The following is a 144179-nucleotide window of genomic DNA, read 5'->3' as shown; positions in this document are numbered from 1 at the left end:
GAGTGAGGGAACTGCGGGTCAGTGCCTCTACCCAGGAGTGAGGGAACTGGGGGTCAGTGCCTCGACCCAGGAGTGAGGGAACAGAGGGTCAGTGCCTCTACCCAGGAGTGAGGGAACAGGGGGTCAGTGCCTCGACCCAGGAGTGAGGGAACAGGGGGTCAGTGCCTCGACCCAGGAGTGAGGGAACAGGGGGTCAGTGCCTCGACCCAGGAGTGAGGGAACAGGGGGTGAGTGCCTCGACCCAGGAGTGAGGGAACAGGGGGTTAGTCCCTCTACCCAGGAATGAGGGAACAGGGGGTCAGTGCCTCGACCCAGGAGTGAGGGAACAGGGGGTCAGTGCCTCGACCCAGGAGTGAGGGAACAGGGGGTGAGTGCCTCGACCCAGGAGTGAGGGAACAGGGGGTCAGTGCCTCGACCCAGGAGTGAGGGAACAGGGGGTCAGTGCCTCGACCCAGGAGTGAGGGAACAGGGGGTGAGTGCCTCGACCCAGGAGTGAGGGAACAGGGGGTTAGTCCCTCTACCCAGGAATGATGGAACAGGGGGTCAGTGCCTCGACCCAGGAGTGAGGGAACAGGGGGTCAGTGCCTCGACCCAGGAGTGAGGGAACATGGGGTCAGTGCCTTGACCCAGGAGTGAGGGAACAGGGGGTCAGTGCCTCAACCCAGGAGTGAGGGAAAAGGGGGTCAGTGCCTCGACCCAGGAGTGAGGGAACATGGGGTCAGTGCCTTGACCCAGGAGTGAGGGAACAGGGCGTCAGTGCCTCGACCCAGGAGTGAGGGAACAGGAGGTCAGGGCCTTGACCCAGGAGTGAGGGAACAGGGGGTCAGTGCCTCGACCCAGGAGTGAGGGAACAGGTGGTTAGTCCCTCTACCCAGGAATGAGGCAACAGGGGGTCAGTGCCTTGACCCAGGAGTGAGGGAACAGGGGGTCACTGCCTCGACCCAGGAGTGAGGGAACAGAGGGTCAGTGCCTTGACCCAGGAGTGAGGGAACAGGGGGTCAGTGCCTCGACCCAGGAGTGAGGGAACAGGGGGTCAGTGCCTCGACCCAGGAGTGAGGGAACATGGGGTCAGTGCCTTGACCCAGGAGTGAGGGAACATGGGGTCAGTGCCTTGACCCAGGAGTGAGGGAACAGGGGGTCAGTGCCTCGACCCAGGAGTGAGGGAACAGGGGGTCAGGGCCTTGACCCAGGAGTGAGGGAACATGGGGTCAGTGCCTTGACCCAGGAGTGAGGGAACAGGGGGTCAGTGCCTCGACCCAGGAGTGAGGGAACAGGAGGTCAGGGCCTTGACCCAGGAGTGAGGGAACAGGGGGTCAGTGCCTCGACCCAGGAGTGAGGGAACAGGGGGTCAGTGCCTCTGCCCAGGAGTGAGGGAACAGGGGGTCAGAGGAGTGAGGGAACAGGGGGTCAGTGCCTCTGCCCAGGAGTGAGGGAACAGGGGGTCAGAGGAGTGAGGGAACAGGGGGTCAGTGCCTCTGCCCAGGAGTGAGGGAACAGGCGGTCAGTGACTTGACCCAGGAGTGTGGGAACAGAGGGTCAGCGCCTCGACCCAGGAGTGAGGGAACAGGGGGTTAGTCCCTCTACCCAGGAATGAGGGAACAGGGGGTCAGTGCCTCAACCCAGGAGTGAGGGAACAGGGGGTCAGTGCCTCGACCCAGGAGTGAGGGAACAGAAGGTCAGTGCCTCGACCCAGGAGTGAGGGAACAGGGGGTCAGAGGAGTGAGGGAACAGAGAATCAGTGCCTCGACCCAGGAGTGAGGGAACAGGGGGTCAGTGCCTCGACCCAGGAGTGAGGGAACAGAGGGTCATTGCCTCGAACCAAGAGTGAGGGAACAGGGGGTCAGTGCCTCGACCCAGGAGTGAGGGAACAGAAGGTCAGTGCCTCGACCCAGGAGTGAGGGAACAGAGGGTCAGAGCCTCGACCCAGGAGTGAGGGAACAGAGGGTCAGTGCCTCTACCCAGGAGTGAGGGAAAAGGGGGTCAGTGCCTCGACCCAGGAGTGAGGGAACAGGGGGTCAGTGCCTCGACCCAGGAGTGAGGGAACAGGGGGTCAGTGCCTCGACCCAGGAGTGAGGGAACAGAGGGTCATTGCCTCGACCCAAGAGTGAGGGAACAGGGGGTCAGTGCCTCGACCCAGGAGTGAGGGAACAGAAGGTCAGTGCCTCGACCCAGGAGTGAGGGAACAGAGGGTCAGAGCCTCGACCCAGGAGTGAGGGAACAGAGGGTCAGTGCCTCTACCCAGGAGTGAGGGAACAGGGGGTCAGTGCCTCGACCCAGGAGTGAGGGAACAGAGGGTCCGTGCCTCGACCCAGGATGAGGGAACAGAGGGTCAGTGCCTCGACCCAGGAGTGAGGGAACAGGGGGTTAGTCCCTCTACCCAGGAATGAGGGAACAGGGGGTCAGTGCCTCGACCCAGGAGTGAGGGAACAAGGGGTCAGTGCCTCGACCCAGGAGTGAGGGAACAGGGGTCAGTGCCTCCACCCAGGAATGAGGGAACCGAGGGTCAGTGCCTCGACCCAGGAGTGAGGGAACAGGGGGTCAGTGCCTCGACCCAGTAGTGAGGGAACAGGGGGTCAGTGCCTCGACCCAGGAGTGAGGGAACTGCGGGTCAGTGCCTCTACCCAGGAGTGAGGGAACAGGTGGTTAGTCACTCTACCCAGGAATGAGGGAACAGGGGGTCAGTGCCTCGACCCAGGTGTGAGGGAACAGGGGGTCAGTGCCTTGACCCAGGAGTGAGGGAACAGGGGGTCAGTGCCTCGACCCAGGAGTGAGGGAACAGGGGGTCAGTGCGTCGACCCAGGAGTGAGGGAACAGGAGGTCAGGGCCTTGACCCAGGAGTGAGGGAACAGGGGGTCAGTGCCTCGACCCAGGAGTGAGGGAACAGGGGGTCAGAGGAGTGAGGGAACAGGGGGTCAGTGCCTCTGCCCAGGAGTGAGGGAACAGAGGGTCAGTGCCTCTGCCCAGGAGTGAGGGAACAGTGGGTCTGTGCCTCTGCCCAGGAGTGAGGGAACAGGCGGTCAGCGCCTCGACCCAGGAGTGAGGGAACAGGGGGTCAGTGCCTCGACCCAGGAGTGAGGGAACAGGGGGTTAGTCCCCTACCCAGGAATGAGGGAACAGGGGGTCAGTGCCTCGACCCAGGAGTGAGGGAACAGAGGGTCAGTGCCTTGACCCAGGAGTGAGGGAACAGATGGTCAGTGCCTCGACCCAGGAGTGAGGGAACAAGGGGTCAGTGCCTCGACCCAGGAGTGAGGGAACAGGGGTCAGTGCCTCTACCCAGGAGTGAGGGAACAAGGGGTCAGTGCCTCGACCCAGGAGTGAGGGAACAAGGGGTCAGTGCCTCGACCCAGGAGTGAGGGAACAGGGGTCAGTGCCTCTACCCAGGAATGAGGGAACCGAGGGTCAGTGCCTCGACCCAGGAGTGAGGGAACAGGGGGTCAGTGCCTCGACCCAGTAGTGAGGGAACAGGGGGTCAGTGCCTCGACCCAGGAGTGAGGGAACTGGGGGTCAGTGCCTCTACCCAGGAGTGAGGGAACAGAGGGTCAGTGCCTCTACCCAGGAGTGAGGGAACAGGGGGTCAGTGCCTCTGCCCAGGAGTGAGGGAACAGGTGGTTAGTCCCTCTACCTAGGAATGAGGGAACAGGGGGTCAGTGCCTCGACCCAGGAGTGAGGGAACAGGGGGTCAGTGCCTCGACCCAGGAGTGAGGGAACAGGGGGTCAGTGCCTCGACCCAGGAGTGAGGGAACAGAGGGTCAGTGCCTTGACCCAGGAGTGAGGGAACAGGGGGTCAGTACCTCGACCCAGGAGTGAGGGAACAGGGGGTCAGTGCCTCGACCCAGGAGTGAGGGAACATGGGGTCAGTGCCTCGACCCAGGAGTGAGGGAACAGGGGGTCAGTGCCTCGACCCAGGAGTGAGGGAACAGGGGGTGAGTGCGTCGACCCAGGAGTGAGGGAACAGGGGGTTAGTCCCTCTACCCAGGAATGAGGGAACAGGGGGTCAGTGCCTCGACCCAGGAGTGAGGGAACAGGGGGTCAGGGCCTTGACCCAGGAGTGAGGGAACAGGGGGTCAGGGCCTTGACCCAGGAGTGAGGGAACAGGGGGTCAGTGCCTCGACCCAGGAGTGAGGGAACAGAGGGTCAGTGCCTTGACCCAGGAGTGAGGGAACAGGGGGTCAGTGCCTCGACCCAGGAGTGAGGGAACAGGGGGTCAGTGCCTCGACCCAGGAGTGAGGGAACATGGGGTCAGTGCCTTGACCCAGGAGTGAGGGAACAGGGGGTCAGTGCCTTGACCCAGGAGTGAGGGAACAGAGGGTCAGTGCCTCGACCCAGGAGTGAGGGAACAGGAGGTCAGGGCCTTGACCCAGGAGTGACGGAACAGGGGGTCAGTGCCTCGACCCAGGAGTGAGGGAACAGGGGGTCAGTGCCTCTGCCCAGGAGTGAGGGAACAGGGGGTCAGAGGAGTGAGGGAACAGGGGGTCAGTGCCTCGACCCAGGAGTGAGGGAACAGAAGGTCAGTGCCTCGACCCAGGAGTGTGGGAACAGGGGGTTAGTCCCTCTACCCAGGAGTGAGGGAACAGGGGGTCAGTGCCTCGACCCAGGAGTGAGGGAACAGGGGGTAAGTGCCTCGACCCAGGAGTGAGGGAACAGAGTGTCAGTGCCTCGACCCAGGAGTGAGGGAACAGGGGGTCAGTGCCTCGTCCCAGGAGTGAGGGAACAGGGGGTCAGTGCCTCGACCCAGGAGTGAGGGAACAGGGGGTCAGTGCCTCTACCCAGGAGTGAGGGAACAGAGGGTCAGTGCCTCGTCCCAGGAGTGAGGGAACATGGGGTAAGTGCCTCGACCCAGGAGTGAGGGAACAGGGGGTAAGTGCCTCGACCCAGGAGTGAGGGAACAGAGTGTCAGTGCCTCGACCCAGGAGTGAGGGAACAGGGGGTCAGTGCCTCGTCCCAGGAGTGAGGGAACAGGGGGTCAGTGCCTCGACCCAGGAGTGAGGGAACAGGGGGTCAGTGCCTCGACCCAGGCGTGAGGGAACAGGGGGTCAGTGCCTCGACCCAGGAGTGAGGGAACAGAGTGTCAGTGCCTCGACCCAGGAGTGAGGGAACAGGGGGTCAGTGCCTCGACCCAGGAGTGAGGGAACAGGGGGTCAGTGCCTCGTCCCAGGAGTGAGGGAACAGGGGGTCAGTGCCTCGACCCAGGAGTGAGGGAACAGGGGGTCAGTGCCACTACCCAGGAATGAGGGAACAGGGGGTCAGTGCCTCGACCCAGGAGTGAGGGAACAGGGGGTCAGTGCCTCGACCCAGGTGTGAGGGAACATGGGGTCAGTGTCTTGACCCAGGAGTGAGGGAACAGAGGGTCAGTGCCTCGACCCAGGAGTGAGGGAACAGGGGGTCAGTGCCTCTGCCCAGGAGTGAGGGAATAGGGGGTCAGTGCCACTACCCAGGAATGAGGGAACAGGGGGTCAGTGCCTCGACCCAGGAGTGAGGGAACAGGGGGTCAGTGCCACTACCCAGGAATGAGGGAACAGGGGGTCAGTGCCTCGACCCAGGAGTGAGGGAACAGGGGGTCAGTGCCTCGACCCAGGTGTGAGGGAACATGGGGTCAGTGTCTTGACCCAGGAGTGAGGGAACAGAGGGTCAGTGCCTCGACCCAGGTGTGAGGGAACATGGGGTCAGTGTCTTGACCCAGGAGTGAGGGAACAGAGGGTCAGTGCCTCGACCCAGGAGTGAGGGAACAGGGGGTCAGTGCCTTGACCCAGGAGTGAGGGAACAGGGGGTCAGTGCCTTGACCCAGGAGTGAGTGAATAGGGGGTCAGGGCCTTGACCCAGGAGTGAGGGAACAGGAGGTCAGTGCCTCGACCCAGGAGTGAGGGAACAGGGGGTCAGTGCCTTGACCCAGGAGTGAGGGAACATGGGGTCAGGGCCTTGACCCAGGAGTGAGGGAACAGGAGGTCAGTGCCTCGACCCAGGAGTGAGGGAACAGGGGGTCAGTGCCTTGACCCAGGAGTGAGGGAACAGGGGGTCAGTGCCTCGACCCAGGAGTGAGGGAACAGGGGGTCAGTGCCTTGACCCAGGAGTGAGTGAATAGGGGGTCAGGGCCTTGACCCAGGAGTGAGGGAACAGGAGGTCAGTGCCTCGACCCAGGAGTGAGGGAACAGGGGGTCAGTGCCTTGACCCAGGAGTGAGTGAATAGGGGGTCAGGGCCTTGACCCAGGAGTGAGGGAACAGGAGGTCAGTGCCTCGACCCAGGAGTGAGGGAACAGGAGGTCAGGGCCTCGACCCAGGAGTGAGGAAACAGGGGGTCAGAGGAGTGAGGGAACAGGGGGTCACTGCCTCTGCCCAGGAGTGAGGGAACAGAGGGTCAGTGTCTCGACCCAGGAGTGAGGGAACAGGGGGTCAGTGCCTCGACCCAGGAGTGAGGGAACAGGGGGTCAGTGCCTCGACACAGGAGTGAGGGAACTGTGGGTCAGTGCCTCTACCCAGGAGTGAGGGAACTCGGGGTTAGTCCCTCTACCCAGGAATGAGGGAACCGGGGGTCAGTGCCTCGACCCAGGAGTGAGGGAACAGAGGGTCAGTGCCTTGAACCAGGAGTGAGGGAACAGGGGGTCAGTGCCTCGACCCAGGAGTGAGGGAACACGGGGTCAGTGCCACTACCCAGGAATGAGGGAACAGGGGGTCAGTGCCTCGACCCAGGAGTGAGGGAACAGGGGGTCAGTGCCTCGACCCAGGAGTGAGGGAACATGGGGTCAGTGCCTTGACCCAGGAGTGAGGGAACAGGGGGTCAGTGCCTCGACCCAGGAGTGAGGGAACAGGGGGTCAGTGCCTCGACCCAGGAGTGAGGGAACAGGGTGTCAGTGCCTCGACCCAGGAGTGAGGGAACAGAGGGTCAGTGCCTCTACCCAGGAGTGAGGGAACAGGGGGTCAGTGCCTCTGCCCAGGAGTGAGGGAATAGGGGGTCAGTGCCTCTGCCCAGGAGTGAGGGAACAGGGGGTCAGTGCCTCGTCCCAGGAGTGAGGGAACAGGGGGTCAGTGCCTCGACCCAGGAGTGAGGGAACAGGGGGTCAGTGCCTCGACCCAGGAGTGAGGGAACAGGGTGTCAGAGCCTCGACCCAGGAGTGAGGGAACAGAGGGTCAGTGCCTCTACCCAGGAGTGAGGGAACAGGGGGTCAGTGCCTCTGCGAAGGAGTGAGGGAATAGGGGGTCAGTGCCTCTGCCCAGGAGTGAGGGAACAGGCGGTCAGTGCCTCTACCCAGGAGTGAGGGAACAGAGGGTCAGTGCCTCGACCCAGGAGTGAGGGAGCAGGGGGTCAGTGCCTCGACCCAGGAGTGAGGGAACACGGGGTCAGTGCCTCTACCCAGGAATGAGGGAACAGAGGGTCAGTGCCTCGACCCAGGAGTAAGGGAACAGGGGGTCAGTGCCTCGACCCAGGAGTGAGGGAACAGGGGGTCAGTGCCTCGACCCAGGAGTGAGGGAACATGGGGTCAGTGCCTTGACCCAGGAGTGAGGGAACAGGGGGTCACTGCCTCGACCCAGGAGTGAGGGAACAGGGGGTCAGTGCCTTGACCCAGGAGTGAGGGAACAGGGGGTCAGGGCCTCGACCCAGGAGTGAGGGAACAGGGGGTCAGAGGAGTGAGGGAACAGGGGGTCAGTGCCTCTGCCCAGGAGTGAGGAAACAGAGGGTCAGTGCCTCTGCCCAGGAGTGAGGGAACAGGGGGTCAGTGCCTCTGCCCAGGAGTGAGGAAACAGAGGGTCAGTGCTTCTGCCCAGGAGTGAGGGATCAGGCGATCAGTGCCTTGACCCAGGAGTGAGGGAACAGGGGGTCAGTGCCTCGACCCAGGAGGGAACAGAGGGTCAGTGCCTCGACCCAGGAGTAAGGGAACAGGGGGTCAGTGCCTCTGCCCAGGAGTGAGGGAACAGGGGGTCAGGGCCTCGACCCAGGAATGAGGGAACAGAGGGTCAGTGCCTCGACCCAGGAGTGAGGGAACACGGGGTCAGTGCCTCGTCCCAGGAGTGAGGGAACAGGGGGTCAGTGCCTCTACCCAGGAATGAGGGAACAGAGGGTCAGTGCCTCGACCCAGGAGTGAGGGAACACGGGGTCAGTGCCTCGTCCCAGGAGTGAGGGAACAGGGGGTCAGTGCCTCGACCCAGGAGTGAGGGAACAGAGGGTCAGCGCCTCGACCCAGGAGTGAGGGAACAGGGGGTCAGTGCATCGACCCAGGAGTGAGGGAACAGGGGGTCAGTGCCTCGACCCAGGAGTGAGGGAACAGAGGGTCAGCGCCTTGACCCAGGAGTGAGGGAACAGGGGGTCAGGGCCTTGACCCAGGAGTGAGGGAACAGGGGGTCAGGGCCTTGACCCAGGAATGAGGGAACAGGGGGTCATTGCCTCAACCCAGGAGTGAGGGAACAGGGGGTCAGTGCCTCGACCCAGGAGTGAGGGAACAGGGGGTCAGTGCCTCTACCCAGGAGTGAGGGAACAGGGGGTCAGTGCCTCTACCCAGGAATGAGGGAACAGGGGGTCAGTGCCTTGACCCAGGAGTGAGGGAACAGGGGGTCAGTGCCTCGACCCAGGAGTGAGGGAACACGGGGTCAGTGCCTCTACCCAGGAGTGAGGGAACAGGGGGTCAGTGCCTCAACCCAGGAGTGAGGGAACAGAGGGTCAGTGCCTCTACCCAGGAGTGAGGGAACAGGGGGTTAGTCCCTCTACCCAGGAATGAGGGAACAGGGGGTCAGTGCCTCGACCCAGGAGTGAGGGAACAGGGGGTCAGTGCCTCGACCCAGGAGTGAGGGAACAGGGTGTCAGAGCCTCGACCCAGGAGTGAGGGAACAGAGGGTCAGTGCCTCTACCCAGGAGTGAGGGAACAGGGGGTCAGTGCCTCTGCCAAGGAGTGAGGGAATAGGGGGTCAGTGCCTCTGCCCAGGAGTGAGGGAACAGGCGGTCAGTGCCTCTACCCAGGAGTGAGGGAACAGAGGGTCAGTGCCTCGACCCAGGAGTGAGGGAGCAGGGGGTCAGTGCCTCGACCCAGGAGTGAGGGAACACGGGGTCAGTGCCTCTACCCAGGAATGAGGGAACAGAGGGTCAGTGCCTCGACCCAGGAGTAAGGGAACAGGGGGTCAGGGCCTTGACCCAGGAATGAGGGAACAGGGGGTCAGTGCCTCGACCCAGGAGTGAGGGAACTGGGGGTCAGTGCCTCTACCCAGGAGTGAGGGAACAGAGGGTCAGTGCCTCTACCCAGGAGTGAGGGAACAGGGGGTCAGTGCCTCTGCCCAGGAGTGAGGGAACAGGTGGTTAGTCCCTCTACCTAGGAATGAGGGAACAGGGGGTCAGTGCCTCGACCCAGGAGTGAGGGAACAGGGGGTCAGTGCCTCGACCCAGGAGTGAGGGAACAGGGGGTCAGTGCCTCGACCCAGGAGTGAGGGAACAGAGGGTCAGTGCCTTGACCCAGGAGTGAGGGAACAGGGGGTCAGTACCTCGACCCAGGAGTGAGGGAACAGGGGGTCAGTGCCTCGACCCAGGAGTGAGGGAACATGGGGTCAGTGCCTCGACCCAGGAGTGAGGGAACAGGGGGTCAGTGCCTCGACCCAGGAGTGAGGGAACAGGGGGTGAGTGCGTCGACCCAGGAGTGAGGGAACAGGGGGTTAGTCCCTCTACCCAGGAATGAGGGAACAGGGGGTCAGTGCCTCGACCCAGGAGTGAGGGAACAGGGGGTCAGGGCCTTGACCCAGGAGTGAGGGAACAGGGGGTCAGGGCCTTGACCCAGGAGTGAGGGAACAGGGGGTCAGTGCCTCGACCCAGGAGTGAGGGAACAGAGGGTCAGTGCCTTGACCCAGGAGTGAGGGAACAGGGGGTCAGTGCCTCGACCCAGGAGTGAGGGAACAGGGGGTCAGTGCCTCGACCCAGGAGTGAGGGAACATGGGGTCAGTGCCTTGACCCAGGAGTGAGGGAACAGGGGGTCAGTGCCTTGACCCAGGAGTGAGGGAACAGAGGGTCAGTGCCTCGACCCAGGAGTGAGGGAACAGGAGGTCAGGGCCTTGACCCAGGAGTGACGGAACAGGGGGTCAGTGCCTCGACCCAGGAGTGAGGGAACAGGGGGTCAGTGCCTCTGCCCAGGAGTGAGGGAACAGGGGGTCAGAGGAGTGAGGGAACAGGGGGTCAGTGCCTCGACCCAGGAGTGAGGGAACAGAAGGTCAGTGCCTCGACCCAGGAGTGTGGGAACAGGGGGTTAGTCCCTCTACCCAGGAGTGAGGGAACAGGGGGTCAGTGCCTCGACCCAGGAGTGAGGGAACAGGGGGTAAGTGCCTCGACCCAGGAGTGAGGGAACAGAGTGTCAGTGCCTCGACCCAGGAGTGAGGGAACAGGGGGTCAGTGCCTCGTCCCAGGAGTGAGGGAACAGGGGGTCAGTGCCTCGACCCAGGAGTGAGGGAACAGGGGGTCAGTGCCTCTACCCAGGAGTGAGGGAACAGAGGGTCAGTGCCTCGTCCCAGGAGTGAGGGAACATGGGGTAAGTGCCTCGACCCAGGAGTGAGGGAACAGGGGGTAAGTGCCTCGACCCAGGAGTGAGGGAACAGAGTGTCAGTGCCTCGACCCAGGAGTGAGGGAACAGGGGGTCAGTGCCTCGTCCCAGGAGTGAGGGAACAGGGGGTCAGTGCCTCGACCCAGGAGTGAGGGAACAGGGGGTCAGTGCCTCGACCCAGGCGTGAGGGAACAGGGGGTCAGTGCCTCGACCCAGGAGTGAGGGAACAGAGTGTCAGTGCCTCGACCCAGGAGTGAGGGAACAGGGGGTCAGTGCCTCGACCCAGGAGTGAGGGAACAGGGGGTCAGTGCCTCGTCCCAGGAGTGAGGGAACAGGGGGTCAGTGCCTCGACCCAGGAGTGAGGGAACAGGGGGTCAGTGCCACTACCCAGGAATGAGGGAACAGGGGGTCAGTGCCTCGACCCAGGAGTGAGGGAACAGGGGGTCAGTGCCTCGACCCAGGTGTGAGGGAACATGGGGTCAGTGTCTTGACCCAGGAGTGAGGGAACAGAGGGTCAGTGCCTCGACCCAGGAGTGAGGGAACAGGGGGTCAGTGCCTCTGCCCAGGAGTGAGGGAATAGGGGGTCAGTGCCACTACCCAGGAATGAGGGAACAGGGGGTCAGTGCCTCGACCCAGGAGTGAGGGAACAGGGGGTCAGTGCCACTACCCAGGAATGAGGGAACAGGGGGTCAGTGCCTCGACCCAGGAGTGAGGGAACAGGGGGTCAGTGCCTCGACCCAGGTGTGAGGGAACATGGGGTCAGTGTCTTGACCCAGGAGTGAGGGAACAGAGGGTCAGTGCCTCGACCCAGGTGTGAGGGAACATGGGGTCAGTGTCTTGACCCAGGAGTGAGGGAACAGAGGGTCAGTGCCTCGACCCAGGAGTGAGGGAACAGGGGGTCAGTGCCTTGACCCAGGAGTGAGGGAACAGGGGGTCAGTGCCTTGACCCAGGAGTGAGTGAATAGGGGGTCAGGGCCTTGACCCAGGAGTGAGGGAACAGGAGGTCAGTGCCTCGACCCAGGAGTGAGGGAACAGGGGGTCAGTGCCTTGACCCAGGAGTGAGGGAACATGGGGTCAGGGCCTTGACCCAGGAGTGAGGGAACAGGAGGTCAGTGCCTCGACCCAGGAGTGAGGGAACAGGGGGTCAGTGCCTTGACCCAGGAGTGAGGGAACAGGGGGTCAGTGCCTCGACCCAGGAGTGAGGGAACAGGGGGTCAGTGCCTTGACCCAGGAGTGAGTGAATAGGGGGTCAGCGCCTTGACCCAGGAGTGAGGGAACAGGAGGTCAGTGCCTCGACCCAGGAGTGAGGGAACAGGGGGTCAGTGCCTTGACCCAGGAGTGAGTGAATAGGGGGTCAGGGCCTTGACCCAGGAGTGAGGGAACAGGAGGTCAGTGCCTCGACCCAGGAGTGAGGGAACAGGAGGTCAGGGCCTCGACCCAGGAGTGAGGAAACAGGGGGTCAGAGGAGTGAGGGAACAGGGGGTCACTGCCTCTGCCCAGGAGTGAGGGAACAGAGGGTCAGTGTCTCGACCCAGGAGTGAGGGAACAGGGGGTCAGTGCCTCGACCCAGGAGTGAGGGAACAGGGGGTCAGTGCCTCGACACAGGAGTGAGGGAACTGTGGGTCAGTGCCTCTACCCAGGAGTGAGGGAACTCGGGGTTAGTCCCTCTACCCAGGAATGAGGGAACCGGGGGTCAGTGCCTCGACCCAGGAGTGAGGGAACAGAGGGTCAGTGCCTTGAACCAGGAGTGAGGGAACAGGGGGTCAGTGCCTCGACCCAGGAGTGAGGGAACACGGGGTCAGTGCCACTACCCAGGAATGAGGGAACAGGGGGTCAGTGCCTCGACCCAGGAGTGAGGGAACAGGGGGTCAGTGCCTCGACCCAGGAGTGAGGGAACATGGGGTCAGTGCCTTGACCCAGGAGTGAGGGAACAGGGGGTCAGTGCCTCGACCCAGGAGTGAGGGAACAGGGGGTCAGTGCCTCGACCCAGGAGTGAGGGAACAGGGTGTCAGTGCCTCGACCCAGGAGTGAGGGAACAGAGGGTCAGTGCCTCTACCCAGGAGTGAGGGAACAGGGGGTCAGTGCCTCTGCCCAGGAGTGAGGGAATAGGGGGTCAGTGCCTCTGCCCAGGAGTGAGGGAACAGGGGGTCAGTGCCTCGTCCCAGGAGTGAGGGAACAGGGGGTCAGTGCCTCGACCCAGGAGTGAGGGAACAGGGGGTCAGTGCCTCGACCCAGGAGTGAGGGAACAGGGTGTCAGAGCCTCGACCCAGGAGTGAGGGAACAGAGGGTCAGTGCCTCTACCCAGGAGTGAGGGAACAGGGGGTCAGTGCCTCTGCCAAGGAGTGAGGGAATAGGGGGTCAGTGCCTCTGCCCAGGAGTGAGGAAACAGGCGGTCAGTGCCTCTACCCAGGAGTGAGGGAACAGAGGGTCAGTGCCTCGACCCAGGAGTGAGGGAGCAGGGGGTCAGTGCCTCGACCCAGGAGTGAGGGAACACGGGGTCAGTGCCTCTACCCAGGAATGAGGGAACAGAGGGTCAGTGCCTCGACCCAGGAGTAAGGGAACAGGGGGTCAGTGCCTCGACCCAGGAGTGAGGGAACAGGGGGTCAGTGCCTCGACCCAGGAGTGAGGGAACATGGGGTCAGTGCCTTGACCCAGGAGTGAGGGAACAGGGGGTCACTGCCTCGACCCAGGAGTGAGGGAACAGGGGGTCAGTGCCTTGACCCAGGAGTGAGGGAACAGGGGGTCAGGGCCTCGACCCAGGAGTGAGGGAACAGGGGGTCAGAGGAGTGAGGGAACAGGGGGTCAGTGCCTCTGCCCAGGAGTGAGGAAACAGAGGGTCAGTGCCTCTGCCCAGGAGTGAGGGAACAGGGGGTCAGTGCCTCTGCCCAGGAGTGAGGAAACAGAGGGTCAGTGCTTCTGCCCAGGAGTGAGGGATCAGGCGATCAGTGCCTTGACCCAGGAGTGAGGGAACAGGGGGTCAGTGCCTCGACCCAGGAGGGAACAGAGGGTCAGTGCCTCGACCCAGGAGTAAGGGAACAGGGGGTCAGTGCCTCTGCCCAGGAGTGAGGGAACAGGGGGTCAGGGCCTCGACCCAGGAATGAGGGAACAGAGGGTCAGTGCCTCGACCCAGGAGTGAGGGAACACGGGGTCAGTGCCTCGTCCCAGGAGTGAGGGAACAGGGGGTCAGTGCCTCTACCCAGGAATGAGGGAACAGAGGGTCAGTGCCTCGACCCAGGAGTGAGGGAACACGGGGTCAGTGCCTCGTCCCAGGAGTGAGGGAACAGGGGGTCAGTGCCTCGACCCAGGAGTGAGGGAACAGAGGGTCAGCGCCTCGACCCAGGAGTGAGGGAACAGGGGGTCAGTGCATCGACCCAGGAGTGAGGGAACAGGGGGTCAGTGCCTCGACCCAGGAGTGAGGGAACAGAGGGTCAGCGCCTTGACCCAGGAGTGAGGGAACAGGGGGTCAGGGCCTTGACCCAGGAGTGAGGGAACAGGGGGTCAGGGCCTTGACCCAGGAATGAGGGAACAGGGGGTCATTGCCTCAACCCAGGAGTGAGGGAACAGGGGGTCAGTGCCTCGACCCAGGAGTGAGGGAACAGGTGGTCAGTGCCTCTACCCAGGAGTGAGGGAACAGGGGGTCAGTGCCTCTACCCAGGAATGAGGGAACAGGGGGTCAGTGCCTTGACCCAGGAGTGAGGGAACAGGGGGTCAGTGCCTCGACCCAGGAGTGAGGGAACACGGGGTCAGTGCCTCTACCCAGGAGTGAGGGAACAGGGGGTCAGTGCCTCAACCCAGGAGTGAGGGAACAGAGGGTCAGTGCCTCTACCCAGGAGTGAGGGAACAGGGGGTTAGTCCCTCTACCCAGGAATGAGGGAACAGGGGGTCAGTGCCTCGACCCAGGAGTGAGGGAACAGAGGGTCAGTGCCTTGACCCAGGAGTGAGGGAACAGGGGGTCAGTGCCTCGACCCAGGAGTGAGGAAACACGGGGTCAGTGCCTCTACCCAGGAATGAGGGAACAGGGGGTCAGTGCCTCAACCCAGGACTGAGGGAACAGGAGGTCAGTGCCTCAACCCAGGAGTGAGGGAACAGGGGGTCAGTGCCTCGACCCAGGAGTGAGGGAACAGGGGGTCAGTGCCTCGACCCAGGATTGAGGGAACTGAGGGTCAGTGCCTCGACCCAGGAGTGAGGGAACAGAGGGTCAGTGCCTCGACCCAGGAGTGAGGGAACAGGGGGTCAGTGCCTCTGCCCAGGAGTGAGGGAACAGGGGGTCAGAGGAGTGAGGGAACAGGGGGTCAGTGCCTCTGCCCAGGAGTGAGGGAACAGGGGGTCAGTGCCTCTACCCTGGAGTGAGGGAATAGGGGGTCAATGCCTCTACCCAGGAGTGAGGGAACAGGGGGTCAGTGCCTCGACCCAGGAGTGAGGGAACAGGGGGTCAGTGCCTCGACCCAGGAGTGAGGGAACAGGGGGTCAGTGCCTCGACCCAGGAGTGAGGGAACAGAGGGTCCGTGCCTCTACCCAGGAGTGAGGGAACAGGGGGTCAGTGCCTCGACCCAGGAGTGAGGGAACAGAGGGTCAGTGCCTCGACCCAGGAGTGAGGGAACAGGGGGTCAGTGCCTCTGCCCAGGAGTGAGGGAATAGGGGGTCAGTGCCTCTGCCCAGGAGTGAGGGAACAGGCGGTCAGTGCCTCGACCCAGGAGTGAGGGAACAGGGTGTCAGTGCCTCGACCCAGGAATGAGGGAACAGGGGGTCAGTGCCTCGACCCAGGAGTGAGGGAACAGGGGGTCAGTGCCTCAACCCAGGAGTGAGGGAACATGGGGTCAGTGCCTCGACCCAGGAGTGAGGGAACAGGGGGTCAGTGCCTCTACCCAGGAGTGAGGGAACAGGGGGTCATTGCCTCAACCCAGGAGTGAGGGAACAGGGGGTCAGTGCCTCGTCCCAGGAGTGAGGGAACAGGGGGTCAGTGCCTCGACCCAGGAGTGAGGGAACAGGGGGTCAGTGCCTCGACCCAGGAGTGAGGGAACAGGGGGTCAGTGCCTTGACCCAGGAGTGAGGGAACAGGGGGTCAATGCCTCGACCCAGGAGTGAGGGAACAGGGGGTCAGGGCCTTGACCCAGGAGTGAGGGAACAGGGGGTCAGGGCCTCGACCCAGGAGTGAGGGAACAGGGGGTCAGTGCCTCGACCCAGGAGTGAGGGAACAGGGGGTCAGTGCCTCGACCCAGGAGTGAGGGAACAGGATGTCAGGGCCTTGACCCAGGAGTGAGGGAACAGGGGGTCAGTGCCTCGACCCAGGAGTGAGGTAACAGGGGGTCAGTGCCTCGACCCAGTAGTGAGGGAACAGGGGGTCAGTGCCTCTGCCCAGGAGTGAGGGAACAGAGGGTCAGTGCCTCGACCCAGGAGTGAGGGAACAGGGGGTCAGTGCCTCGACCCAGGAGTGAGGGAACAGGGGGTCAGTGCCTCGACCCAGGAGTGAGGGAACTGTGGGTCAGTGCCTCGACCCATGAGTGAGGGAACAGGGGGTCAGTGCCTCGACCCAGGAGTGAGGGAACAGGTAGTCAGTGCCTCGACCCAGGAGTGAGGGAACAGGGGGTCAGGGCCTCGACCCAGGAGTGAGGGAACAGGGGGTCAGAGGAGTGAGGGAACAGGGGGTCAGTGCCTCTGCCCAGGAGTGAGGAAACAGAGGGTCAGTGCCTCTGCCCAGGTGTGAGGGAACAGGGGGTCAGTGCTTCTGCCCAGGAGTGAGGGAACAGAGGGTCAGTGCCTTGACCCAGGAGTGAGGGAACAGAGGGTCAGTGCCTCGACCCAGGAGGGAACAGAGGGTCAGTGCCTCGACCCAGGAGTAAGGGAACAGGGGGTCAGTGCCTCTGCCCAGGAGTGAGGGAACAGAGGGTCAGTGCCTCGACCCAGGAGTGAGGGAACAGGGGGTCAGTGTCTCGACCCAGGAGTGAGGGAACAGGGGGTCAGAGCCTCGACCCAGGAGTGAGGGAACAGGGGGTCAGTGCCTCTACCCAGGAGTGAGGGAACAGAGGGTCAGTGTCTCGACACAGGAGTGAGGGAACAGGGGGTCAGTGCCTCTGCCCAGGAGTGAGGGAACAGGGGGTCACTGCCTCTGCCCAGGAGTGAGGGAACAGAGGGTCAGTGTCTCGACCCAGGAATGAGGGAACTGCGGGTCAGTGCCTCTACCCAGGAGTGAGGGAACTGGGGGTCAGTGCCTCGACCCAGGAGTGAGGGAACAGGGGGTCAGTGCCTCTACCCAGGAGTGAGGGAACAGGGGGTTAGTCCCTCTACCCAGGAATGAGGGAACAGGGGGTCAGTGCCTCGACCCAGGAGTGAGGGAACAGGGGGTCAGTGCCTCGACCCAGGAGTGAGGGAACAGGGGGTCAGTGCCTCTACCCAGGAGTGAGGGAACAGGGGGTCAGTGCCTCGACCCAGGAGTGAGGGAACACGGGGTCAGTGCCTCGACCCAGGAGTGAGGGAACAGAGGGTCAGTGCCTCTACCCAGGAGTGAGGGAACAGGGGGTCAGTGCCTCGACCCAGGAGTGAGGGAACAGGGGGTTAGTCCCTCTACCCAGGAATGAGGGAACAGGGGGTCAGTGCCTCGACCCAGGAGTGAGGGAACACGGGGTCAGTGCCTCTACCCAGGAATGAGGGAACAGGGGGTCAGTGCCTCAACCCAGGACTGAGGGAACAGGAGGTCAGTGCCTCAACCCAGGAGTGAGGGAACAGGGGGTCAGTGCCTCGACCCAGGAGTGAGGGAACAGGGGGTCAGTGCCTCGACCCAGGATTGAGGGAACTGAGGGTCAGTGCCTCGACCCAGGAGTCAGGGAACAGAGGGTCAGTGCCTCGACCCAGGAGTGAGGGAACAGGGGGTCAGTGCCTCGACCCAGGAGTGAGGGAACAAGGGGTCAGTGCCTCTGCCCAGGAGTGAGGGAACAGGGGGTCAGAGGAGTGAGGGAACAGGGGGTCAGTGCCTCTGCCCAGGAGTGAGGGAACAGGGGGTCAGTGCCTCTACCCTGGAGTGAGGGAATAGGGGGTCAATGCCTCTACCCAGGAGTGAGGGAACAGGGGGTCAGTGCCTCGACCCAGGAGTGAGGGAACAGGGGGTCAGTGCCTCGACCCAGGAGTGAGGGAACAGGGGGTCAGTGCCTCGACCCAGGAGTGAGGGAACAGAGGGTCCGTGCCTCTACCCAGGAGTGAGGGAACAGGGGGTCAGTGCCTCGACCCAGGATTGAGGGAACTGAGGGTCAGTGCCTCGACCCAGGAGTGAGGGAACAGAGGGTCAGTGCCTCGACCCAGGAGTGAGGGAACAGGGGGTCAGTGCCTCGACCCAGGAGTGAGGGAACAGGGGGTTAGTGCCTCTGCCCAGGAGTGAGGGAACAGGGGGTCAGAGGAGTGAGGGAACAGGGGGTCAGTGCCTCTGCCCAGGAGTGAGGGAACAGGGGGTCAGTGCCTCTACCCTGGAGTGAGGGAATAGGGGGTCAATGCCTCTACCCAGGAGTGAGGGAACAGGGGGTCAGTGCCTCGACCCAGGAGTGAGGGAACAGGGGGTCAGTGCCTCGACCCAGGAGTGAGGGAACAGGGGGTCAGTGCCTCGACCCAGGAGTGAGGGAACAGAGGGTCCGTGCCTCTACCCAGGAGTGAGGGAACAGGGGGTCAGTGCCTCGACCCAGGAGTGAGGGAACAGAGGGTCAGTGCCTCGACCCAGGAGTGAGGGAACAGGGGGTCAGTGCATCGACCCAGGAGTGAGGGAACAGGGGGTCAGTGCCTCTGCCCAGGAGTGAGGGAATAGGGGGTCAGTGCCTCTGCCCAGGAGTGAGGGAACAGAGGGTCAGTGCCTCGACCCAGGAGTGAGGGAACAGGGTGTCAGTGCCTCGACCCAGGAATGAGGGAACAGGGGGTCAGGGCCTTAACCCAGGAGTGAGGGAACAGGGGGTCAGGGCCTTGACCCAGGAGTGAGGGAACAGGGGGTCAGTGCCTCGACCCAGGAGTGAGGGAACAGGGGGTCAGTGCCTCTGCCCAGGAGTGAGGGAACAGGGGGTCAGAGGAGTGAGGGAACAGCGGGTCAGTGCCTCTGCCCAGGAGTGAGGGAACAGGGGGTCAGTGCCTCGACCCAGGAGTGAGGGAACAGGGGGTCAGTGCCTCTGCCCAGGAGTGAGGGAACAGGCGGTCAGTGCCTCTACCCAGGAATGAGGGAACAGAGGGTCAGTGCCTCGACCCAGGAGTGAGGGAACAGGGGGTCAGTGCCTCGACCCAGGAGTGAGGGAACAGGGGGTCAGTGCCTTGACCCAGGAGTGAGGGAACAGGGGGTCAGTGCCTCGACCCAGGAGTGAGGGAACAGGGGGTCAGTGCCTCGACCCAGGAGTGAGGGAACAGGGGGTCAGTGCCTCGACCCAGGAGTGAGGGAACAGGGGGTCAGTGCCTCTGCCCAGGAGTGAGGGAACAGCGGGTCAGTGCCTCGACCCAGTAGTGCGGGAACAGAGGGTCAGTGCCTCGACCCAGGATGAGGGAACAGAGGGTCAGTGCCTCTGCCCAGGAGTGAGGGAACAGGGGGTCAGTGCCTCGACCCAGAAGTGAGGGAACAGAGGGTCAGTGCCTCGACCCAGGAGTGAGGGAACAGAGGGTCAGTGCCTTGACCATCTCTCCTGGTTGGCATAGAGAATTCTGGAATTTGAAGCATACATTCACAGCAATGGTTTTCTTGCCTTCAAATCCAAACAGGAAAGTTTGAAAATCTGAATTAATTAATTTTGTCAGATGTGATCGAAGTCTGGCTTCGAAACAAGTCCTGCTGTCCCTGCGCACCAATGGAACTTGAAAAATCATGAGGTATACCAAGCGAAATGAAAGCTTGTTGAAAGTGAGGTAATTTAAGAGGGAATGAACGTGAACATCACAATTCCATTATTTTTGAGGAATGCAACAAGCTGACCAGAAGGTGTGAAGATTTTATACCAACTTTAACTTTTCATCCGTTTTTCCTCAGAGACTACAAACTCATCTTGTCCACATCACTCACCACCTGTTCCCTTTTTCTACTATTGACATCTTACATTAAATATTCTCAGCTGTTGGAAACCTCCCCAGAGTTTCAACCCTCCAATCCTCTGTCATGTCTATTAGAATCATAGGAACAACAGCACAGAAAAAGCTCCTTCAACCCATCTAGTCTGTCCCATCAACCTGCAATTCAAACATCGCCCTCCCTATCCTTCCCATCCATATACAGTACTTTGCTTATATGTTGAATAATATCTGCTTCCACCAGGAAATGCCAGGAATTAGCACTGAATTCAAATACTTAAAATTGTTTTTTAAAATAAATGATTAATATTCTTTCAAGAATGCCTGTTGGAATTGTGACAATGATGCTCTGAAACATTGTAGAAATGCCATTGAATAAAACTGTATTCAGGAATTTTTAAAAAATACTTTGGAAGATAAAAATGAATCTTCAAATCAGCATCCTGCTTTAAGAAATAATATTCTACATTAATATTTGTAGAAAAAAACTATAGATTTTGTAAATCCAAAGGAAATACTCAACAGTTCAGGCAGCAACACTGGCAAAGGACAGACCTTCACAACTGGGAAAAATATAAATGACCCTTTCAACACCTGGCTTTTGTTGCAAATCAATGACTCAAATTGTTCTTAACTATTAGAATACAAGAAGACAAGAAATAGGAGCAGGAGTCGGCCATCCGGCCCATCGAGCCTGCCCCGCCATTCAATAAGATCACGGCTGATCTGTCCGTAAACTCAGATCCATCTACCTGCCTTTTCCCCATAACCGTTAATTCCCCTGCTATGTAAAAATCTATCTAACTGTATCTTACATATATTTAGTGAAGAAGCCTCAACTGCTTCCCTGGGCAGAGAATTCCACAGATTCACCACTCTTTGGGAAAAACAGTTTGTCCTCATCTCCATCCTAAATCTTCTCCCCTGAATCTTGAGGCAATGTCCCCTAGTTCTAGTCTCACCTACCAATGGAATCAACTTTTCTACTTCTATCTTATCTATCCTTTCAAAATTTTGTATGTTTCTATAAGATCCCCTCCTATTCTTTGGAGTTCCAGAGAGTATAGTCCCAGGTGACACAATCTCTCCTCATAGGTTAACCCCTTCATCTTTGGAATCAACCTGGTGAACCTCCTCTGCACTGCCTCCAAAGCCAGTATATCCCTCCTCAAGTATGGAGACCAGAACTGCACACAGTATTCCAGGTGCCGCCTCACCCGTACCCTGTATAGTTGCAGCATGACCTCCCTGCTCTACCCTGCATAGTTGCAGCATGACCTCCCTGCTCTTGAATTCAATCCCTCCAGCAATGAAGGCCAACATTCCGTTTGCCTTCTTAATAACCTGTTGTACCGGCAAGCCAACTTTTTGCGATTCATGAACAAGCACTCCCAGGTCCCTCTGCACAAAAGCGTGCTGCAGCCTTTCACCACTTATATAATAATCTAGTTTAGGGTCTTGATTTTGAACTGTTTTGGGCTATAAGAGTAAAAAGTGAATTTTAATGAATTAATGAAATATAAAACCAGGAAGGAAAATTTGGCCATGTTGATTCTGCCTCTAAGGCTACTTTTACCTTCCAAATGCACAAGATGAATGTGAAACTGTTGTTTCCTCGCAGTACTCAGTGCATATGAGATTATTTTGAGATTATTTGAGATAAAATGAGATTATTTTGCAAGTTATAATTTATTTAAAATTCTAATTTAAAGTAAAACTATTGCTGGAAAACATAGCCAAATGCAGAATAATGTGTGGTCTTCAATATGTCCACAAAGGAAATGTTCAGTCAATGCCATGTTGTAGTTTGATGGCAGATTGGTGCAGAAGCCAGACCACAGTGATGGAACATGAACTGGTTTTCCCTCATTTTAAAATTACAATGGTAGTTTAGTATTTATGTATCATAAATAGTTTTTATTATAGCATTGTAATTATGAAGGATTGAATGTGTCAGCATTCTTGTTGGACTGTTCACTGACCGTCAATATGAAGGGTATGACATTATGCTTAAATAATCACTATCTTCTCTAATCTGTATCTTGTTTTGGGCAAGGCATCTTGTGTGTGCTGGTATTAACCATGGGTAATATAATGATGGGAAGCATTTTAACACTGCTGGTGTTTTAAAGTGGCCACCATCATATTCGGAGCAACGTGGCTTGATTCTTGTGCAGGCTGTGTTCAATTTGATGTTGTCATCTTTGGGTATCAACAACATTCAAAATGACCCTGAGCTCTGTTTAAGCAAAACACGAGGAAATCTGCAGATGCTGGAAATTCAAGCAACAACACTCACAAAATGCTGGTGGAATACAGCAGGCCAGGCAGCATCTATAGGGAGAAGCGATGTCGATGTCTCGGGTCTCAGCCTAGCCTGCTGTGTTCCACCAGCATTTTGTGTCTGTTTAAGCAATGTGTTATACATGGGTAAATCAAAGAACAATGTATTTCAGATTCGCTTTGTTCTCTTTTCTGTTTTAAAGTCTGACCTAGAATTTTTTTAAATTACTTGGCATTTTCACCCATCAGAGATCTTTATTGCTTGTGTTTTTTTCACACTTTGCATTGATCAAAGGTTGTTTAATTTTATTGCACATTATGCAAGAGAAACTTCAGTTAGGACTAAAGAAATATTCCTGACATATATACAGAAAGGTGCCAGAAAAGGGCCTGTAAGAAAAGTCCCCCTCCCCCGACCTTGCTCATAGAATGTTTGTCCCAATCACATCAGAGAGGAGGCTATGCAGTATCCAAGCCAGGACCACCAGACTCTCAAAAATAATTACTTTTCCTAATCAGTAAGGCTGATCAACACCTCAACCCACTAAGCAATCCCTGTGCATACTCCATCACCACTTCTTTATCATTTCCTGTCAGCCACTTTCAGTACAGGCACTCTTACGCCTTGTGTCGCTTTATGGACATACAATCAATCTATGTAAATAATCCCTCTTATGTATTTATTTTATTGTGTTTTTTATTATTTTGTTCCTTATCTTATTTTTTTTGTGCTGCATTGGATCAGGAGTGACGATTACAGTATTTCATTCTCCTTCACACTCTGTGCTGGAAATACCATTAAGCAATCTCGAATCTTGAATCTAATTTCTAAGCTGTTCACCAAAGCTAATTAATGTAATGAAGATAACCTGCACACACTCAACAAGTGCATTCATGGAAATAAGAAGAGAGATCAGGACATGGTAATTTCAACACAGTCAGCATTGACGTTGGTCATTGATTCAGTCAGGTTTTGTGCCACTGGGGAAGCATATCTAAGGCCAAAGCGATTTGACAGTGTCACAGTGGATGGTATTCCCCACCTCCAGAGTGGCAGTTTCAAAACATGAGCTTTGCCATTCAGCACTGACATCAGAAGAAAGTTCTTCACTCAGAGAACAGCAAACCTTGGAATTCGCTGCCAATTCTCTGATTGTAGAATTCTATGACTGAAACGTAGCAGTCAGCAAAATGTTATTATAGCGCCCATGAGCTGGGTTCAATTCCACGCTGTCTGTAAGGAGTTTGGACATTCTCCCCATGACAGTGTGAAGTTCCTTCAGGTGTTCCAGTTTCCTCCCACATATGAACAGGGTAATAGGATCATCGGTCACATGGGTGTTATTGGGTAACATGGGCTTGTTGAGTTGGAAAAGCTGTCACCGTGTTCTATCACTAAAGAAATAAACAAATAATATTCCTGAGAGACACTAATAGATTTTTAGTTATCAAAGGATAAGGTGTATAGGATAACGAGAGAAGGGTGCTGTGGACAGCCAGTGGCTTTTTCCTGGGGTGGCAATGGCTAATACAAGAGGATATAATTTCAAGGTAATTGGAGTATAGAGGGGAGGTCAGAGGTATTTTTTACACACAAAGAGCAGTAAGTGGGCGGAACACACTGCCAGGAATGGTGGAAGGGATGATAAATCAGCCAGGACATAGAGATGGAGCACACTCTGAATGGCCTTGGTTTATGGCAGAGGCAGATACGTTTGGGAGATCTAAGAGGACTCTTAGTCAGACACATGCAAGAAAGAAAAATGGAGGGCTATATACGAGAGAAGCACTAAAATAGTCTTGCAGTAGGTTAAAAGGTCGGCATAACTTTGTGGCACTGTGCTGTACTGTTCAATGTTCTATGAACCATGAGTATAGTATTAATGCAGAAAAATAGCACTGAAGTGAATAATTAGTCCTGAGCCAATAACTTCACAGACATCATTAAACCATATGGGTGATGTACAGCCAATGACGTTGCTCAGTTTGATAAGAAGCCTCAAGGGGCTACTTGGGCTTCCCCTCGCATTGCATCAGGGTGACTTTACTGGGCACTGCCTTACCCAGGATGTTGCTAAGTATAGTCCATGAGATTGGTTGTGATGGAACTTGAAGTTGCAGAGAAGCATCTGCATCAGGAACTTAAGAGAGTTCTCAACCTGGAGTCTCAGAGTCAGCGCTGTCTGACAGAATGGTGTGCTTCTTCCAAAAATATGAACTTTTACCAATCTGAGCCAAACTGCCCTGATGCCAAGGGTATAGCAACACATTAATTAGGGAGTCCTTAGCCTTCCTTGCACATCCATTGCTGTGGTGGACATGCCTTAAGTTATAACCTAGTCTATAACATGCAGCGAAAGACAGTCAGCTCCTGGATCTGCAGAATCCCAGTCTAACGTTGTCACAGTGGAAAATGACCATGGGGAATGTTGCCAAACAGCCAATGCTTAAAGCTCACAAGTAGATTAGTACGCCTGCCTGTTTCTCGGGTCTAGGTTATTATCACTGACTTATGTTGTTTTGTGGCAGCAGTACAGTGTAATACATAAAAATTACTGGAACTCACAATAAGAAGTTAAAACAAATTAAAAGCATAGTGCAAAAAGTGATGTAGTGCTCATGGTCCGTTCAAAAATCTGATGGCAAAGGAGAAGGAACTCTTCCTAAATCGATGAGACAATGTCTTCAGGGTCCTGTTCCTCCTTCCTGGTGGTAGCAATGAGACAAGGGCATGTCTTTGAGGGCGAGGGTCCTTCACAATGGATTTTGAAGGTGTCCTTGATACTGGGGAGGCTAGTGCCCATGATGAAGCTGGCTGAGTATACAGCCCTCTGTGGCTTTTCAGATCCTGTGCAACCAGTCATAATGCTCTCCGTGGTACATCTGCAGAAATTTGCTAGTGTCTTTGATGACATACCAAATCTCAAACTGCTAATGAAGTATAACTGCCAGCATTCCTTCTACATAATTGCATCAATATGTTGGGCCCCGGAAATGTTGACACCCAGGAATGTAAAACTGCTCATTCTTTCCACTGCTGACCCCTCAGTGAGGACTGGTGTGTGTTCCTTCGACTTCCCCTCCTGAAGCCTACAATCATTTCCAATTAACCTATTAATTCCCTGCCCTATTGGTACCTACTTACGCCTGTTACACTGCAGACATTTAGGGCAGCAATGAAGGTAATCCACCTCTGGCGGTGTTTCAGGCTCCCTTCATCATCTCAGTAGCTTCCTGTCAGTTTTCGCTATGGTCAGTTATACAATTCCCAGGTGGAGACTGAGGAATATTGTCACTCTCAGATGTAGAATGGTTCTTCATTGTTGTTTCCGCAACAATTTTGTGTTTCCAGTCAGGGCTGTTAGCCCTGAGCGGAACCCCTGAACCTAGAGGACAGGTGGACCACTCTTAGTCTGGTCTCTACCCTTTGACCTATTTGGCATGAGTGACCCTACCAAAAGCCAAAGCATAAAGTTCTGACTCCAGCCAACATAGCTGTCTGGCACTGAGGCACGCAAGCCAACAAACCATGACAGGATTGTGGTCCTATCGCAGGCCTATTTGTATGCATAGCCAATTTTTCCCATTGAATATTATTACTGAATCAATCCCTTTTCAGTCAAAGCTTTCCCTATCACCTGCAGCTTACAATGTTGTTTTTCATGCCATCTCTTATTTTTGACTCAATTATTTTCTGTCTGTGTCCAGAAGCTGGGGGAAACTGAAGGAGAATGTATCTAATCAGAGAGCAGGGACTCTTTGAGTATTCTGCATGTACGACATTTCTTCCACCCTCATCAAACTGTGATGTAGAAAAACAATTGTTTTTGTATAACAGTTCATAGTAAATTGATTTCCAATTAATTTAACTGATATTTTAAAGGAAGTGTTAATTTTAAGTTTGTGCAAAAGTATTTAAAGATGTAATTATATCTTTGGAATATGGAGCACAATTGCAGGTTGATTGCTGTTTGTTGGTGTGGACAGTGATTTTTTTTATTCATTTTGATACATTTTATAAACATGCCTTTGTAAAAAATCTTTTTAGTTTGTACAATAAATTGTAAACGAATACAGTTAACAATTTACAATTTCTAAAGTCCTGTTCTTTATTTTCCTTAGCCTTTGAGCTCAGTTTCAGAGTTTCAGGACAGTTGCCGTAAATTATCACCCTTGTGCTGTTATTTCTTTCACGGAATGTGGTTTAATATCAATTACTAATTGTCCTGGAGAAGGTGGTGCCAAGCCACAACCTTGGACTGCTGATGTGCTGTCTGCAGTTCTATTTCAGACCATAAGGAATAGAAGCTTAGGCCGTTCGACTCGTCGAACTTGCTGGGCCATTTGATCATGGCTGATCTTTTAACCCTCAAAACACACGCTCCTGCCTTCTTCCCATAACCTTTGATGCCTTTACTAATCAAGAACTTAGCAATCCCCATTTTAAATATACCTGTGGCAATGAATTCCACGGATTCAGCACCCTCTGGCTGAGTATTTTCCTCATCATCTGTGTTCCGAAGGGACCTCCTTGTATTCTGAGACTTAGTATTACATGGTTCCAGTATTCTGGCCCAATGGAATGGACATATCCTTGTATTTCACACCAGCTACGGCTCAGAGTTGAACCCGCAGAGTGTGAATTTTCTGTCCCTCCCCAATTCTGAAATCACAGAGTACGCTGGCATGGTGTTAATATAAGAGTCTTAATGACGCGTACTGGAGTATCCAAGGTACACACTGCTAGGGTGCAGTACATTCATGATGGGGAGAGAGAATACTCTCTTTGTGGCTGAGTTAAGAAACAAGGGCATCATATCATCTCGGATGGGATTGAATATTCAATGCAACTCTAGTCCATTTGACACTTCCTTTTACTTTAGTGTCTGACAGCACTCCCCTGAGGCTAAATGGCTGATTTTAAAACTATCCTGCTATTGTAAACAGGTTTAATTTTTATATTGTCTGTAGGTTCCAATGTCTAAACGCACAAGAACGGACTAGCTGCCAGTGCAGCACATTTGTGGAACATAAGTCGTCAACGCCACTGATGGAATCCTGCCAGAGTAGAATGACTTTGGCCACCAAAGGGTAAAGTCTTGACCACCAGAGTAGAACACCTTGACTACCAGAGTAAAACACCTTTGTATGATCTAATACACTTGAACACTTCTTGATATTGCATGGTAAAGTAAATATGTCGAAGACTGGCTTAAGTCATGGTGGATATCTTTAAAAATAGTTCATCCACCCGGTATTTCTGGCCAATGAGAAAGATTTGGATGGATATGGTCCAGATGCAGGAAGATGGGAATAGGCCTAGGACTAGGTCAGCATGGACTAGATGGGCTGGAGGACCTGTTTCTGTGCTGTAGTACTTTATTGACTCAACATGCACAAATACATAAACATACAGGTGTAATGGAAAACTTGGTTACAGCAATTTCACAGCCACAAACATATAAGCAGCAGGCACAAGAGAAACATTAATTATATGCATTTTTTACGACAATCAAAACACAGAAAGAACACCCATTTTAGTGCAAAATAAGTGTAATATGGCCTCTACATTGGTTAGGTCAAGCAGTGACTTGGCAACAGTTTTGCAGAAAACCAGCATTCTGTCCTTAGCAGCCAGCCTGAGCTTCCAGCATCAGGGAAGGTAGAGGAGGCTTGACCCAAATGCAGAGCAGCGAAAATGATTTAGTGGTGACTGATAATTTTAATAATAAACTGCAAAATAATAAGCCATAAGTGGCCACTAAGAGAGAACAGATACTTTACATACAAGGCAACAAGGTAGCTGAAGGCAAAGAGCAACAGGCTGAGGCTGGCCGGTTCATTGGGTGAATAAGGGCTGTGGGTGAGAGTTTGAAATGAATGGCAGGTGGCCCCTATTAGCTGGGTAGAGATTTGAAGTTGCCTGCCTGTGAAGGCCTCCAGTTCCCACTCCTGCACCAACATGTCTAACCTTGACCTTCTCCACTGCCACATTGTGACCAAATGCAGACTAGAAGAATAATACCTCATGTTTACCCTTCTGTTCCATCTGCCCATCAACCATGTATATAAACTATTTAGGATTCTTTCACCCTAGGTTCACCTTTCCTATCCTGTTCCCCCACATGGTTTCATCCTCTCATCATCCTCCTATTGTCCGGTTCCACCTATCATCTATCAGCTTGTCACTACCCTTCCTCTACCCGGCTCCATTTGCCTAAAGATTCCAGCTCTCGCATACCAGTTTCTGCCTTAAGAACCCCACCCCCCTCCAACACTGCCACAGCCCCTCTCACCAGTAAGAAGGACTGTAACAGAATGAGTTAAGTGTGCCTTCTTTCTGTTCAAACCTAGTGCCTGGAAGTGTAATAGGTTTAGAATTATGGGGGAACACAGCAGGCCAGGCAGCATCCATAAAGAGAAGCACTGTCGACGTTTCGGTCTTCTATCATTCCGCATTTCCCCCTCCCCCGACTACTTTCAAATCCCTTAGTATCTTTCCTTTCGGTTAGTCCTGACGAAGGGTCTCGGCCCGAAATGTCGACAGTGCTTCTCCTTATAGATGCTGCCTGGCCTGTTGTGTTCCACCAGCATTTTGTGTGTGTTGTTTGAATTTCCAGCATCTGCAGATTTCCTCGTGTTTGCAGGTTTAGAATTATGTTTTCTTGAATGTTTATCTATTTTAAAGGAGAGTTGTGTTAGAAATTCCCAATGGGCCAGACCATGCAAGCAAGGCAGAATTCCTTCCTGACAAGCTATCATTGAGCCCATAGAGTCTTAATTACGGTTCAGTTATTTTGATGTCATTCGTTCAATTGAAAGTTACTAAAATAATTAAATTTACATCTTTCAACTTCTGGTATTGGGATTTGAACACAGATTGTGGCTATCAAAGTCACTATGTGACAATTCCCATGGCAATACAGTTAAATCAATTGTTTCTCAAGATTCAAGATTCAAGATTCAAAAACTTTATTGTCATTCCAACCATACATCAGCTCTGCAGGGCAGACTGAGACAGCGTTTCCCAGGGGCAAGTGCAATCATAACATAACAAACGCAACAAATAGTAAACACAACAATAAATAGTAAAACACAACAGCCACATGTCGGTTAAAATCAAGTTATAATTGTCCAGTACAGGTTAAAAATGTCCAAAGCAGAGTAAGGTAGCGACAACAGTCTTAGCTACATACTGTATAAATAAATATATATAAATAGGGTGCAGACAACTTTTGCACAGTACTGTATTTGTTAACATACAGTGGAGAGTGAGTTTTTAAATCTGGCGGACTAAAAGATGTTGGGAATGGCAAAGGTGGAGTGCCCACATCACTACACTACACTACACTGTAAACACTTTAAACCACTGTTTACAGTGTAAGCACATGCTGGTATATATATATATATTTATGTACATTTTACTCCATATCTGTCCTTCAATAATTAACTTTATTTTTATGTAATTATTTATTCTTTATAATTGTTGAATGGTGTTTTTTTGCATGTTGTGCCAACACACTGCAGCAAATTTCTAAAACATATAAAATGCATACGTTGAATAAAGTTGACACTTGATCCCTGACGCTGGATAAAGCCCTAGCCTGCTCAACCTTGCAAGTGGTTATTTGAGTTACCATCCATTTTCTGTCACCTTGAACCAGTCTGGCCATTCTCCATTGACCTATCTCATTAACGAGGCCTCTTCATCCACAGAACTGCTACTCACTTGATTTTTTTTCAACCTGTGGAGTTTTAATTGCAATTCAGTTATGTTGATATCAATATTTATGCTAACTCTTTAATTCCAAGTTACAAAAGTAATTTATTTTATATCTTTCAATTTCAGTGAAGGCAATTTGAAGTAAGCTTTCATTAATTAACATCACCATGTGACAGTTCCCCTAACAATATATTTAAAACAGTGTACAAAGTAAATTTATTATCAAAGTACATATATATCACCATATACAACCCTGGGTTTGGTATGTTTGAATACCAAATTTATATAATCCATACAATCCAGTGCTTACAGTTATTTTAACTTTAATATGAAACAGAGCATGGTTAACATGAAAGACTGATTTATACTTGTGTGTACAGGCTATGCCGCAGTCTATGCCGTAGCCCAGATTTTCACTTCTGTGTCACTCTATGCTTCAGCGAACATGCATTGGTGTGCACCAAAATGCGAGTTGGCGGTGGGGTTTCTCTGCCACTGTGTTGAGTTTCTTCGTGAGAGACATGGACGAGGAAATGCATTTCAAACATTTTTGCATGTTGGCAGGTAGATTTGATGATTTGGTTAATCTATTTTGCATCGATGTACAGACATGGCAGAGAAGAAGCAACCGGAAATGCGTAAGAGGAAATGCGATGCTACCAAGTGGACCAATCACAGCTGTTGCAGTCTGCGTCGCCGTAACGTGTGAGTTACTTTTCTGGGGAGGTACACATCACCCTAAGGAGTAGGGTACGCGGTACCTATGATGTCGATGCGAATAAATCAGCCTTGATTCACCATGTTGTAAATTGTACCTCAACTTGATTATAAGATTCCACATGAAACTAATTATACTTGAACATTTTTTCCAGGTTACACACTGTTAAGTCTGTGAAACCATTAACTGAAATAATATTGCAAACGTTTTATATTGAATGGTAAAGTGTTAACAGAAAACTTAAACTTCACTAGAACTCGGTCCAGAGTGGAGACAGCTTTATTTGACACTAGTAAAATTAGATTGTTGTCAAGTTGGAAAATTCATAATCAGATTTAGATTGAAATTAACTTATTTATCACATTCACATAGAAACATGTAAAATTAGAATCAGGTTTAATATCACCAGCATATGTTGTGAATTTTGTTAACTTTGTGGCTGCAGTGTAACACAATACTTAATAATTATAGTCAAAAACTGAATTATGGAAGTATATATGTATATTAAATAGGTAACGTAAAATAAATGGTATAAAAACAGAAGTCGAAAGTAGTGAGGTAGTGTTCATGGGTTAAGTGTTTATTTTGAAACTGAACAGCAGAGGGGAAGAAGCTGTTCCTGAATTGCTGAGTGTGTGCCTTCAGCCCTCTGCCTCCTTCCTGATGGTAACGATGAGAAGAGGGCATGCCTTGGGTGGTGGGTGTCCTGAATGATGGATGGCACCTTTCTGAAGCACCGCTCCTTGAAGATGTCTTGGATAATATGGAGGCTAATACGAATGATGGAGCTGATTGATTTTACAACTTTCTGCAAATTACTTCAATCCTATGCAGTAACCACACCCCACCCCCATCCTACCCCCATTCCAGACAGTGATGCAGCCAGTCAGAATGCTCTGCGTGGTACATCTATAGACATATTCAAGTGTTTCAGGTGACAAACTAAACCCCCTCAAGCTCCTAATGAAATATAGTCACCGACTTGCTTTCTTTATAGTTGTTTCGGTATGTTGTGATCAGATTAGGTTCTCAGGAATCTTGACACCCAGGAACTTGAAATTGCTCACTCTCTCCACTTCTGATCCCTCTATGATGGTTGGTTTGTGTTCCCTCAGTCTACCCTTTCTGAAGTCCACAATCGATTCTTTGATCTTATTAACATTCAGTGCAAGGATGTTGCTACGACACCACCCAACAAGCTGATATATCTCGCTCCAATACCCCTTCTCATCGCCATCTGAGATTCTGTCAACAATGGTTGCCAAGCAAATTTATAGATGGTCTTTGAGCTATACCTAGCTACACAGCCATGGGTATAGAGGGAGTAGAGCACTGGGCTAAGCACAATCCCTGAGGTACACCAGTGTCAATTGTCAGCGAGGTGGAGATGTAATTTCCAATCCACACAGAATATGGTCTTCTGGTTAGGAATTCAAGGATTCAGTTGCAGGCAGAGGTACAGAGGCCCAGGTTCCATAGATTTTCAATGAGGACTCTAGGAATGATGGTATGGAACACTGAGCTATAGTCAATAAACAGCATACTGATATAGGTATTTGCATTGTCTAGATGATCCGTGGCCACATGGAGAGCCATTGAGATTGCATCTATACTGGTGATAGGCAAATTGCAAAGGTCTAGGTCCTACTGAGACAGGAGTTGAAACTAGCCATGGCCAGCCTCTCAAACCATTTTATCACCTCAGACGTGAGTGCTACTGGACGATAGGCATTTAGGCAGCTTACACTGCTCTTCTTGGCAGCTAATATTGCTCTTCATCTCGTGAAATGTGGCATTTGCATTCATAACCAACACAGCCTAAGGATGCGCTGAAGGCATCGTGCAAGTGTTGCCATGCACTCCAACACCAACACAGCATGCCCATAATGTTCAATAATGAACAATCTCCTTCTATTGAAGAGGAACAGCTGCAGAACTCTTGCCTCCTGGGTTTGTTAACCAGGATTCAATCCTAACCTCCAATATTGCCTGGGTGGATCTCCCTCCCTGCTCTTATCCCTGCAGTGGAAAATGTGCTAAATCTGCCCATTCACTTTCACCCTCACCTCCATTCAGGGCCCCAAGTGAAGAGCCAACTCCTTCTAAGTGAGGCAACACTTCACTTGTGAGTCTGTCGGGGGCATCAACTGAATCTGTTGCTCCTGAAGTGTACATTACATAAATTGGGGTACCGCTTTAACGAGCACCTCCACTCCATCTGCAACATTACCGCTGGCCAACTATTTTAATTCCAGTTTCCATTCCCACTTCGGCAAATCAGTCCATGGCCTCTGTTGGTGGCTGTGGTGGAAGTAGGATAAGGGAAATTTAGTAGGGAAGAGAAACACTCTCTGAGTCAATCCAAAATCAATCACCTGAATGGTTTCTTCCTGCATTGTAAAGAAGTATGGGAGTCTCTGTGCGACACAAGAGAATCTGCAGATGCTAGAAATTTTGAGCAGCACACACACAAGGCTGGAGGAACTCAGCAAGTCAGGCAGCATCTATGGAGGTGAATAAACAATCAATGTTTTGGCTCAAAACATTGACTGCTTCTTTCCCTCTGTAGATACTGCCTGACTTGCTGAGTTCTTCCAGCAATTTGTGTGTCTTAGAAGTCTATATGGAAATTTTTTCAGTGCTAAGTATAGTTTACATTTACATGGCTCCTTCTTTATCACTGTACTCAATTACTATAGGCCAGTTGCACTCATATCAGTCATAATGAATACTTTTCAAAGGTTGGTCATGTTATTTCTCAAAACCATAACTCAAAAATTTCTAGATCCACTGCAGGTATATGCAGATGATGCAGTTAACATTGATGTTGACTCCATACTACAGCACCACAATTCCCCTGTGAATATGAATGGATTCTCTTTGTAGATTTCAGTTCAGCCTTCAATACAAAAATCCCTGAGCTTCTGTAAGAGAAACTCACCAAACTTAATGAATCGGTTCCCATCTACAGATGGATCACAAACTTCCTCTTTGACAGGAGGCAGTATGAGAGACACGGCAAGAACATTTCCTCATCAGCACTGGTGCACCACAGGCTGTGTTCTCTCTCCTCTCCTATTTTCTCTATACATGAATGACTTAAGTCTAGTGATCCATCAGTTAATCTGATAAAGTTTGTGGGCGACACCAATGTTGTTGTACTAATCACCAGAAGTGCTGAATCCAAGAACCACCAGAAAGTAGACAAGCTAATGTCCTGGTGCAAACACAACACAACAGCTGAATGTTCTTAAAACTGTGGAGATTTATATAAACTTCAGGAAAAATGTGTCTTCTCTCTACTCACTCATTATCACTACAGTTGACACTGCTTCAACATTCAGGTTCCTGGGGAATAGTTACCTGTATTTCAAGGAACCCCATGTGGGAGAACCAGGTCTTCTTCATTAGCAAAAAGGCTCGGTAGAGGGTGAACATCCTGTGGCAGTTGATAAAATTCCACCTTCCCCAGAACATACTAGTGCAGTTCCACACTGCTATCACGGAGAGCATCGTCATATCAACCACTACTTACTGATTTAGTGAAACATCCTCTCACAATATATGAAAGCTACAGTAATCTATCAAGGCCAGCAGAAAAGACAATTAAGACAAAAACTTCACACTATCCTTGCAAGTGGAAAAACTGCTGCACCTGCCCCTACACCTCCTCTCTAACTACCATTCAAGGCCCTGAACAGTCCTTCCAGGTGATTCAGCAGCTGGGGTCATATACTGTGTTGGTGGTCCCAGTGTGGCCTCCTGTATATCGATGAGACCCAACGTAGATTGGAAGTTCTCTTTGTTGAGCATCTACGCTCAGTCCACCAGAATAAGCGGGATCTCCCAGTGGCCACCCATTTTAATTCCACTTTCTATTCCCATTCAGTATGTCCATTCATGACCACCTCCACTGTTGTGATGAGGCCCCACTTAGTTTGGACGAACAACACCTTATATGCCGTTTGGGTAGCCTCCTATCTGATGGCATGAACACTGATTTCTCAAACTTCTATTAATGCCTCTCATCCCTCTCCTTCACCATTTCCCATCCCCTTTTCCCTTCCTCACCTTATCTCATTGGGGGCCCATCACCTCCCCCTGGTGCTCCTCTCCTCTTTTTCTTTCTTCCACGGCCTTCTGTCTTTTTCATCAATCAACTTCTTAACTCTTTACTTCATCCCTCCCTCTCCAGGTTTCACCTATCACGTTGTGCCTCACCTTCTCATTCTCCCACTTTTTAAATGTACTCTTCAGCTTTTTTTCTCCAGTCCTGCTGAAGGGTTTCAGCCCAAAATGTCAACTGTACTTTTTTCCATAGATGCTGCCTGGCCTGCTGAGTTCCTCCAACATTTTGTGTGTGTTGCTTCACATCACTGGTCATACCAAAGGATCTTGGTGATTGTAGGGATGATTTGCATTGGTCTGAAAAGTTGAGCATGTAGATATTAAGGAAGAGGATGTGCTGGAGCTTTTGGAAAGCATCAAATTGGATAAGTCACTGGGATCAAACAAGATGTACCCCAGACTACTGTGGAAAGTGAGGGAGGAGATTGCAGAGCCTCTGGTGGTGATATTTGCATCATCAATGAGGACGGGAAAGGTTCCAGAGGATTAGAGGGATGCAGATGTTGTTCCCTTGTTCATGAAAAGGAGTAGAGACAGCCCAGAACATTATAGACCAGTGAGTCTTACTTCGGTGGTTGGTAAGTTGATGGAGAAGATCCTGAGAGGCAGGATTTATGAACATTTGGAGAGGCATAATATGATTAGGAATAGCTAGCATGGCTTTGTCAAAGGTAGGTTGTGCCTTACAAGCCTGATTGAATTTTTTGAGGATGCGACTAAACACATTGATGAAGATAGAGCCATAGATGTAGTGTATATGGATTTCAGCAAGGCATTTGATAAGGTACCCCATGTAAGGCTTATTGAGAAAGTAAGGAGACATAGAATCCAAAGGGACATTGCTTTGTGGATCCAGAACTGGCTTGCCCACAGAAGGCAAAGAATGGTTGTAGATGGGTCATGTTCTGCATGGAGGTCGATGACCAGAGGAGTGCCTCAGGGATCTGTTCTGGGACCTTTGTGATATTCTTTGTGAACTGGGCATAGTTTTATGGTGCTTGGAAATAGGTACAGAGGAGATGTCAGGGATAAATATTTTACGCAGAGTGGTGAGCGTGTGGAATGGCTGTCAGTAGCGGTGGTGGAGGCGGAAGCAATAGGGTCTTTAAGAGACTCCTGGTTAGGTACATGGAGCTTAGGAAAGTAGAGGGCTATGGTAACCCTAGGTAGTCCTAAGGTAAGGATATATATGGCACAGCTTTGTGGGCTGAAAGGCCTGTATTGTGATGTAGGTTTTCTATGTTTCTATCTTAAATGTTTCTTCCCCCAGGCAGTTAATTTGATCAACCCTTCCAGATAGTTCTTCCTCACCCCCTCTAATTATTTCCCCATAATTATTTCACTGTAAATGCCTTAAACCACTTTTTATAATCCTGTTTACATTATAAATACTTGCTTGTATTTATGTATTTATGTGCATTTTATTCCATATCTGTACTTTAATTTTTATATAATTATTCATTCTTTAAAATTGTTGAAATTTTTTTTTCTTTTTTGCATGTTCCACCAACGCACCACAGTGAACTTCTAAAACATGTAAAATGTATATGTTGAGTAAACATGATCCTTGATCCTGGATATGTTACACGAGCATGGCGATGGATGAACCCAAGTGCAGAACACGGGCGCAGAGGCAGAGTTGGGAGGCGTTATTGACATAGCGAGCATGGAATCAGTATCCATGAGCGATGCTAGACTTAGAACTGGTCGTCCTAAGAACCATGAAATGATGTTACTCACACCAGAGTCAACCAACGAACTGGCAGCTCCTTGTTGGGAGCACAGGGTCTTTATCCTGCATTTACTGACGGAAAGCAGGTGTGTGTAGTTAGTGGAACCTGGGAATAACTGGAAACTAAACGAGGGGATTGAGGCCTAATTCCTGAGGTAAATAGCCAGGTGGGGGATTGCCAGAAGGGACCATGACAGGATAAAGCCCTAGCCTGCTCAACCTTTCCCATCAACACAGTCCCTTGAGTCCAGATGTCTTTGTAAATCTTTTCTACACTATTTTCAGCTTAATGGCTTTGTTCCTATAGCAGGCTGACCAAAGTTGTACACATGAAAATGCAGCCTCATCAGCATCGTGAACATCTCTTTGAAACATATTGGATTCTGAGACATTTTAAATCTTAGCTGCCAAAGAATGCTTTCCCTCAAGGAGGGTAGACACGATGAAGGTAAGTTTTAATGTTACCTAAGTGTGGGGAAATCTTCTGAAAGAAAAGAACAAAGCAGACATGAGGGACCAAATAGTCTACTCCCTCTCCTAATTTGCTAAGTTTTTCTTTGTTTATACATTGTGTGTTGGTGGTCTTCTGCTGCTGTAGTCCAGCCACTTCAAGATTCAATGAGTTGTGAATTCAAGGATGCTTTACCTCACACGACTGTGGTAACACATGGTTATTTGAGTTACTGTTGCCTTCTTGTCAGATTGTACCATTCTGGGCATTCTCCTTTGACCTCTTTCACCAAGGCATTTTCACCCACAGAACTAGTTCATTGGATTTTTTTTGTTTGTTTTTCACACCATTCTCTTTAAACTTTAGAGTCTCCTCTGTGAGAAAATCCCCAGAGATCAGCAGTTTCTGAGATACTGAAACGACCCCATCTGGCACCAACAATCATTCCACAAAGTCACTTAGATCAACTAGTCAATACACTCTCCACTACACATCTATAGAAGTTCATCAAAATTACATATGTCGTGCTGAATCTTCACAAACTGGTAAGACAGTAAAGGCGTTGCCATGCTTTTTTTGTAATTTCATATATGCGCTGGGCCCAGAATAGGCTATCCAAAATGTTAACACTGAAGAATTGAAGGTTACTGACCCTCTCCACCTCTGATCCTTTGATGAAGACTGGCTCATGGACCTCTTATTTCCTCCTCCAAAGGTCAGTAATCAGCTCCTTGGTCATGCTAGCATTGAGTAAGAAGTTGTTATTAACACCTCAGCGAGATTTTCAATCTCCCTTCTATATGCTGATTTGTCATCACCTTTGAGTTGACTATGACACTGGTGTTGCCGGCAAACTTGAATATGGCATAAATATGGTATAAAGAAATAAGCAGTTGGCTTTTAAGGCTGAGACCCTTCAGATTCTCAGACTCAGAATCTCAAGTTTAGTATCATTTGCATATGCCGTGAAATCTGCTGATTTGCAGCAGGTGTACAGTGCAATGCATAATAATAAAAAACTATAAAGTACACACACATACATATATATATGATGAAACTAGAATAAATAATGCAAAAAGACTGCGAAAGAAAGAAAGAAAGAAAGAAAGAAAGAAAGAAAGAAAGAAAGAAAGAAAGAAAGAAAGAAAGAAAGAAAGAAAGAAAGAAAGAAAGAAAGAAAGAAAGAATAAAGGAAGGAAAAAAATGTGAGGTGATGCACATAGGTTCATTGCCTATTCAGAAATTGAATGGCAGAGGGGAAGAAGCTGTTCCTGAGACACTGAGAGTGTGCTTTCAGGTTACTGTACCTCCTCCTTGATAATAGCAATGAAAAGAGGGTGTGTTTGGTGCTGAGGAGCCTTAATGCTGGATGCCACCTTTAGAACCACTGCCATTTGAAGATGTCCTCAATGCCAAGAGGTAGTGCTCATGAAGGAGCTGGATGAGTTTACAACTTTCTGAAGCTTTTCCGCTCCTGTGAAAGTAACACCCCCCCCACCCCCCACCCCATACCAGATGGTGATGCAACCAGGTAGAATCCCCTCCAAGGTACATCTGTAGAGATCTGCAAGAGTCTTTGCTGACATACCCAGACTCCCTTCATCAGACCTCTGCCTGAAACACCGTCTGATTATTCCTTTCCTTAGATGTTGCCTGACCTGCTAAATTCCTTCAGTATTTTGTGTGCATTACTTTGGATTTCTACCATCTGCACAATCTCTTGTGGTTATGGGTGCAAATCTGAAAAGGTTAGTATTTGGAAGCAATTACAAAGAGCACATTGGTGTTCTTTTTAAGGAACTGAAGCAAAAGATTAACCTGATGATCCTGAAATTTCAGTCTCTGAGGCTGACATGATAGCATCCCTCAGGAGGATGAACCCACAGAAAGCATCTGGGCCCAAAGGGGTACCGTCCGACTACTAAATACTTGTGCTGATCAACTGGCCAGAGTGTTCACCATTACCACTTCAGCAGCATGAGGTACTCAACTGCTTCAAGAAGGCTTCAATTATACTGGTGCTTCAGAAGGCTGTGGTATACTATCTCAACAGATCTACAGCAGATGCTATTTCATTAGCTTTTCACTCAACTATGGAGCATTTGGACAATGAAGGTGCATACAATAAGATGCTCTTCATTGACTACAGCTCGGCATTCAATACTATCATCCTCTCAAAACTAATCAATAAGCTTCAAGGCCTCATTATCTCCTTGTGCAACTGGATCCTCAATTCCCTCACTTGCAGAACCTAGTCAGTTTGAATTAGCAACGACATGTCCTCCACAATCTCCATCGGAATTGATGCACAGTAAGGCTATGTGTTTAGCTTCCAGCTCTATTCACTTTATACTTACGACTGTGAGGCTAAGAAAGGCTCCAAAACCACATTTAAGATTACTGATGACACCACTATTACTGACTGAATTAAAGGTGGTGATGAATCAGCATATAGGAGGTAGATTGAAAATTTGGCTGAGTGGTACCTTAACAATAACCCGTCTCTCAATGTCAGCAAGACCAGGGAGCTGATTATTGACTTCAGTAGGAGGAAACTGAAGGTCCGTGAGCCAGTCCTCATCAGAGAATCAGAGGTGGAGATAGTCAGCAACTTTAAATTCCTTGATTTTAAATTCCTTCATTTGAAAGGATCTGTCCTGGGTCCAGCACAATAAGAGCCATTACAAAAAGCATGACAGCAGCTCTACTTCTTTAGAAGTTTCCCAATATTCAGCATGTCATCTAGAACTTTGACAAACTTTTATATGTGTGGTGAAGAATATATTGACTTGAGGCATCATGGTCTGGTATGCAAACACCAATGCCTTTGAATGGAAAAGCCTACAAAAAGTAGAGGATATGGCTCAGTCCATCACAAGTAAAGCCCTCGTCACCACTGAGCACATCTACAGTACATAGGGCACAATTGGAGGAGCTCAGCAGGTCAGGCAGCAGCTATGGATGGGAATAAACAGTTGACGTTTTGGGCCAGAACCCTTCAGCAGGAAGATGACGTCCATCATCAAAGATTCCTACCAGCTAGGCCATGCTCTCTTCTTGCTGTTACCATCAGCAAGAAAGTACAGGAACCTGAGGACCCACATGGCCAGGTTCAGGAGCAATTATTACTGCTCAACCATCAGGCTCCTGAGCCAGAAGGGATAACTTTCCTCAACTTCACTCACCGCATCACTGAACTGTTCTCGTAACTAATGGACTTACTTCCAAGAACTTTTCATCTCATGTTCTTGATATGAATGATTATGATGATGATTATTATTATTGTTTCTTTTTTTTATTGTCTTTTGCCAATTGGTTGTTTGTCCATCCTGTTGGTTTCGGTCTTTCATCGATTCTTGTGTTTCTTATACTTACAGTGAATGCCAATAAGAAAATAGATGTCAGGGTTGTTAATGGTGTACTTTGATAATAAATTTGCTTTGAACTTTGAACATTGTTTTCTGTCTATTGAGGAATGATTGAAGGGATTTATCCTATCATAGCAGCCTATGTTCTAGAAGTGATCTCACTGAAACATCTCAGACACTGAGAGGCCCAACTTACACTTTAGTTGTCTTGATCCTGATGTGACTGTTGAGGCCAATGTGAGTATTTCAGTCACTTCCATGAAGGTGTCTGATATGGCTGGTGGGTAGTTTGTGAGGTGGTATACTTCTATGTTTAAGCTTATGCTTTTACTTAAACACCTCAGTGCCATCCGAATGCTTCTTCTCATTTATTGTGCAATAATGAAACTCCTCACACTCATTCCGGATGTCAAGGAGATTTTGATCATGTTCAGTCAACCCGTTAATCTCTTACTATGGCAAGGCTTCAGTAGCATAGAGCAGGGCATGTGAGCATTCAACTCTGGGGATGTAACCTGAAGGTTCATTTATCCTTCCAAATGGTTGGAGAGATTAGGAGAGGCAGAGACACAACAGATTCTGCAAATGCTGGAAATTTTGAGCAACACACACACGCACAATGTTGGAGGAACTCAGCATAGGCTCTTGAACCAGTGGGGGTATCTTCATTCAACTTCAGTCACTTCATCACTGTACTGTTCCCACAACCTATGGACTCACTTTCAAGGATCCTTAGTCTCAATTTCTTGCTACTTATTACTTATTTACTTATTAGTGTTATTATTCTTTCTCTTTTCTATTTGCATAGTTTGTTGTCTTTTGCACATTGGTTGTTGTCCATCCTGTTAGGTGTGGTCTTTCATTGATTCGATTCTGGTTCTTGGATTTACTAAATATGCTCAGAAGGAAATGAATCTCAGGGTTGTATTTTGTGATATATTTGTACTTTGATAATAAATTTACTTTGAACTTTGAATAAACAGTCAAAGTACCAAGCCAAAACCCTTCATCAGGATTCCAAACGTATGAAGTGACACAAATATACGTAGGTAGGAAAGGAGTGAATGAAGGGAGATAAAATGGAGTTGAGGTATGTGGATGAATTTAGTGGGGCCAAGAGAGACAGAAAAAAATGGGCCTACTGGGACAGTTAGGTTTGTGGATCTTGGGTAGGAGGTAGAAAGGAGCAATGTGGGGTATAACCGTGAAGTTAGTGGGAGTGGATGGGACATCTCAAGAGGTGACGAGTTACGTGATGGTGCAGGAGACAATGGCTTAATGCTTCTTAGAGCAATCCTGTTTAAGGGGTAAGTAAGAGAATGTATCTAAAAGCTGTCATCTGGCCTCAGCAAGGTAGAAGTCAGTCTATCAGACTACAACAGCACCCTTCGCGTCAGTGGGTTTGACGATGAGATTGTGATTGGTGCAAAAGGAGAAGAGAGTGGAGGACGTAGTGTTCAGATGGGTTGAGGTTCAAATGGATCTAGGGGAAGCAGTTTTGGTGGCATTTCTCTAATGCCTTGAGATGTCTACTACAGTTACCCTAGGTCTCAGAATTACATAGGAGGGCAGGGAGCACAGTTCCCTCTCGGCTGTGTGAGTGCATGACCACGCAGTAACTGAAATGCTCCTGCACTCGTAGCCTTTGTTGTCACATGCTTAAATAAAGACAGATGAGAAACGTTTACCAAATGTGAAAGGCTTTCTTCATTGTACTGTATTTCATTATACCCTTTAATTAATAAATACAATCAAAAGTAAGTGATTTTAAAATTTTCATTCTAAATATTCACAGTACGCATATTACCAAACAAAAACTTTTAAAGTGCGGCGCAGTTTTCAGGCCATGTAAGAATTTCCTGTCCAGAGCAATGGCTGGTCGACACCGCTGTAAAGAAAATTCGAGGGAACATTGACAAACAAGGGAAAATCTGTAGATGCTGGAAATCCAAACAATACGCTTTTTTTCCATAGATGCTGTCTGGCCTGCTGAGTTCCTCCAGCATTTTGTGTGTGTTGTAGAGGGAGCATTGGTAGGGAGCAATACTGCCCAGTGGATAATGCAAAAATCCTTTTCCTCAAATATCACCCTTGTCCATTGAAGGTGACGGTGAATACCATGAACGTCTACTTTCACTAAGATGATTTCCAAGACATCCTTCCATGGTCTCCTCATGATCTTTTACTGCTGGTGGACAGTGTTGTGAGGAAAACTTGGTCTTGTACTTACTTTATGTTTCAGTCAAGAAGCCAGCAGTGGTTGGGAGCTTGGCCTTCATGCACAAATATTGTCAACATGCTGCATCTTCATAAAACCATAAGACCATAAGACATAGGAGCAGAACTAGGCTTTTCATACCACAGAGTCCGCTCCACCATCTGATAATGGCTGTTTCATTTCCCTCTCAACCCCATTCTACTGCCTCCTCTCATAACCTTTGATGCCCTTGCTGATCAAGAACCTAACAAACTCTGCTCAATCACTCAGCCTCCACAGCTGTCTGTGGCAGTGAACTCCACAGATCCACCACACTCTTGCTCAAAAAATTTGTCCTCATCTCTGTTCTAAAGCAAATTCCTTCTATTCTCAGGTTGTGCCCTCTGGTCCTCAACTTCCCCACTGCTGGAAGCATCCTTTCAACTCTATTGAGACTGATTCAGGCCGATGGGAAGGCAACCTTAACTCAAATAACCCCGTGTTACAGCAGTGATTTGCAGAAGAGCATCTCTGAACCCACAATACATTGAACCTTGAGGTGGACGGGCTGCAGCAGCAGAAGACCACGAACGCACACTCAGTGGCCACTTTACTAGGTACAGGAGGGACCTGCCAAAGCAGCCTCTGAATGTAGATGACGTATTCATTAGTTGATGTGCCAGAGATGATTAGTTGTTTCATTTTTAAAAAGTGCAGTCAGTTTGTACGGTCTATCTTTCAAAACTTCAAAGCTTCAAAGTGCACTTATTATCAACAGATGTACAGATTATACAATCTTGAGATTTGTTTGCTTAACAGTCAGTTGCAAAGCAAGGAACCCAAAAGTACACAATTAAAAGAAATATGACCAACCCTCTCTATTTAGGCCTTTCAATGAAGCCCTGATACTGATGACTGAGATTGGGATGAGCTTGGTTTTGTAATGTGGTTACCTGAGCTTCAGTGCTCTTCCATTGTTTTGAAAATAAGCTCTATATCAGGGGGTCCCCACCTATTTTCATGCCACGGATCCCTACCATTCAGCAAGGGGTCAGTGGACCCCAGGTCGAGAACCCCTGTTCTACATCCATGGGAACTTTGTTGGAGGTGAGGAGCAGCAGTACTGAGAGAAAGACTGATAAAAGTGTTGGGGCAATGACACAGCCTCTTCCGATACCATTCTTCTCTGAGTTTGTTGTAACCTTGTTATTTAGGGTCATGGTTGGTGTGGTGAATTTATTTATTTATGTATCTATGTAATGGTAGCAAGAATTGTGCCCTTATCACAGAGACACAGCAACAATCAAACCGCAAAACAGGAACAGTGCAATGCTCCTATTAAACTGTTAAGTATCTACTCAAACATCAGTTAAAAATTCTACTTCCTTATATCTGAAAACAATCCAACGTATAATCTTCTGTAACTTCCGCCACCTCCTACGTGATCCCACCACCAACCACATTTTCCCCTCCCCCCCACTCTCGGCTTTCTACAGGGATCGCTCCCTACGCGATTCCCTTGTCCACTCATTCCCCCCCCCCCCCATCCCTCCCCACTGACCTCCCTCTGGGCACTTATCCCTGCAAACGGAAGAAGTGCTACACCTGCCCCCACACTTCTTCCCTCACCACCATCCCAGGCCCCAGACAGTCCTTTCAGGTGAGGCACCACTTCACCTGTGAGTCAACTGGGGTGATATACTGTATACGGTGCTCCCGATGTGGCCATTTATACATTGGGGAGACCCGACGCAGACTGGGAGACCGTTTCGCCGAACAAAGGCGCTCAGTCCTCCAACAGTGGCAGGATCTCCTTGTAGCCACACACTTCAATTCCACAGACCACTCCCATTCCGATATGTCTGTCCATGGCCTCCTCTACCGTCAAGGTGAGGCCACATGCAGGTTGATGAAGCAATACCTTATCTCCCACCTAGGTAGCCTCCTTTCTGTCAGCATGAACATCCAACTCACTGACCTCCGTTGATACCCCTGCCCCCCCCCCCCCCTTACCCCCATCCCTATCCATTATTTTAGTCTGGTTCTCTTTCTCTCTCCTTCCCCCCCCCCCTCACTATAATCTCCTCCCAGCCCTACCTTTCTTTCTCTTTTATTTCCCATAATTCTCCACCTTCCCCCCCCAGCCCATTTCCCTCCAGCCTATCACTTCCCAGCTCTCTTACTTCATCCCTCCCCCCACTTTTTATCCCCTCTCCACCATCTCATGTTACTTTACTCCTGATGAAGGGTTTCAGCCTGAAACGTCGTCACTACCTCCTCCCATAGATGCTGTCTGGCCTGCTGAGTTCTGCCAGCATTTTGTGTTTTTATTTATTTCCAGCATCTGCTGATTCACTCGTGTGTTCTTTTTCTCCATTCCTTTTATATATCGCCCTGAGCAATACAGCAGAGAGAATGGCCATTTGGCCCAAGATCTTAGACCAAGATACCGTCTAAGCTAATCGTGTTTGCTTCTATATCTTTCTACAGCTTTCCTATCATTGTATCTATTCAAGTGAATTTAGTTAGCAAACCAGACAGGACACCCTTAAGAAGGAATGCTCCCCAGTGATCTAGTTCTGAAGCTCTGTAGTTCTGTAGTTCTCAGTGTGACAGTCAAACCAGTCATATCTGATGATATATGGACTAGGAACAGAAGCATCAACAAGTATTTATTAAAAAACAAAACAGATTTGATTAGTATCTTCCCAACTATACGTAGTTGGTTGCGCATTTGAGAAAGTAACTGATTTTCGAAGTTCTGTTAAAAGAGGACAAGAAGCTTCAGATGCATTTTTTCCAGACAATGATTGAAAGAACTAGCCCAACTGCACTCCACCCTCACCAATATCCCAGTGTCACAAGTGGGAAATCATCTATCAGGGTTGGTGATGGCCATGTTTATAGCTCTGCCACCATACTGCTCCATTTTCAGGATATATCTGCCAAACCTGACAGTGGAGAAATGTTTTGTGAATTATCCCTATTAATATTAGACTTCTGAACTAGCCATATTTTTGGATAAGTCCAAGATGGAGGAACTCCCCTATAAAACGCCTTCAGAAACCAGTAGCTTGGCAACTGAAGGTAGGTGGGGAGATGACAAAGTCAAGAGTACTCTGGAATGCACGGATGATAGAACTGGAATAGTAGAATGGTCACAGAGAGTTATGGAGCTGGAGCAGACTCAGAATCAGGTTTAATATAAGGAGAATGAAGGTATCGAGCAAACATCCAGCCCTCATTCTCCACGAACATGTTCAAAGGTATCCTATTATAGAAACAGCATCATCTGTAATTTTGTCGCAGTTGAAACCATTTCATTTATTGCTTTTTAATGTGTTTCACAAAAGCAAGAAACACGTTGCATTGTAGTTCATTAGCTGATCAGAGCCCACTTAGTTAATGGTATTTCATATAAATTGCAAAAGCATAACAGCTGATGTATTGCTGGCTTTGGTAATTCTTTGACAATATCACCCATGCCTTAATGATCATTATAATTCACAGCTCAGTGACAATGTTTTTATTTCCGCCACCTCCCCCCAACCGCAGTCCCATCATTTAATGAATTGGGTCTCAGTGATCGATGCTTTTACCCTGCATTCTTTGGGCAGACCAGTGTGGAATGGTGATGCCAGTCAGAATGAAAGTGTAAAATATGATTTATATTCTTCAGTCACTTCATCTATTTGTTCTGGCCTCACTTGGCTGAACATTAACAGTCAGAAGACACTCAAAAGCTAAAAGTAATACTCATGTATGTTCACCATTGGATATTGTTCACTTCATTTCTGACAGCAGTCAGCCATACAATTCTTTATTTATGTGAATACAGTCAGTGGCCACTTTATTATGTATACCTGTACACCTGTGCATGAACATAAATATCTGATCATCCAATCATGTTCCAGCAACTCAATGCATAAAAGCATGGTCAAGAGGTTCAGACCAAACATCAGAATGGGGAAGAAATGTGATTAAAGCAACTTTAACTGTTGGTGCCAGATGGGGTGGTTTAAATACAGCAGAAACTGCTGTGAGGTAATGTTAAAGCTATATAAGACCTGAGTTAGACCCCGCAGGAGAACGGTGTTCAGTTCTGGTCACTTCACTACGGGAAGGATGTGGATACTATAAAGAGAGTGCAGAGGAGATTTACAAGGATGTTGCCTGGATTGGGAAGCATGCCTTATGAGGAAAGGTTGAGCGAACTTGGCTTTTAATCTTTGGAGTGACAGAGGATGAGAGGTGACCTGAGGGAGGTGTATAAGATGATGAGAGGCATTGATCGTGTGGATAGCCAGAGACTTTTTCCCAGGGCTGAAATGGCTGACAGGAAGGGACAAGGTTTTAAGGTGCTTGGAAGTAGAAACAAGGGGGATGTCAGAGGTACGTTTTTCACAGAGTGGTAATTACGTGGAACACACTGCTGGCGATGATGGTGGAGGCGGGTACAATAAGGCCTTTTAAGAGACCCTTAGATAAGTATTTGGAGCTTAGAAAAATAGAGGGCTATGCAGAAGGGAAACTCCAGGCAGCTTCTAGAGTAGGTTACATGGTCGGCACAACATTGTGGGCCGAAGGGCCTGTAATGTGCTGTAAATTTCTATGTAATATGCCGATCTCCTGGGATTTTCATGCACAGCAGTCTGTAGAGTTTACAGAGAATGGTGCAAAAAACAAAAAAACAATCTGTAGGCAGCAGCTCTGTGGGCAAAACAACTTGTTAATGAGAGAGTGTGGTGAACTATGTGTGCCTGTCTGGACTCACCCCCTGCTGACTGCTCCTGTGGCTCTTCCCACAGACCCCGGTATAAAGGCGATTGAGGCCTGAGCCCGGCCTCTCAGTCTCCAGGATGTAGTATGGTGGTCACTCACTGCTTGTTCCTTCTTCCAGTCAATAAAAGCCGATATCTCGCCTTACGTCTCAGAGTGAGTTATTGATGGTGCATCAGAGAGGTCAGCGGCGAACGGCCAGACGGGTTCAAGCTGACGGGAAGGCAACAGTAACTCAAATAACCCCGTGTTACAGCAGTGGTTTGCAGAAGAGCATCTCTGAACCCACAATACATTGAACCTTGAGGTGGACGGGCTGCAGCAGCAGAAGACCACGAACGCACACTCAGTGGCCACTTTACTAGGTACAGGAGGGACCTGCCAAAGCAGCCTCTGAATGTAGATGACGTATTCATTAGTTGATGTGCCAGAGACGATTAGTTGTTTCATGTTTAAAAAGTGTGGTCAGTTTGTACAGTATACCTTTCAAAATTTCAAAGCTTCAAAGTGCACTTGTTATCAACGTAAAGATGATAAAATCTTGAGATTTGTTTGCTTAACAGTCAGTTGCAAAGCAAGGAACCCAAAAGAATCCAAAATTTCTTTTATTAAAAGAAATAAGACCAACCCTCCCAGTGCCCACAGGGAAAGAGCGAAAAAAACCCAAACCATATCATGCAAATAGAAGCAAGTAACAACAGCACTGCAAACCAGACTGAGTCCTCCTTAGATCCCAATCCCCAGAGTCGCTTGGAGTAGGCCCACAGCCTGGGTATTCAGTTCATCACATTAGCGGAACAAATCAACGCACAATTTGCAGACATGAAGCACGGCAGCTGGGGCCAGTCTCACAGTCTTAGCGCCGTGGAGAGACGAACCCTCAGACTATCTCGGCCGGCATTTAAATAGTCCAAATCTCACACTAGGAACTGGGCCCCACTGTGGTGAATTGCTCCAGGCCTAGATTTCACTGCCAGAAAAGCTGTTCTCAACCTCTCCAAGTCGGCTTGGTGCACGGAGCGATCCAACCTTGCCTGACTCTCGACACCCTGCGTTTCTAATCTATCAGGGCCAGCATTTAGTTTGCCCAAACTGTGTATTGTACCTTGCATTAAGACCTGGGCATCGCCACGGGAATCGCTCCAGCATGAGAGGAAAGCTTCTCTGTCCTGACAATAGGAGTCCTTCGATTAAATAAATCCACGACCAAATGGCCACCAAATGGGATATAAGGTTTTGCACCTCCACCTGACAAGGCCATGGACCGACATGTCTGTACAGGAATGGGGATTGGAATTAAGATGGTTCACTGGAAAGTTCTGCTTTTGGTGGATGGACTGAAGGTGCTTGATAAAGCAGCCCCAAATGTATCTGTATAACAGGATTCAGAGACTTCTGAAATATATAATTAATCGGTCAGTAAGTTACATGAAGAATTCATTGACATTCAAAAGGATTCATGAGGTAAACCATCCAAGATCCCAGAAGAACTCTTAGATTAAAGGAAATGCTTACAAAATATTAATAGCATTATCATTCATGTTCTTCATAATTGGTAATGGATTTGAAAATGACTAGAGAATCCTGCACTCCCTTCTGGAAAGGTTTTATGTTCAATGTAAACTTGAACTGAACTGCTGGAAGAAGATGACGAAGGGTCTCGGCCCGAAATGTCAACAGTGCTTCTCCCTGTAGATGCTGCCTGGCTTGCTGCATTTCGCCAGCATTTTGTGTGTGTTGCTTGAATTTCCAGCGTCTGCAGATTTCCTCGTGTTTGCTGGAAGAAGATGATGCTGCGAAAAGGCCACATTCTGTCTGGGTAGCTTCTAACCTGGTAACATGAACATCGATTTCTCGAACTTCCGTTAATGCCCCCCTATCCTTCACCATTCCCCATTCCTGTTTCCCTTTCTCACCTTATGTTCTTACATGATGACCACCTCCCTCTGGTGCTCCTTCCCCTTCCCTCTCTTCCATGGTCTTGTACCCTCTCCTATCAGCTTCCCCCTTCTCCAGCCCTTTATCCCTTTCACCAACCAAATTCTCAGCTCTTTACTTTACCCCTCCCCCTCTCTTAGTTTCCCACTATCTCCCACTACCTTCTACTTCTTCCTCCCCTCCCCCACCTTATTGCTCTGACTTCTCCCCTTCCTTTCCAGTCCTGAAGAAGGGTCTCAGCCTGAAACATCCACTGTACTCATTTCCATTTATGCTGCCTGACCTGCCGAGTTCCTCCAGCACTCTGTGTTGGTTGCTTTGGATTTCCAGCATCTGCAAATTTCCTTGTTTTAGTAGAATTCCCAATTCTTTCTTAGATAGCAATTGTTTCTTAGAAACAAATAATGACACTGGACAACAAAGATGTTGCTTCCTGAATACTTTTGGGAGAATCTTATGGATTTTGGGCAGTTGATCATAGGGAAAGTAATTGTTTTTGGGTCTGGTGGTCCTGGCATGGATGCTATGTAGCCTCCAGCATTTTGATTGTATTGCTCTGGATTTCTAGCATCTGCAGAATTTCTTGTGTTTATAGATTATGAGGTCAAGATTTCGTATTCTGGGCAACCATTTAAATAGTTTTCTAACAGTGGGGTAGAATGCAAAAAAACAATAGGTGAAATTTCTTCTGTGAGTCGTGTAAAGAAATTGTATACTTTTTTACGTGGGATCTTATGAAAGAAATCTTTCCTACATAGTTAGCGAAAATTGACAAAAGCCAAGATCCTAATACTGCCCTCTCCTGTTTACTGGCAGCACTGCAATTCATAATCTCGCAGGGATGTCTCACTGTGAATGCAATAACTGCAATATAACTTGTATACTGCAGGTGGCGCACATAGTAATTTCTTCAGTCCATTATTGTTGCATCACATAGTGAATAAATTAAAATGAATAAAATGATTATTGCCTTAAAAATTCGACGTTTTTTCATGCTTCAAAAGAGTATTCTGTGCCCAGTCAAGTATCCAACAAAAAAAAGGCAATACAATAGTTCATATTTCAGACAGTGAATTTATTTTCCTCCCACACAACCATTCGAGGCATCTCTTTGACATTAGGTTTACCCTACTCCTTTTAATGGGCTGGATTAATTAAACCCAAACTATTCAAGTGTCCAGAAGATGTGGTAATAAGTGTACAAGCATAACAAAGTAATTTAAACTTAATTTATTATCATAATATAGAAAACACAAATAAACCACACAATTACTACATAGCAAGTCATAAAGATCTTTGCAAGGCACCAAGTTTTCAGAGCTCATGATTCGATGTCACTACTCTGTTGCTGCTGTTGTCAGGTCAACTCCAAATTCTGACTCACTCGTGAAACCACCCTTGGGCCCCAGGCACTGATCATGATCCAGGTCTGGAGAAAGTCCAATAAAACAGAGAAAGGCAGCCCAATATATTCACAAACTTCACAAGGCATAGAAACAGACAAACTCTTTGCTCTTTTGTCTCAACACAGTCTTTCTTTTTTTCAAATACATCCAATGTCCATTAACACAGTGCTCAGCATGGACCTTCATGAATCAATTAGACATTGTAATGGTCACTCATCATCCATTAGTCCAATACTTTGGACACAACATTCCTTTGGACTTAGAAAAATTCTTTAATGTCTGTGTTGCCTTTATGGCAGTTATTTAGTTTATAATATTTTCGCTTAGTAATTCATTTGTTAGCATTCTAGTTAAAGTTAGGATTGTTTAAAGTTGTCTGTGAGAGATCGCGGCATGCGATGACATCACACCCGGTTTCGCCGCGTCCTGTGGAAAAATACCGGTTTGGAGAAATGGGAAGGTGGGGGGTTGAGACATGTGCGAGCGCAGCGCCAGCAAAGTTTTCTCTCTATGCACCAGAAACATTGTGAAAGCAACACTGTGAGTTATGAGATAATCGATATGTTGAATTAAAATGGTAACGCCGATCCTGTTAAAAGTAACGACGGTCGATAATGTTTATGTTTTCGCTAGTTAAAGAGTTGCGGATAGTTTGCATTGAAGTGTATTTAAAGCAGTCAATGGCATAGGTAGATTCTGACTGTATGCTGCACTTTAATGTAATGTAGTTGTTGTAGTTTTACCTTGCAAGTATTTATGATGTAAATGTAATATCAAGAAGGAAACAAATGCTGTACAAATCTTGTATTGTCTTATCAACAGTAATGCTGTACAAATCTTGTATTGTCTTATCAACAGTTTTCACCATACGTCAATGTGGAAGAGTGAACAGTAAACGGTTAATCTTACTATGATCCTGTCGTTATTGACAAAGGTTTAACTCGGTGTTTAGCTTGTCGTTCCGTTACACCCGAGCAAGAACACTACAGTGAAAAAGCGGCATTATCAGGTGTTTCAGGTGCTGCAATGACATCTCGATCCAGCGTCAAGTCGTTGCCACCCAGCGAGGGGGGCAGTAGGACATCATCAACTAAGTCCACCTATGCAAGAGCTAAGGCAGAAGCCACCAGGGTGCGACTGCGTTACGCTGACAAGAAGCAGATTTGAAAATGGAAGCGTCTGCCAGAGAAGCCGAAAACCAGAAGGAAGCAGCCGCCAGAGAAGTCGAAAACCAGTTGGAAAGGGCAAGGATAGCGACAGAGTTAGAAGTGCTGATGCTGGAACGGAAGAAGAAGCTGCCAGGGTGGAAGCAGAGTTCATAGAAGATGCTGAAGAAATGCATGATATGGTTGACGTAAAATCTACTTCAGAAAAGACCAGATTGGAACACACAAGCGACTATGCCCAATCTCAAACAGTCTGGAAGATTCGTTCTTCCACTCCATACTTATCTGATAATGCCCCACGTCATGAGGAGTCTCAGAGAGACCCAATTGCACCACGTCCATCTGAGGAAGACAATTTACCCTCGCAACTCCGCAATGAGGTCAAGAATGAAAGAGCTGATGACAAATACTTCTCGACACCAAACTTACAAGATTTGGCGAGAAGAGAGGCAAAGGCCGAATTCAGAACAGCAAAGTCCATAACAGAGGTACGCTCTCAGTCATATACCCACCGACATACTTCCCCAGGCCGCAGGCCACTTGCAATTGAACCCCGGGCACAGTATTTAGCACGACGAGAACTTGCCACTTCAGGATTGTACCAGTTCGATGACAATCCTGAAAATTACCGTGCACGGTACTCCACATTCACCAACGCTATCGACGGAATCCAGCTCAGAGTAACCCAAGAGTTGGATCTTATGGCGAAATGGCTGGGGAAAGAATCATGCGAACAGGTGAGACACATACGTTCAGTGTACATCAACAAACCCGAGCTAGCCTTAAGCAAAGCATGGAAGAGACTTCGGGAGGGCCATCTGGCCCCCGAAATTATTGAAGCGGTGCTATACCGACATCTGGAAAATTTCCCTAAGGTGTCAGCCAAGGATCACACTAAGTTAAGAGAGCTCGGAGATTTACTCATGGAGATTCAAGGCGCCAAAGAAGATGGCTACTCAACTGGTCTAATATACCTAGATACTCCATCCGGGATTAGACAAATCGCGGACAAACTTCCATTTGGGCTGCAGGCAGGTGGGTGTCTGTTGCCTCAGAGTACAAAGAAGACCACAATGGTTGATTTCCTCCCTTTGAGTATTCCACTAGGTTTGTGTGCAGGGAGGCAAAGAAGCGAAACGACCCTAGCCTCATGGGTCAAGGAAGCAGTACAGTTTACACCAAGCCAGATAAATCCTCTTCAAATAATTTCAACATTGATAAACCTGTCTCAGTGCTTAAGACTGAAGCCTTTACAACTAACCATGACCCTAGCAAGAATTGCCCATTGCATAACAAACCCCAACCCCTCAGAAAATGCAGAACGTTTAGGGAAAAACCCCTTGAAGAGAGGATGGCCCTTCTCAAGGAGAAAAGAATATGTTTTAAATGCTGTTCCTCGACCTCTCACTTTGCTAGAGAGTGTACGATCGCCATGAAATGTCCGGAATGTGACAGCACTAATCACGATGGGGCCATGCATCCCGGCCCATTACCGCAAACCAACAACGCTCCTTCACCCCCACAACAGGACGGCGGGGAGGGAGAGGCTCACTCCAGGACAACTGTTGTCAGCTCGAGCTGTACAGAAGTTTGCGATCAAGCCATTCTTGTTCAAAGATCTGCCTCATTAAGGTGTACCTTAAAGGAGCCAAAGACAAGGCCATCAAAGCCTATGTAATTCTGGACGATCAGAGCAATCACTCACTAGTCAGTCCAGAGTTCTTTAAATTGTTCAACATTGAGAGTGAGCAGTTCCCATACTACCTTAGAACTTGCTCAGGCAACATGGAAACCCAAGGAAGGAAGGCAGAAGGCTTCTAGCTTGAGTCCCTGGATGGTAAAGTCGTCATCTGTCTCCCTCCACTCTTAGAGTGCAATGAAATTTTGAAAAACCACACTGAGATCCCGACACCAAGTGCGGTGCTACACCAGCCACATCTCCACCACATCACCAAACACATCCCAGAACTGGATCCAAAAGCAGAAATACTCCTGCTATTAGGAAGAGATGTTCTACGGGTGCACAAGGTTAGACAGCAGGTCAATGGACCACACGACACCCCCTTTGCACAACGCCTGGATCTAGGCTGGGTGGTGATAGGAGAGGTGTGCCTTGGCAATGTACACAAACCGACGGTTAACACACTCAAGACCAATGTGCTAGAGAGTGGCCGCCATTCAATTTTTCAACCCCACACAAGTGTCATGTGTATTCAGGAAGCATGACAAGGCTTTAACAAACATAAAGTTATTGACGAGACGCTGGGTCAGTCAGTCTTCGCTCAAACTGAGCATGATAATAAACTTGCTCAATCAGCTCAAGATGCCATTTTCTTAAAAACAAAGGACACCAAGGTCTTCAGAGTCGAAGCAAATAATGGGGTCGCCCCACTGCCTCTCAGAGAACCATGCCAGCGCTTGCCAAATAACAAAGAACAGGCAGTCAAGCAGTTCACGCCCTTGCAAAAAACCCTGAAAAGGAAACCTGAGACGCAGCAACGCACCCGATTGACCCACGAGGTACTGTGCAGACTAATGGCAGAGGTCACAGCCATTATAAATGCACAACCACTCCTACCCGTGTCTTCTGACCCGGAAAACCCCTTCATACTCTCGCCATCAATGCTCCTTACGCAGAAGGCAGGAGCCCCCCCCCCCCCCCTCCACTAGGGGACTTCTCTGATAAGGATTTGTACTTAAAGCAGTGGAGACAGGTCCAGGCTCTGGCAAATTGGTCCTGGTCTCACTACATTCCCTAGCAGGGATGGACATGTCAGGAAGGTTGAGTTGAAAACTACCAACCAAGGTGATGTGAAAATATACCAAAGGCCTGTTACAGAAGTCATTCTGCTTCTACCTAAGGACTGATTAGAGACTAAAGTTTTGTATTATGTTCATTGTGACCTTATGAAGGTCAAGCGGGGAGTGTGTTGCCTTTATGGCAGTTATTTAGTTTATAATATTTTCGCTTAGTAATATTTTCGCTTAGCATTCTAGTTAAAGTTAGGATTGTTTGTGAGAGATCGCGGCATGCGATGATGTCACATCCGGTTTCGCCGTGTCCTGTGGGAAAATACCGGTTTGGAGAAACGGAAAGGTGGGGGGTTGAGATGTGCGAGCAAGCAGCAGCAACGTTTTCTCTCTACGCACCAGAAACATTGTGAAAGCAATGCTGTGAGTTATGAGATAATCGATATGTTGAATTAAAATGTTAATGCCGATCCTGTTAAAAGTAGCGATGGTCGATAATGTTTGTTTTCACTAGTTAAAGAGTTCCAGATAGTTTGCGTTGAAATGTATTTAAAGCAGTCAATGGCGTAGGTAGATTCTGACTGTATGCTGCACTTTAATGTAATGTAGTTGTTGTAGTTTTACCTTGCAAGTATTTATGATGTAAATGTAATATCAAGAAGGAAAGAAATGCTGTACAAATTTTGTATTGTTTTATCAACAGTTTTCACCATATGTCAATGTGGAAGAGTGAACAGTAAACGGTTAATCTTACTGTGATCCTGTCGTTACTGACAAAGGTTTAACTCGGTGTTTAGCTCATTGTTCCGTTACACCCGAGCGAGAACACTACAATGTCTACACACATAAACAATAAGCACGAATGCAGACACTAAGAAAGAATCCATCACCTCAGTACTCAATGTGACCAATAGACACTTAGCCACTAACAGACTTTCAGTGCTTATCTTGTACAGACACTTCACACACACTACCCACTAGCAGATCCCACATCCTACAAGATCAAAAAGAACTAAACTGTCATTTTATCTTCAACATAATACAGTCCTTTTGAAATTGCCACCTATGTTGTTAAAAAGTTAACATTCTAATCATGCATTTACAGAAAATAATTTGTCAGATCCAATTTGACAAGAGATAAGCATTGCAATATTCAATATTTCCAATGTTGTTGAGAATGTGACAGTGTACTGTAGTAGCTAACATGCCAGAGATCACCAATCAGGGCTCAACTCCCACCTCTGTCTGATCTCCCATGACCACATGGGGTTTCTTTGGGTGCTCCATTCCCTTCAGTATTCCAACGATGTACAGTTTATGTTAGGATTAGTATATTGGTGTTGGGAACATGCAAACTCTTACGGACTGCCCCGCAAAACATCCACAGACTGTGTTGATCGTAGACGCTAACGATGCATTTCGCTGTATGTTTTGATGTACAGTGACAAATAATGCTAAATCTTTCATCTGAATGCAGGCACAGGTGGCTAAATTTTACTCCTTCATTTCTGCCTTCTTTGTTGGCAACTCAGTGTAGGAACCATAGAGATTTTTCCAATCCCTGACATTTGTCCCACCACTAGAAGAATATTCCCCTCTACTTTCCCTCCATTTCAACATTTTGGAGGGATTGTTCCAATTCCTTGGACCACTCTTCCATCCCCACCAATCACCTCCCATCTTAGGGTAACTGCAGGAGATACAACACCCACCCTTCCTGCACATCACTTCTCACCATCCGAAACCAAGAAGGGACCTGTTGGATGGTGTTGCTTACCTATCTATCTATCTATCTATCTACTGTCTATCTATCTATCTTTTACTATTTGTTTATTTAGAGATACAGAGATCCTTCTGGCCTTTCACGTCACACCACCAACAGCCCCTGATTTAACCCTAGCCTAATCACAGGACAATTTATAATGACCAATTAACCTACTAGCCAATACACATTTGGACTGTGGGAGGAAACCCATGTATTCCACAGGGAGGACTGACAAGCTCCCTACAGAGGACGTTGGGATTGCACTCCGAACTCTGGCGCCCCAAGCTGTAACAGCATAGCACTAATCACTATGTTACAGTGGTGCTCCAAACCTTTGTAATCCAAAGGTTCTTTGGAGGTCAAGAACAAGGCATGGAACTTGTTGCTTACAATCATTTTGTTAAGTGTTACTAAAGCAAAGAAGAAGCATCGCAAAAGACAAAGAGAGGAGCATAGGTTTAAAAAGGTAGTGCAGTTGTCTCATACCAGACGAGAGATAACAGAAATTCCACTGGTAACAGTTAATCAAAAAGACAGCCTGATGACACCCAGCCCTGAAACCAAGAAGTTTACAGAAAAATACAGAGACAATGTAACCACTGGAAAACTCACTGTATATGGGTGATTAGATAAAACACAAACAAGTAAAACAAATTTAAACTACAAGAACAATAACAATTCTACACCCTAATCCAACAGCCCCCAGCCAGTGAAGCAGAGATTCATGGGCGCTTTTTCCCATCGAATGCTGTTGTCTCTGCATGGGGAATCCAAACTCAGACTGAACGGTCGTTTTTCAAAATGCCTGTGTTCAGCCCAGAGGTTGTGAGTTTCCCATTGCCTACCAGTTTAATTCTCCTTCGCCATTCAGCCAGTTCTGATTCTGACCTTCTGTACTGCTACAACAAGTAACAGCTCTAGCCTGAAGAATGACACCACATCATCTGCCTAGGCAAATTGCAGCCTTCCAGGCTCAGTATTGAACCCTCCAACTTTAGGTAACTTGCTTTTAATTCAGATCTATAACAGAATCAGCCATTTCTGCCTCCTGTCCTTCTTTGAGTTTTGTTCAGTTTTCTTCCTCTCCTCATAGAGTCTGGTTCATTGATCAGGTCCAGCGCTCTGCTCTTGGCAATACATAACACAGATAACAGAAAATAATTTGCCTTTAACAGCCTCCTCACTCATTTGATCCCACCAAATGATAAATGACTTGCATGTGCCCAGGAACAAGAAGTGGGCAGCAAGTATCATGGGGAAATTTCTATGTGGTATCCGCTCAGGCCCATTATTCCAATTGCCAGCAAGGTCATGAAATCACTTCAGTGCAGAAAGAGGACATTTTGGCCACTGAGTCTATGTACAGCAATCTAACCTCTGTCTTTTACCCCTTTCAGTACTTGTCCAAGTCCCTTTACGGCAGTTCGCAATCAACATTGAAATGCAGGTAAATGAATCACCCAATGAGAAGGTACTATTAGATTGCAGAGCACAGTTCAGAAGGGGTAATCAGAAAGGTAACCATTCAAAATGTAGGCGAACAAATGAAACTATTCTAAATTCAGTTTGACAGCCAAAATTTCCTTCTTTGGTGGCCCGAACTGTTATTAAAAATATGACTCGTAATGCAATGAAGGCACAAAAAATTAATCGGGACAAGAAAATAATTAACTTCTATGATGAATTCTTTCTTTGAGATCTCTTCCAAAGAGTGTGGAGCCTAGTGGGAGCAAACAAAGCTGGTGGGTACAGATTTAAGGTGAGAGGGTAGAGCATTGAAGGGGATCTGTGGAGTAAATTTTTCATGCAAACAGTAGCTGGCATCTGGAAGGAGCTGCCAGAGGAGGTGGTGAAGACAGGAACAGTAACAACATTTAAGAGGCATATGGACAGGTACATGAATGAGCAGGGCACAGAGGAATATGGAATTAATGCAGGCAAGTGTTGATCAGTATCCATACTCTAGGCATGATGGTCTGCATATACATGATGGGAAGAAGGGCCTGATACAACTCAGAGAATAACCTGCACAAAGTCTCACAGCCCCTGATGACCCCATGATTTCACACTCTGAGGCTGGCGTGAGAACATCCTTCATGAGAGTGAACCAATGCAAAGCATCCAGCCCAGACCGGGTACCTGGCTGGGGTAATCACTGATATCCTTAACCTCTCCCTTTGGCGGTCTGAGGTATCCCTCTGCTTCAAGCAGGCTTCAGTTATACCAGAGCCTATGGAGAAAGTGGTAACCTGTTTCAATGATGAACATCCAGTACCATATATATCCACTGTGATGAAGAACTTTGAAAGGTCAGTAATGGAACAAATCAACTCTTGTCTGAGAAGCAACTTGCATCCACTCCAATTTGCCTACCTTCACAACAGGTCAACAGCAGATGCCATTTCATTGGCTCTTCCTGGAACATCTGGACAATGAAGGTGCATACATCAGGTTGCTCTTCATTGCCTACAGTTCAGCATTCAACAACATCATCCCCTCAAAACTAATTAATAAGCTTCAAGACCTCCTTGTACAACCGGATCCTTGGTTCCCAAACTTGCAGATCCAGTCAGTTTTGGTTGGCAACATCTCCTCCACAATCTCCATTAGCACAAGTGAACCACAAGTCTGTGTGCTTACCCCCTGCTCTACTCACTTTATATTTATAACTATGTGGCTAAGCACAGCTCCAATGCCATTTTGTTAGCTTGTTGACAACGCCCCTGTTGTTAGCTGAATCAAAGGTGGTAACTGTTGCATTTTGTAACTCCAGAAATTAATTGAAAGAAGAACACAGGGAGACTAGGATAAACGTGTTTTTATTTTAAGCGAGGCATACACATGTGATCTAGTGGTGTGATGACACATCCCATTCACATACTTTTACATATAATTATTTAAACAAACATATTTACAATATTATTGAACTATTAACTACACAACCTTGACAAATTAGCATATAGGAGAGAGTCTAAAAGCCTGGCTGAGTGGTACCACAACAACAACCTCTCACTCAATATCAGTGAGACCACAGAGCTGATTATTGATTACAGGAGGAAAAAAACAGAGGCCCTTATACTAGAAACACACACAAAATGGTGGAGGAACTCAGCAGTCCTGGCCGCATATATGGAAAAAAAAAGTACAGTTGATGTTTTGGGCTGAGACCCTTCGGCAGGGAGTGGAGCGAGGTTCAGTGAGGTTCAGAAGTGGAGCGAGTCAACAACTTTAAATTCCTCAGTATTATTATTTCAGAGGACCTGCCTGGCATCCAGCTCATAATTGACATTACAAAGCAAAGTACATCAGCACCTCTACATCCTTGGAAGATCGCAAGGGTTCAGCTTGTCATCTAAAACATCGATAAACTTCAAAAGATGTGTGGTAAAGAGTATATTGACAAGTTGCGTCATGGCCTGGTATAGAAACACCAATGCCCATGATCTGAAAAGCCTACAAAAGGAGTAGATACAGCCCAGTCCATCACAGGTAAAGCCTTCCCCACCACTGAGCACATCAGCATAGAGTGCTGTCACTAGAAAGCAGCATCCATCATCATGGACCCCCACTATCCAGGCTATGCTCCCCTCACACTATTGCTATCAGGAAGGTGCAAGAGCCTCAAGATTCACACCAGTAGGTTCAGGAACTGTTGTTATCCCTCAACCATCAGGCTCTTGAACCAGACGAGATAACTTCACTTACCACATCACTGAACTGAAAATAATGAGAGGATTTTAAAAGATCCTTTTAAAATTTTGTTATGTATCATCAGCTTTGCACTATTAAATTCCAAGCGTTGGAAAAGTCATACGTGAGGACTGTCAATTATTTAAATATCTAATGACATTGTGTATACAGTATAACAGTGGAATTTAAATGCATTAAACTTTGCTTTAGGAAGGATGTTTGCTATGATATTTGATAGCAGAAAGCCTTGAATAATTTGACCTTCTAATTTTAGCTTGCCTTTATTATGAAGAGAAATTGGAGATTCTTCTGATGTACAAAATAATAATCGGTAGATATAAGGGCAGTCAAAATGGAATTTTTAGCTAAAAACACACACACACACAAAGATATGATACATGGAGAGCAATTAGGAAATCATTGCCTGAAGGAACAGTAGAAATAGAAGCAATCATTGTTTCAAAAGAGAACTAGGTTGGCATCTGTGAGTGACCAACACGACTAATGGTGATGTCCTGCTGCTTCTCCTTCTCTTTCTTTTAAATATACCTCTACTACCAATCTGTGATTGAAAACTCTAATTTACATTCTGATAGTGTGTTTTTGGGCTAACTGAGAGATCTGGTACTTCTGCTGTCTGAGGTAATTTAGCGCGTTTGAGAGTGAGGTTGAGAATGGAGTGTGCAGCCTAACGGTGGGAACATGAACCTATGATTAGCTCTTCTTCTCGACCAACTCACTGATTAAAGCATCGAGAAAGATTGAAATCAATCAGGACGAGAACACAAGGTGTTTGACGCCATCTGCCTGTGTTTGACCAGGCTCCCTCTTCCTCTCACTCACTGTTGCCGGAGGAAGGTGTGGTAACTTCTGCATTACAAAAAGACCACTCGACAACTTGATGGACAAAAGCGCATCTTTATCCGGGATGGCAAATGATATTTACAATACAGAGGCTTCCAGGTACCTCGTGCAGCATGGGTACTATATACAATGCATCCTGGGAGTAAAAAGAGTGGAAGTAAAGACCCCGCCAACCCCGGATCCCGCCTCTTGCTACCAACAGCTTCCCGATTAGTATTAACTGACTTTTAATAATACTCACATTACAACAGAAGGTGCAGGAGTCTTGGGTCTTGAGCAAGGTTTGATCAGCGCAGTTTGTGGATTGGGCTCATTTTTTGAGGACTCTTTAAATATGTTAAATATGTTTCTGGTTATTCCTTTTATAATTCCCATTTTGCGTGATTTTAATCGAGGCAGATTGGTCTGCAGTCAATTAATGACACAGTGCTAAACTGAATTGAACTGAACTAAAGTGAACATTCCTAGACTGTTTCAAGGGCTCTGCAGTTTGATATTTAATAAGTTATTTGCTGCTTTTTTTGCTGTTTGTAATATTTTTCTTTTTTGCATGTTGGGTGCTTGATGTTTTCTCTTAACAGGTTCCACAGTGTTTCTTTGCTTCGTGGCTGTCTGTGGGAAGACGAATCTCAGGGTTGTTTACTGCATACATATTTTGAGAAAAATGTACTTTGATTTTTGACTTTGGAGGACTACAAGGAATGGATAGGAAATGGGTCTGATAGCATTACTCTGCTAGGAAACAGAATAGAGATTAAGAACTGACACTCAGCCAAAAAAATATGATTTTAAGATTAGATACTTTGAAACTACATTAATAGGATTGATCCTCTCCTCCAGCAGGTGCAGAGATGATTGATTCCTAAACAACATACTTCAATGCCTCAGAAAATTTCTGACCAATGCTTTTTCTAATTTCCTTCACTGTAGCCTTTCTTCACTTCTGCGACCAGCTAATTGTTTTTTTTTTGTCAGTCCAGAATGACTATGGATATTCATAGTAAAATCACTGGTATAAATACTAAAAGATCACCCTCAATGTCAGTAGATATGGACCAGAAGATGCTCTAAGACTCACAACTATACCTCTTCTGTCCAGATACTTCTCCATTTAAATCAATGTTTTTCACAGGCAAAATTCAAAATCCAAAGCAGTTAAGTAGACATACAGTAAGTCACCATATTCTAACCAAGATTCATTTTCTTGCCTGCATTCACAAAGAAACAAAAGAATTAATGAAAAAATTGCACACGAACAAAAACAAAAGAACAACTGATATGCAAAAAGTAGCAAATTGTGCAAATACAAAAAAATAATAAATAAACCAATAAAGGATAAATATTGAGAACCTGAGTTGTAGAGTCCTTGAAAGTGAGTCTATTGGTTGTGGAATCTGTTCAATGTTGGGGAAAGTGAAGTTATCCTCTTTGGTTCAGGAGCCTAATGATTGAGGGGTAATAACTATTCCGAAACTCTTAATTATGTTAGTTGACAAAGGTGCTTCATCCACATTTTTAAAAACTGAATGTAGAGAGGAAGATTTTAGTAAGATCTATTTGCATGTAAGTTTGATTTCATCCTAACCTGATGTGCAAGACAAAAGATGTGTTTTGTGATAAAATGCAATTGAGAGGTCACCGAAAATATCACAACATTGAAAAAAATACTTTAAAGTGGCATTCACTCTGGCTGGTGAATTGAAAGGGATCTGTTTAGTTTCCAGTGACAGTTATCTCCAGAAAGGATATAATTTATGTTCAGGGTGAAGTCTGAATGTAGGTGTCCCTGATGTTGCTGTAAGCAAATTCTGACAATAAACTTGACCTGACTATGGCATGTTTCCACTGCAACTATGGGAGATCGATCTCATGGTTAAATTATTCGCTCCATGACAGATTTCAGCCACCTGCAAGGTTGCCATGGAAATGAAGGGTGACATGGGCCAGGAGGATGAAATGTGTCTTCAGTGTATGTGATTACAACCTCTCTCTCTGTGATTCTTGCCACCCATCGATTGAATCCTGGACTGTGAGTGGCCCTAAGCCACAGTCTAGCACAGACGCATTACTCTGTAGAGACTGACATGTGTTTCTCTGTTGTACATAACTGAAATTAATACTTTAATGCCCAATAATCACATGAGAAATAGGCAAAGCATTAATACCTCAGACAGGCCAATGCTAACAGATATAGTGACCACTTTATTAGGTACACTTACACACCTGCTGGTAATGCAAATATCTCATCAAATAATCAGCAACTCAAAGCATATAAGTGTGCAGATATGATCAAGAGGTTCATTTGTTATTCAGACCAAACATCAAAATGGGGAAGAAATGTGATTTAAGTTTTCTTTGACTGTGACTCTGAGTAAAGAAGATTCCTTCATGTTCCCCTTTCACATTGCACCTTTTCCCCTTAACCCATGACCTCTAGTTCTAGTCTCACCCAACCTTAATGGGAAAAAACCTGCTTACATTTACTCTAATTATACTTTCACGATTACGTATATCTCTACAAATTTCTCCTCATTCTCCTATGCCCTAGGGAGTAAAGTCTGAATCTATGCAAATTCCTAATGTATGTAAAAGTAGTCAGTAAAATTGATTCTTGTTCCTTGGTGTATGTGAATGATGCTGAAGAGTGGAAATTGGTCTCATGTAAAAGTATGATCAGAATAATTTTAATGCAATAAATGCATGTAAAAATCTGTTACTCTGCTTTGCAATGTCAAAATTTAAGTATTCTTGTCATTGTATTTATGCTTTAATACAAAAACCCAGAAAAAGGCAGCATCCTTCATAAACAACTCTACCATCCAGAACATGACTTCTTCTCATTACTACTGTCACTGAGGAGGTACAGGATCCTGGAGATGCAGACTCAACGTTTTAAGAACTGTTTCTCCCCTGCCTGTCATCTGATTTGTGAATGATCCATGAATCCATGAAAGCCATCTCCATTTTTTTACTCTCATGTTGAACTATTTATTTACTTTTTATACAACTTTTTTGAAATTTATAGTTATTTTGTGTATTACACTGTACTGCTGCTACAAAACATCAAATTTCATGACAGGTCTGATACTTTGTCTATAGTAATTTCTGGTTGCATTCCGTTTACAAAGGTTTGGTCCACAGGAATCCTAGCTTCACTGAGAACTGTCTTCTACGTATTATCCAATCCTACTTTACTTCTCCAGTCACTTTAACCCATCAATCCATCAGCCTGGAGCTTCTTAATTTTTCCATAACATCTAATTCCGTATCACCAGAAAAATATTTACATTTCACGCCCAATTACATTCTTAAAAATCTAATGGCTTCTTGGTTACTTATTCATGTTCTCTACATTTCTTCATTCAGGTGTATGGAAAGATAAGCATTTCCATGGTTCTTTAATGATCTGAGGATCTTTCAGAGTACTTTGGAGTCAGTGAAGTACTTTTGAAGTGCTTGCACTGCAGCTCTGAAGGAAATAAATCAACCAGTTCGCACATAAACAGCAATCAGGTGTCTGACCTGCTGAGTGTTCAGGCTTGTTCAGGATTTGAATTGGTTATTAGATGTAGGTTGTGGCTAAAGTACTGGTGAACCTTCAGACAAAACCATTTTATCATAAGACCATAATACCTAGGAGCAGAATTAGGCCATTCAGTTCATTGAGCCTGTTTCACTTTTCCATTTTTTTGAGGGTAACTTGTGGGGTTCCACAAGGTTCAATGCTTGGTCCATTGCTGCTTATTTTGTATATAAACGATATATGCATGTTTTCTCATACATTAAAATGTATATTATTTGTATATATGTATATTATTTGTAATGTAGTGAGAATTTAAAAACATGCACTACACTTAAGTTAAAAAATTATTTAAAAATAATTTAATGAACAAATATAAAATACATGATTTATAATGAACAGGAGTAATGTAAATAAATGATACTTGGAATTGGATTTTGTGTTAAAAGATTATAACATTTTTTGTTTTGATGTGATGATTGACACCAAATATGTTTTTGTATAAGTAAGAGGGGTAGGCGTAATAAGCTGTAGCTTCAGCCTACACCTTTTTAGTCTGTTTTTAAGATCTTTATTATTTAATTTTGTTTTATGGAATCTTCGTTATGAAATCATCCTTGAAAATGATGCTTTTTGTTATATTTGTACTGACCAAAATAAAATTTTGTTCATTATTCATTCATTCCATCATGGCTGATTTATTACCCCCCCCCAAAACCCCTTCTAATTTCTCCCCATAACCTCTGATAACCTGACAAATCAAGAACCCTTCGAACTCCACAATAAATACGAATGACTTAGCCTCCACAGCTGTTCTGTCATAACCAATTCCACAGCTTCACCACCATCTTCCTTGTTAGTGCTCATAAGTGTGATATCTTAATACTGTCAGAGCCTGCCAGCAGTTAGTCACTGAGAGGAAAAAAAATTGGACAGGCAATTCTTCTGTTTAATGTTGATAATGAATATATGTGTGGAAATAGGAAAACTAAGCTTTTTCACGCCTCAGGGTGAATGGACACAGTCTTACGATGATGAGTGAAGTTCAGTTCAGTTTGCGGTATGAGTCGAGTAGTGATGGAGAGAGAGAGGGAGAGTTTTGAGTCTTCAGGTAAGCTGACGCTGTTGATCGTCCCGTTGTCCTCTGAAATCCTTTGGAAGTCACCGACTGTGACAACAAAGGGGAATCTTCTTCTGTGGTGGAATTATTAACCCAGGTGAGGGTTGGACACACGAATAACTCCCCACCGGTCACACCCTTTTCACACTGCGTGAGCCACTGATCGATTCTCCTGATCGATCCACCAAAACCCACCTTTTGTGTGGGCACAATAAAGCTCATTCAATGTCCAAAACCATGTGTCTGTAGGTCTATCAGCTGACCTTCTCACTGCGCTGGACACCAGCTATCCATCAAACTGTTCCTTCTTTCTCTCTCTGTAAGAATATAGAAGCTGACAATGTCCTTGTAAAAGTGTAAACATGCTTGCAGAGAAACCATAACACCATCTCCGAGCAGTCCTTGCCCCTCTCTCTCTTAATAACAAGGTGTCCAGGGTTGAACAACAACTCCCTCCCTCTTTTCAAAAACACAGTTCATAAGGGTAATTCAGGACCCCATCACACACTGTAATACCGCCACAAAAAAGACTTCATGATTCTGATCTGTGTGTCAGCCACACTTGAAAGACCAGCATCAGGAGTGGTAAAGGGGAGGACTACAAGCCCATCCATCCCATCAGGAGACTTCCTGCTCATCTGGAGGAGACTCTGCTGCTACATTGGCCTAATCACTCACCCCAGAACCCATCAAAGCAAATTATTGTTGATCACGAAGGTCTGGATAAGATTATGTTAATTTAAACTTCAAACTCACTGTCATTCATAACATTGACATGGCTTCCTCCAAGATCTTTTCAGTACATTTATCAACTTTGTGGATGTCTCCACTTTGCATGAAGATGATTTTTAATACGCACTGGGTGACAGTACATTGTGACATATTTCCTTCCTGTTTGGAGATCTATTGAATTTCAAATAATTCAGAATTAGTAGTTAATCAGGGAGATAGAAAATAATTGGATTAAAAAATTTTTTTGATGGATCCTTTTCAGAGAAATAGAACACTGTGTGCTTGCAGTAGACAGAGCAGCAAGACAGAACTGAAGCATATAACATACAGGAAGAAAAATAATAGGTTTCAAGTTGTACTTTTTATAAAGGATTTTCTATGGTTGGAGCTATTTCACCTTCATTCATAGAATCTGGGGTAAACGTTGCGTTCACTTACTTATGTTGCTTTCTGTTTTAATAATTTGGCTATTCAATGGGATAATTTCTCTGATTCCTCTAATCTATAAGACTGAGACTAATCTGTAGAATCAAATTCTGGCTGAGAATCACATTAGCCCAAACACATCATATTTGTGGTGGAATGAAGGAGATATTTAATTTTTTTCTTACTTCCAAATGCACTTGATTAATATATCAAAGAGGTCAAGGCAATACTCATCGCTGGTCAGGAACAAAGTGGCAGGTTGAAGACTCTGAAGTATTGTCTTCATCACCCCTCAAAAACTAGTCAAAGTCATAACATTCAAGCTAAAAATGATCGTTTACATAGTCAATAACAATTTAGTATTGAAATTTAAGCAGATCTTTGTCTTAGCCCTACATGGCATGAGGCACATTTGGGGTCTTTATTTGTAATTGCTTCGAATCAGAATGAGGTTTATTATCAATGCCATTTAATTCACCAAATTTGTTTTGCTGCAACAGTACAATGCAAAGTCATAAAATTAATATAAATTAGAAAATAGTGCAAAAGGAAAGGAATAATGAAGTAGAGGTCATGGGTTACTCCAAAATGTTATGACAAAATGGATTAAGTGTTCCTAAATTGGGTCTTTAGGCTCTTGTACCTGCTTCTTGATGGTGATAATGAGAGGAGGATAGGCCCTGGATGCTGAGGGTCCTTCATAATGGATGCTACCTTGAAGATGTTCTCAATGGTGGTGAGGGTTGTCCCCATGATGAGTTGGCTAAGTCTACAACCCACTGTAGGCTCTTACAATTCTGTGCATTGGACATCTGTACCAGTTTGTGATGCTACCAGATTGTTCTCTGTTGTAAAATCTCTAGAAAATTTGCAAGTTTTTTTATGACATACTAAATCTCCTCAAACTTCCAATGAAGTTGTAACCCCCTGGATCGCCTCAGGCTCGCTCAGCTCGTTCTCGTCTAGGGGGAGCAGCCTTCGGCCCCGCCAAACTGGGTAATCAGCTGGTGTGGATGCTGTGTGATGTCCCCGCCTCGCCCAAAAACAGACAGTACACCATATGCGATTAAATGAGTACAATTTATAAAGGTTACTATAACTAAGTGATTAATAACGATACAGTATATATGAAGAGAAAAAAATAAAGAAAAGGCGCCAAACTTATCAAAGTCCAAACCACTTCGTGCACAATCGAGCTCAATTTCTGAAGTCCTCTGGTCACCATTCGATCCCCTCCGAACTCCTCGACTCGCAGCTCAGGACCCTCCGAGTGGTCAACCAAGCACACCTAGCTTCATCCCCCCTCCTCGGAGAACCTCCCGGCCTCAGACCCCCGCTTGGGGTCCGATCCTCGCCCAACTTACAGCATTGTGTCCTCTCTCTCGACCCCCTCGCGCCGATCTGCACAAAAGCCCGTCAACAAAAGCTTACAGACTCAGAAGAAAGAACATTAATCCCCATTTGGTTTACAAAGGAATACCATTCTCGTTATCAGTAAATTGTAACAAACAAGCTTCCAGCACTCTCTCGCAACAAAGAAACATTCCTGCTTTTAACAAACAAAGAAACCCTTTCCCAACAGTACAAAGAAAAAAAGAAACCCCCTTTACAAAGTAATGATCAATGGAGTGCCTTCTTCCTGACTGCAGGACAGGACAGAACTTCAGAGATGTTGACACCAAGGAACTTACAGCTACTCACCTTCCGCATGGCTGATTTCTCAATGAGGACTGCAGTGTATTCTCCTGATGTGCATCATCAATCTTTTGGTCTTGCTGATGTTCAATGCAAGATTGTTGTTGGAAAACCACACAACCAGCCAATCTATCTCACTCCTGTATGCCTCCTCAGTATCAACTGAGATTTTACTAACGAATTTTCTTAATTCTCCTAATTTATTATAGGTTCCCACCAGTCATCATCTTCATACTGGCTACTAGGTGGCACTGACAAAGCTTCTTCACAGCACTAATCCATTTACCTCAAGCCAGTTGACAATTAGTGAGACAGCAACTACTTAATTGAACAGCTCAGGTATTTAATGTTTCTCAAAGGAGGGAAATCAAAGATCTTAATTTTATACAGTTTTTTGATGGCACACCAATGAGCACAAGAGAAAATGTATCATTCACTTAGCACAACAAAAATGGATGAAAACTCATTTAGGCATGAGTGTTGCAGACATTTTGTTGATAAACATTTAAGGAAATTGAATTGTTAATGTGGCTGTAGCTCTATATAGGTCAAGATATTTCTATGTTCATTTAAAAAATTTATTCATTTACGGGATGTGGACATCGCCATCTAAGCCAGCATTTATTGCCCATCCCTAGTTGCCCTTGAGAAGGTGGTGATGAGAAGTCTTCTTGAACCTCTGCAGTCCCTGAGGTGTAGGCATACCCACAGTGCTGTTAGGGAGGGAATTCCATGATTTTGACCCAGTGACAATGAAGGAACAGCAATATGTTTCCAAGCCAGGATGGTGAGTGACTTGGAGGGGGATTTCCAAGTGGTGGTGTTCCAATTCGGTATGGTGTTGGTTCATGTTATAACTGCACATCATTTACATTACAAGTGAATTGGACTGCAAAGTCAATAGAAGGGAGACTGTAAATTTTCTCTTCTGCTTACAGACATTTTCCAGACTGCTGTCCATTGTACTCATGGGTGTTCCTCAGTGCAAGAATCAGCAGGATACCAGCTGAAGCACCATTGGGTTACTCAGAGAGTTCACTAGGGATTCTACCAATACACTTACACATTGTAAAATTCAGATCTTAATTTTAACCAATGGAAAGTGAAGACTATTCTTCCCAAGCAGATGAGCTTGTCATCTCACTTCCACGTACCCTTGGAGCAGAAAACCATAAGCACCTGATCAATTTCCACCCACCTGTCCATGTGTTTTAAATGCTCTTGTTCTGAGGGTAATCCAGTTCATTTTGAAATGGATAATTACTGACCTAGTACAAATGGTGGCTGGACGTAGTACATTGGCACGAACAGAAAATAGGTTCAATAAACAGGAAGCTGAAAGTAAAGGGTAAGGGGGTCAGTTTCAGATTGGTGACCTGAAAGCAATTGGGTACAACACGGTGGCAGCACAATGCTTTTACAGCACTACTGATCTTCACTCTGGGTTCAACTCCTGTGAGGAAGTTTAATGTCCTCTCCGTCTGGGATTTCCTTCAAATTCCAAAGATGTGAGTCGTGGGCATGCTGTGATAGTGGTGGAAGCAGAGCAACACTGCGTAGCACAATCCGCCCTGATCTGATCTGATTCGATGTGTTTCACCGTTTGTTTTACGTACCCATGACAAATAAAGCTATTATTCCCTCTTTCTTTTAGTTTAGGTAAGTGCTGAGATAACAACTGCTTTTAATACTATTAATGATTTAGAGTAAAGAAGCATAATGCACTTTTGCTATATTTGCGGATTGAATTAAAGAAGCTGGAAAGGTGATCAGTGAGAAGAATACAAAGAGCCTACAGAGAGATATCTCTGTAAATTCTTAAATAAATGTACAAAAATTGCTACCCTCAGATATGTCAGTACTTTACCAATGGCTGATGATAATGCAAATATTTCAGCCAGGACTCCAGCAATTTCATCATGCATGCTGGTCCTGCAGTCTCAAACATCCAATTTATGGATGAAAATACAGTGTGACTCTATACAGAACATGGAACTGTTGGCACCTCTCAAAGAAATACAGGCTATTGGGTTTACATTTACAAACACGGGACCAATTCATGCACTAAAAGCGCCTGTAAGATTTTGTCTCTCTCATCTACCATTGCCAAATCTATATTATTTAAAACAGTGTCCCAAATAACAGCCTAGAGACATAGTCCATTTTGTGTAAATATTACTTCTTATATGCAAGTTTAAAAAAAATACCAATTAATGCTCAGGTAATTTTTTCTGACTTGAAGCACACGGAAGAAAGACACCTATTTCTGTCCAGTATCTGTGAATCTTAAAGTTTTGGTAGTATTGGTAAACATTTATAGCCATACTTTGAAGTATTATGTTTATTTTTGCACCTGATATTTATAGATATGGGGAGGGGTGGATGGCCTTCTCACTGAGGGAAGGTGAGGTGTCCCCCATAGCCTCTCCTTTCCAGGCTTAGTGATTGCCGCAGGACCACCACTTGGCTTGCCATGCAGGAGGTCCCTCGTATATGACCTCCTACACTACTGTGTCCACAACGTCGTTACATGATGTCCCTGTTTTTACTGAGTTTATGTCATGTCACAGTGCATTCGAGTGTCCAGCAGTATAACTGTGAGGGCAGGCTGGGCTGATCCACCTTGGTTGGCAGCCAGCCTAGGAGAAGGACGACTCGGATTCCAAACCTGGGTAGATGGGACTCGTTAGCCTTGCCAGGCAGTCTGTATAGAAGGAAAACTCTGATAATCAACCTTCAGCCTTGCAGGCACTGCCATCGTCACAGCTCGCTGTGCCATTGTGGAACTTCCCCTGGCCTCAAGAATGGAATCAGTCCGCACACATTGATCCTCACTATAAACCTAAGCAGCACAGGCAGGAAGAGAAGTCCTACAGCAATGGAAAAGGGGTGAAACAACAGGTGTTAGATGACACAAAGTCAGTCTTGACTCTGCATATAGGTGGCTCAGAACCATGGGCCGTCCCGCCTGTTGACCTGAGACAACAATAGCATTCGGCAGCCCTCTGACTAACAAATAAGGGATTCCACTGCCTGCTCTGGGTGGACATGGACCTAGAAAAGGAGGTCCAAAATAAGCTTGCCTTACTACCACCTGGTTGGTTTGTTGCAGCCAATGGGCATTTCAATCAAGCAGTAGGAAATTGGAAAAATAAATCAAAGTCGTCAACACATCTCAAAATTGCGTGCTGGAATGTATGCACAATACAGGACTCTATGGAGGTGACTGACCCCAAAGATGCTCAGTGCTTGTGGCATGAGAACTAGCTCGCTGGACATTGAAATTGCTGCTATAAGTGAATTACGTTTTGCAGATGAAGGATCTTTGACAGAGCATGGTGCAGGTTACACTCTCTTCCGGTCAGGCAGAAGCAGACTCTCATGATCATGATCAAAATCACCATCGTCCATAAGCTTGAAAGCCTACTGGTCAGACACTCAGATCAACCCATGCCCCTGCAACTCCCACTGCAAGACAACCAATTTGTCACTCTTGTAAGCGTCTACACCCCACACTACAAGCAGACCCCGCTGTCAAAGAGCTGTTCTATAGGGAGCTGAAGTCCCTCCTATTGGAACCACGTAAAGGCAGCCAGGTTCATCATCCTAGGTGACTTCAATGCCAGGTGGGTAGAGATGTCGAGGTACGGCCGGGAGTCTTAGGTCATCATGGTGTTGGAAACTGCAACAACAATGGGAGGATGCTCCTGGAGCTCTGCACACAATTGGGCCTGGCTATAACAAATATGCTGATTCAACAGAAAGCCAGGTTCAAGATGAACTGGAGACACCCCCAATCCAAACATTGTCACCTCCTGGACTACATCCTGGTGCACCAAAAGGATGTGTCAGATGTTCTATGTACCAGGGTCTTGTGAGCACAGACTTGTCAGGGTGAAAGTCAGACTGTCTATCAAGCCAGCAATAAGGTAAAGGGTACCATGGCTGAAGAGACTCCAGGTGGATATGCTCTTTGACCTCCGAGATGTATTCCAGATCAAGCTAAGGGAGAAACTGGATAACAAAGGCACCCAAGCACAGACCCCAACATAGGGAAAGAAACAGGAGTACTTGGAGACTGCCTTCCAAGATGCAGCTGTTGAGGTAGTTGGGTACTCTTCTAGAAGAGACAAGGACAGCTTTGATGAAAATGACATTGAAATCTGGAACCTGCTCCAGAAGAAACACTCTGCCAATCAAGTGGTCCTGTCTAAACCCAACGTCCGAGCGGCCAAGGCAGAACACAGAGCTGCATGAAGCACCTTCCAAGCCAGACTGAGACAGATGCCAAATGATTGGTGGACTGTCCTAGCAGGAAGAACGCAGCACTATGCAGACACCGGCAACATTCGAGCCTTCGATGAATTGCTACGCATAGTGTATGGCCCAACCCGTCAGATTGAAGCTCCTCTACATCTATCCACCGCTTCCAGCCTGCTGACGGGCAAGGAAGCCATCATGAGCGATGGACAGAGCTCTACAAGAGTCTTTTTTGGGATAATCATTAAGTACAAGAAGCATTCATTGAAATGATCCCCCAGCATGAGGTCAGGCATAAGCTTGATGGCTCGCCTACTCTGGATGAGGTCAAAGCCGCCATTTCCAAACTAAAATGCCATAAATCCCCAGGAATTGAAGGGATCCCAGGAGAAATGTACAAAATGGGCAAAGACATTCCCCTGAGCGAACTCACAAAACCTGCTCTGTTGGGAGAAAGGTTCTGTCCCAAATGACCTTCGAAATTATATATTTGTCTCCCTGTACAAGCACAAAGGGGAGAAATTGGATTGCTCAAACTACAGAGGAATTACGTTGCTGTCCACTGCTGGGAAAATCCTCGCCAGAATTCTCTTGGGTAGAATTATCCCTAGAATTGCCGAAGGCAACGTCACAGAAGCAGTGTGGATTCAGAGTGAATAGAGGCACATCCAACATGATCTTTGTCCTGCACCTGATACAGGAGAAGTATCGTGAACCTGAGACTGTTCATCAACCTGATGCGATGGCCTCTGGAAGATTCTGTTGAAACTCAGCTGATCCCAAATTTCTCACCATCCTGCAGTGGCTCCATGAAGGCCAAAGTGGTCAGCTTAAGCACAACAGCAACCTGCCTGACCCATTCTCTATTAGTACCAGTGTGAAACAAGGCTGTGTTTTGGCACCCATGTTCTTTGCCGTCCTTTTCAGTAAGATGCTAAGGGAAGCAAAAGAAACCACCTCAAAGAGGATCTACATTCGGTTCCGCACTGTCAGAAATATCTTCAACCTCAACCGCCTTCTCACTCAATCAAAAACCATGCAAGAGCCCATTCTCGAGCTACTATATGCGGACAACTGTGCTCTTCTCAAGCACACAGAGAATGTTCTACAGGCTGCAGTCACTCAGTTCGCCAAGGCTGCAAGGCCTTTTGGGTTAACAGGCAGTCTGAATAAAACAATGACCCTCCATCAGAAACCCTGTCATGGCATTTACAACCCACCTCGGATCACCACTAACGACCACCCTCTCACCAGTTCACCGACCTGGGCAGCGTCATGTCAAATGACACTACGCTAGTAAGGGACGTCGACAATTGACTTGCCAGAGCCAGCAGTGCCTTCAGGCACCTCCAGAAACGTGTGTGGAAGAACCACCAGCTATGACTGTCCACCAAAATACAGGTGTAAAGGGCTGCTGTCGTCACAATACTGCAATACAGCTCCGAAACCTGGGTCCTGCACAACAAACAAATCCAGTTGGTCAAGCACTTCCATCAGCACTGCCTCTGCTTCATCATGGGTATCAGCGGGTAGGAGTGTGTCTCCAACACAGAGATCCTGGAGGAGGCTCAGCTTCCAAGCATTGAAACCACTCTGCTGCTCAGACAGCTCGATTGGTCAGGCCATGTGTCTCGTATGGAAAGCAGTACTCTACGGAGAACTCGCTCAGGGTAAGGGAGAGAGCGCAAGAGGTACAAGGACCAACTCAAGCTGCAGCTCCCTCAGGTAAATATCGATGTCAATGAGAAGCAGCAGCTGGCTTGTGACAGAGACCACTGGAGAATGCTGATCCACGGGGCAGCCCAGAACAGTGACTGCTGCAGAGGAGAGGAGATGCAGGAAAGACCCTACTGCCCAAGTGCCCACATCCCAGATGTTCCTGTGTACCTACTGCTCCAGAGTCTGCAGATCCAGAATTGGCCTCTACAGTCACCGAGTGTGCCAACTCTTCTTCCTTACAAAGAACCATCCATTATAGATATGGACATATGTACTTAACTTGGTTGACATCTGTTATGGGAATAATCAACAGTATTAGTATATTCAGGTGACTGATGATTCTGCATTGAATTTAATATGTATCTTATTTAACACTCTTCAGCTTCACAAAATCTTCTCATTAAAACCCTGAAAGAAAACTTTTGTCTCAGCTGATTTTTGAGAGGTTGCTTAGCTCATTGCACAGTTCACACATCACAGTGAGAGCAGTAGACCGAGATTATACATCATTATGTTCTGAGCACAATCGTTCCTTGACACCATTATTCATTATAATAAATGATTATTTACACGTGCTGCTATTGTTGAGTTCATGCCTTCGAGCAGCATTCTTTGGAACGACAGGCATAATACTCACTTGCTCAATGGAACTATCACAAAAATCATTGACACTTTCAAAGGAGAGCCAAGTCATCTCTTTTTGCATTGTAAGATTCTGCGATTCCAGTTAATGAGACAAAAATAGATACAAATAAAGACCAAATACTGAAGACAATTTTAATTAGCATAAAAAGATCACAAGCTTTAGTTTTTACATTCATAAAAATAAGTACAACAAAGTTTGCTGTAAATAACTGTATGACTAGAGGTTGCCTGGGATTCACCATAGCAATGGGTTTCTCAGTTGTAGTATATTACCCTGAGGAGGTTCCAGTAAGATATACCATGAATTGCAGATCTGAAATAATGCCCAAAATATACAAATATAGTTTAACACTCAAACTGGTTATTTAAGAGATGTAATCATTTATCTCACACAAGAGGATGGAGATGAGAGAGAGAGATAACAAAAAAATTGAGTATCACCTCACTTTGCCTGACCATATATTCCCTTCATTCTCTCCATCACATTACACAAAAAAGCACATTTGAAACTTGTAATAACAATTATAAATGTTAGAACAATTATAAAGTAACATTTAATGTACAAAATACTGGAGGAACTCAACAGGCAAGGCAGTTTCATAGAAACACAGAGATCTACAGCACATTACAGGTCCTTCAGCCCACAATGTTGTGCCGACCACGTAACCTACTCTAGAAACTGCCTAGAATTTCCCTACCGCATAGCCCTCTATTTTCCTAAGCTCCATAGACCTATCTAAGAGACTCCTACAATACCCTGTTGTATCCTCCAGCATTTTGTGTGTGTTGCTTGGATTTCCAGCATCTGGAGATTTTCTCGTTTGTAATAAAGGGACCTGCATTTCTATTATAGTAGTCTGTATAGCACCCAAGCACAATAAATTGTATACAGTCAAATTAATTCATAATAAGCTGTGGCTAAAGCCACAGTCTACATTAATGTACTTAGAACACTTGTATAATCCTTACATCACATAATATTAATAGCGCAGTACACAACATGCTACAAACTTTGCCTCTTTTTTTTTCAGGTAAACATTTTGCAAAGTGCCTTTGGATGATTTGGTATATCAAAAAGCTGTTCTTGAAATGCAATTCATTTTTGAGATTACACAGATAGTTTTGAGAGTGTCACTTGAATGAGGTGCAAAAACTTTGAAATCTCTACATACAATGAGGGTTATGGGCTGAGTGCAGGTCGGTGGGACTAGGTGAGAGTAAGCGTTTGGCACGGACTAGATGGGCGGAGATGGCCTGTTTCCGTGCTGTAATTGTTATATGTTATATGGTTAAATAATACAATCAAAATGATGGAGGATTTACTTTTCCATCAGCCTGAAGTGTTACAGTAGGCATGCTGCCTAAACCTACTTCTGAATCTATGCAACATTCACTTACTCTCCCAATGTTTCACGTACTGCAACAAAAAGGCTCGTCTACCATTTGTGTAATCGTGGAGTCAGATCTTAAAACTGGCAGTAACCTGCAGAATCAACTCAATGGGCCGAATGGCCCAGGTGTGCACCCAGTGTTTTAAGGTCTATCATCGTAACCAAATTTTCCCCACTGTACAGAGGGCTTTATTTCACTCTTTGCCTTGAAACCTTGATTTTTTAATTTCCATAATGGAATAAAATTCCCCAGGTGTGTGCCTGAGAGCTTGGCAATGTTCAATAACATTTTGGAGCACGTTTAACTAGTTTACCTCAATATGAAATTATGTCCATGTGCTCTACGTCTTAATATTGAATTACCACTGATCAAAAAAGGCTCATAATAAAAGCTGAATACATAGCATGGAAGTTCAACCAGAAATCAGCTTCAGAAGGAGTTTTGACAGAATTCACTCTAGATTGACATATGACATTTCTGGATTAGGTTAGATTTTGAAATCCTGAAAAATAGCCACACCTAAGTCACTTTACACAAATATGTAAAATTAAAAATGAATAATTGGTCAACCTGATTCCTTTGTGGTAGAGGGACAAGTTGCTTGTCTGCATCTAGCTCCCGTTTTTCTCCCAAAATCACTCGTATTTCATGTTTTTTTAAATTGTCATGTTCCCTGCCAGTAGAGGCTAGGAAATGTATACATTCTATCCTAAATCCAATTTGGAATTGAAACTAATAGAGCATGACTTTGCTTGATTCAGTAAATCAAGAAATGAGGGTCTGAATCTGATTTTCCTTAGATATTTAGCTAAGCCTTAATGGACATAACCAAGAGGTTAGCCTAGGAATGGCCACTTTCTGTACCTGATTCATGGAAATTGAAATCCCTTTTGGCATTTAAAATGTGTTTCTAAACTAAAGACTGCAACAGATATGCTACTATTGTGTTAAACACATCACACTAAAACTAAATAGTAATAGCTACCGCAGAAAGACCCGTTATCTAGATACACTGATCAACAATTTCCTTGTTATAATTCAAGCATGGAGAAACAAATCGAAACAATCCATTTCTCCTCAGATTAAAAACATGCAAATGCCCATTCCAAATCAGAACTTGGCTGCTCCTAGAGTGAGCAACCACGATTTCATTCCCTGTTCTATGCATTACCCACTCTGCATAATTTTCAGTTTCCGCAGGCTACTGTTAGAGTTATGAGCATGGGCATTTTCATCTACAAATGTCAAAAGCTAAAATCAGGAGAATAAAACCATGTGCATTTTCTCCAAAAATAACATTTGCTCCTACCTTAAAAATAAACGTCATGTGTAAACTGTTACGTATTAATCTGCACAGAACTCACAGTAAAGTGCTTCGGAAAACAAATCCATATGATTTAGGACACAAAGCAAGAGAGTAAAACCTAACTAACTTTTTAGTGATTAATTGTCACATTGGTCATAGGTACTGTTTGAAAGATCAGCTGTCCAATGGACACATAGGTTCCCATCAAAAATCCTAAGAAGCCCACCAGGCTGATCAAGATGTTTTTGGCAACGATCCACCAGCTCATACCTTCGCTTTGGAACGTGGTAATTTCGAGAAGAGGAGGGATGATTAAAGCCAGTGTGCTACTGCTAACTGACCCAACTAATGAGATTACAATTTCCAAACGGGGTATCAGGATTGCCAGGAGACCTGCAGAAACAAAAATAAATTGCGAATGAAGGGAGAGAACTTACAAACTTAATATAAATCATGACATCCTCAGGTCAAAGCATTTTGCAGTTGCACAGTTAATTCTGGTGCGCATTCAGCGATAATTATGTTGGAACTTGAACACATTATGGTCCCACGATGATTAATGTTTGCACTTCTTGGAAACTAATTTCTAGTTGGGATGTGATGATGACGAATCAGTGCCTCAAAAAGTCATATTCACTTAAAGATAGACATGGCCTCAATTTGACAACTTATCTGAAAGGTGCCTCTTCTAGTATTGTGCTAGCCCTTTAATTTGCATCGATCATCAGTTACATTATGTGCTTAAGTCTGAGTAGTGGAGCTTGAGCTCGTTGCTGAAGTCGAGACTACCGTTTTCCAGCTGAAGTTAACCAAAAGCAAAGATGAACAAAAAAAAAGTTCATTCAAAATTGTCGATTTGAGTCTCACATTAAATTTACTACAATTGGGGTTAGGAACTAGCTAAGTGTCATATATAATGAATAATGGTGTCTTAAAATGAGTTGATTTTGGAAACCTAATGCCATAATCCTTTTCTTAGCTCTTTTCTGACCTTGTTTTCTGCTTTCTCATTTTGCAGAAAGGGTACATCAGTGCAAAACTGCTGTAATATTTGCCACTACCAGATTATGACCAGACACAGTTTGGATAAGATTGGATCAAGGGCAGAGAGCTTAAATCATCAGAAGATTGTAGATGTGGTGGCTTGCAGAATCAGATTTGTAACTTTGAACTTGAAAATACAACAATTAGTGGATGTAACAATTTTAAACAGAGACTGGAATTAATCAATGCCTCCAATGCCATATACAAATTCACCTACTCCACCACTGCTGTTGAGCAAATTATAGATGGTGATGAATTAGCATACAGGAGTGGTGACACAAGAACAACCGTTTACACTTCACTGCCTCAGGAAAGCAGACAGCATTACCAAGAATCCTCCCATTCTGAACATTCTCTTCCCCCTCCCCACCCCTCCTATTGGGCAGAAGACACAAAAGCATTAAAACATACAACACCAAGCTCAAGGACTGCTTTTAATCTATTTTCTAAAACTCTTGAATGGATCTCATGAACATCAAAGATTAACTTCTCAAAATCTCTTCATCATTGCTCTTACATGTTATGGTCTACCTTCTTGGCCAGAAAGAAGGACAATCAGTGAACAGGAATGGATGCTGCCTTTGCAGCTGCCATTTAGTGAACTGTTTGAACTGAACTGGGATAATTTTATCAGAGCAACGGGATACAAGGTGTTTTCTGCTAATGACCTGCAAAATCTGAGACCATTCTTAGACTGTTTATTATGTAAAGTGGTAGGTTTGCAGGAGAAATCCGTAATCTCATTAGGCTCAGTGCCTGGGTCACCTGATCTGAACCAGTCAGGGTTGGAAAGAACAAAAGTCATGAGGCTGAGGTCAAAGGCCATAGAACAATACTGGTAGCAGCCCTGGATCAGAGCCAATAAGGTGATCCAAGTCTTGGCCCGAAATGTCGACTGTACTCTTTTCCATAGATACTGCCTGGCCTGCTGAGCTCCTCCGGCGTTTTGTGTATATTGCTTGGAATTCCAGCATCTGTAGATTTTTTGTAGTGCCCCCACTACTTTTAAATCTTTTAGTATCTCTTTCAGTTAGTCCTGATGAAGGGTCTCGGCCTGAAACGTCGACAGTGCTTCTCCTTATAGATGCCTGCTGTGTTCCACCAGCATTTTGTATGTGTTGTTGTTTGAATTTCCAGCATCTGCAGATTTCCTCGTGTTTGCTCTGTAGATTTTTTCTTGTTTGTGAGGGAATAACACTGACTGTTTGTCCAGTCAGCTCTTTACTAATCACCAAACAAAATCACTATACAGTTTATATGATTTAAATGTAGTTAAACAGAACAGCAGTGCCTTCTAGAGAGCCTTGCAAGCAATGCAAAGTCTGTAGCAATACAAAATATGACACAACTGGTTCAAAATTATAAAAAGGTGCTCAGCCTTGAGAGAAAGATTTCTAGAAACATTTTTCTTACTTTTAATTTTCCCAAAACTTCTCACTTAACCTCATTATAATTTAGGTATTCATTCCTAATCTTCAATAGTCATTTTTCTATCACAAGAAAATACACAGATTTCAATACAAAAGACCAAGAATGAGGAGACACAAGAGTGTATATAGGAGACAGAGCCCCAATTGACTAACTTACCAATTGATTCAAAAGCTAAGGATTTGTAATTATGTAGTATTTTTCATAGCTCAGGAAAATTTATATGTTTAAAAAATACTAAAATCTCTTAAAACATAGTAATTGTTGTAATGTAGAAAATAACAGCCACAAACAGCAAATTACTTCACAAAGATGTAGCATGGAAACTGGTTCAGCCCACTAAGTCCATGACAACCATCAATCAGCATTACATTAATCTGAATCAATTTATATCAATTCCGTCAATAATCCCATCCCCATTATTCTATCGCATATTTTTGGGATGTGGGAGGAAACTGGAGCACTTAAGGGAAACCCAGCCAGTCATACGGAAAATTTGGGAACTCAACACCACAGAGAGCATCACTGGAAAGTTTGAATTTGGATCACTGGAACAGTGACAGATCAGTGCCACAAACTGTGCCAATATATTAACGAAGGCTTTCAAAAAAATGTCAACTCCCTACAGATCCTTTCTATACAAAGCAGTTGGACAGAACCTTATTTTAAAGGCTTGCATTTCCAACAGAGTTGCCTCCCTCAATGCCAAATGATGCTCTCAAGTTCTTCTGGAGAAGGACTTCAACCAAAAACCTTCTGACTCCTGGGAGGATGCAATCATTGCTATAAAATTAACAGTAGTGAAAAATGAGGCAATGGCAGACCCTACATAACTGGATAGAAGTTTGAGGACTCAGAAGCCAAATCAGATGTCATTTTGATCACAAAACCATAAGGAGCAGAATTAGGCCATTTGGCCCATCGAGTCTGCTGTCATTTCATCATGGTTGATCCATTTCCCTCTCAGCCTCAATTTCCTGCTTTCTCCCGGTATCCCTTCATGCCCTGACTAACCAAGAATCTGTCAACTTCTGCCTTAAATACACCCAATGACTTGGCCTCCACAGTTGCCTCTGGCAATGAATTCCAGATTCATCACTCTTTGACTGAAGGAATTCTTCTTTATTCTATTCTGTGGCTGTGCCCTCTTGTCCTGGACTCCCCCATCAGAGGAAACATCCTCTCTACATGCGCTCCATCGAGGTTGTTCAACATTCAATAGGTTTCAATAAGATCCCTCCCCACCCCATTCTTCTGAATTCCAGTCAGTAGGGGGCACGTGATCAAGGGTAGTTATACTATTGCTACAAGTATAAAAACCCAATTGGTTTTAGACACACAAGTTGCAAAAAAGCTGAGCAAAGTGTTAGTAAATGAGAAAAGGGGGTTGGAAGCTGGAGTACGTTCGCTGCATCAAAGGTACGATGGGTGTTTGGAACAGCAGCAAATTCACAGAGCATGTGGAAGAGATTGCAAAACTGAAGGAGCTCTTTACAACCCTATTATGCACTGGGACACAGGAAAATTTCTCACCTTCACAGCTACCTCTCCATTTGAGGATTACCTCATCTGCCCTGTTTCCAGAACTTGAATGTTTTCTTTTGATTTAGTTCTCCATGTGGACCAGTTTAAAAATTGAATACAGCTCGCCATTCACTGAAGTGGCATCATGCCCACTATTGCAGAAATTTAGCTCATCTCTTGAGAAAATCAGCTTCATCCACAGTTAATTTGTGAAGTCTACATTTTTTCTGACATCTTATTTCTACCATTGTCTCTAAGGAATTGGTATGTTGGTACGAGCTGGTTCCTCCCACATTCCAAAGACGTACAGTTAGGGTTAGGGTTAGTGAGTTGTGAGCATACTACGAAGGTGCCGGAATCATGGCAACACTTGTGGGCTGCCCAGCACAATCCTCACTTAAAACGCAAACACGAGGAAATCCGTAATTTGGTCACCGAATTACAGGACGGATATTAATAAGGTTGAAAAAGTGCAGAGAAGGTTTAACAAGGATGTTGCTGGGACTTGGGAAACTGAGCTACAGAGAAAGGTTGAATAGGTTAGGACTTTATTCCCTGGAGCGTAGAAGAATGAGGGGAGATTTGATAGAGGTGTATAAAATTATGATGGGTTTAGATAGAGTGAATGCAAGCAGGCTTTTTCCACTGAGGCTAGGGGAGAAAAAAACCAGAGGACATGGGTTAAGGGTGAAGGGGGAAAAGTTTAAAGGGAACATTGGGGGGGGGGCGCTTCTTCACACAGAGAGTGGTGGGGTTGTGGAATGAGCTGCCAGATGAAGTGGTAAATGTGGGCTCACTTTTAACATTTAAGAAAAACTTGGACAGGTACATGGATGAGAGGTGTATGGAGGAATATGGGCCAGGTGCAGGTCAGTGGGACTAGGCAGAAAAATGGTTTGGCACGGCCAAGGAGGACAAAGGGCCTGTTTCTGTGCTGTAATGTTTTATGGTTCTATACAAATGCTGGAAATTCAAACAACACACACAAAATGCTGGTGGAACACAGCAGGCCAAGCAGCATCTATAGGGAGAAGCACTGTTGAGGTTTCAGGCCGAAGCTCTTCGTCAGGACTCACAAAGCGTCCTGAGGAAGGTTCTCGGCTTGAAATGTCGACAGTGCTTCTCCCTATAGATGCTGCCTGGCCTGCTGTGTTCCACCAGCATTTTGTGTGTGTTGCTACAATCCTTACTTGTTTGATTTGATGCACGAGGGGTGATTGATATGTTCATGGCCTAAGGTAAGAGTCAATTTTAGAAAACCTAGAACATTTATTTTTCAATATTGTCACCTACATTTACACACTTAGTCCAGCGGTCATGGAGCATATGGATCCTTGGACCTCCAGAAAGTGTCCACAGCATGGGTGATTGATAAGTTCGTGGCCTAAGGTAGAAGGAGGTGAGTCATACAGCTCTCGTTACATACACATGCAGGTCAACTCGAGTGATTACGCAAAAGGTTTGAAGCTAATAACTCATCTCCTTCTACCTTGGCCACGAACTTATCACTTACCCATCTGTGGACACTTTCTGGAGGTCCAAGATCTGTATACTCCATGACCACTGGACTAAGTGTGTAAATGTAGGAGGGGACTATGTTGAAAAATAAATGTACTAGGTTTTCTAAAATTGACCCCTTCTACCTCAGGCCACAAACTTATCAATCACCCCTTGAAAATGAGACATTTCACTGCATGTTTCAATGTACATGTGACACATAAAGTTGATCGTAATATATACGACGCACACATACACAGTGCTGGAGGAACTCAGCAAGTCAGGTAACAACTGCGGAGGGGAATAAACAGTCACTGTTTATTCTCTCCATAGACGTTGCCCGACTTGCAGAGTTCCTCCAGCATTTTATGGCTGTTGCTTCAAGAATTCCAGCACCTGCAGAATCTCTTGCATTTGTTTTCCACCTACAAAATTTACCACCATCTGTAAGTAGCTTGCAGGTTCTCCCTGGGACCATGTGGGTTTCCTTTGGGAGCTCCGGTTTCCTCTAACAGGCCAAAGTAGGTTAATTGGTCATTGCAAGTTGTACTGTGATTATGCTAGGCTGCTGGACGGAGCAGTTCAATGGGCTGGAAGGCCCTATTCTGCACTGTATCTCTAAGTAATTTTTAAAAAGTTGAAACGCCTTGTAAACCTTTCACTGAAAGGAAGTTTACTTACACGTGAGGATGACGAGGACACTTCGAACTACCAGGCTGACACACAGCTTCCAGCGTTCAGAAACCCTGGCTACTGCTAAGGGGACGAGAATCTCTGCTGCAACAAAAAACTGGATGGCATAGGTAATGAAGATTCCGAAAGAATACAAAATCTTCACCGACTGATACAACCTGGCAAAAAAAAAGGTATACAATTAAACTCTGAAGATGGCATTTCAATTTTTTCCAATAAATATATAACAATGAAGCAGAAATATACCACTTAAAATGATGCAATAAGATTTAGCACAGGAGAGCACCCAGAAGACTTCATCTTTGTTATTTTAAACACGCGGAAATGGACTCCATCTCATCTTAATTTGAGTGTTGGAGTATTCTCCTGTAAATATCTTTCATACTTTATATATTGATGCTAGTAAACACATCCATCCGTTCTGCTACCGGTATGGTCCGGTCTGTTATGAAGAGGATATCATGAAATTCAGTAAACCCCTCTCCAGCTGCAGAGTTATTTAATTCAGTCTTTTGTTTAAACTTGGCTGATTAAGTGGTGGGAAGAATAATGAAAATGGAGAGAACATCACAACTATAAAGACAGTATGAATAGCTGGGCCTTTATTTTGTTCTCATCAATACATCTATCATTCAGTGATATGAAGCATCATCCAGTAAGGCTTTGTAGGTGGGTAGCTGAGACCCAAGACGAGGATAATCACAGAGGATGTTGTGATTGAACTCAAGGCCTCCAGTCAATGGTAATTAGAAGACTAAATATATAGGTTAAGTGGGTAGAGTTGTAAGACTAACAGGGCCTTTATAGCAAGGGATTTTAAAAATGGATTTCAGGGAGGGCAGGCTACTTGCATACACAATTTGCTTGATGGTAGAAAGCCTGAAGTGACCGTAGATTTTAATTTTTACTTTGAGACACAGCATGGTAACAGGCCCTTCCAGCCCAATGAGCCTGCCCCATCCTTTATACCCATGTGACCAATTAACTTACTAACCCATACATCTCTGGAAAGTGGGAGGAAACCAGATCACCTGGAGGAAACCCATGTGGTCAACAGCAGAACGTACAAACTACCTACAGGATTTGACCTGGGTTGCTGGCCCTATAATAGCATTATGCTAACCTATGCTACCGTGTCACGCAAGGTAGGCTGTGTCTTGGACTGGAAGCCTGTCATTAGTAATGAGCCCCAGGGATCAACAGTGGGCCCACTGCTGTTTGGTATCTATACCAATGATTTGGATCAGATGACGGTAAAATAGTTGAGATAATGGACAATGAAGGTTATCAAAAATTAAAGGGTGGCTTTGAACAGGTGAGTAAGAGGGCTGAGGAATGGCAAATGGAATTTAATTTTAGAAAGTCAAATTCAGACAGATATTTCACAGTGAACAGCTGAGCCCTGTTTTAGAACAGAGGATCCTTGGGGTACCGTGCATGCTTCACTGAAAGGAGAGGCACCAAAAGGGCGACAAAGGCAGCTTCTGTCATGATGGCCTTCTTACATCAGGGCATCAGGTAGAGAGGTCAGGAGGTCATGGTGCAGTTATGCAGGATAAGGCGGCACTTAGAATGCTGTGTTCATTTCTGGTCGTCCTGGTACAGGAAAGAGGTTATAATACTGGAAAAAATGCAAAAGGATTTTCAAGAATGCTGCCAGGACTTGAGGGACTGTGTTAAAGGGAGAGGTTGGGCTCTCTAGGATTTTACTCCTGAGAGCATATGAGACTGAGAGGTGATCTTATAGAGGCGACTAAAATCATGAGAGGCAAAGACAGGGTGCATGCACTCAGTCCTCCTTACCCACCCCAGAGTTAGGGTATCAAGACTAGAAAGCACAGGTTTAAGATGAAAGGGGAAAGATTTAAGAGAAAATTAAGGGGAAACTTTATTTTTAAATGCAAAAAGTGCAGTGTTTTTGTGAAATCAGTTGCCACAGGAAGGTTGAGGAAGGTTAAATAACAACTTTTAAAAGACAATTAGAACAGTTACATGGGTTGGAATGGTATAGATTATGGACCAAATGCTGAAAATGGAACCACCTTGGATGGGGCCAGCCCAATGGGCCAAATTCGGCCAATGGGCCGAAGGCCCTGTTTCCATGGTGTAACATTCTATGACTCAATATCACTGGTTTGCCTATTAGTCTTGGCTGAGCAGCCCTTTAGGCACAATATTGGGTTGAACATCTTCCATTTGCACTGAATTACCAGCAACATACTGTCAGCACAATTGTCAGTTATTTGGGATATCACTTCATCATGTGGTTCCAATGTAGGGCTGTGACAGAAGTTTAATGTTTAGTACTAACCATGTCCCATCATGGCTGTACATAATATAAATGTTGTATTCTGAAATTCCTGCCAACAAAACTCGCCAGCAATTAAACACCCAGGAGCTGGACTTGGTGCAAACATTGTTGCTGCCTGCTACAGAAAGTTGATGAGTGAAGTGTAAGCACGAGTGATTCTCTTGGACATTTCTCTTGCAATCGCAAGACCTTGTTGGACACAGACAATGCATGGTGCCATTGGTCTATTTCTCTTGCTTGGTGACACACTGATGGCAGGGGAGTTGCGTGGCCTCTGTTGTAGCGAGGACTGGGCCTCAAGCCGTGGGCTTGCCTGCTACTGCAGGCCAGGAGAGTGACGCTGGAAGCTGTTCTAGTGTGGCGCCCATGTTCAGTTGCGGGCTGGCCTCGTCCATTGGTGCTGCCCTCCAGTGCTTGATTGGTGGAATTGCATGTGTGTGTTTGTGGACTGCCGGGATCTGCAACATCAGTTTGCAGGACATCCCACTCAGGCACTTGGCCTATATATTCTGCACGACGGTATGAGTGCTATCTTGAATGCGCTGTGTGCCCTGTGCATTATTGTGTTTTACACCTTGGCCCCAGAGGAACGCTGTTTTGTTTGACTGTATTTATGTATGGTTGAATGAAAATTAAACTTGAATTTGATTTGATAACACTTCCTCGTCCCTTTCTGCTTATGGGACTAACTGAGTGTAAGACTAGCCAACACTCATTTCTGCAAATCGTCCCTCTTCTCTTCTTACGAGGGGCTTTAGAGCATAAAGCTGCACTTTTGTTTGAAGGGTCAGCTTCTTTAACATTGGAATTTTAATGTGGAAAGATTTAGCTGTCAGGTGTGCACAGTTAATAACTCTCAACTCGTCAATTTTAAGCAGAACAAGGGGCAAATGTCACATCATTTTGTCAAGCTTTCATACAGACTAGTTACTTTGATTCGTATATGTACCCTCAAATTGAGCTTTCCCCGACAATGTCAATTCATTTGAGTTCACAGTGTCTTGGCCCAAAAAAGTCGACTGTTTATTCCTCTCCATAGGTTTTGCCTGACCTGATGAATTTCCCCAACATTTTGTATACAGTGGCCATTTTATTAGGTACATCTGCCTGTTGACGCAAATATCTAATCAGCCGATCGTGTGGCAGCAACTCAAGCATCAAAGCATGCAGACATGGTCAAGAGGTTCAATTGTTGTTCAGACCAAACATCAGAATGGGAAACAAATGTGATCCAAATGACTTTGATCAAGGAATGATTGTTGGTGCCAAACAGGGTGGTTTGAATACCTCAGAAACTGTTGACCTTCTGGGATTTTCACACACAAGAGGAAATGGTGCAAAAAACCCCCCAAAAAATTCAGTGAGCAGCAATTCTGTGGGCAAAAATGCCCTGTTAATTTTAATAGTGCTATAATAGCGGCACGCAGAAGAGCATCTCTGAATGCACAACACATTGTGAACCTTGAAGCGGATGGGCTGCAGCAACAGAAGGCCACAAACATGCAGTTGCAAGAAAAGTTTGAGAATCCTTTGTAATTGTCCCATTTGATGGCGCAATAATATCAGTGTCGGACTCCGGAGCGAAGGTTCCCGAGTTCAAATCCAAGTCGGGTTGATCATCAAGCTAGCAACTCGGCCTCGTAAAAACAAGAGTAGCTTGACGGTGCCCCGATAACTCCACTGCCGAGTTAAGGACCATTCTTCTTCTTCCTTTGTAATTACCTAGTTTTTCGCATTAATTACTTATAAAATGTGTTCTGACCTTCATCTATGTCACAATAATAGACAAACACAATCTGCCTAACCTAATAACACACAAACAATTGTACTTCTCATCAATACTGAGTAGACCATTTAAACAATCTCAGTGTAGGTTCAAAAAAGTACGTGAACCTCTGGGGTAATGCCTTCTACAAAAGCTATTTAAAGTCATGTGTTCCAATCAATAAGATATGATTGGCGGTGTGAGTTGTAGAGGTGCTTTGCCCTAAAAAAAGATACACAAAGCCAGGTTACTGACAGAACCTGCTCTTGTCAAGAAAGATCAGATAATGTGCACCATGCCTCGATCAAAACAACTTTCAGAAGACCTTGGAAGAATTGTGGAGATGCATGAAGCTGGAAAGAGGCTACAGAAGCATTTCTAAAGACCTGAGTGTTCATCAGTCCACAGTAAGAGGAAGTATACAAATGGAGGAATCTCAGTACTGTTGCTACTCCCCCCAGGAGTGTGAGTCCTGCAAAGAGCACAACAAATGAACAACATGCAATGTGAGGGAGGTGAAAAAGAACCCAAGGATAACATGAAAAGACCTGCAGAAATCTCTAGAACTAGCTAAAGTCTCTGGTCATGGAAGGACACTATAAAGGAAAGAATTGCTTTCCAAAAACAAAAAATTGCTACACGTCTCAAGTTTGCAAAAAAACACCCGGACGTTTCACAATGCTTTTGGGACAATGTTCTGTGGACAGCTGAAACAAAAGTTGAACTTTCTGGCAGAAATGCACACCAGTACGTTTAAGGAAAAAGGGCCCTGCACACCGACACCTCATCTCAACTGTGAAGCATGGTGTATTATGGCTTGGGGCTGCTTTGCTGGCTCGTGGCCTGGCCAACTTGCAATCATTGAGGGAACAATGAATTCAAATAGTATCAGGACATTTCACAGGAGCATGTCAAGGTAGCTGCCTATCGCCAGAAGCTAAATAGAAGTTGGATGACAGAACAAGACAATGATCCAAAACACAACAGTAAATCAATAACAGAGTGGTTTAAAAAGAACAATACACATGCTTTGCAATGGTCAAGTCAGAGTCCAGACCTTAACCCAATTGAGATGCTGTGGTACAACGTGAAGAGGGATGTTCATACAAGGTATCCAGAAATATTGATGAACTGAGACAGTTTTATCTGGAGGAATGGTCAAAAATTCCTTCTCGCTGTTGTCCAAGTCTGATCAGCAGCCACAGGATATTTTCGGTGGAGGTTATTGCTGCTAAAGGAGGTTCTACCAGGTTTTAAAATACAAGGGTTCACATACTTTTTCCAGCCTGGGCTGAGAATGATTCAACAATATGCTCAATAAAGACATGAAAAATACAATTGTTTGTGTGTTATCAGTTTAGGCAGATTGTGTTTGTCTAATATTAGATGAAGATCAGATCATTAATTACGCTTTAGGAGTAATTAATGCGAAAAACAGTTAATTGCGAAGGGTTCACAAACATTTTCTTGCAACTGTATACTCAATGGTCTCGTTACTAGGTGCAGGAGATACCTACTAAATAAAGTGGCCACTGAGTGTATGTTTTTAAGGAAAGACTGATTTCTTCCATCCAGGACACTTTGACAATCTGATAGCTTCATGACTATTATTGGTGAATATTTAGATTTAATAATTCATGTAAAACCTCCAGATGATCATGGTGCAACTTAAATTTGTGTCTCTGTTTATAGCTCTGGCCTCTTAACATTTCAGATATTGGAAACAGCAGAATAATGGTTACATTTTAAGTTATGTATTTAGATTGTTATTAATTTAACATGGCTACAATACAAATGAGCATAGAGACATACAGCCCTTGGCCTAACTCATCCAGGCTGTGTTAACCAGTGAGCTTGTCCTATCCACCTGCTTTTGGCCCCTAGCCCCCTAAATCTCTCCAATCCCGTAAGATTTCAGCCCACTACTACTCTGAACAAAAATATCCACAAGGCCATTGTTTTCACAATAGGCAAGAAGCTCAGAGAATAACATTTGAATGATGCAATTGAACCACAATAATTCAACAATTTTAGAAACCTGGAATTTCTTAGCTTTCAATGTCTGCCTTTTTTCAACTGTTCAGTATGACAAACAGACAAACATACAGGATGCTAATGATCATTGAAAATGAGCAGGCTTGAAGAACCCAAAAGTCTAAGAGTAAACAGTGGGAAAATTTCACTTGATATAACACAGAATAAACTTGATATATACACAGAAAATCCAACAAAAAGTACTGGATATGGCCCAGTCCATCACGGGGTAAAGCCCTCCCCACCACTGTGCATATCTACACGAAGTGTTGTCGCAGGAAACCAGCATCCGTCATCAGGGGCCCTCACCACTTAAGATTATGATTTCTTCTAACTGCTGCCATCAGGAAGAAGCTACAGGCACCTCAGGACTTACACCACCAGGTTCAGGAACAATTACCTCTCAACCATCAGGCTCTTGAACCAAAGGTGGTGACTTCACTTGTCCCTAGAACATTTGGACTCATTTTCAAGGACTCTTCATCTCATGTTCTCAATACGTATTTATTCATCTATTATTATTATTTCCTTCTTTTTGTATTTGCACAGCTTGTTGACTTTTGTACACTGGTTGTACTGGCTGGTGCAGACTTTCATTGATTTTATTATGGGCATTATTCTATTATGGATTTATTGAATAGTTCTGCAAGAAAATGAACGTCAGGGTTGTATATGGTGACATATATGCACATTCATAATCAAATTTACTTTGAACTTTGCTCAGATGTACAAAGTCTGTTCAAAAGAAAGCTATCTAGTTTATTTAAAAATGAACAAGGATTTTTAATAGCTGCCTTCACATGCACATATTTGCTGAAAAAGAAATAATCCAGAAGTCTCAGTGCCATGTTGGGAAAGATAAATATGCAAAGCTGGTTGTTAAGTTTTACTGACAATATTCCAAAGGGAAGCTATCAAAATACTTAACAAAAGTACAATGCATCTGAGAGATCAAATTAATCAGTCATCAAGCTTAAGACCAGCAACGTTCATAAACACTTACCAGCAAGGTGGCAAATTGAGGGTTACACTTCCTTTAATATCAGCTCCAAAGCAAATGTATCCCAGAACTCCAGTGATTACATACAAAGTTGTCACAATTGACATAGCTGAATACAGAATTATCGGAAATTTATGTGGTTTCTGCATCTGGTTTTCAAGTGGAAGCACCTTAGAGAAAATAATGAATAAAAACACAATATTTTAGACACATTCAGTATAGTCACTACTAGTGCCGCGGAAGTTCATTAGTTGGGATGGAAAAAGAATAATTGTAAATTTTCATGAATCTTTAATGGTGGAAAATTTTCCCTGAAGCTGATTTCTCAATTACCATAGTGTTGGTGAGATCTTTCCATGCGTACTTTGTGGCTTTTTTTACATTACAATAGCAGCCGTACTTTTAAAAGGTCTCTCACTGGCTTTGAATTATATCTAGAGCGCCAGGACTGCCCAAGAAGTGTTACTTTGGTTAGAAAAACTTCAGTCAAGAGTCAACAAAAGGTTTGACGTTAGCATTTATCAAACAGATGTAAAACGCTTCAAATAAGGAAAGGCTGAGTCGTAAAGTGAATTTAGTAAAGTGTTAGATATGTGGGTTATATAAAGAGTAAAAGGGAGGTGAGAGTTGATATTGGACCACTGGAAAATGATGCTGGTGATGTAGTAATGGGGGACAAAGAAATGGTGGATGACTTAATGAGTACATTGCATCAGTCTTCACTGTGGAAGACACTAGCAGTGTGCCAGAGGTCCTTGAGTGTCAGGGAGCAGGAATGAGTGCCATTGCTATTACAAAGGAAAAAGTGCAGGCAAGCTCAAAGGTCTTAAGGTGGATAAGTCACCTGGACCAGATGAACTACATCCCAAAGGCCTGAGAGAGGTTGCTTAAGAGATAATGGATTCATTGGTCATGATCTGTCAAGAAACACTTCAAAGGCCAGTTCGCCTAACTTCAGTGGCTGGTAAACCGTTGGAGTCTATTATTTCAGATGGGGTTTTGGGGTGCTTGGAAACTAATGATAAAGCAAGTCAAAGTCAACATGGTTTCTGTCAAGGGAAATCTTGCCTGACAAAACTATTAAGAGTTCTTTGAGGAAGTAACAAGCAGGGTGAACAAAAGGAAGGCAGTGGATGTCATTTACTTGGATTTTCAGAAGGCATTTGATAAGGTGCTGTACATGAGGCTGTCTAACAAGGTAAAATCCCATAGAATAGCAGGAAAGATACCAGCATGGATAGAGGAATGACTGACAGGCAGGAAGCAGTGAGTGGGAATAAAAGGGGCCTTTTCTGGTTGGTTGCTGGTGACTAGTGGTGTTCCTCGGGGTCAGTATTGGTACTGCTACTTTTCACATTGGTTGTCAATGATTTGGATAATGGAAATGATGGCGTTGTGGCAAAATTTGAGGACGATATGAAGATAGGTGGAGGGGTAGGTATGCTGAGGACTTAGACAAATTGGAAAAAAGAGCAAAAAAGAGGCAGATGAATACAGTGTTGGGAAATGTATGATAACACATTTTGGTAAAAGGAACAGTACTGCAGACTATTATCTAAATGGAGAGAAAATTCAAACATCAGAGGTGCAGAGAGACTTAAGAGACCCCATGCAAAACTCTCAGAAGGTTAATTTACAGGTTGAGTCTGTGGTAAAGAAGACAAATGCAATGTTGGCATTTATTTTACGGGAAATAGAACATACAAGGGGTGATTGATAAGTTTGTGGCCTAAGGTAGAAGGAGTCAATTTTAGAAAACCTTTTTCAACATCGTCTCCTCCTACATTTACACACTTAGTCCAGCGGTCGTGGAGCATATGGATCTTGGACCTCCAGAGAGTGTCCACTGCAGGGCTGATTGATAAGTGCATGGCCCAAGGTAGGAGATGAGTTATACAGCTCTCGTTACACGCACATGCAGTTCAGCTCTTTGAGTGACTATACAGAAAGCTTGAAGTTAATAACTCAACAGTTAATAACTCATCGGGGTGATTGATAGGTTTGTGGCCTAAGGTAGGAGATGAGTTATTAACTTCAAACTTTCTGCATAATCACTCAAAGAGTTGAAATGCATGTGCAAGTAACGAGAGCTGTATAACTCATCTCCTACCTTAGGCCACAAACTTATCAATCACCCATCTGTGGACACTTTCTGGAGGTCCAAGATCCATATGCTATACAACCACTGGACTAAGTGTGTAAATATAGGAGGGGTCTATGTTGAAAAGTAAATGTACTAGGTCTTCTAAAATTGACTCCTTCTGCCTTAGGCCACAAACTTATCAATCACCCCTTGTAAAAGCAAGGAGATTATGCTGAGGCTTTATAAGGCACTAGTCAGGTTACACTTGGAGTATTGTCAACAGGTTTGGGCCTCATATTTCAGAAAGGATATGCTGTCATTGGAGAAAGTCCAAAGGAGGTTCACGAAGATGATTCCAGGAATGAAGGTGTTAACAGATGAGGAGAATTTGACAGCCTTGGGCCTGTACTCACTGGAATTTAGAAGAATGTACCGAGGTCTCACTGAAACCTACCAAATATTAAAAATACCAGATAAGGTGGACATAGAGATGACGTTTCCTAACGGTGGGGGTATCCAGAACGAGAGGGCACAGCCTCAAAATGGTTTAGAAGGATTTTTTTTAAGCTAGGGAGTAGTGAATCTGTGGAATGCTCTGCCACATTCTGCGGTGAAGGCCAAGTCCATGGGAATATTTAAGGTGGAAGTTGATTGTTTCCTGATTGGGCAGAGCACCAAAGGATATGGTGAGAAGGCAGCTATATGGGATTGAGTAGGATCCAGGATCAGCCATGATAGAATGGTGAAGCAGAATGGCTTAATTCTGCTCCTATGTCTTATGGCCTTACAAAAAGATATAAACCATAAAACATAATAGTTCTGTACTTCTACTTGGCCAATGTGGACACTAGGGAGTACAATTTCTTGCTCTGTCTCACTGAGGGCAATCAGCATTTTTTTAGGCACTAGGACGTACAACAAAGTTAACTTACGTCTATACATGAATTATAATATGATATATCCCACAATGTAGTTACAATCACATTAAAATATAAACAGAAGCTTTGACCTTAAATATAGTACACAAACAACATGACATATTTACATATTACTATAGGAACGGAATACAAGACGATAAGAGATAGGAGCAGAATTGGGCCATTTGACCCATTGAGTCTGCCTTGCCATTTCATCATGTCTGATGCACTTTTTCCCTCAGCTCCTATCCCCTGCCTTCTCCCCATATCCCTCCATGTCCGACCAATCAAGAATCTATCAACCTCTGCCTTAAACCTTCTATCAACTTCTGCCTATTAATCTTCTTACTTCAGTGGTTGGTAAGTTGATGGAGAAGATCCTGAGAGGCAGGAGTTATGAACATTTGGAGAGGCATAATACGATTAGGAATGGTCAGCATGGCTTTGCCAAGGGCAGGTCATGCCTTATGAGCCTGAGTGAGTTTTTTGAGGATGTGACTAAACACATTGATGAAGATAGAGCAGTAGATGTAGATGTAGTGGATTTCAGCAAGACAGTTGACAAGGTACCCCATGCAAGGCTTATTGAGAAAGTAGGGACGCATGGGATCCAAGGGGACATTGCTTTGTGGATCCAGAACAGGCTTGCCCACAGAAGGCAAAGAGTGGTTGTAGATGGGTCATATTCTGCATGGAGGTCGGTCACCAGTGGAGTGCCTCAGGGAGCTGTTCTGGGACCCTTACTCTTTGTGATTTTTATAAATAAATAAGTGGAGGGATGGGTTAGTAAATTTGCTGATAACACAAAGGTTGGAGGTATTGTGGATAGTGTGGAGGGCTGTCAGAGGTTACAGCAGGACATTGATAGGATGCAAAACTGGGCTGAGAAGTGGCAGATGGACTTCAACACAGATAAATGTGAAGTGATTCATTTTGCTAGGTCAAATATGACTGCAGAATACAGCATTAATGGTAATTCTCTTGGCAGTGTGGAGGATCAGAGGGATCTTGGGGTCCAAGTCCATAGGACACTCAAAGCTGCTACGCAGGTTGACTCTGTGGTTAAGAAAGCATACGGTGCATTGGCCTTCATCAATCATGGGATTGAGTTTAAGAGCCGAGAGGTAATGTTGCAGCTATATAGGACCCTGATCAGACCCCACTTGGAGTACTGTGCTCAATTCTGGTTGCCTCATTAAAGGAAAGCTGGGGAAACCATAGAAAGGGTGCAGAGGAGGTTTACAAGGATGTTGCCTGGATTGGTGAGCATGCCTTATTAGAATAGGTTGAGTGAATTCGGCCTTTTCTTCTTGGAGTGGCGGAAGATCAGAGGTGACCTGACAGAGGTGTATAAGATGATGAGAGTCATTGATCATGTGGCTAGTCAGAGGCTTTTCCCCAGGGCTGAAATGGCTAGCACGAGAGGGCACAGTTTTAATATGGTTGGAAGTAGGTACAGCTGAGATGTCAGGGGTAAGCTTTTTTATGCAGAGAGTGGTGAGTGTGTGGAATGGACTGCCAGTGATGGTGATGGAGGCGGAAACGACGGGGTCTTTTAAGAGACTCCTGGATGGATACATGGAGCTTAGAAAAATAGAGGGCTATGGGTAACCTGAGGTAATTTCTAAGATAAGAACATGTTCGGCACAGCTTTGTAGGTCGAAGGGCCTGTATGTTGGAGGGCCCTTTTATTTTTTCTACACTAGTGCATGACCATACACTTGTGTTGCATCTGCCACTTCTTTGCCCATTCTCCTAATCTGTCGTAATTCATTCTGTAGCTATTCCCTCAAAACAACATGCCCCTCCACCTATATTTGTATTGTCCACAAACTTTACGAAAAGCTTTGGTAAACCTTCCATCATCCGAGTCATTGACATAGAACATCAAAAAAGTAGTTCCAAAACAGACCTCTCTGGAACACCATTCGTCACTGGCAGCCAACCAGAAAATGCCTCCTTTATTCTCACTCTTTGCCTCCTGCTAATCAGCCAATGCTCTATCCATGCCTGTATTTTTCCTGTAACACAATGGGCTCTTAATTTGTTAAGCAGCTCCACGTGTGGCACCTTGTCAAAGGCCTTCTGAAAATCCAAGTACACAACATCAACCGATTCTTGTCTATCTTGCTTATTATTTCTTTAAAGAATTCCAACAGATTTGTCAGAGATGCCTAAACAATGTATGGCAGGAAAGGCACCATAAAGCTAATCTGAGCACATCAGCTTAGTTTAGACCCCTTATAAAACCATACTGGGGAAGATACTAAAGCACGTACACTGATCACTATGACAGTAGATTGACAAGGTGACGTTTGTGAGTGTTTACCAAGTGCTCTTCGTCACATGCAGTAAAGGGAAAAATTAGTAAAATTAACCAAACCAATGGCTACAGAAGCAGTAGCTCAGGTTACAGTTTTGTTGACTGTAGGGTTAAATATAGAAATAGCTGTGTAATTTCAATCATATATTAAAAAGACTAACACCACCACCATTGACATAATTATCTTTCACTTACCACACCAATGCCTTCAAATGCGAATATAGCTGTTCCAAAAAACATTGCAAAAGATTTCCAATCACCAACTTTTGGCAGATCTGACGTATGTGAAATATGCTGCACAATTAAGAATTATATATTACATCTGTTTATGAGTAAAATTTTCACCACATTCATAAATTCATGCTCAAGATTAAATTCAATAATGAAGGACAGATAGATGCTGATGCATATTATATATATACACACACACACATATAGTGTATTCAGGCCCCACAACAATTTTTACATTTTTCTGTCTCATTTTCTAAATTTAAAATATATTGGACTAAGATGTTGGAAAAGATTTGTAGCTCAGGTTGAAGATGATGTTGTTGACTAGCTCGTCGAGCTGGCTTGTTAGCTTGCAGACACTTCGTTACCCAGCCAGGCAACATCATCAGTGCAATTAATTTCGAATGAAATGTTGGTGATCTAGTGCGCACGTGTGTGTCATTTCTATTGGTTACTGATTATGTAATCCGCGATTGGTTCGTTAAAATCCGATTAGGTGATAATTGTTGTCCGGGATGTGTTAGTCAACTGTTATGTAGGATTAGCGTCATCCTCATTGATTGACGCATATTATCAGGTGTGACTTGGCTCTTGGCTCTGGACTGACCACTTGATGCTGAAGTGTGATGTAAACTGGGTTCATTTTGACATGCTTGTTGATAGAATTCTGTGTAGAGAATAAAGCCTCTACGAATTTTCAGGCTTGTCATTGAGGAGCTTGGACGAGGATAGTGACATTGGTCCAGACAAACTGATGTGCTTCGCTGTCACAATGTATAACTACAAGGGAAAGTTGATCATGATGGTTTATAGACCGTTGGTGTTCAGGTACCCCTGTTGATAGCTTCCTATCAGTCTGTCCAATATAATGCTTGTTGCAGTTGGTGCATGGAATTTTGCATATGGTGTTCGTTCTGTGCGTTGTAGGTATGGGGTATTTTATTCTTAATAGACAAATGCATGAACAAATCAAGGACACACCAATGGGATCGCCTATCTCGGGGCTCGTGGCCGAGGCAGTCATGCAGCAACCGGAGCAAATAGTTCTGCCACTGATTCAGCCAAATCTACAGATTTGATATGTGGATGACATATTTGCCATTATCAAGTGCACTACGTTGGATGAGACACACCAACTAATCAACAATTAATTACCGGCAAGATGGTGCCAGTGACCAATGGTGACACTGTGGCGACCCATTTCCTGGCACATCCGAACTGACTCACAATTAGATAGCCTACGGGGGTTTGCGAGCACAGAGCTTTGGAGCCTCTGCGCCATGGGGGGGCAGGTTGAGGGAGGCTTAAAAGTGAGGCTGAAGATTTCGAATAAAGTTTTTTCCTTCGACTGCAGTTACCGACTCCATGTCGTAATTTTAGCGCTGTGTGTAGCACACCGCTACAATTGGTGACCCCGACGGTCCAAACGATTTTTGGACCAGAAATGACCGACGCCGCCTCTGTTCATGCAGTTTTGTTGAAACTGCCGGGTTTCTGGACACAGCGCCCGAACCTATGGTTCCAGCAAGCCGAAGCCCAATTCCACATTCGCCAGATCACCTCAGAAGACCACCCGCTACTACACAGCGGCCCAGGTCGCGGAGTTCGTACAGTCGCCCCCGGCAGACGGCAAGTACACGGAATTCAAAGCCCTGCTCCTCAGGACTTTCGGACTCTCACGGCGCGAGCGGGCTGCCCGTTTACTGCACCAGGATGGCTTGGGAGACAGACCTCCATCGGCTTTAATGAATGAGATGTTGTCTCTGGCCGGAGGACACAAGCCCTCCCTCATGTTTGAGCAGGCATTCCTGGAGCAGCTGCCCGACGACATACGCCTGCTGCTGTCCGACGCGGATTTCAGTGACCCCCGGAAGGTGGCAGCCCGGGCGGACTTGCTGTGGAACGCCAAAAAGGTGAGTGGGGCGTCCATCTCCCAGCCACGCTCCCGGCAGCAAACCAGTCCAGGCCCGGCTGCAGAGCCCGCCAACCCCCGGCCCAATGAACACTGGTGCTTCTACCACCAGCGGTGGGGCGCAGAAGCCCGCCGTTGTCGCCCGCCCTGCAAGTTCCCGGGAAACGCCAGGGCGGACGAGCTTCCCGGTCCTACTCGGCATCCGCACGGCGCCCAAGGACGTCCTGCACGCCTCGTCGACCGAGTTGGTATACGGCGTGCCCCTGGTCGTCCCCGGGGAGTTCCTACCAGCCCCAAGGGGGCAAGAGGAAGATCCCGCAGCAGTCCTGGGCAGACTACGCGAGAAGCTCGGTAACCTGGCCCCATACCCACTTTACAGCACGGGCAGTACCCGACCTGCGTACCCAAAGACCTACAGAACTGTAAGTTTGTGTTTGTACGAAGGGGCGGGCATCGGCCACCGCTGCAGCGGCCATACAAGGGGCCGTTTATGGTGCTCCGGAACAACGGGTCCACGTTCGTGCTGGACGTTGGGGGGAAAGAGGAGGTTTTCACGGTGGACCGCCTCAAACCGGCCCATGTGGACCAGGCGCAACCGGCCGAGTTTCCGGCACCTCGGCACAGAGGCCGACCTCCCAAGCAGGTTCTGGCCCAGACTGTGGACATTGGGGGGTGTATCGCCGGTTCTGGGGGGGGGGGGGTTATGTGACGACCCATTTCCTGGCACATCCGAACCGACTCACAATTAGATAGCCTATGGGGGTTTGCGAGCACAGAGCTTTGGAGCCTCTGCGCCATGGGGGGCAGGTTGAGGGAGGCTTAAAAGTGAGGCTGAAGATTTCGAATAAAGTTTTTTCCTTCGACTGCAGTTACCGACTCCGTGTCGTAATTTTAGCGCTGCGTGTAGCACACCGCTACAATACCTTGTAAATGGCTTACAAAGCTTCTGGATACTTTTTTTTCCTATAGATATACTTCTGATTGATTGCAACCTGTAATTTCCTTTTAAGGAACGTAGTTTTGGGTTGACTTAACAATCTGGAGCTTCTGTGACCTCCTAGGGGATTCGGCATGGAGTGTAGCTATGGCCATTACTGGGAGTGTACGCTATGTCAATCCCTAATGGCGGCACACAAACCCATGGTCAGTTCCATTACTGTGCACCGATTAAAGCGTCGTGCAAGACTGCAATCGATGAGGAGAGTGGAAAACCAATGGGTGTTCGGTGTCATCTGCTTGTGCTTGACCAGGCTCCATCTCGCTGCTGCTGGCGGAAGTGCAGGTGTCTTGTGTCCAACACTGCGAGCTTTGATCACCTTGGTGGTGGACTCACTTTAGGCTGTGATTTCATGTTTAATTCCCTCAGAACTGCATGCTAATTAATTTTCTTTTTGTTGTTTGCGCAATCTTTTCTCGGCGCATTTGATTGCCTTGCCTGCAAGAAGACGAATCTCAGGATTGCACACTGTACACATACCTTGATAATAAATGTACTTTTGTAGCAGTGTGCTACACGCAGCGCTGAAATAACGACACGTAGTCGATGAACTGCGGTTACAAAAGAGATTTTATTCGAACTTCGCGGCCTCGCTTTAAAGCCTTCCTGATCTCGCCCTCCCCAGGCGCGGATGCTATAGGGGGCACGTATTCACAGTCCTGTCCCGCGCACAGGCTTTTCCCCTTGCTGGTGAAGCAGACTTGGCGCCCTTTTGGGACTGGCCTTTATGCCGGCGTGCTGGCTATTTGTGAGCCGGTTCGAGTGCGCTAGGAAGTGGGTCGCCACACTTTGAACTTTGAAGGACTTGGAGGAAGGGAAAGTTTGCGCTGGATCCATGACATGGGAAATAAATGGAGCTGATTGTTGTGATAAGAATACCTTGGAATGGAGTTCAGAGTGGGGAAGCAAGGTCAAGCACTCTGGTAAGAGAATTCAAAAGGCAGATCTAAACGCAGAGAGTCTGCTAGTGAATGAAGTACAGAGGGACTTCAGGGCTTACGTCCATGGATCAATAAAGTTAACATACAGGTCTAATCAGTTTAAAAAAAAAGGCAGATGATTTTTGTTGCAAAGAAGTTGTAGCTTCAAAATTGGGATGCTTTGGTTTCATTTATACAGGAAGTCAGCAAAAATTTTACTAGGAAAATTAAATCATCTAGGAGGCCAAATTGGTTGACTCATTTAGATCAACTTAAAAGTCCTGATAGAAAAGCTATAGAACCTGGGTCTCTGCGACTGGATCCTCGACTTCTTAACCAGAAAACCAGCATCTCTACAGACTAGTAATAACATCTCCACCCCACTGGCAAATGATGCCACTGCACCTCAGGGATATGTGCTTAACCCCCTGCTCTACTCTCCTTATAACCATGACTGTGTGGCTAGGCATAGCTCAAATGCCATCCATAAATTTGCTGATGATACAATCATTGTTGGCAGAATCTTAGACGATGACGAGTGAGCATACAGGAGTGAGATATACCAGCTTTTTGAGTGGTGTTGCAGCAACAACCTTGCACTCAGTGTCAGTAAGACCAAAGAGCTGATTGTGGACTTCAGAAAGGGAAAGACAAGGTACACACACCAATCCTCATGGAGTGATCAGAAGTGGAAAGGATCAGCAATTTCAAGCTCTTGGTCCCTACGTATCGATGCAGCTACAAAGAAGGCAAAACAGTGGCTATATTCCATTAGGAATTTGAGGAGATTTCATATGTCACCTGAAACACTCAAAAATTTGTACAAATATACTGTTAAGAGCTTTCTGACTGGCTGCATCAAGATCTGGTACGGGGTGTGTATTATACAGGATCATAGTAAGCTCGTGTATTGTAAAATTAGTCAGTTCCATCATGGACACGAGCCTCTGTAGTATCCAAAACATCTTCGAGGAGTGATGTCTCAAAAAGGTAGTGTCCATCATCTAGGACCCCCATTTCCCAGGACATGTCCTCTTCTCATTGTTATCATGATGTCAGAGGTACAGAAGCCTGAAGGCACACACTCATCGATTCAGGAACAGCTTCTTACCCTCTGCAATCCTATTTCTGAATGGACATTGAAACCACAAACACAACCTCACTACTATTTTTGCACTACTTATTTAATATAACTATTTAATATACATATATTTACTAGTGTAAAGAGGGTTTCTTCTTTTTGTTAAGTAGCAGGAATGCTAATTTACTGATAACGAGAATGGTATTCCTTTGTAAACCAAATGGGGATTAATGTTCTTTCTTCTGAGTCTGTAAGCTTTTGTTGACGGGCTTTTGGGCAGATCGGCGCGAGGGGGTCGAGAGAGAGGACACAATGCTGTAAGCTGGGCGAGGATCGGACCCCAAAGGGGGGTCCGAAGCCGGGAGGTACTCCGAGGAGGGGGGATGAAGCTAGATGTGCTTGGTTAACCACTCGGAGGGTCCTGAGCTGCGAGTCGAGGAGTTCGGAGGGGATCAAATGGTGGCCAGAAGACTTCAGAAATTGAGCTCCAACGGTTGTGCATGAAGTGGTTTGGACTTTGATAAGTCTGGCGCCTTTTCTTTATTTTTTTTCTCTTCATATATACTGTATTGTTATTAATCACTTAGTTACAGTAACCTTTATAAATTGTACTCATTTAATCGCTTATGGTGTACTGTCTGTTTTTGGGCGAGGCGGGGACATCACACAGCATCCACACCAGCTGATTACCCAGTTTGGCGGGGCCGAAGGCTGCTCCCCCTAGACGAAATGAGCTGAGCGAGCCTGAGGCGACCCAGGGGGCTACATTGTGGGGGCTCGTCCAGGATTGATTTCTGTGGAAGCTGTGTGATCACCCTATTTAAATTGTGTCTGCGGCGAAGAGCTGGTGTGCCTTTGTGGGTGTGCGATTGCTGGTTATCGTTGTGTGTGTGCTGGGTGGGGTGGTTGCTGTTGGTAGCCTGGAGGTCGTTGTTCGAGTTCCGACTAGTGCTGACGAAATGGTGGTGGGACCATGAGTTGTCCGTACTGTTTGGAGATTGAGGAGTGACAGGTTGGGATGTTTCAGCAGTGGTGGGCTCCGCCCGGTTGTTGGAATAATGTCCAGCCCTAAAGGGGCGGAGGCGTGGGCGGAGCGGACCTCTCAGTTGTTGGGTGAGTGGCAGTGCTTGGCTGAGGAAAAGCGACAGGGACGGGTTTAAAGTTTGAGTAGGCGGGCTGGTGACTTTGTTAGAACTGTCAGGTGCAATTACCTCAAAATGACAGCTGCCAGTTCTGGGAAAGTGTGGGAAAATGCGTGTGGTTCGACTGGAAGTCAAATGCCGCAGCTGGGGGGCTTATCATATCCGTGGCAGGAGATTGGTGGGAAGTTTTTAGGGTATCCCTTTTTGCCTAGGGGGGCAGATAAATTGCTTGTGGTGCCAAGGGGATCTGTCAAGGGGATCAGTTGTTCCGTTGATTCGAAAGGTGTCGGGAAACTTAGAGGAGGCCCAGTGGGGGAACGGCTTGGGGTCTCTGGGGGAGCACGTTCCCAGCAATGTACCAAGGAACTCCCGAAAGGAACAGACTCTATTCCTGAAGGCTTAGAGGGACCACGCGCACAGGTGTTGTTACGGATGGATGGAAGTCAAGTTAAAGCCATCCTCGGCACCGGGGCACCGGTGAAGTTGCTGTACAGTTTGTTTCATAACCGTTATTGGAAGCATTTACCCTTGACGACATTGAGGACACTGGAGATTCGGGGTACCAGTGCCGGTGATTATCCAGACAACGGTTGTTGGTCAGTGAAAATGGAGTTCTTAGAGGCAAATGTGGAGGAGACTGAGGTTCATGAATCATTAATGCTGATGTGTCCGGACCCTGTTGAGACGGGCAGCGTTTCTGTTCTAGAGAGAACCAAAATCCTGCTGGTGCGCTTGGGAGCCTGCCCGGAGGAGGCGGGTGAGCGCTGTTTGGAGGCATTGTCGATGCACCCAGAGTTTCGAGCTGCTTGTGCGGATGTGTGTAGCAGCATTGGGCTGATACCGAATTCAAACAAGAGCCAGTGGTGGTACGGCCTGGGGGAAGTATCTGGGTGAGACCCTCTTCGTGGACGCTGCGAAATACCACAAGGGAGGGGAGTTGACTGCTGAAGACACCTCGGAGAGAGAGAGGTTGCGGCGACTGGCCCCTACAGCCGTGGAAGATGTAGGCAGCGTGTGTGTGGATTATATTGCGTTGAAGAGGCGCACTGTCAGTGACCAGAATATGGCCCTGAGGGCCAGAGAGGCAATGGCCTGTCTGAGTGGTGTGAAGTGGTTTAAGGTGCTGGATCTGAGGAGTGGATATTGCCAGATCCCGATGAGTGGGGCCGACAAGGAGAAGACGGCTGTTATAAATTCCCTAGGAGTCTTCGGGTCCGAAAAAATGTCACAGGGCATATCTGGAGCCCTTGCAACCTTCCTGCGGGGCAGGTGGAAGACCATAGGGGATATGGAGGCGTTTGGAGTTTTGGTGTATGTGGATGATCTCTTGGTGTTTGGATTTGCCTCAGGAGAATATGAAGTGAGGTCGTTGCAGGAGCAGCTGAGAACTACCGAGTTAAAGTGTTTTCTGGACACGTGCCAGGGCTGGCGAAGGTCGCAGCTCGTGAGTGACTGTCTCTACGGAATCAAGTTTGAAATGAAGACGGAGAGACTGGAGAAAGCGATCTGGAACCAGTCGGAAGACTTACAAGTTGGAGAGAATGAAGAAAGTTGTCTGACTGAGGGTAATAGCAAACTGAGAACCCGGAGAGGGGAGTTTGGGGAGGTGAAGAAATTACAGACAAATCTCAGAAGAGAGAAGCAGAAGCTTGAAGGGAACCTGAAGATGACCATCGACAGTTCAAATGAAGTGCAAAACCTGAAAGTTGATCTGGAAGAAGTCATGAGGAAGAAAAAGCTGGAGAGAAGTGCAGTGAATACTGAACAGGAGGCTGAAGAGACTGCGGGAGCAGTGCAAGCCACGTGTTTCCGTTTGGAGAAGATCAAACAGCAGCTACCGATCACAGAAATGAGGAAGAATACAGATTCGATGGATGACGTGCTGGATGTGTGGTACATGCTGCCTTTTGCTGACTTTCCCTCGATTGAGGAAGAGACCTTTGGCCCTTCTCCCATTGAGTCAGGTGTAGCGGGGATAGTTAGCTGTGTGCAGTGTGGGGCATGAGTGAGAGGTTGAGAGAGGAGTTGGTAGTGGGCCCAAGGTATCCCCAGTTATGTCCGAGCCTGAAGGGTTTAGGTGAGGGGGTACGGAGGTCTCAGGGAACTCCCAGATAGTTGGCCTAAGTAGCGCCTGAAAAACAGGGCGTGAGGTTTACTGTGTGGAGAGGAGATGTCACTGTTTGTGCTTGGGTTACGGTGTGTTGGCAGGAAAGGTGGCGAGTTATTCAGTAGTCATGAGGACATGACTTTTATCTGGTGGAGGGAGAGTGTAAAGAGGGTTTCTTCTTTTTGTTAAGTAGCAGGAATGCTAATTTACTGATAACGAGAATGGTATTCCTTTGTAAACCAAATGGGGATTAATGTTCTTTCTTCTGAGTCTGTAAGCTTTTGTTGACGGGCTTTTGGGCAGATCGGCGCGAGGGGGTCGAGAGAGAGGACGCAATGCTGTAAGCTGGGCGAGGATCGGACCCCAAAGGGGGGTCCGAAGCCGGGAGGTACTCCGAGGAGGGGGGATGAAGCTAGATGTGCTTGGTTAACCACTCGGAGGGTCCTGAGCTGCGAGTCGAGGAGTTCGGAGGGGATCAAATGGTGGCCAGAAGACTTCAGAAATTGAGCTCCAATGGTTGTGCATGAAGTGGTTTGGACTTTGATAAGTTTGGCGCCTTTTCTTTATTTTTTTTCTCTTCATATATACTGTATCGTTATTAATCATTTAGTTATAGTAACGTTTATAAATTGTACTCATTTAATCGCTTATGGTGTACTGTCTGTTTTTGGGCAAGGCGGGGACATCACACAGCATCCACACCTGCTGATTACCCAGTTTGGCGGGGCCGAAGGCTGCTCCCCCTAGACGAGAACGAGCTGAGCGAGCCTGAGGCGACCCAGGGGGTTACACTTACTATAGTTCATTTTTCCCTATATTATCATGTATTGTAATGTACCGCTTCTGCAAAGTTAAAAATTTCATGACATATTAAACCTGATTCTGATTCCATTTCCTACAGTGCCCAACGATTTATTTTCTGACTTACTGCGTTGAGTATTAAAGCATATTCTGTTAGTTCAGTTCAAAGTGGCATGTGATGCTATGCCTAAGCAACATCACAGTTTTTGCCTTTCCAAATAGAACACCCTACATCCACCCCAATATTTTATTGGCATTTACCAAAAACTTGACTGTAAACTAGTTGAAACAAATTGCACTTCTGAGGACAGTTATAGAAGATAATGAACTCTGAAATATATGCATCAACAAAATGTTGACTTTACATTATGAAACCCAACTGTTCCAAACTTGTATCTTTGGCCAACGTTCTCTATTTGAATCAGCATTCTATTCCAAAATGTAAAGTAGTAAATTTGGTACATAAAAAGGTCTTTTTTTCCAGTCATGGCTACAATTTCAAATGGCACACAATGACAACAAAAAAACTCAAGATTTGTACAAATATAGTCAAAACACTAACATTTCAAGAGGTTTTAGCAGAGGTTTGTGATTTCCCCCCCACTTTCCCCACTTTTTAAGAAGTGAGCTTTAGCAACTTAAACCATGTTTTCAAAAGCATGACAAAAGCAAAATTAAGTCACATATGAAGGAAAATAATTTGAAATTACTCACGGAGAAGAGGTGGATATAAATCAAGACAAGGCTCACAAGCATAGCTAGGTTGGCTAGCATTGACAAAGGAGCCAGGTACTTCAGGTTTGGAATGAAGACCAACAGAATGATGAACGGCAGAAAGCTCAGCATATACAGGCGGCTGTCCATGCTTCCATATCCAACCGTGGAGATATTTCGACTGCAGTCATTAGTTGTAATGTTTGCTGCATCCACAACCTAGAAGTAAAAAGTTAGACGTTAAAGTCAGGCAGCTGCACTACTCCAGAGTGGAGGAGACATTTCTCATGTAAACTTTGTGGCTAAGTATCTGGAACACACAGACATCCAGATAAAGGAGCTGAAAAAACACATCACTTCACAAACGACACACACAGCTCACTTTGCAAGGACCCCTATCTTTATCTGCAGAAGGCTAGACAGATTTCATTTTTTTGTTTTGTGTTGGAAATAACATTTGGTGCCTTGGCCAAACTCAATATAGACTTTGAAAAGCTGGAGCATCAACCTCCAAATTACATGACTATTTACCGGCTGCCAACTTGAAAAAGATCTTCACCCAACTTCACATGGCCCGTCACGGAACTGTCCCACAACCTGTGGACTCACTTTCACGGAAACTTCATCTCATGTTTTTGGTATTTATTGCTTATTATTTATTTATTATTATTATTTCTTTTGTATTTGCACAATCTGTTGCCTTTTGCACATGGGCTGCTTGCTGTCCTACTGGTGGCAGTCTCTCACCAGTTCTATCATGGCTCTTGCATTTACTGAGTATGCCCACAAGAAAACAAATCACAGGGTTGAATATGGTGACAAGTATGTACCTTGAACTTTGCTGATAACCATACTTCAACCTGACACTTTAAAAGGAACAGCCCAGTTTGACTTATCCTTCCTTGTAGCTCATACCCTGCAACCCACGGAGCATCCTGACATACACCACCCCCAACACACCCCTCTTGGATGCAACAAAGAAATCCCGTCCCATCCGAGCCTCTTTCATTCAGGAAATTTCAATCAATACTGGGTAAGTTAAGGTCCCTCGCTAGGACTACTCTATTGTTCCTGTGCCTCCATAATGTTTACCTGTCTGTTCCTCTAGCTGTCAGCGTCTGCAGGAGGGCCCAAAGCATAACCTCATCAGCACAACTGCACCATGTTCCCGAGCTCCATCCAAATTGCCTCTTTGGCCAAGCTGTCTAAGTACTGCTGGTGACATTCCCCCTTATTAGTGCCAACCCTCCACCTCCTTTTAAGCTACCCCTATCATATCTAAAACAACAAAGCACAGGGACATCGAGCTGTGTGCCCCTCACACAAACCGGCCCCTAATGACAAAACAGCCCTAGTTTGCTCAACTTCTCCTTATAGTTCATACCCTCGAATCCAGGCAGCAACTTAGGAGGCTTCTCCAGCACCCTTTTCACAGCCTATACATTCTTCCCATGATGTGGGGGCGGGGTACCACAGTCGAATAACCAGAGCTGTGTAAAGCTGCGATACAACCTCCCGACTCTTGAATCAATGCTTCAACTAATAAAGGAAGGAAGTAGGCATAGCAAGACAAGTGCTACACCTGTCCCTACACCTCCTCCCTCCCTACCACCAGTCCTTCCAGATGAGGGAATACTTCACTTCCGAGTCTGGTGGAGTAATAAACTGTGTCCGGTGCTCCCGGTGTGACCTCCTGTATATGGGTGAGACCCGACATAGACTGGGAAACCGCTTCATCGAGCGCCTACGTTCCGTCTGCCAGAAAAAGCAGGAACTCCCAGTGGCCACCCATTTTAATTCCACTTCCCATTCCCATTCGGACACATCAGTCCATGGCCTCCTCTACTGTCGCAATGAGGCCACACTCAGGTTGGAGGAGCAGGACCTTTTATTCGGTTTGGGTAGCCTCCAACCTGATGGCATGATCATCAATTTCTCTAACTTCCAGTAACTGCCCACCCCCACTTCACCGTTCCCCATTGCTGTGTCCCTCTCACACCTCATCTCCTTGCCTACTCTTTGTCTCCTACTGGTGCTCCTCCCCCACTTTTCTTTCTTCCATGGCCTTCTGCCCTCTCCTATCAGATTCCCCCTTCTCCAGCCCTGAATCTCTTTTACCAATCAACTTCCCAGCTCTTTACTTCACCCCTTCCCCCTCCTGGTTTCACTTATCACCTTGTGTTTCTTCCTCCACTCCCCCCCACCCTCATACTCTGACTTCTCATCCTTTTTTCTCTCCAGTCCCGATGAAGGGTCTCAGCATGAAACGTCAGCTGTACTCTGTTTCATAGATGCTGCCTGGCCTGCTGAGATCCTGCAGCATTTTGTGTGTGTTGCTTGGATTTCCAGCATCTGCAGATTTTCTGTGCTTTTTGAAGAATGCCTTTTGCTATCCATGTTGCTAAACAGCTTTCATTGCAATGACTTTACTGCAACAACATAAGTAGTCATTAAGGTAACACCTACCTGCTTAATGTTGTCAGCCAGAAATACAAAGTAAACACAGCAGAACCCCAGCTGGGTTAGGAGCAAGAAGAATTCCACAAACCACCTGTCAGATAACACAAGCAACAATTAAACTGCAAATTGATTTGGCTTCTTGCACTTAAAAATGCACAGAAAGCATTACTGCCATTATGAGACTACTCACTACTCACTCCCCATCCCCATTGTCCTTACACAAGGGCACTGAAACCAGCCCTCCCCCATTTGGCAGTGTGAAAGATGTATTACAGAATACACTTGACAACGAAGATATTGCTTCCTGAGTACTTTTGGGTGTATCTTTTGGAATTTGGGCTGCTGATCATGAAAATCACCAGAGTGGTGATGCTTTAGCTTTTCAAGGCTTCAGTCCGAGAAGGCACAAAAGAAAGATCCAGGTGAAGTTTTTTTCATTTTCTTCCTTTCTTTACATCTGTTCAGCTAGGACAGTACAGATGCCAGAGAGGCTGGCTGCACGATATAGGGAAGCAGGGAGGCTTCCAGTGTTCCTGATGACTACAGCTGCGAGGTGCTCCAATCCACATTGATGAGCTGGAGCTGGAACTGGATGAACTCTGGATCATTCGGGAGGCTGAATGGGTGTTAGATAGGACATATAGGCAGGTAGTTACACCCAGGGTGCAGGACACAGGAAACTGGGTGACAGTGAGGAAAGAGAATGGGGTTAAGGAGCCAGTGCAGAGTACCCCTGCGGGCATCCCCCTCAACAGCAGGTATATCACTTCAGATACCGTTGTGGGGCGGGGGTGGGCTGGGTTGACCTTACAGAGGGAAGTCACAGTGGTTGGGTCTCTGGCACTGCGACTCAGAAGGGAAGTGGGGAGAAGAGGCACGCTGTGGTGATAAGGGATTTGTTAGCTAGGGGAATGGACAGGAGGTTCTGTGGGCGAGAACAAGATTCCCTCATTGTATGTTGCCCCCTAGGTTTCAGGATCTGAGATATCTCGGATTGAGTCCGCTGCATTCTTAAGTGGAAGAGTGAATATTCACAGATCATGGTCCACGTCGGTACACAGTACACGGGTAGGACGAGTGACGACATTCTGTAAAGTGAGTCCAGGGAGCTAGGTGTTAAGTTAAAGGGCAGGACCACAAGGGTTGTGATTTCTGGATTGATACCAGTGCCATGTGCTAGTGAGGCCAGAATTAGGAAGATTACACCGAATAACATGTGGCTAAAGGGCTGGAGTAGGAAGGAGGGCACAAGATTATTGGAGCCTCAGGCCTCATTTAATATCTTAGCAGGAATGTTTGACAATGCTGCTCGGTGGGGTTTAACTAGACTGGTAGGGGGATGGGAACGACTGTGCCAAAACAGTTAGTGGAGACAGATCCTGTAAGATCGCAGACAAAAATCAGGAATCAAAAGGTTGAGCAGGGTGCAACTAGCGTTTTGAGCTGTGTATATTTCAACACAAGATGTACCATAGGAAAGATGGATGAGGTCAGGGCATAGATCAACAGGGCACAGAAATAAGGAAGGTATGACACCTAACAGTCCTAGGAACTTCGAGCAACAAATATCTAAAAAGATCACAGACTGTTGCAAAAAACACGAGGTTGTTACAGTAGGCGATTTTAACTTCCCACATATTGAATGGGAATCCCATACTGTAAAAGGACTAGATGGAATAGAGTTTGCCAAAAGTGTTCAGGAAAGCTTCCTTCATCAGTATGTAGAAGTCCCAACAGGGGTCAGTTGGATTGTTCTGTTGGGAACAGACATAAACTTGATAGGCTGAATAGCCTCTTTCTTAGTTAAATGTCTTTCTTATGATCGGATGGTGCTGGGCTGCAAGAGATTTGGGTCTGCCCCATTAGTGAGCTGCTTGCTGATCGGAGTAGCTAGACTGGGTGTGACTGTTATTTTGCACGTTATTTTGAATGTGCTGTGTATCTTTTGCACTTTGGCCCCAAATGAACATTGTTTTGTTCGCCTGTATTCATGTGTGGTTGAATGATAATTAAACCTGAATCAGATTTTGATTTGAATATAAATAATAAGTACAGAACACTGATGAAGCTCATCAGATTCCAGAGCTGAAACTTGCTGAATTCTGCAGTACTCAAGATGGGAAATCTGTCTGCTAAACCTGGAAAAGCAAACTCAGTCCATTACTGGAATGAGCAGGAGTAGTCCTCAAGGACAAGGTTAACTATAAATATATTGAAAGACACCTAAGATTAATTTTATAGATTTTGAAATAGACATTACTGAACATTTAGAACTGAATATTTTGTGTAATAATGCACATCTTAGTTTTATTGGGTTAAGAGAGTTTGGAATGCTTCTGTACCCCTACCATCAATGTGTTTGTATATTTAAAACTGAAAACAGGACTTCAGGGACCAACAAAGACAGGCCAGTACTTGCACAGTATGTCAGCAGTCAGCACTAGCAGCATGCTGCTGGCTTCAAGTCTGGCCCAATAATTTTATCCGCAGCTGTCACTTGCTGATTTGCACTGGACAGTATATGCTTTCATTCACAAATGAACCCCAGCAATGTTCTCAACAGAGTTAAATACCTTCCAACATTGGATTTCTTCTTGAGCCTCAAGTTGGGGGATTCTTCCAAACTGCACATCACAACATTGCCATAATCCAGAAATGGCTTATTTAATCTGTATAGTTACAAAAAAATTTGGAAAAAAAGTCAGCATCACAAATATATATTTCTGACATAATTTCAATAGAAAACCCTTTTCCACTTAACTCTATCAAGAAAATTGTACCTCCAGCAACTATGCTTTTTGTTTCCCCCCACAGGCAAACTGCATGCAATACATAGCAACAAAATAAAGTGAGAATAGTTCACGTAACTTTATTGGAACAGGGTTATAAAGAAATTGGATAAATACCTCAAAGGACACCATCCCAAACAATTGCTCAGATGGCAATTAAAACATGAAATTAGTGAGAAACATTTGCAAAACAACTACTTTGTCAAGCCCTATCAGAACATTAGGTAAATGAGATCACCTGGTATCTTCTCACCTCAAAAGCACTGGCCTAATCTGCTCTACCTTTCTACAAAGAATATCACCTTAACCACTAATGTTCCAAACCTTCAGTTTAAATAAATTCATCACTAATTGAGGCAACCAAAACTGCAAGTTTTCCAAAGTTTGGCACAGATTTAACAGGGTTTCCTTCCTTCAGTGTCCCAACCACCATACTATGAAGGCCAAAAATTCACTTGTCTCATTAGTTACTTGCTGTACCTGAAGGCCGTTGATAATTCTGGAATCAGGCTCTCTGAATACCAACACTGGCAGGGGGCAAAGAGTAGGGCAAAAAGGAGCTTTTTCTGGTTCGCTGTCAGTGACTAGTGGTATTCCACAGAGATCTGTGTTAGGACTGCTTATTTTTTTACATTCTATGACTTGGATGTCAGAATTGCAGACTTTATTGCAAAGTTTGAAGACCACATGAAGATAGGTGGAGGGGCCAGTAGTTTTGAGGAGGCAGAGAGGCCACAGAAGGACTTAAATAGATTCAGAGAATGGGCAAAGAAGTGGAAGCTGGAATACAGTGTTGGGAAGTTTATGGTCATGCACTTTTGGAGAAGAACTAAAACAGGAAGACTGTTTTCTAAGTGGGGAGAAAATTTAAAAATCTGAGGCCCAAAGGGAATTGGGAGACCTTGTGCAGGCTTTCTTAAAAGTTTATTTGCAGGTTAATAATTTCAAGAGGACTAGAATATAAAAACAAGGATGTAATGTTGAGACTTTATAAAGATCTGGTGAGGATTCACTTGGAGTATTGAGAGCAAATTTGGGTCCTTTATCTTAAAAAGGTGTGCTGACACTCAAAGGGGGCTCATGAGAATGATTCTGGGATTGAAAGGTTTGTCAAATGAAGAGTGTTTGATGGTCCTGAGCCTGTGCTCACTGGAATTCAGAACAATGAGTGGTGACTTAATTGAAACCTATCGACCGTTGAAAGACCACAATAGAGTGGTTGTGGAGAGGATGTTTCCTATGGTGAAGGAGTCTAAGACCGGAGGACACAGCCTCAGAATAGAGGGACATACTTTTAGAATGGGGTACGAGGAGGAATTTCCTTAGCCAGAGTGCGGTGAATCTTTGGAATTCTTTGCCACAGGCAGCTGTGGAACCCAAATCATTTGGTATAATTAAGGCAGAGGTTGATAGGTTGTTGATTAGTCAGGACATGAATGGATACAGGAAGAATGCAGGAGACTGGGGCTGAGAGAGAAAATGGATCAGCCATGATGAAATGGCAGAGCAGACTCAATGAACCAAATGGCCTAATTCTGCTCCACCATCTTATAGTCTTAACATTTATGTCCCAAGCCATTTAAAAGAAATATTCTTTGCATTCTTTCAAAACAGATAACATTTCATTAGATAACTAACCTATCATTTTATCTTCTGAACTCATCTATAATCATAAGGACGATGAGATCCTTATTTTCCCCAACTATCTTTGGACACATTACATTCAATTCCTCCAAATATAGAGAGATTGTTATAGCCAAGGTCAAAGCACTGATTTCCTATAATACTCCACCAGTTATAGCTGGCTAACCTGAAAATAGCCCATTTATCCCGAATATTTCTTGTCCATTTAATTACTTAAACTATCAGAAATTTACATACACATCAACAGGCTTTCCCTTTTCTGCACACCAATCATTTATTTCTCATCAAGCTGTCTGCCTGAACATACCTAGGCACTAATTTGTAAGTCATCCTGTGTTTCTAAACTTTGTCAGTTCTTAGGCTTATGATCTAGCTCATTCCTCATACTCTTTCACAATTACTTTTACAAACCCCGTTTCCAGAAAAGTTGGGATATTTTCCAAAATGTAATAAAAACAAAAATCTGTGATATGTTAATTCACGTGAACCTTTATTTAACTAACAAAAGTACAAAGAAAAGATTTTCAATAGTTTTACTGACCAACTTAATTGTATTTTGTAAATATACACAAATTTAGAATTTGATGGCTGCAACATACTCAACAAAAGTTGGGACAGAGGCATGTTTACCATTGTGTTACATCACCTTTCCTTTTAGTAACACTTTTTAATCGTTTTGGAACTAAGGATACTAATTGTAGTAGATTTGCAATTGGAAATTTTGTCCATTCTTGCTTGATATAAGAGTTCAGCTGCTCAACAGTCCATGGTCTCCGTTGTCTGATACTCCTCTTCATGACGCGTCATACATTTTCAATAGGAGATAGATCTGGACTGGCAGTTGGCCAGTCAAGCACACGCACTCTGTGTCTACAAAGCCACGCTGTTGTAGTCCGTGCAGAATGTGGTCTGGCATTGTCCTGCTGAAATAAGCATGGACGTTCCCGGAAGAGACGTCGCCTTGATGGCAACATATGTCTCTCTAAAATCCTAGTATACGCCTCAGAGTCAATGGTACCTTCACATACATGCAACTCACCAATGCCGTGGGCACTGATGCACCCCTATATCATCACAGGTGCTGGCTTTTGCACCTTTCGCTGATAACAACCAGGATGGTCATTTTCATCTTTGGCACGGAAAACTCGACGCCCGTTTTTTCCGAAAACTAGCTGAAATGTGGACTCATCTGACCACAGCACACAGTTCCACGGTCTTTCAGTCCATCTGGGATGAGCTTGAGCCCAGAGAACTCGCCGGCGTTTCTGCGTAGAGTTGATGTATAGCTTCCTCTTTTGCGTAATACAGTTTCAAGTTGCATTTCTGGATGCAGTGACGGACTGTGTTAAGTGACAATGGTTTTCCGAAGTACTCCCAAGCCCAGGTGGCTATAATTGTCACAGTAGCATGGCGGTTTCTTAGGCAGTGCCACCCGAGGGCTCGAAGATCACATGCATTCAACAGTGGTTTCCGACCTTGCCCTTTACGCACTGAGATGTCTCTGAATTCTCTGAATATTTTCACAATATATGTACTGTAGATGTTGAAAGACCTAAATTCTCTGCACTCTTACATTGGGAAATGTTCCTTTTGAACTGACTAACAATTCTCTCATGAATTTTAGCACAAAGGGGTGAGCCACGACCCATCCTTGCTTGCAAAGACTGAGCCTTTGATGGACACTACTTTTATACCCAGTCATGATACCTCACCTGCCACCAATTAGCCTGCTTAATGTGGAGTCTTCCAAATCAGTGTTACTTGAATATTCTGTGCACTTTTCAACCTTATTTTAACTGTCCCAACTTTTGCTGAGTGTGTTGCAGCCATCAAATTCTGAATTTGTGTATATTTACAAAATACAATTAAGTTGGTAAGTAAAACTATTGAAAATCTTTTCTTTGTACTTTTGTCAGTTAAATAAAGGTTCACGTGAATTAACATCACAGATTTTTGTTTTTATTGCATTTTGGAAAATATCCCAACTTTTCTGTTGTTATGAGTGATGGACAGACCTGATGGACAATGGGGTGCAGAGTTAACCATTCCCTACCCCCTCCTGAGGACTACAAACTATTGCTGTTGTTATGCTGCTCATGAGAGAGAGAGATAAAGCCCAGGCAAGAACATCTGCTACAGATAAGAGGGGGAGAGAGACAGTTGATTTACTGTATTATGACTCTTCCTGGATTATTTACCTTCCACTACAAGGACTGTATTTTGCTCATTAACATTTCTCAGGAGACAGCAGGAGTGGCCTGATTTGATGGACACAGTCAGTCAGAGTTGATGGATAGCTGAGACCCCGTGAGTGGGGATAAAAGACAGGTCTGGAGAGACACCCTTCAGACACACCAGTGGACACTGATTGAGTGTTGTGAACCCACAGAAAGGTGGGGGCTTCGGAGACCGAACCAGGAGATCGGTCAGTAAAACTCACAGTGTTACAGCAGGGCTGGTGGGGACTTGTGTGTGTGTCCACTCATGCCAGAGTGGCGAGTCCACCACAGAAGAACTGTCTAGCTGAAGACCAGAGGGGTCATACCTGAATGGCCACAATGACACGACGGATTAAGAAAGCCACAGAAGGTTTGCCTGCCGCAGCAGCTGCTGCTGTTACAACTCGCTCGCTCTCTCTCTCTCTCCCCAACGATTTCAGCACAACAACCATAACTACTTCAGCATTTATGAACTGAACTCTATACTTTCTTACGACAATTCATTTACCCCTAGACATCGATAGAGCTCGTTTATTATTGATTATTATTATTCCTACACTTTTAGGTTTATTACTGCTAACTTGTTTTATATGTATATTTGCATTTTTGATATTGTATTGTGTAGTTTACTAATAAACACCTTTAGTTTGGTACCACCAGACTCCAATGGATTCGTCTTTCTCTGCTCGTCAGACACCCAGTTACAGGGTACGTAAAACTGGAAATGGGGTTTGTACATTTAAGACAAAAACTTTGAACTTGTTACTGAAGACAAAAGTGAAAATCATTAAGATTTTTCCAAGGGTTCTTCACTATGAGATATCCAATTCCAGAGTAAATGGCCAATCCTAAAATAGCCTGATTGCTGATTAGGGCCACGGTGTAATATTCTGGGAAACAGACAAGTGCATTCCACTATAGTGGGGGATAGTAAATTCATAGAAGCAAAATACTGAGTTACTGGTTCTGAAGCAGAGCAGAGACAGGAAAATGAGCACACGGCAGAGAGCTGAAGGGGGTCACTACATAGTTGGTACCAGGCAGAGAAAGTCTGTAACAGATAGACACAAACTGTAGGCTAAGGTGAACTATAGTTACTCATGCCTAGCTACTAGCCTAGCAACGGTTTCATAAAACTCCAATGCAATGCTTGCCACCGTATCAAGTAAAAGCAGAACTGCAAGCAGCTCGTATCAAATACAGGTGCTGAAATTGATGCGGCAAAAGGCTACCTGACTATGTATACATCTCACAAACAGGGTAGAGATAGTGAGGAAGAACGTAGATAAAAATGATGAAAATTTTGTATACAGGAGTATTCATCCCAAGACGAGTGACTCCCGTTTTCATCAGCTTGTAACGAGGAGAAAATTTATTCTGAAGGTAAACCCTAGACTGTGTGTGTTCAGGGCACGGATCAGCACTCGTGATTACGACATTGTAGCCATTAGTGCGACTTGGCTCCAGGAAGGGAAGGGTTGGCAGATCAAAGTGCTGGGTTTCCATTGTTTTAGACTTGACAGACTGGGCGGGTTTAAAGGGGGAGGGGTGGCATACTAGTCAGGGAAAATGTCATGGCAGTGTACAGTCAGAACAGACTGGAGAGCTCATCCATTGAGGCTTCAGCGGTAGAGCTGAAGAATAAGAAAGGCAAGACCACTTTTCTGGTATTATATTATAGACCACTCAACAGTCCATGGGATTTAGAGTAGCAAATTTGTAGAGAGATCGCAGACTGTTACAAGGTTGTGATAGTAAATGATTTTAACTTTCCACATATTGACTGGGACTCCCATACTGTAAAAGCGCTGGATGGGTAAGAGTTTGTCAAATATGCAACAAATTTCACAGATTCACCAACCCCCGAGAAAAGAAATTCCTCATCTTAATTATAAATGGACGTCCCTCTATTCTGAGGCTATGGTCCCAGGCTTCCTCACTGTCCACTACACTTTCAATCTTGGTGTCATCCACAAATTTGCCAATTCAGTGAAACATGGTATCATCCAGATCATTGATACAGATGACAAACAACAAAGGACCCAGCACCGATGCTTCTGACACACAACTAATCGTGGGTCTCCAGTCAGACAGGCACCACTCTATGATCACTCTCTGGCTTCTCCCACAAAGCCAAAGTCGAATATAATTTACTACCTCATCCTGAATGCCAAGCCACTGAACCTTCACGACCAGCCTCCCACATGGGACCTTGTCAAATGCCCAATTAAAAAATCCATGCAGAGAAGAGTCATTGGCTTGCCTTCAACCACTTTCCTGGTAACTTCCTCAAAAAAACTAAGGTTGGTTAGACATGACCAACCACGCATGAAGCCATGCTGACTACCCTTAATTGTCCATGTCTATCCAAATACTTATATATAGAGTCCCTTAGAATACCTTCCGGTAACTTTCCCAGAACTGATGTCAGACACTCCAGCCTATAATTTCCTGGTTTCTATTTACAGCCTTTTTTAAACAGTGGAACAACACTGGCAATCCGCCAGTCCTCTCTTGTCGCTATGATGTTTAAATATCTCTGCTAGAGCCCTGGCAATTTCTGCACTTGCCTCCACTTTGTCAGGCCCTGGGGATATACCCATCATGATTTGCCTCAGGGTAGCAAACACCTCCTGCTCTGTAATCTGTACAGGGTCCATGAAGCTGGTGCTGCTTCGCCTCCCTTCTGTAGACTGTATCCATTTCCCGCGTAAATACAGGTGTAATGGATGCATTTAAGACCTCCCCCATCTGTTTTGGGTCCACACATGGGATTACCATTCTGGTCTTCCAGAGGTCCAAAGGATTCCCCTCCAGTCCTTTTGCTCTTAGTGTATCTGTAGAACCCTTTTGGATTCTCCTTCAGCTTATCTACTAGAGTAATTTCAGGCTTTCCTTATTTCTTTCTTAAGTGATCTCTTGCATTTTATACTCCGTAAGCACCTAATTAATTCCTACTTGTCTATACTTGTTATACACCTCCTTTTTTTCTCTTTAACCAGGGCCTCAATATCTCTTGAAAACCAAGGTTTCCTACATTTGTTATTTTTACCTTTTATTCTGACAAGCACAGACAAGCTTTGTACTCTCAAAATTTTGTTTTTGAAAGGCCCCACTTCCAAGTACATCAATGCCGAAAAAAACAGCCTGTTCCAAGTCACAGTTGCCAAATCAGTTCTGATTGGCCTTTCTCCAATTTAGAATTTCAACCCGAGGATAAAACCTAACTCTTTGCATAGTCATTTAGAATCTAATGGCATTGTGGTTACTGCATGCAAAGTGTTCCCCTACACAAACTTCTATCAATTGCCCTTTCTCATTCCCAAATAGCAGATCCAGTCTGTTCTGATGGAGCACTTCTGCAACATTTTCTCTGACTAGTGATGTCACCCACTCCTCCTTTAATCCCTTCACTCTGTAACATCTAAAACAATGGAACCTCAGAATATTGAGCTGCCAGTCCTGCCCCTCCTGCAACTAAGTCTCACTTACAGCTATGCCATAATTTCATGTGTTGATCTATACCCTGAGCTCATCCACTTTTCCTACAATACTTCTTGCATTGAAATATAGGCAGCACGGGACACAAGTCACACTATGCTCAAGCTCGTGATTCCTGATTTTGTCTGAAGTCTTACCAACATCTGCCTCCACAACCTCTCCATGAACTATTGGGTTCCCATCCCTCTGCAACTCTAGTTTAAACCATTCTGTTGAGCATCAGCAAATCTTCCCCTGAAGTTATTAGCCCCCTCCAGTTCAGGTGCACACCGCCCCTTTTGTACAGATCCCACCTTCCCTGGAAGTGAGTCCAATGATCCAAAACTCTTATGCCCTCCCTCCTGCGGCATCTCCTTAGCCATGTGTTAAACTGTATAATCTTCCTGGGTGTCCTGCCCTTTAATTTAGCACCCTAACCTAGTCAGTACCAAATTATGGGCAGCACCAAACTGTGAGGTGGGAAACTGCAGGGCATCCTGCGGATCTCAAAAAACATACACAACAGAGCTACTGGAAAGTGGGCTGAGATAAAGCAGAGAATAACTTGTGAATAAAGGAATTTAGAATATGCAATCCAGTGTAAACAATGCCATATTATATACATAGGGGAGACAGGCAACACCTTGAGAACAAGACCTTGAGGGCACCTCAGTAATATCACAAGAGGAAACCAAAACAGATCAATTATTATGCATTTCCTGGAGCATTGAATGTACTCATTGGAAATCCTGGACCTGGAAATTAACACAAACTGGTCAAAGAAAAAGAGCAGAGAGAGGATGGATTGAAACACTACAGACGTATTCTCCAAATGGCCTAAACAAGGCCTAAAAAGCTTGGCCAGAAAAATAAAATATACCCACTAAAGGGCCAATACTGCACCCAATAATTAGGAAAATTATTGAGAAAACCAGAGTAGGGAGGAAGAGGAGAATCCCCTTCAGTCACCCACCCAGAAACAAAATTAAGACAGGTGACCATTAAAAAGGAAAGGTACGTCTTACTTTGGAAATAGAGCCTGACAACTAGGCCTCAGAACAGAACCTAATTCCCCAAATCGTAACATCTAAACGGAATAGAGAAGGATAAAGATAGAAATTATAACTCCACAATGGATAACCACCAGGAGAATAGGCTCCTAATGACCACTCACCACAACCTCCCCAGCTTCCCCCCATAGGGAAGAATGTATCTTCATCACATATACCTGCCCTGAAACTTAACACCCTCAAACCGAAGTCTTCTTCTCGCCAGGGGGCCAAGCTCACCGCACACCACCAGTTCTACCTTCTGCCACCCTGCGGACATCCCTTGACACTATCCTCCCCCCTCCCCCACCCACCAACCTAACTCTAACATCCAAAAGACCACACACCCCAACTAAACCGGACAACACCACAGATAACCCTGGCCACACCCCCACAAGGGGCCTACTTAACGCTGGGCCCCATGTTCCTCTCCCCCCCACCCAGGGCAGGCCTGCATCCACATTCCTCAGCCCTATCCCTAAACCTAATAACTTCACCCATCCTACACCCCCATAAACCCGTGCCCTCTCTCCACCAGGGGGCCAAGTTCACCCCAGTTCACCATCAGTTGGGGTGCTCTTTCAACCCCTCCCACCATCACGAGCTCCCGCGGCCCCACCTCCCAGCATACACCTAAGCCTAACACCTCCAACCCTCCTGCACACCACTATAAACCCGAGCCCTCTCCCCACCAGGGAGCCAAGTTCACCCCACAGCACCAGTCTAACACTATCTGCGCCACCACACAAACATCCCCAAAACTACCCTTCACCCTAATCCTAACTTCCAATGGACCGCACACCCCAACTAAACTGGACAGCACCCCAAATAACCCAAGCCACACCCCACAGACGAGTTTATGCAACACCTGCCCCCACCATCCCCAGTCCTGTGCCCTATCCCTAAACCTAACACCCTCCTGCGCACCTCCATAAACCCAAGCCCTCACCCCACCAAGCTGTAATCTCACCAGCAGCTCGGTCCCTCTTTTAGCCCTCCCCCCCACTATGAGATCCCACAGAAACACTCCCTCCACCCCGTGATGCCAGTTACCACCCACCCCCTTTTGCCGTGAATCCACTACCCCCGTTACCTAACTCTACCCCTGGGCCTGTCCCTCCCTACAACACCCCTCAAGTAACTACTGCACAACCCCTAGATCACAGCACCCATTCTCTGTAAACCCCCCCCCCCACCGCCACCAAACACTATCCATAGGCAATAACGCCACCATTTTAACTTAAACTCTAGAATGGAGGTTAATGAGAAAGATCCCAATAAAGGCAAGTCGGGGACTGAGATGGCGACAACGTGGGCCAAAAACAAAGTGGCAGGGTGAAGTGATACTGCATCTCCAGTACAAGATCTACAAACACCAGAGGGGTATTTTGCCCACTACCCACGCACTCGCATCCTAACCCTAACCCATGCATTAGGGTTAGTTATCTTAGGACCTAACTCCTTGAAATTCCTATGCAAAATCTCGTCACTTGTCCTATCCATATCATCGTTAGTTATATGGACCACGACCTCTGGCTGTTCACCTTTCCACTTAAGAATGCTGACAAATCGATCCAACACGTCCCAAGCCCTGGCACAAGAGAGGCAACATACCATGCGAGAATCTTGTTCTTGCACACAGAACCTCCTGTGTGTTCTCCTAACCAATGAATCGCCCATCACCACAGTGTGCCTCTTCTCTCCTCTCCCTTTCCTTCTGAGTCGAACAGCTAGACTCAGTGCCACAGACCTGACAACTATGACTTTCCTGTTCGGTCAACCGTGCCCTCCACCCCAACAGTATCAAAAGTGATATACCTTTTGTTGAGGGGGATGGCCACAGGGGTACTCTGCATTGGCTCCTTAACCCCTTTCCCCTTCCTGGCTGTCACCCAGTTTCCGGTATCCTGCATCTTGGGTGTAACTACCTCTATGTGCTACCTATCACCCCTTCAGCCTCCCAAATGACCCAGACTTCATTCAGTTCCAGCTCCACGTGGATTGTTAGAAATCATAGCTGGATGCACATCTTGGAGTTGTAGTCATCAGGGACACTGCCTGCCCACATCCAGCAAAAGGAACATTCAACTATCCTGCCTGGCACCTCTACTGTCTTAGCTGAGCAGATATAAACAAGGAAAGGAGAAAAAAGAACTTTACCCGGAGCTTTTCTTTTCTTTCTTTGTCTCAAGCCTCTTTTCGCTGAAGGCTCGAAGAGCTGAAGCCTCAAGATCACCACTCTAACCCTGTCCATTCAGACGATGGCCGGTGCGTTTGTCCATGCCTTCCTTTAATTTGCTCTTGCTAATCAATCTCAAATGCTGATAAGTTTCTGGTCAAAGATCTATTATACTGCCACAGCTGCTGCTCCTTTTTCTACTCGGGCAGTGGACCTGAGTGAGATCCCATCCTCTCAAACTTCTGCTGTCCAGATTGGTTGCTGGTTGAAGCTCTGTTACTTTATGATGCATCTAATAAACATTCAACTCTATTATTGTCTATCCTACTTGTTTTTTCCTCAAAGAATCCTAACAGACTTGTCAGGTAAGGTTTTCCCTTAACAGAACCATGCTGACTATGGCCTATTTTATCATGTGCCTCCAAGAATCCTGAAACCACATCGTTAACAATCAACTCCCACAAATACAACTTCTCCTATAATTTTGTCTCTTCTGCCTCCCTCCCTTCTTGAAGAGTGGAGTGACATTTACAATTTTCTAATCCTCCAAAACCATTCCAGAAACTAATGGCTCTTGAAAGATCATTATTAATGCCTCTACAATCTCTTCAGCAACCTCTTTCAGAACCCTGGGGTGTAGTCCATCTGGCCCAGGTGATTTCTCTACCTTCAAACTTCTCAGTTTCCAAAGCACATTCTCTTTAGTAATAGCAACTGCACATAAGTCTGACCCCTCACATTCTCGAAATTCCAGCATAACGCTAGTGTCTTTCACAGTGAAGACTGATGCAAAATACTTGTTCAGTTCAGCCCCCATTGCTACCATGTCAGCATCATTTTCCGGCAGTCCAATATCAACTCTCGCCTCCCTTTTACTCTTCATACACCTGAAAAATCATTTGATATCCTCTTTGATATTGTTGGCTAGCTTACCTTCATATTTTATCTCCCACCCCCACGGTTTTTTTTAAGTTGCCTTCTGTTGGTTTTTAATAGAATCACAATCTTCCAACTTCCCACTAATTGTTGCTCCATTTTATGTCCTCACTTTGGCTTTGACCGCTCTTGTGAGCCACGGTTACATCATCCTGCCTTTAGAATTCTTCTTTGGGATGTATCTATTCTAATCTCGGGAGCCTCTGAAGATTAAAAACACTTACATAAGAGTACTGTGTTTATGAACGACAGCTCCACCTTCAATACTATAATTACTAGCAAACTCATCTCAAAACTTTAGACTTCTGGGAAACAACAGTTCTCTTTGCAACCAGATGCTTGACTTGCAGACTAACAGACTGCAGTCTGTAATCTCAACACAGGTGCTCTCAGACTCCTACTCTACTCCCTGTATACTCTCCATCCAATATTTTTTAATTAAATTTCACATGGGAAAATACAGAGTTCATGACGATACATATTATGAATCAAAAAAAAGATAGAATAGTACAAAATGCACTACATCTAAATCATGCTACTGCAATCACAGTACCCCATATTCATAATCAAACAAATGAATTAAAGTGAATTATAATAGTTTTATTATATAAAGAAAGAATCTAAACCCACTACCAAGAACAAAGCTGAGTGGTAAAGAAAAAAAAGACAAAAAAAACCTTATCACATAGTGATTTATGTTATTAGCCAATGTCTGTACTTTATCGCCAGATCAAAGGTTTTGAAAATAGGTCAAAAAAGGTCCACCAGTGTTTGAAAGTCTTGATTAAAATCAGAAATTGAACAATGGATCTTCTCTAAATTTAAGCATGATGTAACATCCTCCCTGTACACTCTCAACTACGTGGCCAGTTTCTACTCTCATTTCATCTACAAGTTTACAGATGATACCGCCATAGTGAGCTGTAATCGACTAACGATGAGTTAGAATACAGGAAGGAAAGACAGCCTATTAATATGGTGTCATTACAACAATCTTTCCCTCAGAGCCAACAAGCCAAAAAGAAAGATCTGGTCATTAACTTCAGGAATGATCCATTTCCCTTCAGTCTCTGTGTATCCATGAGTCTAACAAAAAGCCTCTTAAAAACTTCTATCATATCTCCCTCCACAGTTACAAACAAACGTTGGCTCTTCATTTCTCTCCACAGATGCTGCCTGACATGCTGAGTTCCTAGAGCATTTTGTGTATGCTGCTCATTATTTCACCTTATTTTACTTTGTGGCTTAATGGTTTAATCATTAAAACACAGTTACAATTAAAGATTTTTTTTGAACTTCATACGTTTAAAAAAAACAAATCGACATTTCTTGATAGGTGTGATACAAGGCCAAGCTCAAGCTCTGTTCGCACTTCGCCTCTATCAAAACATGTCAGATTTGTTGGAAGCTCAGGGCCTGGCCAAATTCCACCAGATATCTACTCATTGCAGACACCCTGCTATTGTTGACTGGGTACCTACAGGACGCAGATTAATGGGCACCTCTGTTAAAAAACATGAAACTCTTAAATGCATTGGTGAGTAGATAGGAAATAAATACCAGTCTTACCAGTAACATTTACACCCATTGAAAGAAAAATGTGTATTGGGCATTAGTGTCCATAAAGAGTCTAAACACCACAGTACAAGAGCAGAAAGTGGGCAGGGAACAAGGGCAGTGCAGGTTTTCCACTCAGCTACAAGATCTGATTGCTAATTGGAGATCAGAGGCTGCAAGTGACTCACTGCGCATTAATCTATGAGATACACTATTAATGAAAATGAATTCAGTTCATTTATAACCGTTAGCTGCATGAAATGTCAATGTTGCACTTAAACTTTAAAAGCAGATGCTTTACAGAAGCTCTCAAAATCAAAAGCATTATAGATCAGAAACTTGCCCACTGTAGGAGGACGTTAATATAATCAGAGCTTACCTAACACTTAGATGGCGACTGCATTTAACCAGCATTTGCATACAATGTACAGCCACCACTCCCATGATAACCAGGCTGATTGGACCGAGCTGTAGACCAACAGAAAAGGGAATCAAAATGATTACACACCAGCCTCATACCTGCAACTGTCCCAAAACCTACCATATTGTTAGATTCACATCTCGCCAAACTCTTAAAGCAAACAGCATACAAGTACAAAAGCAGCAACATTACTGAAGAATAACAGGCTTAAAGGAGAGGTGCATTTAATCACATTGCTACTGAGTGCCTGTTTTAAACTGAATCAATAAATGGGTCAATTTTATATATCTTTGGTTTCTGTCATTTGCTTTTTTTTGTGCTGAGCTCACTTTCTCTGGCAGTCCACTTAGCCCAAGTCCGTACTTGGTAGCATGGAGGAGCAGAGGGATCTGGGGGTACATGTCCACAGATCCCTGAAAGTTGCCTCACAGGTAGATAGGGTAGTTAAGAAAGCTTATGGGGTACAGTCAGCTCTCCTTATCCGCGGATTCAACCAACCGCGGATCGGGAAAACCCGGAAGATCTCTCTCTAGCATTCATTGCTTGAGCATGTACAGACTATTTTTTCTTGTCATTATTCCCTAAACAATTCAGTATGACATCTATTTAGATAGCATTTACATTGTATTAGATATTATAAGTAATCTAGAAATGACTTAAAAGTACAGGCAGTCCCCGGGTAATGAATGAGTTCCATTCCTGGGTCCGTCTTTAAGTCAGATTTGGTCGGAACAGGTACATCCGGTATTATTTAGGGTCAGTCAAATGTTTTTCTTAGTATATAGTATATATTTTACCTTTCTATGTATATAAAACACTTAAGAAACATACGTATTTCAATAATCAAACCACTGCGTTGCTTTGTAATAATTGTAGCTTTCATCGGGGCCGGGTCTTTCACATTCTCCATTAAAATTGTTCAGATCGTTGACTGACTGCAGCCTAACGCTTTTCTAATGACCGATGGTGTTTCACCTCTTTCCGATTGCTTTATTACTTCCACCTTACGTCCACCGCACAGAGACATGTTAAATAAAGTTTGGGGTTCTGCTGGGTCCTAAAGACCACCACACTGATACATGTTAAATAAGGGACTCGAGCATTCGCAAATTTTGGTATCCGCGGGGGGTCCTGGAACCAATCCCCCACGGATAAGGAGGGCCGACTGTATTAGCTTTCATAAGTCGAAGGATAAAGTTCAAGAGTCGCGAGGTAATGATCCAGCTCTACAAAACTCTGGTTAGGCCACTCTTGGAGTACTGTGTCCAGTTCTGGTCGCCTCACTATAGAAAGGATGTGGAAGCATTGGAAAGGGTACAGAGGAGATTTACCAGGATACTGTCTGGTTTAGAGAGTGTGGATTATGATCAGAGATTAAGGGAGCTAGGGCTTTACTCTTTGGAGAGGAGGATGATGAAAGGAGACATGATAGAGGTATACAAGATATTAAGAGGAATAGAAAGAGTGGACAGCCAGCACCTCTTCCCCAGGGCACCACTGCTCAATACAAGAGGACATGGCTTTAAGGTAAGGGGAGGGAAATTCAAGGGGGATATTAGATATTAGGGGGATATTTTACTCAGAGAGTGGTTGGTGCATGGAATGCACTGCCTGAGTCTGTGGTGGAGGCATATACACTAGTGAAATTTAAGAAACTACTAGACAGGTTTATGGAGGAATTTAAGGTGGGAGCGGGGGTAATACAGGAGGCAGGGTTTAAGTTTTGGCACAACATTTTGGGCCGAAGGGCCTGTACTGTGCTGTACTATTCAATGTTCTATGTTCTTCAGCCTATGTGGCTGTACTGGACGCCAATCTACCTACATGCCAACACTACCCCTCAATTCTCTTCCCGTTCTTGCCTGGCAAGGACTCCTGGGTTCTTAGAATACCAAAATCTCTCAAATTTTGACTGGATGACGATACATTTTAACATACTATATTCCATTTGCTAAGAGGCTTCCACTCAAAGTTACTGATAGTCCTCCCTGCACCTCTCTCACAGCTGCCGAGTTTTGCACCATCAATAAACAAGGTCCCCGTTCCCAAATTACTAATGTAGACTGTGCACAACTAGGGTGTCACATACTGTAATGTGAACAAAGTCACCAGAGTCACATGAAGCTAGTGGGCAGTGTTTTATCCGCGGAAAAAACTCAACGGGTTTGTCTTTAAGTCCAGGGTGCTTGGACTCGGGTACCAAAGCAGTTTTGAGGGCTTCATTGCCTCGTTCGACAGCCTCTGGGCCCGAACTCCGTCCTCTGCCCGCCTGCTGCCAGACGGCCTGGTCAGGTGCGGCTGGTCTCGGGTGGGGTGAGAGGACAAAGTCAGGGCCGGTGGTCCCCGTACCGGGGCCGCGACGGTCGCAATCCAGAGACAGCGATTGACCGAGCGAGGAGAGCGACAGGCCCGCGCCCGCCCCCTTGTAGGATCTATCGGCCGACAAAAGTTTGTTTCAGCAGATCGCAGCGCGGTAGTTGCTCTGATACTTAAAAATCCTTGAGCCCGAATTAGGTCGTCTGCGAATATTTTTGCACCAGCTTCCTCGCGAACATTCGGTGTGGTGAACAGGTATAGAGGCAGCGCTCATCTGTCCGCGCTCTGGGCCCATAGCAACAGCACTTCTCGCTGGCCGCGCTCCAGGCCAGTAGCATCGGAACTTCCTGCCGGCTGCGCGTTTAGGCAACTGATGACCTCGCATGGGTTCAAGTTCAACAGTGGCTGTGACAGGGAATGAGGAAAGGTGCAACTGACTCGTATTGTTTCCTCGCGGCCCAGTGGTTGGGAACCACTGAAGTACACTGTGTAGTGCGGGCAGGGATGGGGGGATTCTACGCGCATGCGCACTGGGCAGAAAGAACGGAACGAAAACCCCACAACCCGGAAACAATCTCTCAACAGTATTTGTGTATGTATTTCTCTTTTTCTTTTCCCGAGATCTGCTGGGAAAGTTTCAAAGATCGACCAGTCGATGGAGATCGACGGGTTGGCAACCACTAGTCTATGGCATAAAAAAAGGTTGAGAACCATTGTGAAAGAGTTTTAGGCCCAACTGACAAAGTCTGTCACTCACCAGCCCCAGGAAAAGAAGCTGCAGTATTCAATTTCTTTTCAAGGCACACATGCAAATCAGCTCTTGACACCGTAACCTGGTGGTACCAAAACACTTTCCAAAGGCATTCCAGCGAGTCACTTAATTGGTGATGTGAGTGCAGCTGGGCCGATAAGAGCTGTTCCAGTGCTGTATTTCTATATATAACACAACTACACACACTATCTCTACTATATTTCTCTGTGTAAACAATGCTGCCTTACCTAGTGCCAAAAGATGAGCCAAGTCCACTCCACCCTCTCAGTCACATTCCCCTGTAATCTTATCTTAACCTTTAACTCCTTGACAAAAAAAAACAAGAACTGCGGTAGTTCAAAGCTCACCACTATTTCAAGGCCAACTTAAGCATGAAGAATTAATAAAACCAGACAGGATTACTAAGCAAAGTGTCTAGGATGATGCTTCTAAGGAACAGTAACGTCATTTTGAAATGTGGAGAAATCAGGTAACACAATTGGTAGAATTAAGTAATGGAAACTAGCCAGTGTGTTTTGTTCTTTAGGAAGTTGGACTGCAACGTTAAAAACATTTGATGAATATTTCTGTCCCAATGGCTTTCACCTGGCATTCATTTCTCTTCAAAATTGTGCAGAACAAAAGTCTGATCCTGATTCGGCTGGATATCAGTCAAGACAAGCAGTGAGGCCTAAACAGTGGAAGAATTAGATAAACATGAGTACGGCACTCACACCACACACCAGGGGGAATTGAAATCCTAATGTGACTTCAACATATTCTTATGCTAGATATCGGTCATGACACTCAGGGGAAAACATTCAATAAACCGAACCAGTTTTCTCCTTTCACTGCAAATATAACAGCAAGGAGTTTAGCAATGGTTTGACATTGCTGAAGTTGCAGGGCGTCACGGTAAGTTAGCGGTCAGTGTGACGCTATTACAACTTGAGGCATTCCGGAGTTTGGAGTTCAATCCCAGTGCCGTTCTGTAAGGAGTCTCTTTATATTCTCCTTGTGGAATGCATGGATTTTCTTTGGGTCCTCTGGATCCTCCTACAGTCCAAAAACCTACCAGGTATGTTAATTGGTCATTGTAAAATGTCCCATGATTAGATTAGGATTAACGAGAGTGGTCAGGGATTTCTGGGGTGGCGAGGCTACTCTAGGCTGTATTGCAAAATAAAAGTAAAGGGAAATGAAGGAATTTCTGTCCGGCTTATTTGCAATACAAATTGTTCACTACTGGGAAAAATATTTCATTGGTAATTTATAAAGCTGTGGCCATTTTTAATGAACACCAATGATTTGTGTTTAGCAAGTGATTTCTGGTGAGCAGTGGAAATTTTAAGGAAGAACGTAGTTAGAGGGTATCAAGTGCTTGGAACACGCTGCTGGCAGTGGTGGTGCAGGCTGAATCAAAAGGGACACAAGACTTGGACAGACATCAATGTATGAAAAATGGAGGTTTATGAGCTCTGTAGGACAGATGGGTTAGCTTCATTGTGAAGTAGGTGATTATAGGTCAAAGTAGCATCATGGGTATTGTAGTGTATCAAACAAGACAGTGCGAGGATCTCAGAATGTGTTCATACCCTATGGACGTTTTGTATGCTTGCTGGTTCAATTCTATCATCATTCACATTTGGGTGATTTCCTGCTGGCAGAACCCATGTCTAGCCCCATTGCTCATCATTCAAATGAGTTTCCTCCCTGCATTGAAAACCACAAACTTGCCACAAGTAACAACTTCACGTTGCATGAGTAGGTAATAGAGAATTTCAGATCATAATATAATTCCAGCATACAATTTACAGTCCCAAAACATTCAGGAATTGGAATTTATTTATTATTGTCACAAGTATGAAATGAAAAGCTTTTCTTGCTTTCTATTCAAGCCATAAGACACAAGACCAAAGGATAGAGGAGAAGAATTAGGCCATTCGGCCCATTGAGTCTGCTCTGCAGACGATTGAATGCACTCACTAAAGTAGAGCAATGCAGAATAAAGCATAACAGCTAAAGCAAAAGTGCAGTCTAGGTAAATAATAAAGTGCAATCATATTGCATTTATAACTTTATGTAATACAAATGCTGCCCAGGGCAAAGAATAAAGTAATTACAAAATGTCATAAGACCATGAGGAATATCAAAGTATCTCACCACAATACCCGCATTCTTCACTGCCAGAGGAAGGCCAAGTAACCCAGTTCCGATGTTGCCTTTCAACAAGTGAATTAACGTCTGTATACACCTAGAAGAGATAAGAGAATGACTAAAAGCTGCTTCCTTATTCCAATCACACAGCCCAGCATAGCTGAAACAGCAAATTAATCCATAGTTCAATACCCAAATTGTAGTTTTCTAGTTCTATATGTATTTATTCCCAAGAGATCACATAAAGTCAGAAAGATTCAAATTACACAAACTCATTTTGTTAGTTGATTCAAAATAAACCTTCATACTCTGACAATTCGAACAGCTTAGCCATAGCCTGTATGCTTTGATGCATATGATAAATAAATGAATCAGAATCAGGTTTAATATCACCGTCATATGTCGTGAAATTTGTTAACTTTGCAGCAGCAGTACAATGCAACTCATGATAAATATAGAAAATAAACTACATTATATCAAGTATATACATGTATATTAAATAGCTAAGATAAAATTAGTGCAAAAACAGATGTTTTTAAAAAGTAGTGAGGTAGTGCTTATCCTTATTCACATCCATCATCCCAATTGCTAATAAGTTAACCAATCACCTGTAAAGTCTACTCCTAGAAAGCATTCTCCTTCCCCCAAACAAACCAAAGATATTACCCACAGATGAAAGAAGTTCTGCTACCCAAATATTGATTGATATTTAGATACAAATTATAGAGGTTTTGTTTCAAACGTTTGTGACACTTACGTGGTGCCTGTGTTTTCATTTAGACGCTGGTAATTGCCCAGATTTTGTTGCGTCTCTGAGGTGTCCGGTGAAGAGTATGAGCTGTCATTGTCTGGGCTGTTTTCCATTGAGCTATAATCATTGTAGTCTTCATTTTTCAGCCTTCTGGTCGACATGGTGATAGCTTCTCAACAACTGCTGAAAACTAAAGATAATTAAAATTAACTATTAAATGGGACACATCACACTTGTATCACAACCAAGCACGATAACAGTAATGCATTTTTTTCCTCAAAACACAGAAAGCCAAATGTGCTCTAAGAGTGATGTAATCTCATCGGGCACCTTCTCCTTCTCCCCATTTACTTTTGAAAATGTTGGGGGTATGTTCTGAGGGAGATATAACTGTTAATGCCACATATTATTTACTTACAAGTTATCAAGGATGAGATTCCAAATCTTAGCCACCACAAAGAATGACGCTCATTGAAAACTTCACCTTATCTAACTCGATTCTATATTGCTGACAACATTTATTTAAATGAGACGGGACCTGATGAAGGGTCTTGGACTGAAATGTCTTGTGTTTACTCTTTTCCAGAGATGCTGCCTGGCCTGCTGAGTTTCTCCAGCATTTTGTAGATGTTGCACCATTCCTTCAAACTCAGCGTGCTGGCTCCTCTCATTTTTCTGCATGAATATTTATATTATGTACTGAAGCAGAATATTTCAGACCCAATGTATTCATGTAAAATGAACCTCCTTCCAGATTCCTACTATATTATCATGAGAAATGTATACAATTTGTGAAATCTTTTCCTTAAGTAACAGTTGTAATTGTACACTATAGGTACAGGAACAGTTATTACCCCTCAAGCATCTGGATCTTGAACCAATGTGGATAACTTCACTCACTCCAGCACTGAACTGATTCCACAACCCGTGGACTGACTTTCAAGAACTCTATAACCTCGTGTTCTCAATACTTGTTTGTTTGTTTATTTATTTATAATTATTTTGTTTTTCCCTCTGTTTTGTCTTTGCACTGTCTGCCACCTTTTGCATGCTGGTTGTTTGTCCATCGTTATTGTGAATGTTTTTTTATTGAATCAATTGTGTTTCTTTGTATTTACTGTGAAAGCCCACAAGAAAATGAATCTCAGGGTAGTTTATGGTGACAGGCATGTACTTTGTTGATACATTTACTTTGAACCTCCCTATTTTTGTATTCCATATTTCTGACAAAGTACCAGCAAGTTTAATTAATGCCAATTGACTAAACTTTTACTTTGAGGGATCTGTGGGCACTTCAAATACACAGAACAGCTCAGTACAGGCCCTGTGCCAACATTTTGGTGCAGCCTTCTGCACTTGTGCAGATTTCATAATTTCAATCACTTTTATCACCAACCTCCACCCTTCTCTTAAATTCACCTGCTCTATTTTTGACATTTCCCTTCCCTTTTCTGATTTTCCACCTCCATCTCAGGAGACAAACTATCCCAGGTGACGAGGAGAAGCTAAAGTCAGATGTGTGTGTCAGTATTACAGTGGAATAAAGGGAATTACAGAGGAGTTGGCCAGAACTGATCGGAAAAGAACCCTGGCAGGGATGATGGCAGATCAGCAATAGCTGGAATTTCTGGAAGCAATTTGGAAGGTACAGGATATCTACATCCCAAAGAGGAAGAGGCATTCGAAAGAGAAGATGACACAACCACTGCTAACAAGAGAAATCGAAGCCAAAGAAAGGGCATAACACAGAGCAAAAATTAGCGGGAAGTTAGAGGATTGTGAAGCTTTTAAAAACCAATAGAAGGCAACTAAAAAAAGTCATTAATAAACTAAAGATGAAATATGAAGGTAGGCCAGCCAATAATATTAAAGAGGATACCAAAAGTTTCTTCAGATACAGAAAGAGTGAAAGGGAAACAGGTGTGGATATCTGACCGCTGGAAAATGATGCTGGAGAGGTAGGGACAACAAAATAGCAGACTAACTGAGTAAGTATTTTGCATCAGTCTTCATTATGGAAGACACTCGCGGTATAGTGGAAGTTCCAGGTGTCGGGGGAATGAAGTGTGGGAAGTTACCATAACTAGAGAGAAGGCCCATGGGAAACTGAAAGGTCTGAAGGTAGACAAGTCACCTGGACCAGATAGTATACACCCCAGAGTTCTGAAAGAAGTGACTGAAGAGAATGTGGAGGGATTAGTAAAGATCTTTCAAGAATCACTAAATTCTAGAATGGTTCCTGAAAACTGGAAAATTGCAGATGTCACTCCACTCTTCAAGAAGGCAGAGAGGCAGAAGAAAGGAAACCATAGGCCAGTTAGTCTGATCTCAGTGGTTGGAAAGATGTCGGGGTCAATTATTAAGGATGCAGTCTCTGGGTACCTGGAGACACATGATAAAATAGGCTCTAGTCGGAATGGTTTCCTCAAAGGAAATCTTGTTGAAAGTCTTTGAAAAAATTACAAGCAGGATAGACAAAGGAGAATTGGTTGATGTTGTGCACTTGGATTTTCAGAAGGCCTTTGACACGGTGCCACACAAGAGGCATCTTAACAAGCTACAAGCCCATGGTATTGCAGGAAAGATTCTAGCATGGATAAAGTGGTGGCTGACTGACAGGAGGCAAAAAAGTAGGAATAAAAGGAGCTTTTTCTGTTTGGCTGTCAGTAACTTGTGTTTTTTTTTTGCAGTTTGCAGCCGATACAAAGGTAGGTGGAGGGGCAGGTAGTTTTAAGGAAATAGATAGGCTACAGAAGGACTTAGACAGATTAGAAGAATGGGCAAAGAAGTGGCAGATGTAATACAGTGTCAGCAAGTGTACGGTCATGCACTTTGGTAGAAGAAATGAAAGGATTGACTATTTTCTAAATGGATAGAAAATACAAAAAACTGAGAAACAAAGGGATGTGGGAGTCCTTGTGCACGATTCCCTAAAGGTTAATTTACAGGTTGAGTCTGTGATGAGAAAGACAAGTGCAATGTTAGAGTATTATGAGCAGGTTTGGGCCCCTATCTTGGAAAGGATGTGCTGAAACTGATACGGGTTCAAAGGAGATTCACAAAAATGATTCCAGGATTGAATGGCTTGTCATATGAAGGGCGTTTGATGAAGGCCCATATTCTCAGAATTCAGAAAAATGAACCTCATTGAAACTTATCGAGTGGTGAAAGGCCTTGATGGAGTGAATGTGGAGAGGATGTTTCTTAGTCTGAGAGTCTAAGACCAGAGGACACAGACTCAGAACAGGGGGCATCCATTTAGAATGGAGATGAGGAGGAATTTCTTTAGCCAGAGTGGTGAGCCTGTGGAATTCATTACCACAGGCAGCTGTGGAGGCCAAGTCTTTATGTAAATTTAAGGCTGAGGTTGATAGGTTCTTGATTGGTCAAAGCATGAAGGAATATAGGGAAAAGGCAGGAGATTGGAGCTGAGAGAAAAATTGGATCAGTCATGATGGGCAGACTCGATGGGCCAAATGGCCTAATTCTGAACCTGTATTTTGTGGTATTATCATGGCCTTAGATCACCTGGAAAAAAAACAAACACCCATGTCAGGATGCTAGTCATTGACCATAGCTCAGCGTTTAACACCATCAATCTCACAGTCCTAATTGATAAGCTACAGAACCTAAGCCTCTGTACCTCCCTCTGCAATTGGATCCTCAGCTTCCTAACCAGAAGACCACAATCTGTGCAGACTGGTAATAATATCTCCTCCTTGCCGATTATCAGCACTGGCACACCTCAGGGATATGTGCATAGCCCACTGCTCTACTCTCTCCATATTCATGACTAGGTATAGCTCAAGTGCCACCTATAAATTTGCTGAAGATACAACCATTGTTGGCAGAATCTCAGAGATGTGAGGGCGTACAGGACCAACATATATCAGCTAGTTGAGTGGAATCACAGCAACAACCTTTCATTCAATGTCAGTAAGACCAAAGTGCTGATTGTGATCTTCAGAACGGGTAAGATGAGGGAACACAAACCAATCCTCAAAGAGGGATTAGAAGTGGAAAGAGCGAGGAATTTTAAGTTCCTGAGTGTCAAGACCTCTGAGGATCTAACGTGGTCCCAACATTCTGATGCGGCTATAAAGGCAGCAAGATAGCGGCTATAATTCATTAGGAGTTTGAGGAGATTTGATTTGGCACCAATGGCACTCAAAAAACTTTTACAAATGTATCATGGAGAGCATTCTGCAAGCTGCATCTGGTATGGGGTGGCAGAGCTACTGCACAGGATTGAAAGAAGTTATAGGAAGTTGTAAAATGAGTCAGTTTCATCATGATACTAGCCTCCATGGTATCCAAGACATCTTCAAGAAGCTGTGCCTCAGATTATTAAGGACCCCCACCTTGCCCTCACATGCCTTATTCTCATCGCTACCATCAGGAAGGAGGTACAGAAGCCTGAAGGCACACAATCAGTGATTCAGGAACAGTTTCTTCCCTCTGCCATACAATTCCTAAATGGACATTGAACCCACGAAATTTTATATTATATTGTTATTATACTTTTATATTATATTAATATTATTCCTTTTTATATTATTTCTGTTTTAGCACTATTTTTAATTTAACTATTTAATATATACATATATACTTACTGTAAGAGATTTACTTATCTAATTTTTCTATATTATCATGTATTGCATTGTACTGCTGCTGTTAACAAATTTCACGACATATGGCAGTGATATTAAACCTGATTCTGATGTATACACTGAGTTTCTCCCTATCTGCCACATCTCTACACAAAAAGGACCATTTTCACTCAACTTCCAAAACACTGTCTTTCAGTAAACTTTGCTGCCCCTCTGTTATTGCTGATGAAGCCTCCGTACACATTTCTTCCATTTACTACACATCTGCAATCCCCTCTCCTCTTCCCAGACAAGAAAGATCACCTGACCCTCACCTTTCATTTCCCTAGCTTCAGTAAACTATCATATCATCTTTTGCCACTTTCGCCAGCTCCGACAAGATAAAACTAACCTTACTTTCCTCCTCTCTGATCCGCAAAGATTGCTCTCTCACTTCTGGTCTGCTTATCCCTTCCCACAACCCTCTTCATCCCTAGCAATCTGTACCTTGTAATTCCACTTACCTCCTCCTTCATCAATATCCTGTTATTAAACCACTGCTCAGTTAGAGTGAAATTAAAATCAACTTCAACTTCCATAAAGAAGCTGAACATTTCTTCAGCTATTTCTAGCTTACAAGTCAAAGCTTGATTCTAGGCATATTAAAAGTCTCCATTTGCAACAATTTTAAAACAGAACATTATTAGAGATATCATGCTAGGTCTGCTTTAAATTCATTTTTTTTTAAAAAAAGTTTTATGCTATTAAGGAAGTTCCTTCCCCCCCTCCCCCCCCATATGACATAAAAAATCTAGAGATTATTTTCTAATACAGCTCTAAACTGAATTTACATGGAATCTCTTACAATAATCTTCTAGTTAGATATCACTTTGAGTAGGCCTTATTGAGACGGGAATCTAAATGAAAATATGATTTAGAAGATCAAAAGCAAAAGGATAAGTAAAAAAAAAATCAATAAACAAATAAAACGAAGGTTACATCATGGCAACACAAAAACAACAACAGATTACTGTAGAGCTTTTGTTATGCTTTTACATAGCCTGTTTTTATTAACCAAAGATAGCTGGGACTTTGAAACATGGGAAGACGACGACAACTCTGTCATAAAGGCTATCAGTGAGCAGAGCATTAAGTAATGGACAAGTTTCAGAATAACAGAAAAATGCAAAAATCTGACTAAACAAAACAAAAAAGCTTGAATTACAGAAGTAGTAAAAATAAGTTCACACATTTGTGCACTTGTAGAAAGTAATTTCAGTGGTTCTAAGTCTTAACATGCATTTGAAAGAATATTTACACTGGAATAGACAAGAAAATTTTTTCTTTTCAAGCCAGTTTGTCCACAGTACAGGAACTTTGCACTGTTCTACATCTTTGAAAAATGAACTGAACTGCAATAAATTACTTTAAATGAACTTTATGGAGAAATGCTCTTCTTAAAACAGAGACTATGGCAGTAGCTCTCCAGTTGTACTCAGCCAGCTTCCCTGATCTTGTTCAAAATAGTTTGAGGATTCACATATGGCAATGCTACGGTGACTTCCTTTATAGAACACTTGTGTGTGGGTGTCTTTGTTTTAACATGGGGAGACTGATGCATGAACAGCAGATTATGAGTCAGGGTCCAGTGGCATGAAATGCAAGACAGCTGGGGACCCCTCACTGCTGCAGCCTTCCTCCATCTTCAATGCCATTGTGATGTGCCATCATCTTAGGCCAGATCCACCACTGAAGTCTTGCTTGGTTTGCTCCCTCTCTGGAACCGTCTCCTTGACCAAATCACAATGGGTGACCCTAGCAGGAGCTAAGCACCAAATATCTAAACCAAGGGCGGCAACTCAGGAACTCACAAGCCTCTCCACAATCACAAGGTTACAATCCTCGGAGAAGGCTTAACATTACCTCTGAAAGAAAGCATCTTATATAACCATATAACAATTACAGCACGGAAACAGGCCATCTTGGCCCTTCTAGTCTGTGCCGACACACTCACCTAGTCCCACTGGCCCGCACTCAGCCCATAACCTTCCATTCCTTTCCTGTCCATATAGCTATCCAATTTTACTTTAAATGACAATACTGAACCTGCCTCTACCACTTCTACTGGAAGCTCGTTCCACACAGCTACCACTCTCTAAGTAAAGTAGTTCCCCCTCGTGTTACCCCTAAACTTTTGCACCCTAACTCTCAACTCATGTCCTCTTGTTTGAATCTTCCCTACTCTCAATGGAAAAAGCCTATCCACATCAAATCTATCTCCCTCATCATTTTAAATACTTCTATCAACTCTCCCCTCAACCTTCTCTGCTCCAAAGAATAAAGACCTAACTTGTTCAACCTTTCTCTGTAACTTAGGTGCTGAAACCCAAATAACATTCTAGTAAATCTCCTCTGTACTCTCTCTACTTTGTTGACATCTTTCCTATAATTCGGTGACCAGAACTGTACACAATACTCCAAACTTGGCCTCACCAATGTCTTGTACAATTTTAACATTACATCCCAACTTCTAAACTCAATGATCTTCACCAAAAAAAAATTCCAATATGGTGTAACTTGGACACATTGCCCGAATGTGGTGTGAAGCCACAGCCTCCAGCCATTTAACACTAATTTTTCATCAGCAGTAATTTCTGATACTCTATTCAATACAAAACCTAAGAAAAGCGCATTCATATGGATTTGTGCTTTTTGCTGCATTTTTATTTTTAACTAAGTGGTCACACCTAGGAAGGCAAGATAGCGAGAGGCAAGTCTGAGGTTAAAAAAATCACGTAATAACTGCATCATCAGGAAAATAAAAATCTGTATTCCATAAACATTTCTCAAATGCGCAAGCAATCGTAAAATTCAAGATGTGGCTATTTCAAATCTGAAAGCACACACTAATTACATAAAATGTTCATTACTCTTCTCTTAAATAATGTCCGCGTCTTAGGACTGTTCATTAATTTCAATTTACATTCAGAAGACAGACTTCACTGATACTGTACCAAAGGATACCAGTATTGCCAAATCAGAATACAACACCGGCCCGCCCAAAGCAATTTATGGAAAAAGCAGGAAGAACGAAGCGTGGGAGAGTTTTCAGAATCATTTAGAAAAGGAAGCAGGTCTAGGAGCAATTCTGTTGTTCGGACACTACGTGGCCGAAAACACAGCCGTCAAACAAAGAAAATCCTGATGACAGTACAGATTTGAACAGGTTTAAGCAGGAAGGGAGTGGAGAATCGAGACTCGGAAAGGATTTAAATGTTCTGCTGACAACTGTAGAAAGCAGCAACACGAGAGAAGGGGATAGCTGAGGGCCAGTGGGCATTAAGCAGAATGGAAAAGGGTGGGGAGGGGATTAACACCGAACCCATCAATCAGGCTGTCATGTGCATTCTTCAAACCTGCAAGGAAGGAAGGAAGTGGTAACCCCCTCCCGACCTCAGCACTCACCTCTCTCATTTCAGTGCCACTTCATTTTCCCCGGGGTACCGGCATCACCGTCATCAGAGACCGGCTTCACCTCGGCTGACGCCGACAAGCCACCAGTCATGTGACGTGCATTGTCACGTGCCTGTCAGCTGACCGGAAGCTGCTGGGGAGAATGGTGGATAGCCGTGGAGGGACGGGAGCTTCTGTGTCAGCGCGCCCGCTCCCCTGGAGGCGCTCAGCGGGTGAGGCAGCATCTATGGAGGGGAGTGACCAGTCGAAGTTTCGGGTTGTGACACTTCATCAGGACTCAGCCTGTGGCTGGGGGAAAGATCCCGGGATCGGCAGAATAAATTCATGCAATTGCAAATGGTTGAATAATTAAACGACAAGTCTTTCTGCCGAGAGGATGGGTGTGTGCTTTGGAAGGGAAGGGGTGAACAGGTACCTTGTCCCCAGCATCAACCAGAACAGGTTTGACTGCCTCACCAGTTATTCTTTCTCCAAGCTCGCTCCAACTACATCACGACGTCAGATAGACAGTGATAACAAGCTTGATTCTAATTCTGAGAGGAGACCTCATTGGAATTTACCGGATACTGATACAGTACTGAGAGTGGAAATGGAGATGTTTCCATTAGTGGGAGAATCTAGTATCCCAGAGCCTTGAACCATCAGAATCAAAATCAGGTTTATTATTCCCGGCATGTGACGTGAAATTTATTAACTTAGCTGCAGTTCAATACAATCCATAATCTAGAAGAGAAAAAAATATAAATAAAAATAATAAATAAACAAGTAAATCAATTACGGTATGTGTATATTTAATAGATTTTAAAAACGTGCAAAAACAGAAATACTGTATATTAAAAAGGTGAGCTAATTAGATTTACAACCCTCTGCAGCTTCTTTTGGTTCTGTCAGAATGCTCTCCACGGTACAATTATAAAAGTTTTTGAGTGAATTTGTTGACATGCCAAATTTCTTCAGACTCCTAATGAAGTATAGCTGCTGTCTTTCTTTCTTTATAACTATGTCGAAATGTTGGAACCAGGTTATATCCTCAGAGATCTTGACCCAGGAACCTGAAACTGCTCATTCTCTCCACTTCTAATCCCCCTATGAGGATTGGTATGTATTCCTTCATCTTACCCTTCCAAAAGTCCACAATCAGCTCTTTTGTCTTACTGATGTGGTGTTGTACCACTGAAGGGAATAAATTTTCTATTTACCCTTGAGAACTATGATTCTGTAAGGGTGATTTGCATTCAAGACATTTTGCCATGCAATATGGCAGGAAATTCCTTGCAGCCTCACCCGCTTCTCTGAGATCAATTGACAAGCAGCCATAGGAAAATGAGCATTGAAAATCTTGGGTTCTCACACACCACAAAAATGCTCCCGAGGTGTGTTCAGTTAACAGCACCAAATATAGGATGTATTAGTGTGTCAGAAAATACAGAGCCCAGACTGATGAATTAGTTAAATACCAGAACAGAGTCAGTGGCCTTTCCTGTCCTGATGCTCCCACAGCAGGATAGTTCCCCTTTTTGGCATTGCAAGTCAGCAATATTTAACATAAAGGGCTTTCACTTTGTAGTCCAATACATGATAATAACTTATAGAGCATTTTTCATTGAAATGATGTGATAAACATAAAAATAAAAGACAAAATTCTGTTTGTTAAAAATGAGGTTAAATAAATAGATACTGAGTTGTCGTTTAAAAGTGTCAGCCAAGTCTGCATCCTTTATTATTTAAAGGTATTGAATTCCTCAGTTCAGGAACAAAGTTTAAAAAGGTTACTGCCTGTTATGTTGCTGGCGTTTAGGGCAACAATGAAGGTCTTCCATCTGTCTGTCCTTGGCCACCTTCTCTGTTGTGTCCCAGGTGTGGTTCAGGGTCCTCATTTCTGCCCCTAAGGTGCAGTGCCAAATTGTCACTGGTCTCTTGCATTTCCTGCATGCTCCGTATTTTCTGACCAAGAAAAATCTCCAACCATTCCCTACATGGTCCTGAGGAAACGTTGGAGATGGATTGGGCGCGTGATGAGAAGAGAGGCCAACTCCATCATCAAGACAGCGCTTCATAGTTTAAAAAAGATCACTGCCAATTATCTTTTGAGGGAAATTGTTTAGATTTAAGGGACCGCTGGAAGAAAACCTGAAAGTTCAAGCAGGGTAGAGATTCTGTAATGTACTCCAGTCCCAGACTATTGAGAGCTTTCAAAACAAGTAAAAGAAATTTAAAATCAAATATAAAAGATACAGGAAGCCAATGCAGAGTAGCTAGAATGAGAGTGATCTGTTCCCTCATCCTGGTTTTGGTTAAAAGTCTAGCTGCAGCATTCTGAATGAATTGAAGTTTGTCAATAGATTGCTCTGAAAGACCAGTAAAAAGTGCATCGCAGTAATCTATTTGATATAAAGGTTTGAATTAGTTTTTCAGCAGCATTATGTGACAGTAAAAAATGTACCTTTGCAATATTTTGTAAGTGTAGAAGTATTGCTCTGGTCGATTTATTTATGTGGGAGTTAAAATTCAAATCTAAATCAATGATAACATCTGGGCTTGTTATTTCTGATTTTACAAGGGGAGCCAAGTTCCCAAGTTTGTGAAGAAGTTTTAGCACTTTTGGTTTTGAGACCAACCAAAAGTACTTAAGTTTTTATCTTTGTTTAGTTTTAGGAAATTATTGCTCGTTCATTTGTTTATTGCAGTCATACCATAAGTCAGAGAAGAAAAGGTGTTTATCATCACCAGGCTCAACTGAGGTATACAATGTGTGGTATCTACATAACTATGGAATTTAAGTTTATGGTGTCTAATGATGTCTCTTAAGGGGAGCATGTATAAGGAGAAGAGTGACTATCTTAATAACTATCACCCAGTAGCACTCACATCTACAGTGCTGAAATGCTTTGAGAGGCTGGTCATGACTAGACTGAACTCCTGCCCCAGCAAGGACCTAGACGCACTGCAATTTGCCTATCACCACAAACGCCAGGCACACTGTTACATACCCCGTGGGTATCTTGTGACTATCTTATGACCATGATGTAATTGAGTATTATGTGAGCATGATGTAATTGTCTTGTGATGGTGGGGTAATGTAATTTTCCCGCCAGTGTGAGGTCATGTGATGGAATGTTCCAACAGGTATATAAAGGAAACACCTGTTGTGACGCAGGTTAGTTCGTTAGTTTTGCTGCATATTCATCTCATGTTACAGTTTTGTTTTGAAGTGGAATTTTACTTTCTATCTTAAGTCTCAAAGGTTGTTGCCGGCAGTTCTACCAAATACTGCCAGTTTTGTTTGATTCTGAGATAACCCCTGCAAGATCAGGAAGGTTTGTGTAGTGTTCACACTTCAGCACAAAGGTCAGTTCCTTTAAGCTGTTTTATTTCCTTCATCATAAATCCTTTGGACAAGGCATCTCTCGGCTGGGATCGGCAGATCATCATTACTTCGAAAAAATTTGTTTTCAGGGAAGTCTCTCCTTACTGACTGTATAAAACACTTGGACATTTCGAATTCACCGCTTTAAGACTGTGCTCGAATTTACCACTTTAAGAACTGGTCCAGAGTTCGGCTGTTTGTTAAATTGCCGCATAGCAGTTAACTTCTGGTTAAGTTAGTCGTTTGTTTACTTTTCACTTTTATTGAGCAGAGTTTAATGTTTATGTTTATAAAACCTGACTCAATTCTATATTCATTGCTGCCCACCACGTAACAACATGGCCTTAGACCACCTGGACAATACAAACACCTGTGTCAGGATGCTGTTCCTCAACTATAGCTCAGCATTTAACACCATCGTTCCCAAAATTCTGATTGAGAAGTTACAGAACCTCGGCCTCTGTACCTCCTGTGCAATTGGATTCTTGACTTCCTAACTGGAAGACCACAATCTATGAGGATTAGTGATAATACCTCATCCTCACTGATGATCAACACTGGTGCACCTTGGGTGTGTGTGTTTAGCCCACTGCTCTACTCTCTCTATACCCATGACTGTGTGGCTAGGCATAGCTCATACACCATCTATAAATATGCTGATGATACAACTATTGTTGGTAGAATCTCAGATGGAGACGAGAAGGCATACAGGAGCGAGATATGCCAACTAGTGGAATGGTGTCACAGCAACAACATTGCGCTCAACGTCAGTAAGACGAAAGAGCTGATTGTGGACTTCAGGAAAGGTAAGATGAAGGAACACATACCAATCCTCATAAAGGGATCAGAAGTGGAGAGAGTGAGCAGTTTCAAGTTCTTGGGTGTCAAGATCTCTGAGGATCTAACCTGGTCCCAACATATCGATGCAGTTATAAAGAAGGCAACACAGCGACTATACTTCATTAGGAGTTGAACAGATTTGGTATGTCAACAAGTACACTCAAAAACTTCTGTAGATGTACCGTGGAGAACATTCTGACAAGTTGCATCACTGTCTGGTATGGAGTGGGGGAGGTGGTGGCTACTGCACAGGACTGAAAGAAGCTGCAGAGGGTTGTAAATCTAGTCAGCTCCAGCTTGGGTACAAGCCTACAAAGTACCCAGGACATCTTCAGGGAGTGGTGTCTCAGAAAGTCAGTGTCCATTATTAAGAACCTCCAGCACCTAGGGCATGCCCTTTTCTCACTGTTAACATCAGGTAGGAGGTACAGAAGCCTGAAGGCACACACGCAGCAATTCAGGAACAGCTTCTTCCCCTCTGCCATCCGATTCCTAAATGGGCATTGAACCCGTGAACACTACTTCATTTTAAAAAATATATATTCTGTTTTTTGCACAATTTTTAATCTATTCAATATATGTATACATGAATTTATTTATTTATTTATTCTTCTACATTATGTATTGTATTAAGCTGCTGCTGCTAAGCTAACAAATTTCACGATACATGCCTGTGATAGTAAACCTGATTCTGAAGAGTAGGGAACCCTGAGCAAAAAGTGCATAATATCTCCTAGAAAATTCATCTCCAAGACAGACAAACAAATAAAATTCTCTGAGATGTATAAGCAAAACCAATTAAGGCCAGTTTCCAAGGCGAAGTAGGAAATGTTCTCATTTGTCCCGAAGGCAGCACTTAGATCGAGGAATTAGAACTGAGACCTTGGTGGCATAACTGCTGAGAATGTCACTGACAAATTTGTAAAGAGCTATCTGGGTGGTTTGCTCTAAAACCTGACAAACTTTTCTGGAATATAGTTCTCATTCCAAAAGTTGTTAAGTTGGTTGAAAATAACTTTCTCAAGAATCTTGCCCAGGAAGAGAAGATTTGATAGAACCTCGCAATCATGGTTTGGCTTTTTAAGCATGGGAAGAGGTGATCACTGCCATATTTAGCCTTGTATGCCTTTTTACAGTTACAATAAAATTCCTTATTTTAACTGTGATCTGTAACATAAGACCATAAAACATGACAGAATTAAGCCACTTGGCCCATTGAGTCTGCTCCACAATTCCATCCTCACTGATTTATTAACCCACTCTACCCCATTCTCATGCCCCATAACCTTTGAAATTTTGACTAATCAATGACCTATCAAACACATATAAATATACCCAATGACTTGGCCTCCACAACTGTCTGTGGCAACGTATTCCAAAGA

At 45.0% G+C, this 144179-nt stretch overlaps 1 protein-coding gene across 2 annotated transcripts; it reads right to left on the bottom strand.

The window, feature by feature from the left end:
- Positions 1-67331: 67331 nt before the first annotated feature.
- slc36a1 (solute carrier family 36 member 1) lies at positions 67332-138716 on the bottom strand. Of its 2 annotated transcripts, XM_059990503.1 has the most exons (12): positions 138582-138716; positions 130534-130717; positions 129783-129873; positions 124511-124599; positions 110852-110947; positions 108285-108369; positions 105819-106037; positions 96109-96207; positions 90594-90760; positions 83469-83638; positions 77565-77687; positions 67332-67678 (listed from the first exon to the last, which is right to left on the bottom strand). In XM_059990503.1, the coding sequence occupies exons 2-12, from the start codon at positions 130686-130688 to the stop codon at positions 67638-67640; spliced, it is 1335 nt and encodes a 444-aa protein (XP_059846486.1). In that variant the 5' UTR covers positions 130689-130717; positions 138582-138716; the 3' UTR covers positions 67332-67637. The 2 variants fall into 2 exon arrangements, with proteins under 2 accessions (XP_059846486.1, XP_059846485.1); XM_059990502.1 differs by lacking the exon at positions 67332-67678 and having other exon boundaries at positions 74715-77687.
- Positions 138717-144179: the final 5463 nt, after the last annotated feature.

This window comes from Hypanus sabinus, chromosome 15 (assembly GCF_030144855.1).
Source record: "Hypanus sabinus isolate sHypSab1 chromosome 15, sHypSab1.hap1, whole genome shotgun sequence".
NCBI classification, from domain to species: domain Eukaryota; kingdom Metazoa; phylum Chordata; class Chondrichthyes; order Myliobatiformes; family Dasyatidae; genus Hypanus; species Hypanus sabinus.
The sequence above is the reverse complement of the archived record's forward strand: the minus strand, read 5'-3'. Positions and strand labels throughout refer to the sequence as shown.

Bases quoted from the DNA above. Each gene is read 5' to 3' on its own strand.
- slc36a1 (XM_059990502.1), bottom strand. From the start codon at position 130,688: ATGTCGACCAGAAGGCTGAAAAATGAAGACTACAATGATTATAGCTCA. The intron at 96,208-105,818 runs GTGAGTAATTTC...TTAATTGTGCAG, and splicing joins TTTATATCCACCTCTTCTCC to CATATTTCACATACGTCAGA. The intron at 77,688-83,468 runs GTAAGTAAACTT...TTGTTTCTGCAG, and splicing joins TGTCCTCGTCATCCTCACGT to GTCTCCTGGCAATCCTGATA.